A 118,356-nucleotide genomic window follows, 5' to 3' on the forward strand; every position below is an offset into this window, starting at 1 on the left:
CAAAGCCATCCCTTATTATAGGAGCCTCCATCTTACCCCAAAACATGCTTGGATTTTTTCTGCAGCGCTTGTTCCAAAGAATAGCAAGGCTGGGTATTTGTCAGGATTCCACAACCAGCAGAGGGCCCACCACCCCAACTCATTTTATATAAAGAATCCAAGAAAGGTGATGGTTATTTAATTGAAAGAGTGCCATCAGGACAGGATTCTCTCCTCTTCCAGATTGGGAGGCCGCCTGAGGGTGTAGTGCCGGAGTCCCCACTCCCCACCAAAAAATGCTGGAGCCAGAACCGTTTGGGTTTTCTTCTTTCTCACACCAGCATCTGCAGAGTGTGTAAGCCAGGCATCTTCTTTCTATGAGTTTGGCAGCAATGAGGGCGGAAGTAGGCTAGAAAAGGAACTAGTGCTAATGCCCAATTAGTGCCTCATACAGCTTTTGTTTGCTGGAGGCCTGAGAATGAACAGGGCATGGAAGCAGCTATTGCAGGAGAGCAGCGGGGGTAGGAATGGACAAGGGTCATAGCAGAAAAACATAGGTTCAAAGCAGGACATAGCCTGCAATTATCACACCACTGCAGCTGCCCTTATTACGTCACACATCAAAGGGTGGAGAGATTTAGTACTGGGTAAAATAGGACAAAATGCAACCAGGAGATGTCAAAGGCGAAGTCAAAAGGCCACTTAAAATTGTGTCACATGTTGCACCCACTTCTCTTGTTTCCTGTAAAAAGGAAGAGGTCTTATTCAGTTCAATAACCACCTATCTCCATACCAGATGACTTAAAAATTCCAGAAAGCAAGCAAGGTCTCTCACTTCTGTCCCCTGAATGATGAAAACAAGTAGCATTAATATTAATCTAATCCATATCTTAAGGGACATGGGTGGCACTGTGGGTTAAACCACAGAGCCTAGGACTTGCCGATCAGAAGGTCGGCGGTTCGAATCCCCGCAACGGGGTGAGTTCCCGTTGCTCAGTCCCTGCTCCTGCCAACCTAGCAGTTCAAAAGCACGTCAAAGTGCAAGTAGATAAATAGGTACCGCTCTGGCGGGAAGGTAAACAGCGTTTCCGTGTGCTGCTCTGGTTCGCCAGAAGCGGGTTAGTCATGCTGGCCACATGACCCGGAAGCTGTACGCCGGCTCCCTCGGCCAATAAAGTGAGATGAGCGCCGCAACCCCAGAGTCAGTCACGACTGAACCTAATGGTCAGGGGTCCCTTTACCTTTACTTTAATCCATATCTTATTTGTAATATGTGATTTATACTGTATACTGTGTGGTTTATACTGTATAGTTTATACTCATTTAAATTAATGGAGATGACTAATTAGGTCCATCAATTTTAAGGGACCTACTCTAAGTAGAACTTAGTTGAAGCCAGCCCACTGTTATTTTCTTCCTCTTTCCAATTATAATTATAAATGCCCTTAAAAATGAGCCGAATTTTAGGACAACAATGATTGGACCAGCACAGCTACAAACCAACCAACCAACCAGGATGTCCTGCTCCTTGTAATGTAAATTTTACATCGTGTAAAATTGTTAAGAGGTGGTGGTTAGTTTTTTAGACGTAACTGCATGCAAGTTAAATAAGCTGAAAGCTTCTACCTGCAATTGAGTGCTGGGTTGGGGCTGCCTGGGAGGTCTAAGTCGTCCATTTAAGTATCCTGGCTTTGCTGCAACCTGGGGAGTGTTTTGTACGTAGTATAGTTGGCTGGAAAATAATCCAAACCACTCGACTACATTACAAGGTTGTTGTAAATGTGTCTTAGCCTTAACCCGACTAAGAACTTGCAATACTGACATTGGGCTAGATTGCCATCAGGCACGAGCTCCTCTCTCCTAACTTCAGTTTTCCCAACATGGGGAGGCTTGAAATTTGCATCTGGTGGGTTAATTTCTAAAATTGTTAGAAAACGCCTCCAAATGCATGCATTCCACACATTTAAGTATCCAGGGTTAAAAAGAGCAGAAGCGTTTCTCTTGACTGCTACCTTGCTAGTGCCCAATCGGAGCTAATGAATGTAAAAATCTTGCTTGGAAGGGATACGCTAACGCTGCTCCGGAAGACATAGTCTTCGAGGAGAACCCGGAAATCGTCTAAAAGACAATGATGCCCCTCTATATTTCTCCCCCTTATTTGCTACGGATTTGACCGGCGAACACATAGACTTTTAAAAAGGAGAAGAGTGATACTTCCCCTGCTTGACAACAGGACTTCCGGAATACTTTTTGACTCCCTTTTTACTCTTTGCTAGCGGGGTGGAAACGGCATCAATCTGCCCGCAAGTAAAATAAGTCAGAATCCGAGACCCCACACTGTTTCCAGCTCACTGCGTGGGGAGGGAATGTGGCAGACAGTGACTTTACAACAACCCTGCAGTGTAGTCTCGTTATCACGAGATTGTGTGTATGCTATGTGCGCCTATAGCAACATCACCCTGCACTGCAGAATTTGGCAGGTTGCGCGGGAGGAAGGGGGAAATTGGGGGGCGTTTTACGACGGCCCTGTAACTAATCCAGCGCTAATAGCGGAGATGGGGCTTCAGCCGAGAGGAAATGCCGCCTTATTTGGGGATAAAGTAAGGCGGTGCAGGCCAGATGATGCACCACCAGGACTAAGCCCCATCAGCCCCAAGTAAGGCGGCCAGGGCTTGCCAGCTGCTGGGACCCACGGGAGGGGAGAGAGAGTGCCCCTGGGCGCGGATCCTACTCACTAGTTCCCCCCCCCCCAGGTCGGCCACGGTGAGAAGGGGCCGCCGGCCTGACCCAGCCGGGCTCTCCTTCTGTTCTTAATGGTCAGCAGTGGCCTGAGCTGCCGGCCCTCCAGCCTGGCCAGGGATCCCCGCGCCGCTTTCGCTGGACCGCAGGCCCACTGCGCGCTATCCCGAGTTTCAGGGGATTGGCAATGGGCAGAGAGATCGCCACGCCGCTTTCCGTTCTCTTCCTTTCTGCGTCTACGTTGGGCTCCCGCCAGGCGGAGCACCGCCGCTCCCCGTGCACACCCCCCGAATGAGCGCAGCCAAGCCGAGGTACTCCAAACCGCAGGATTGCAGAAGGTAACACTAATGTCTCGCAACAAATGAAACTTGCATCTGTAGAAAACGCAACCTGAAAAATGAGACGTTGCACATGCTTTTGTAAACCAATAAATCTTTAATGAAAATATATTTAAAATCAAATCGTAGGATTGCAGAGTTGGAAGGGACCCCCGACGGCCATCTAGCCCAACCCCCTGCAATGCAAGAACATGCAGGTGAATTGAACCCCGCCGTTATCAGCCATTGAGTTCAATCGGCTTTCTTGCAGAAGCGCTGTGCTTTTCCCCGCAGCCACAGGGCGCGTGTGCCTCTAACTTTTCTCTCTCTATGGGCGGCGCGGAAGCGGTGGGAGGAAAGGGACGTGCGCGGAAGGAGGCCGCGCGGAGGGAAGCCAGGAAGCAGCGGAGGCGGCACGGCCAGTCCTGGCGGGAGACCGAGACGGCAGGTGAGAGGGGCCCCGCCTCCAACCCTGGCGCAAGCCACGCCCACCCGGCCTTTGCCCCGCCCCTCCCTCCCTCCGCTCCCAAGTATCCTGTTCATCGTTCGGCTCCCAGGTAGCGGACGGGAGCCCGGACTCCTGGGTCTGATCCGAATAGGAGAGCCCGGATTTGGGGGCAGGTGGAGAGGCAGGACTCAGGGCGCACGAGGAAGGCGAGGGCGCCTCTGAGCATGGACAGAGCGCATTTCGCCACCTATTAACCTTTGCACACCTGGAGGGAGGCGGGGCTTCTGCATGTGCTGCGTTCTGGCCGGATTTGAAGCCCAGCAGCTCCCGATTTCTTTCCTCGGGTGGGTGGGGAGAATTCATTGCTGCTGGTGGAGCTATCCGGGTGTCAAAGCTCCTGGGCTCAGAGGTGTTTTGTTGCCCTGGGAAATGATTCCCGGTGAAAGGAGGGTGGAGGCGCCCAGCTGCAGCTTCCAGAGAAAAACATTTTCTTCCTGTCGAGTCAGGACCTTTTAACTGGGTCCCAGACCCCCTGGATCCATTCCCCTGCCTATCATTGGGAGCTGCTGGTGGTCGGATGCACAACACTTAGTTGTATCTCTCTTTCTGTGTAGGATCAAGTGGTTTATCTCCCTGTTTCTCAAAAGAGAAAAAAATAGTAGAGGTGCAGTCATTTTAATTTTAATTTTTTTCCATGGACTCTCCTCCATTAGAGAAATTTGGAAGGCAATCTGGCTGTCTTGTTATGTCAGCCACTCTCCCACTCTGCAGCACCTGAAACCAGCTGTACCTTCTATTACGATTTCTGCTCTGCCTTTTTGGTGAAACACTGCTTTAAAACCCCGGCACATCTCACTTTTGTAAAATAGCTCTGTGCATGAATCTGTAACATTCTTGTTACCTGCTATTTCAAAACAAACTGCATTGCATATTGACACTGACTTACTTGATCAAACTATCAAATCCACCACTTGTTTGGATGGCTTGCTCCACTAGTCCCAGGTGTGTTGCTGGTTGGGGTGCATTTCCCTGAGCTCCTTAGAGGGCAGCCTGGGTTATACGCACTCTGTGTCCTAGTGTGTGCTGTTGCTATTTTGCCCCAGGCTTTCCCCATTCTCTGTGGCAGCCCTCAAGTTGTGGAATTCCCTTCCCACAGAGGTGCGCCTGGCTTCTTCTATGTACAGCTGTCACCAAATACCAAAGGCCTTCGACGCCTCAGATGGGTGTTTTCAGGGCCCACCCTTCTGAATTAAATACGTTTACACTGTTTGTTTTTTAATAATTTTTTAATTTGGTTTTACAAGTTCATTCACACAAATAATGTTATTACAAATATTAGAATTTTGCACAAGATTCTTCTGAATCCCAAAACTTCCCTCCTCCCCTCCACGGGTTCTTAAATAACTTTTTAACTGCATATAACAATTCCATCTAATTTGCCATCCTCCATTATATCCAAAGTCTATGTATCATTGCAGGAGTTATTTAAAGCCTGCTAAAGTTCAAGTGTTTACTGTGGTCTTTCTGATTTTCCCGGTTAATCTTGCCATCTCAGTGTCATCCAATAATTTCTTCTGTCAGTCCGCCCTAGTAGGTATCTTGTCGTCTTTCCATCTCTGGGCAAGCACCATCCTTGCAGCTGTCGTAGCGTACATAAACGGTCTTTTCAGTTTTTTCGGTATCTCTGCACCTACAATTCCTAATAGAAAGGCTTCTGGTTTTTTAACAAAGGTTATTTTAAACATTTTTTTCAATTCATTGTATATCATTTCCCAGAATTCCTTTATCACTTTGCAGTTCCACCATATAGGATAAAAGGTGCCTTCCTTTTCCTTACACTTCCAACAAACATTTGAACTATACATTTTTGCTAATTTATTTTGGGTTAAATACCAGCAAGCGTGTACACTGGGGTTTTTTTTAATTCTGGGGGATGGCAGGTAATAACAACAATTCATCATAATGTTGTGTTTCAGGCTTTGTACGAGAAGAGTCTGCTGTTTGACTGTCCCGCGTGGGATGCACGCTGCTCCTCGGAAGGATCTCGATCTCCGGCTGCCCTGGTGAGGGATGCGGGACAGCATGGCTGAAGCCGTCCATTACATCCACCTCCAGAACTTCAGCAAGTCCCTCCTGGAGACGCTGAACGGGCAGCGCCTGGGAGGGCATTTCTGTGACGTGACAGTACACATCCAGGAGGCCACGCTGCGTGCTCACCGCTGTGTCTTGGCCGCCGGCAGCCCCTTCTTCCACGACAAGCTGCTGTTGGGCTACTCGGAGATCGAGGTCCCGCCCGTGGTCCCCAGCCAGGTGGTCCGCCAGCTGGTGGAGTTCATGTACAGTGGCTCCTTGGTGGTGGCCCAGTCAGAAGCGCTGCAGATCCTCACGGCCGCCTCCATCCTGCAGATCAAGACGGTCATTGACGAATGCACCCAGATCATCTCTCAAAGCCGCAGCCCCAAGCCTCCCACTGCCCCGCCTCCGGTGCCCCTCTCCCTTCCCAGGGTCCTCCCGGCAAAGCCCCAAGAACAGCCGCCCAAAGAGGCCCTTGGCAGCGTCTCGCGGCCCGGGGACCTCGACGCTTCCCACCTGGAGCCCCCCAAACTGCTCTGCGCTTCGGAGGTGCGCTACAAGCTGCGCGACCTCCTCTCCTCCTCCCAGCACAGGGAGGCGAGGGCGGCCACCTGCGAGGGGGGCATAAGCGATGGGGAGGTGGGGGGCCCATACCTCCACCCCGCCGAGGCCACGCCCAGCTGCCACAGCCGCAAGCAGCGCCAGCCGGTGAGGCTTCAGCTGTCCGAGACAATGCCTGTCATCATCAAGGACGAGGAGGAGGGGGTTGGTGGGGAAGGCCAGGAGGGGGGGGTGGTGGAAGAAAGGGAGGCCAAGCTTAGCTGCTTCCCTGAGTGTGGCGGGAGTGGAAGTTTCCCTGCCGGCTTCAGCGACGAGGCGGAAGCAAAGGATTCTGGGAGTGCTGGCGGGGCCGGCAGGAAGGAGAGCCTCCACTTGGATTATGCCACTGCCGAGGGCCAGGATTTCTTTGGGAACCAGGATGTCTTTTCGGAGTCCTTCATCCCATCCTGGCAGGGGGAGGAAAGCGGCGAAGAGGCGGCAGCTTCCGCCATGCGGGACAGGGAGAAGTTCCACTCGGACTGCAGCTTGGAGGCTTCCAACCTGAGGAGCTTGGCGGGAGAGTTCAAACAGGACTTGGGCGGGCCCTCGGGTGCCGTCGCAGCCTTTCCGCCCCGCAGCAATAGCGGCAGTGGGGGCTTGACTTTCGTCTCCTCTCTGGGCATCCAACGGGAGCTCAAGGCGGAGGTCAGCAGCGCCAGCACGGCCACCAGCACCACCAGCATCTTCCAGTTCCACATGCCCCAGCCGGCTGCGGTGGCCCAGGGCTTTTATAGCATTCAGGCGCAGCCGCCGCCGCAGCAGCAAGACGCCGGTGCCAGCAACATGGTGCAGCTCAGCCCTGGTGCCATGGTCACAGGCCCCCTGCATGGCGCTGGAGAGCAGCAGAGCCAACAGCCCGGCCCCTCGCGCTGCTCAGAGCCCTCCTACCAGTGTAGCCACTGCCAGAAAACCTTCAGTTCCCGCAAAAACTACACCAAGCACATGTTCATCCATTCTGGTAATGGGCACCATGAGGCCGAGCTTCCTGGGAGGGTGTTGCTGGGGGTACAGTGGGGGTGAGGAACCGTTTTTCATCTAGAGGGGAGTATTCCCTTCCAGGAGAAACCTTCCAGGGGTTGGTTGGGCCAGAGGCCACTGTGGGCGGAGCCATGAATGCAATTTGCACTTTGTACAGTAGGCTAGCTTGTACACACACCTCAACCTCCACCCAGGGCAAGCCAGAGGCAATAGGGTTCAAGGACACATGCCAACCCTGAGGTTGCAGAAATACAATATTCAGGGAAACAGCCTTAAAGAAGGAGACAGCCCCTTCCTGCCCAAAAGCTCAGAGAGTAGGTTCAGTGACTACAGAACGCTAACTTTTGGGAGTCTGGGATAAGTAGAAAATGGGAGGGTGTGTCACTGGAATCCTGAACAGCAGCCACCCATGCTGCAACATTTTGTTGCAGTCGTGGCTTACAAGAACTATGTACCCAAGAGAGATAAATACAGACCTACACTTAGATGCCAGATATAAATTCACATCGAGGCTAGCTTACAATGTTTGGGCCATTTGATTCATAGATGATGATGATGATGATGATGATAAATTTCTTGTATCCTGCCCATCTGACTGGATTGTCCCAGCCACTCTGGGAGGATTCCAGCATAATACGTAAGATACACATAATGTCTGCAGAAGATCCCCTGGCCCAGGCACTTAATAAAATAAATGCATCTTTGGAAAATTTGACCAGGCAGGGGATTGAGATACACAACACAACATCACATATTAAAAACTTCCAGATACAGGCAGGGCCGGATTTAGGTTTGATGAGGCCCTAAACTACTGAAGGTAATGGGGCCCTTCATATGTCCAGCTGTCCTTTGTCAACAACAAATTGTTGCTGTTTTTTGTGTTGAATATATGCTATATGGTAATTTATGGACCTAATAGTTATCTAAAGCCATTTGCCACTGTTGCTGTATGTAGGTATTACTATTATTTTTATCTTATATTTTGGAAATGTACACCCAGGGGATTTTTCCTTTAAATTTTTTGGGGCCCCCCAAGAGAGTGGGGCCCTAAGCTATAGCTTATATGTAAATCCGGCACTGGGCTGCCTTCAGATATCTTCTAAGTCAGATAGTTGTTCATTTCCTTGACATTTGACAGGAGGGCATTCCACAGGGCGGGTGCCACTGCCGAGAAGGCCACCTGCCTGGTTCACTGTAACTTCTTGCAATGAGGGAACGGCCAAAGGCCCTCGAAGCTGGACCTCAGGGTCCTGGCTGAACGATGGGGGTGGAGATGCTCCTTCAGGTATACCAGGACCAAAGCCGTTTAGGGCATCATCCCCTAAGGAGGGATGTCCCCCTCGGTCCAGCGCCACGGGGCAGTTTCTGGGTTCTAGCGTTGGGGGTTCTGTGTCCTCTCGGCTGACCTGCTATGCTTTTCCCTCCCCGCGACAGGTGAGAAGCCCCACCAGTGCAGCATCTGCTGGCGCTCCTTCTCCCTGCGGGACTACCTGCTGAAGCACATGGTGACGCACACGGGGGTGCGGGCCTTCCAGTGCTCCATCTGCTGCAAGCGCTTCACCCAGAAGAGCTCGCTCAACGTCCACATGCGCACACACCGCCCAGAGCGCTTCCAGTGCTGCATCTGCAACAAGTACTTCTCCCACCGCACGCTGCTGGAGCGCCACATGACCACCCACACTGCCTGGAAGGGCAGGCAGACCGATGCCCCCGGAGCCATTGGGGTGGCCGCGGCCGCCGCCGACTGGAAAGAGAAGCCGAGCATCGCCACCGCCACCTCCTCTGCCGCTGAGGGGACTATTGCCGTCACCGCCGCGGCGTGGAAAGCGGGGGAACCGTCTGCTGAGACGGCCATTGCCGTGTGGAAAGCGGGGGATCCGGTCCCTGGGGAAGGCAGTATGGGGGCCTGGAAAGGGGATGCGGCTGGCGAAGGACCGGCTGCAGCCTGGAAAGGGGACCCGACTTCAGAGGCAGCCATGCAGCCTCACACAGCCTAAGACTTTTTCTCCCCAACCTCCGTTTATGAATTTTTCTTTTGTCCAGCAGTTGTCGTTGACTGTGGCTCCAGCATCTTGAGAACTAAAAAGGCTGACCCACATAGGGTGCAGCTTTCTCCTACTGACAGGGGCAGCCATGTGCACGAGCCAGGCTGCAAATTCTCAAGAGGAGAGTCTCAGCGTCATTGTTGCATCATTGTTGTCGACCGCCTGTAAAGGTTGCTGGTGGCAGGAACATGGCTGAATTTGCACTGATGCTGTCCATGCCATTCCTGGCCCGTAGCTCAGTGGCAGACCCCATCCTTAGCATGAAAGGAAGGGCAGAGCTCCAATTGCTGGCAATTCCAGTCCCTTTGGTCCTCCAGGTGTTGGAACTGACAGTCCCAGCCAGGATGTCCTTTGGTCAGGGATAATGGGAGGTAGGAGAATAGATTTTGCTATTATGGGCAGATTAGTTGCAATTAGGGATGGTGGAAGTTGGGAGTCCCACAACATTTGGAGTGCCACAGGTTCCCTGTCCCTGGAGTATATTGTACTGGGCTCGTTGGGCCGGAGATGTGATTTAGTGCAAGGCCGCTTAAGAAGAAAAAGAAGAAGAGTTTGGATTTGATATCACGCTTTATCACTACCCGAAGGAGTCTCAAAGCGTCTAACATTCTCCTTTCCCTTCCTCCCCCACAACAAACACTCTGTGAGGTGGGTGAGGCTGAGAGACTTCAGAGAAGTGTGACTGGCCCAAGGTCACCCAACAGCTGCATGTGGAGTAGCGGGGAATCGAACCTGGTTCACCAGATTACGAGTCCACCGCTCTTAACCACTACACCACGCTGGCTTAACAGCTCCATATTTAGCCCCAATAGCTAAATGCCTGTGGTCAAAGGCAGGATGCCAGGGAATACCAGCAAAAGGAGCCTTGCTTGTGAGCATCCCAGAGGCATTTGGCTGGTGACAGCAGAAAGGTAGGTGCTAGATGGATCACTGGCCTGATCCAAGTTGGCTGTTGTTATAAAAAGATCTGCCACAATAAATGGGAAACACATTTTTTTTTTGTTTTTTGGTTGTTCCATGCTTACAGCTTATACTGTTACTATATTCCATTTCCAAAGCAGTTGGGTTCTGGGGCTGTTTTATTTGTAATGGATCAACTTATCCAAGCTGTTTCTCTCCTGTATAGGAAATAAAGCAGTGTGTGTGTGTCTATTTCTCAAGGCGGTGGAACTTCTGATGAGATGGTTGAAGAGGGAGCCTAGCTCAGTGGCTGCAGATGATTCCTGGTTCAGCCCCTGGCATCTCTGTGGAGGCGGGAGGCGGGGAAACAGATAATAAGTGATGGATGGGAAAGTCCTATCTCTGTCTGAGACCCTGGATAGCCAGAGTAGACCACATTGGGCAGGGTGGACAAAGAGTCTGAGCTGGGATCAGGCAGTTTCCTATGTCCATAGAATCACAGCCTCATTCTCAGTGGAGGCTGGTCCATTGGGGCAAACAGGGCACTGCCCCACCAGCCTCAGCCAACTCCCATGTGCCTGCCTTCTTACTTACAGGTGAAACTCAAAAAATTAGAATATTGTGGAAAAGTTCATTTATTTCAGTAATTCAACTTAAAAGGTAAAACTAATATATGAGATAGACTCATGACATGCAAAGCGAGATATATCAAGCCTTTATTTGTTATAATTGTGATGTTTATGGCGTACAGCTGATGAAAACCCCAAATTAACAATCAGCCTGTGGCACCCCAAATCAACACAGACTGTGGAAACTTCACATTGGACTTAAGCATCTGGCATTGTGTGCCTCCCCATTCTTCCTCCAGACTCTGGGTCCTTGGTTTCCAAATGAGATGCAAAAGCTGCTCTCATCAGAAAAGAGATTTGGGAAGCCATGTCATCAGCTGGTGTTGGTCCACTGTGCTTCATTAATTCCAGGGTCAACGTAGCTGTCTACCAGGAGATTTTGGAGCACTTCATGCTTCCTTCCACAGACGAGCTTTATGGGGATGCTGATTTCATTTTCCAGTAGGACTTTGGCACCTGCCACACTGCCAAAAGTACCAAAACCTGGTTCAATGGACATGGGATTACTGTGCTTGATTAGCCAGCAAACCTGCCTGACCTGAACCCCATAGAGAATCTATGGGGCATTGCCAAGAGAAAGATGAGAGACATGAGACCAAGCAATGCAGGAGAGCTGAAGGCTGCTATTGAAGCTTCCTGGTCTTCCATAACACCTCAGCAGTGCCACAGGCTGATAGCATCCATGCCACACCCTATTGAGGCAGTAATTGATGCAAAAGGGGCCCAAACCTACTACTGAGTACATGTGCATGCTTCTACTTCTCAGAGGTCCAATATTGCTCTATTTGCAGTCCTCGTTTTGCTGATTTCATTTAATATTCTAATTTTCTGAGATTGTTAATTTGGGGTTTTCATCAGCTGTACACCATAAACATCACAATTATAACAAATAAAGGCTTGACATATCTTGCTTTGCATGTCATGAGCCTATCTCATATATTAGTTTCACCTTTTAAGTTGAATTACTGAAATAAATGAACTTTTCCACAATATTCTAATTTTTTGAGTTTCACCTGTACAGCTAGTGGTACAGGCTATTGCCCTCATCCTCCTGAGGCCACATTCACACTATAGGTTTAAAACACTATGATAACTTCATGGCTCCCCCCTCCAAGAATCCAGGAAACTGCAGTTTGTTACAGGTTGCTGAGAGCTGTCGTTGGCCTCTCAGCTTGCGTCAACTGCAGCCTTCGTAGTCCATGATCAAGGGTGATAGGAGATACAGTCCAAGAAAAACAATATATTTGGAAGGCCACAGGTTTCCCACCTCCGGATTCAAGTGTTTTCCTGGTAGCCACAGGTGACAAGGGATTGCATTGCAGGCGAGTGGGTGGGCTGGAAGATAGAGAAGACCTCCCTCCTCTGCACTTAGTATAGAAATCAAGCAGGATTCCAGAAAAAGGACTGCCACCGCCCTGCCCTGCATCGAAATGTAGTGGGATGCTAGAAGAGCTCTCTGGACAACTCCCTGCAATGTAGTTATTTCTCTTTTCCAGACTGGTAACTTTTGTGGGCTTATTTACAAGGTTGGAGTAGTTCTTGCCCAATCCTTAGTCTGGTCCTCCAGTTCTTATTTGCTTAGCCTATGCAAATTAAACCCCAGTTATCTAAAAGCTGTTCCAGAGTGAATGTATACTACTACTTTTATTTCCCTGGAGGACATACGGTATCTACTGGAGGGAAGCTGCTGTCTGCTATTCCTTTGGACACCAGGATGGGTCTGTTTGTATGAGGTGGGTTTCTCCTTCCTTGCCACCACTGAGAATAGTGGCTTGCTTAACATTGCCTAGTGAGCTGAGCTCAGGGCAGAACCATGATTGATACCAGTGCTTGCTATACATTGCAGCACCTTATATCTAAAAGATCAGGCTATTCAACAGCTGAAGCTAACAGAGCTAGCACCTGTTCCTTGAAAACGTCCATAGAAATTTAGTAGATGCTCTTGGTATAAGCCAGATGGGCAGGGTATTATTATTATTATTATTATTTGATTCATAGCTGCTTTATAAAAGCACAAAAAATGGGCAATATCTCCCTTGGTGGGAATGAGATCTGCCTATCTCGGCACCATGTTTCCTTTGTTGTTGTAAGTATGGTTGCCCAGTGTTAAATGTCCAGAAGAAGTCAGAAGCTCAAGGCAGTATAAGTTCCTCAACTACGTTTATTTAACTTCAGTGACAACAGCTCACTCATAGGAAAACAAGAACCGAACTGACTGGACAACACAATAATATACCGAGCAAGAACTGACCATTGACAGTTGAAAGTGCATGTGCTTACTTGCCATTAGAACTTTCGTCTACCAATGCTTATATGATTGGTTAGAACGCACCTTGTAACATAAAATGTGTTAAACCCAATACATAACACTCCTCCCCCCAACTTCCTAACAAAAGGAACAAACAGTCATCAAGGTGTGCCGGCCTTTCCCGCTCCTGCTGGGACCGTTGCGGTTCCTGTGCCCAGGTGGGTGACCCAGGAGGTACCCACGGTCTGAATGGAGCGGTCAGGGAGGCCGGCTCCAAAGGGGTCACTGCCGATGGAGCCATTGGGATTCCGGCCTGAAGTCACCCTGCTGAAGTCCCAAGAAGGCTTGTAACTCTGCCTTGCTCTTTGGGTCTGAGGCGTCACAAATGGCGTGCACTTTGGCCTCTGCTGGATGGAGGCCGTCTGCGTCAACCCGGAACCCCAGGAAATCCACACTGCTCACTCACAACAGGCACTTTTTCTGTTTTACCTTCAGTCCTGCCGCCTGGAAGCATTGGAGCACTATCCGTAATCTAGCGGCGATCAGCACATCGTCGAAAAACAGTGTGACTCCGGGGATGCCTTTAAGGAGACGGTCCATTAGGCTCTGAAATAACCCTGGGGCACGCTAACTCCAAACTGTAGGCATTCGACCCTGAAAGCACCCCTATGAGTCACGATTGTCTGGGCATCTGCGGTGGCCTCGTCAACAGCTGCTAATGAGCTTGCGCTAAATCCAGCTGTCCAAAGTTCTTGGTTCCAGCCAGGGTTGCTAACACGTGGTTCACCACCGGAACCTGGTACGTGTGGTTCTGTAAGGCCCGGTTCAGGGTGCATTTGTAATTGCCACAGATATGGACTGAGCCGTCCAGCTTAACCGGTGTGACAATCTGGGTTTCCCAGGTTCCCGAAGCTACTGGCTCTAAGACCCCTTGGGCGACTAAGCGATCAAGCTCCTCATCGATCTTGGGTTTAAGCGCAAACGGGACTCTACGGGCCTTGACCCGAATGGGTTGCACTGTGCGGTTGAGCCGTAGGGAAATTGGGGGTCCATTGTACAGGCCCAGGGTTGCATCAAAGACTGATGGAAACTCCTGGCAGATTGATTCGAAATCTGCCCCTGGGGAAATCTGAGTAAGCCCTGAAATACCTAAGCCTAATGGTCCGAACCATACTAGGCCTAGAAGGCTAGTGAATGGGCCTTCAGTTATGATGAGGTTCAAATTTTTGGTGTACTTCTTAAACTGGACCTTGAAGGTGCCCATCCCCTTTAGCTGGATTCTTTTTCTCTGGAAGTCCCGCAGCACTACGGGGGCTGGGCGGAGAGGAGGACCACCGTCAGGGCAAAGCTCTTTCAGAGTCCTAGCAGATATTATGGAGTAGGCTGAGCCGGTACCCAACTCCATAGTGCATGGGGTTCCCTCTATCTTGAGTTGTACCCTAAGCTTATTGGGCCCTGGGAACAGAAGTTGAAGTACCCTGGCTGGAGAGATGGACTGTAACTCCTCCTCTATGTAGGCCTCATGGACACGTTGCTTGGGTCGTGCTCCACAGGTCTTGGAGCGGCAGACTCAACCAATGTGCCCAGTCTTCCCACAGCGGTGACATGTGGTGTCCTGAAACCTGCATGTCCAACACTCATGGTTTTCTCCGCAGCTGGCCCAGGTCCCTTGAGGTGCGTCAGATGATCGCTGGTTTGATGATGCGCTCGTAGCTTAGGAGCAGTGGTGTCGGTCAGATCGGTCCGAAGCTTGGTGGACATACTCATTGTGGGAATCTACAGAAGGCAACCGGTCTCACTGGATGCAGTGAGTTCTCCTTTCGGTATGTGGGCTGTGGGCCGCCTTGAGGGCATTATCCTTCTCAAAGGCCGTGACCATATTCATTGCTTCCCTCATCGTGATGTTGTCTTTTGCCAGCAGCTTGTGGCAGAGACAGCTGTCTCACATGCCACTGATGAACCTTTCGAGAAGTCGTTCCTCGATGTCAGCGAATTGGCAATACATCGCAATCGCCCAGAGCGCTGTGATGTATTCACTCGCTGACTCTTGCGCCTGTTGCTCTCTGTGCGCAAAGTTGTAGCGGTGGTGGTTCTTAGTTGGCTGAGGTGCGAGGTGACTTGTCATAGCCTGTCTCAGCTCATTGAAAGTGCATGCCTCTATGTCCCTGGGTGCCATCAGACTTTCCAGTAGAGTGATGGCAGAACTTCCCAGCAGCGTCAGTAATAATAATAATAATAGTAATAATAATAATAATAATAATAATAATAATAATAATAATAAATTTTTATTTATATCCCGCCCTCCCCAGCCGAAGCCGGGCTCAGGGCGGCTAACAACAATAAAATAAGACAACATTTTGCACAACAGTAGCACATCCACCTTGTCTGCGTCCCTAGTGAAGCCTTGTAGTTGGACGTAGTTCCTTATTCGGCAGAACCACTGCAGCCATTCTGCAGGATGGCTCATATTGAAGTCCGGTGGTGGCTGACTATGACTGGTGGCCATCCTCGGACCTGGAGCAGTCGCTTGTGCGATTGTGGGTAGTTGCGAAGATGCGGCAGGTGCGGTCTCGTTTCCGGGACTATTTGCTAAGTCCAGCGTGGCGGTGAGGTTGTGCTTACTGCGAGGCGGCAGGTGGTGGTGCTGTGGTGTGGTCTTGTGCCTCTGGCAGCCGGCAGGAGCTCATGTATCCCATCCTTGTTGCCAATGTTAAATGTTCGGAAGAAGTCAGAAGCCCAAGGCAGTGTAAGTTCCTCAACTATGTTTATTTAACATTTGTCAGTGACAACAGCTCACTCATAGGAAAACAAGAACTGAACTGACTGGACAATACAATAATATACCGAGCAAGAAGTGACTGTTGACAGTTGACAGTTGAAAGTGCATGCGCTTACTTGCCATTAGAACGTTTGTCTACCAATGCTTATATGATTGGTTAGAACGCGCCTTGTAACATAAAATGTGTTAAACCCAGTAATAATGGTTGCAACATGTTTTGTCTTGGGGAGTCTTAATGTTCACCCACCCAGTAATTTGAAATCTGAAATAGAAAGTTGTACATATTAAGCCAGTCATAAATTGCTTAAATTGCTTGCTTTGTCCCAAGAGCATCGACTGCCCACTTTGCTGTTCTGGCTTTGCTGTTTCCAATCTTCATTTCTTGCATCAAGGAAATCGGTTACACAAGCCCTGTGTCCACGGGAACAAACTACCAGGCCTCCAGCATCTGCTTAGTCCTCAACAATGCACAATGCCTTTTGATTCGAAAGCAGAACAGAGCGCAAGTCGGAGGAGATATTTTGGCAGTGAGCCCAAAGCCTTGATGTGCCAGCTGCCTCCACACTCTGGGGATGCACCTGTCGGAGTATAACTTCTCAAAAAAGTACAAACTTTTAATAGCTCCCAACTTGGGCTAATTAACCAGCTGCCCTCCCAGGTAGGAGGGGGTGATGTAGAAAGCTCTCCCTCGGGGTTTATTTACATGCTTAGGCTGAGAAATGGTTGGAGACTCCTCTTTAATCGATCCCTAAGCAAGCTGCTACAATTAAAGCTCATTAACTACAGTTCTCCCCCAGGCCTGGTCCCCTTTGGAAAGATGTGGTTATTACTGAGATAGCAAAGAAGAAAAGGCCTCTGGGGTCTGTTAGCCAGCGAAATTATGTCATCCAGCCTGCCCCAGGGATGGTTGAAGGCAAGACACAGAATATGCCTGGACACGGATACACTATGAAAAGCAAAGAGATCTGCAAAAGTATTGTGGAAGAAGGAATGGACATCAAATTGGAGGATAAACAAAAGGCTTCCATTTGTGCTCCAGGAAGTTTTCCACTGGTATTTGATCTTCTTATACTATAGATAGCATATTTTATATTGCTCTATGAACTGGTGAGAAAGGCACTCGCATGCATTCTTGAAATCCTTAAAATGCTTTGGATAAGCCAGTCTTTTTATTACCCAAGCATCAGAGGTGGGGCAGATAGTGCTTTGTCATAAAGCCACTGAGTGAATTTGTGGCTAGCTTGAGAGGACCCAGGAACATCCCAATTCATAACTCAGAAACTATGAGACACCTGCTCACAACTGTCATCATGGCACTGATGCTCTGTTCCCAATTGGTGGCCTATGGACCCCAGGGGATCTGCAGCGCCAATCATAAATCCTACAAAACCTGCCTTAAAGGCTTGTTTTGTGTAGGAATAGAGTAGGCCTGTGGCATGGATTTGAGAACTTAGGAATTTACCATCTCCAAAGACTGGCCCAGACTGACCAGGTAATGCAATCAGTGACCATTATCAGCTGTCTTGTCAGGCAGGACACTCTTGTTTGTTGTAATTTCTGCTGTAGACTGCCTCTTTGTACTATGCTTTGGGGTGGTTTTTGGCTAAGGGGCGGGGCAATTTCTAAAGTCTTTAAAAGCTCTGGCACACCTCCTTGCAAGGGTAGAGGGGGACTCTGTTGCAACAGAAAAATAAAGACCTTCTATGCTTTCACTAGGGATGCGGGTGGCACTATGTGTTAAACCACAGAGCCTAGGACTTGCCGATCAGAAGATCGGCGGTTCAAATCCCCGCAATGGGGTGAGCTCCTGTTGCTCGGTCCCTTCTCCTGCCAACCTAGCAGTTCGAAAGCACATCAAAGTGCAAGTAGATAAATAGGTACTGCTCCAGCGGAAGGTAAACAGCGTTTCCGTGCGCTGCTCTGGTTCGCCAGAAGCGGGTTAGTCATGCTGACCACATGACCCAGAAGCTGTACGCCAGCTCCCTCGGCCAATAAAGCAAGATGAACACCGCAACCCCAGAGTCGGCCACGACTGGACCTAATGGTCAGGGGTCCTTTACCTTTATGCTTTCACTAGATCCTGCCTCCACTCAATTTTCTCTGACCGAAAACAGACTTGTGGGGGACAGGGACAGGACACTGAATTCCTTGATGGAGAGTTGGGCTGTAAAAGCCAACCCCAATTTTTTACTATAACAGTGTGCAACCTCTGGATAGCGAGTGGATTAACTAACTTGCCATTCTTCCAGAAGAAGAATGCTGTGCAATATTAAAATGTAGCACACTCCTACACCTACAAAAATATGTGGGGTTTTTTTGTGGCTTTGCATTTCCTGGGGTCACCACCATGACAGGAAGTTCATTCAGCCCTAACAAAAAAATTTTTTTTCATCCAGTAGCACCTTAAAGACCAACTAAGTTAGTGCTTGGTATGAGCTTTCGTGTGCATGCACACTTCTTCAGATACACTGAAACAGAAGTTGCCAGATCCCTCTATATAGTGAGAAGGTGGGGAGGGGTATTACTCAGAAGGGTGGTGGGAATGGGTGATTGGCAGATAGCTGTGATGAGCCTGTTGACGACTCTTGACTCTTAACGACTGCAATAGGTCTTACAGGAAAAAGCAAGGGGTGAGAAGGTGAAAAATGGCTTTGTCATGTATAATGAGATAAGAATCCAATGTCTTTGTTCAGACCAGGTCTCTCCATGGTTTTAAGTTTGGTAATGAGTTGCAATTCAGCAGCTTCTCTTTCCAGTCTATTTCTGAAATTCCTTTGTAGTAAAACAGCTACTTTGAGATCTTGTATAGAATGTCCTGGGAGATTGAAGTGTTCTCCTACTGGTTTCTCTGTCTTGTGATTCTTGATGTCCGATTTATGTCCGTTTATTCTTTGGCGTAAGGTTTGGCCTGTTTGTCCAATATTCATTCAGCCCTGGTTGCAATAGGTCTGGAAGGACGGGCTGTGGTGAGACGGTGACCAACAAGCTATGGCTCCCCCTGGTGGGGGATGAAAGGAACTTTTACAAAGCCGTCTTGATAGTGATTCTAGACTGGAGCAGAGCTGGCAAAACCCTTCTAGGCTCGTGACGCCTTTTGCAAACCAGATAAACTATTACGGGCACCACACAAACCCAGCTACCAAGCCTAATCTCAGCAGGGGTAGGGGACCCTGGGGAAAACCTCTGCAGGCACATATGCATGCTGGTGACCCCTACATTGAAGGCAGGTATTTCCCTTAAATTACCTCTGTCTGTCCCTGATTAGAGAATAAAGGTAAAGGGACCCTTGACCATTAGGTCAAGTCGTGGACGACTCTGGGGTTGTGGCGCTCATCTCACTTTACTGGCCAAGGGAGCCAGCATACAGCTTCTGGGTCATGTAGCCAGCATGACTAAGCCCCTACTGGTGAACCAGAGCAGCGCACGGAAATGCTGTTTACCTTCCCGCCGGAGCAGTACCTATTTATCTACTTGCGCTGTGATGTGCTTTCGAACAGCTAGGTTGGCAGGAGCAGGGACTGAGCAACGGGAGCTCACCCCATTGCAGGGATTTGAACCGCCAACCTTCTGATCAGCAAGCCCTAAGCTCTGTGGTTTAGACCACAGACCACCTGCATCCAGATTAAAAGAATAGGTTGTACCTAAACTGGTAATGAACTGAGCATAGCCCATAGTCTTAAGAGGAAAAGAAATACAACACAAGCACTGGAGAGCACCATCACACATTGGACGAGCTATAGGTTAATAGGGCTATCCCTTGCCAAGTGAGGATTGGCTTTACTGGGACCCAGTATCAGGAATTACTGGCTACTGGGACAAAATACCTCCTGAGATATGTGCAAACCTGGTACCCACCTACAAGCAACATCTGGCCTCTGTAATTGCCACCAAGGGTTTTGCCACCAAGTACTAAGTCATCTTTTGCAAAGGGATCAAATACTTATTTCACTCATTATAATGCACATCAATCTCTGACTTTTGTCTTCTGGGTTTCTGGGGGTTTTCCTGCTGTTATTCTGTCTCTCACAGCTACAGTAAACCTACCATTATAATTATGGACTGGTCATTTCTTTCTCAGAGGGTAAACGGGCAAATTTAGCAGGGGGTCAAATACTTCCCCCCCACCTCAGTGTATGGTCCTGACATGTGTCTCCCAGAAGGTTGCCTAACCCTGTCCTAAACGGTGCCACAAAACTTACCTTACATCATAGAAGAACCGCCTCCTAACTTCTGGTACTTTGGGGGGGGGGCAATGACTGGCAGTGACAGAATACAAAGTTGCCCCTTAACACATCAGGACCACATGGGCAGCAATGGAAAATGTAGAAGTGAGGCATCTGATCATAGCCTGCATTTTTAATCAAGGCTTATATTTTGATCAGATTCCTGTATTCTAAAAATGACCTTAAAGAAATATATATTTGTAAATGTTTGTATCTCTCATGCCAGGCAGAAACCATACTCTGGCAGCTGTTTATCTTCTTGATCAAGGGCCCCCTGATTTATAGCAGTGTCTCAGGGTTGTAAAAGGAAATTAAAGCCTGGGAACAAAAGGTCACACTGACCATACAAATTATAGAATACAATCAAGGTTGCAAAAATAGTAATTAATTATGATGCCTCCCATTAAACTTGAGCCACATCTTCCTAAGGTTAAAAGGGCAAGAGCTAATACAAACAGCAGCTGGCCAAGGGAAGAGGTCTCTCTCTCTCTCTGAAACTGCTTTGAATCTTTAGAATTTAGCTTAGCTTTTACTAAGTTCCCTTTCTTCTAAAAAAACTATATATGTATGAAATATATTGGCTTAAATGTAATTATGCAAAGGATTTAGAAAGTAAGAAATTATAGAATCATAGAAGAAGTTGGAATAGACCATGAGGGCCATTGAGTCCGGACCCCTGCCAGACAGAGAGACGCCATCGGAGCACTCCTGATATATGGTTGTCAAGCCTCTGCTTAATGACCTCCAAAGATAAAATTAGCCACCATCTGTTTTGGAGTGAATAGGGCAATAGGGCAAAAGATGAAATGTTAGTTAAGGCGCCTAGTCTAGGGCAAAAGGTTATTTGGTAATTAAGGTGCCTTGTAGAGGTTAATGGCTATTTATTTGCCAATTATAAATAGAAGGAAATATAGCTCTTTGTCTCCCATAAAAGGTAATAGGAAATGGGTGTATCTTTTATGATTGGTTCTAGCAAACAGCCAATAGGAATTTTAACCAGGCTGATTGGACAGAGGCAGCCAAAGGAGGAGCAAGGGGGCTGAGCTGAGGGAATATAAGTGCTGGCCATAAGGGCAGGAAGGCAGGCCAGAGCTTGGTAACCATATACCACTGTGCCTCTCATTTATTTGTCTGACAAATAAATTATTATTTTAATTTCTCTATTGCTGCGTTGAATATTTCATTCCAGCTAAGCGTTAACCACAAGCAGGGTGCTACATTTTATGGTGCCTCTGTGACTCGGATAAGTGGTCTGCTGGAACGCAGCCCCTTCGCCTTACTGGGCAGGGTACAAGAGGGAGGACCACTAACTGCTTACCCAGCGCGCACTGGAACATTTTTTCCAGGGGAACGCAGAAGTCTCGTCTGTCTGATACCCTGCTCACCGACGGCGACGGACCGGGGGGAACCAGAGAAATAAAGAGGGATCCGCTAAGGGTAAGTGCACAAAGGGGTTTTGGCCCTCCAATTAATTGGGAGGAAGAGAAGTCTTGATCAAACTTCTGCGTCTCAGTAAGGGGAAACTGAGTACGCTACATGGCTGGGTACATCAGATGGTGATCTGGTGTAGGGAAAAGGGAAAGGTTGGGAGGTAGAGTGTGGTGAAGTATCCAGCGCATTGTATGTGTGAGAAAGTACAACCTGAGTGTGGAGTGGGTAGTACTTCGGTTCCCAGTAAGGCGACTTCACTGGGCAAGGAACCCCACGAAGCGAGTGTGTAAGTGACTGAGTGGATACTTCACAGGGCCATACAATGGGAGTTGGAGGTTCAAAGGGGGAAAATACACCTCTTGAATGTATGTTAAATAATTTTAAGAAAGCCTTCTCAGGGGCATATGGAGTCAAAATGACGCCAGAGCGCTTGAGAACGTTATGTGAATTAGAGTGGCCGAAACAAAATGCTGAATGGCCATCTCAGGGAACCTTTGATATAAATTTAGTAAGCAAACTTTGGACTAACATCGCCAAAGAAACGGGAGGATGCCCAGAACAATTTTCATATATAGATTCTTGGCTGAGCACATTAAATAAAAATCCTCCATGGATAAGGGAATGCAAAGTCCAACGATGCAAATTATTGGCTGTAAAAGCCGAAGCTAGGAAAGGAATCTTGCCAAATAAACTCAAACCCATTTTTGAGGGACCAGAGGAAGAGGTGCTTCCACCTCCACCCTATGCTCCACATCGAAGGGAGCCTAATCCAAATACTCCACCAGTTGTAACCCCAAGGCAAGAAAGTGGAACGAATAATGGGGGTGGAGTCACAGAACTTGATTCCTTGATAGATTATGATAAATATCTTCAGGAGGCCTTGGAGTCCTATAATAAAGCCCAAGCAGAAGTGGTTATTCCACCTGTGAGTCCCAGTAGAACTCCATCTACAGTCTCCTTTAGTGGACCAACTAATTGCCCACCCCAAACCCCTGTACATCCAAATCCTAGAGAACTATTACAGAAGTTACAGGAAGACCTTGATCGGTCAGCAAGCAATACAGCAAGGCGTATAAAGCTGCTAAAAGAACGCCTTGGGACAGATACCATCCCCTATGATTTGAGGCCCCTAGAGCAAAGCGAAGAGAAAGGTCACGTAGTAGCCCCTCTTAGAAGAGTATTTGATGCACTTGAGGAGCCTGTGCTGGTTAACGGGCAACCCGGACCACGGCCACCTCGAACTTCGACCCTCCAGTACATTCCATTCACAACTACGGATCTGATGAATTGGAAAACACACACCCCATCTTTCGCAGAAAAACCTCAGGCTATGATGGACTTGGTGACTTCAATAGTAAATACTCATAGTCCTACTTGGACAGATTGCCGCCAACTCCTGAATACTCTGTTCACCACTGAGGAAAGAAGAGACATAATTGAAAAGGCACAGATATATTTGCGTGAGCAGGCTAGAGTGGGAAATATTTTTAATATTGACCGTCATCTCCAGGATAACTTTCCTTTGGAAGATCCTAATTGGGATCCAAACAATGCAATTCACCTGGCCAGGCTTACCACCTACCGCCAGACGCTTGTGCAAGGTATCCGCAGGGCATGCCAGAAGCCCACTAATATGTCTAAAGTCTCAGAAGTAGAACAGAAACCAAATGAGAGTCCGGGAGACTTTTTAGAGAGGCTGCAGGAAGCCTATCGTATATGGACTCCTTTTGACCCTGAAGCCCCTGAAAACAGCAGAATGATTACTGCTACATTTGTGGCCCAGTGTGCTTCTGATATTCGTAAGAAAATTCAGAAATCAGAAGGATGGGAAGGGATGCTGATGAGCCAAATCATGGCCATTGCACGTCGAGTTTATCGGAATAGGGATGAGGCTGAGAAACAAGAGAAGAAGAAGTGGCAGAAGGAAAAGATGGTGATGCTAGCCACAGCAGTGAAGCAAGACTACCGCCCTTTAAATGGAGGGAGAGGGCGGGGAAGGAATCCACCACTGGGAAGGAATCAATGTGCGAATTGCAAGAAGGAGGGTCATGGAAGCGGGAGTGTCCTGAACCCCTGAGGTTGGAAGAAGTACGCCCAGGCCCAGGCCCAGGCTCCGGCCCAAGAAACCAGGGACGGGGACGGGGAATGATCCGAAATGGAAGATATCAGAGACCTGGACAAGGACAGAGTAGAGACAATTTCATTGGACTGGCAGAGGAGGATTTTACCCAAGACTAGGAACGACCGGACTCCATAAAGTTAGGCTTCCAGGAGCCCACGGTCACGATTCAATTAGGGAGCCATTTAATAGACTTTATGATTGATACTGGGGCTGAATACTCAGTACTCCCAGAACTATTGCAGAAAAAGGCATCCAAAAGTGTAGTCATTAAAAGTGCCACTGGTCAGTCAGCTAAGAGGTCTTTCCTCCAACCTTTGGAATGCCAGATTGGGGGACATCGTTTAACCCATCAGTTTTTGTATATACCTGAGTGTCCAATACCTCTCTTAGGTAGAGATATGCTGTCCAAATTGCAGGCCCAAATCACCTTCACTCCTCAAGGTCCAGAAATGAAACTGCCATCAAAGGCAGCAGGAATAATTACCCTCTCAGTACCTAAGGAACAATCATGGCGCCTAATGTCAGCCCTGCAAGTCCAACCCACATTGGATACAGAATTAAACAAGCTCCTCCAAACCCTACAGGTGCCACCAGGAGTATGGGCCGAAAATAGCCCACCAGGAATGGCTAAGAATATAGCTCCAATTGTAGTAACCCTAAAACCTATGGCTACCCCTGTATCTGTAAAGCAATATCCTTTACCCCGGCGAGCAGCAGAGGGCATCCAGAAACATTTGGACCGCCTATTAAAATATGGTCTGCTTAAGCCCTGCCAATCAGAATGGAACACACCCCTTTTGCCTGTTCGGAAACCTGGGACAGATGAATACAGGCCAGTACAGGACTTGAGGCTCGTAAACCAGGCTATCGAGACCTTGCACCCAAATGTACCAAACCCATATACCCTGCTGAGTTTGATCCCACCAGAAGCAACATTTTTTACTGTATTGGACTTGAAAGATGCATTCTTCTGTTGCCGGCTGGCACCACAGAGCCAACCTATATTTGCCTTCCAGTGGGAAGACCCTTTGACAGGAACAAAAGGCCAGCTAACCTGGACAAGATTGCCCCAGGGATTCAAAAATTCCCCAACTTTATTTGGTACTGCCTTGGCGAAAGATTTAACAAGTTACCCCTCAATACCTGGAGAAAAGGTGGTTCTGCAATATGTAGATGACCTTATACTAGCGGCAAAGGATTTTGATACCTGTAAAGAAGGGACAGAGGAACTGCTCCACTTGCTCTGGGAAGCTGGCTACCGAGTTTCCCAGAAAAAGGCACAGTTATGTTTAGAAAAGGTCAAATATTTGGGCTTTGACATCTCACACCAACAACGAGCATTGAGACCAGAGAGGAAAGAAGCTATTTGCCTTATTAAGGAACCTACCACAAGGAAACAACTCAGAGGATTCCTGGGAACAGCAGGGTTTTGTAGACTATGGATACCTGATTTCAGCAGTCTGGCCAAGCCCTTACATGAAAGCACTCGAGGTGCAGAAAAGGACCCATTCGTATGGGGACCTGAGCAGCAACAAGCCTTTTTAGCTATCAAACAACGACTTATGGAGGCCCCAGCCCTTGGACTGCCTAATTCGGAAAAACCCTTTCAGCTGTATGTACATGAACAGAATGGGATTGCAGCGGCAGTCCTGACCCAGAGATTAGGAAGTTGGAACCGTCCAGTAGCTTATTTGTCAAAACAATTGGACTCAGTAGCAAAAGGATGGCCTCCATGCCTAAGGGCAGTAGCGGCCACTGCAAGCCTTGTCAAAGAAGCTGATAAATTTACCTTTGGCCAGACGATGTATGTGAATGTACCTCATGCTGTTCTGACACTTATGGAATATAAGGGTAGTTATTGGCTAACAAACCCAAGGATGGCTAGATACCAAGGCCTATTGTGTGAAAATCCCAGGATTCATCTACGAGTAGTGAATATGCTCAATCCAGCAACTTTGCTGCCCCTACCAGAGGTAGATGATGAAGAATCACATGATTGTCTCCAAATAATGGATGAAGTTTATTCCAGTAGACCCGATCTGAAAGATGAACCATTGAAAAATCCAGATGTTGTATATTATACTGATGGTAGCAGTTACCTGCATGAGGGTGCCAGACGAGCAGGATATGCTGTGGTCACCAATGAGGAAGTTGTGGAAGCTGAAGCTTTGCCTGCTGGCACCTCAGCACAAAAGGCTGAACTTATAGGTTTAACTAGAGCTCTGCAATTGGCAGCCGGATGTAAGGCAAACATCTATACTGATTCTAAATATGCCTTCTTAACCCTGCATGCACATGGAGCTCTATGGAAAGAAAGAGGTCTAATAGGAGCCCACGGGAAGGCCTTGAAATATGGACCTGAAGTAGAAATCCTGTTGGAAGCAGTATGGGCTCCAGAACAGATTGCTGTAATGCACTGCAAAGGTCATGGACGTGGAAGGGATCCAATAACCAGAGGAAATCATGCTGCTGACAAAGCAGCCCGAGAGGCAGCCCAAAAGCCTGTGGGAGGATTTATAGCAGCCCTCATACCAGAGGTAGTTCCAGAAGAAGTTAAACCTCACTATACCCCAGAAGAGAGGAAGTGGGCTGAACAGGAAGGGGCGATTGTGAAGGACGGTTGGATGATCCTGCCAGACAATAGGATTTATGTACCTCATCACCTAGCAGGTACAATTGTAAGAAATTATCATGAATCTACTCACCTTGGCGGTACTGCAACCAGAGAGAGTCTCAGTCGGAAGTTGTATATTATTAACCTATCACAATTAGCAACTTGCATTTCCCAGAAATGTGTTCTTTGTGCTAAAAACAATCCCAGGCAGGGACCGGTACAACCTCCTGGAATCCAACATGTGGGATACGTCCCCATGGAAAGCCTAATTGTGGACTTCACAGAGCTGGTCCCTTCTAAGGGATTCAAGTATCTCCTTGTGTTTGTAGATACTCTTACCGGATGGGTTGAAGCTTTTCCCACCAGAACTGAAAAGGCACGAGAGGTAACTAAGAGACTCCTCACTGAATTGATCCCAAGGTTTGGATTACCTAGATGCATTGGAAGTGATAATGGGCCAGCGTTCATTGATCAAGTAGTACAAGAAGTATGTCGAGTCCTACAAGTGAAGTGGAGACTGCATGCAGCATATAGGCCTCAGAGTTCAGGGAAAACTGAAAGAATGAATCGGACTCTGAAAACCCAATTGGCAAAATTAACCCAGGAAACAGGATTGGGATGGGTAGATGTGTTACCCATAACACTGTTTCGTGTTCGGTGCGCACCCACAAAAAGACTTAAGTTGTCACCTTTTGAGCTCCTGTATGGGAGGCCGCCCTCCTTTGTTCAGGATATTCCAGCTGACCTCAAACAAATAGGAGACTATGTGACACAGGGACAAGTGCAATCTCTCTCCCGTGTTTTTGTTTCTCTTAACAGGTGGGCCCTCGAGCGCACGCCGTGCAGCATTGCCGAGCCGATTCATCAGTTCCAGGCTGGCGATAGCGTATGGGTGAAAGAGTGGAAACGCGATCCACTTGCACCTAAGTGGCGTGGACCTTACACCATCTTGCTCTCTACTCCAACAGCGGTGAAGGTAGCTGAGGTGACCCCCTGGATTCATCACTCCCGTTTGAAGAAGTCCGAAGGCAGTTGGACGTGCAAAGGTGACCCCTCTAATCCTTTAAAACTGACTCTCTCCAAAAACCCCTGTATCTAGCCCTACGGGGAACGGGCTAGGTCACGGGCAACATTAGACGACCGGCCTGCTGCAGCCACAACCTGGAAGCTGGCTGACCTGCGCACGCCTGAAGCTTGAGGAGCGTCTGAACCAGCGATTGTAAACGGGAAGATTCTCTTATACAATTGATTGACTGCCCCCCCTGTGGAACAATTATCAGAGATATTACTCATTGGGGATCCTTGGGACATATGTTTTGGTCTTGGTGGTTCCCCATTTCTGTCACTGGGGGAATTATATTGGGACTAATATTTTTTTGTTATCACAATAAGGTAATCTTTTGTGGAAGGAATGCATATACTAGACATCAACATGATTTTATTATTAATCCTGATCCCTTGGGAAGGGGAAGGGTCCTTGAATTTGAGCAAATTTGCTAAATATGGATTCCGCCATGACCACAATATGTGGGTAGGCTTAGCTGAGATGGTAGCCAATGTTACAAATAGGACCAATTGCCTTGTTTGCTCTCTTGGGCCAGATGATTCAGAGGGAGGTATGCCCTTATTACCAATACCATTAAATGCCATTGGTATGGTAAGCGAAATGCCACACCAAACAGAAGTACAGAATTTCCCCGGATGGAACTCAACTAAACCAATACGAGTTATACCTGTACAAGGGGAATTCTGTGTACATAAATCATCAGAGGCAGCTGATTCTACCATGATAGGCTCTTCTCATTGCCACTATACTTGGGATTATATTAAGAATAGTCAAACCTGGGCAAACGGTACTACCTATCGAACTCGGAATACCTTGCCCTGTGCACCTCCTTTTATTCATGCATGGAAAATGGTGTGGAACATAACTATGACAGAAAAAGGCAATCTAACATACTGCACTGTGAGCTCTATGCCCCTTTTGATATTTCGCCTTATGCACTCCACGTACCAAAAACCTCAGACCCGATGGTTGTGGTGGATATGTGGAGAATGGGCATACAAGAAACTCCCTTCCAAATGGAGTGGGACTTGTTTCCTGGGATGGGTATTACCACCAATGTGGATTATGCCCACTAGTTCAGCCAAGCGTACACGAAGAAACGCTGATATTTCTCATATAGCAGGAGGAAGTACCCAAAGTTGGAGCGATACTGATGATTGGCCACCAGAGCGCATTATAGCCTATTATGAACCTGCCTCCTGGAATCCTGATGAGCTCATACAAGGGGCTCGAGATCCTATTTATAATCTAAACAGAATAATTCGATTGCAAGCAGTAGTGGAACTTGTAACCAATGCAACGGCCCAGAGTTTGAGACTTATTGCACAACAGTTGGATGAAAGTAGAGCCGCCATTTTGCAGCTGAAAATGGGAATGGATTATGTACTTGCCAGGCAGGGAGGCCTATGTGGAGTCTTGAACTTGACAGGGAATGCCTGTTGCTTTAACATTTCTGATAATGGTGAGGCAATCCGTGTGTTGGCCACAAAGATGGAGAATATAGCACATGTCCCAGTACAAACATGGGAAGGATGGGATATGGGATGGCTCACCAACTGGTTACCAAATGTCGCAGGACTCAAAGGGATACTATTGTCTTGCTTGTTTTTCTTGACGGTAGTAGTAATGGTTTTGTGTATGGTGCCATGTATCATTTCATGTTTTAGAAGTACAATTAGCAAGATGATTTCAAATGAAACTTTACCTCATATCATGGCCCTATACAGAGCTTTACCTCAGGAATATGATGAAGATCAAGCTATCAAGGACACTTGGGAAGGTCCTTGAGCTTGAAAGGGGGGAATGAGGCATCTGATCATAGCCTGCATTTTTAATCAAGGCTTATATTTTGATCAGATTCCTGTATTCTAAAAATGACCTTAAAGAAATATATATTTGTAAATGTTTGTATCTCTCATGCCAGGCAGAAACCATACTCTGGCAGCTGTTTATCTTCTTGATCAAGGGCCCCCTGATTTATAGCAGTGTCTCAGGGTTGTAAAAGGAAATTAAAGCCTGGGAACAAAAGGTCACACTGACCATACAAATTATAGAATACAATCAAGGTTGCAAAAATAGTAATTAATTATGATGCCTCCCATTAAACTTGAGCCACATCTTCCTAAGGTTAAAAGGGCAAGAGCTAATACAAACAGCAGCTGGCCAAGGGAAGAGGTCTCTCTCTCTCTCTGAAACTGCTTTGAATCTTTAGAATTTAGCTTAGCTTTTACTAAGTTCCCTTTCTTCTAAAAAAACTATATATGTATGAAATATATTGGCTTAAATGTAATTATGCAAAGGATTTAGAAAGTAAGAAATTATAGAATCATAGAAGAAGTTGGAATAGACCATGAGGGCCATTGAGTCCGGACCCCTGCCAGACAGAGAGACGCCATCGGAGCACTCCTGATATATGGTTGTCAAGCCTCTGCTTAATGACCTCCAAAGATAAAATTAGCCACCATCTGTTTTGGAGTGAATAGGGCAATAGGGCAAAAGATGAAATGTTAGTTAAGGCGCCTAGTCTAGGGCAAAAGGTTATTTGGTAATTAAGGTGCCTTGTAGAGGTTAATGGCTATTTATTTGCCAATTATAAATAGAAGGAAATATAGCTCTTTGTCTCCCATAAAAGGTAATAGGAAATGGGTGTATCTTTTATGATTGGTTCTAGCAAACAGCCAATAGGAATTTTAACCAGGCTGATTGGACAGAGGCAGCCAAAGGAGGAGCAAGGGGGCTGAGCTGAGGGAATATAAGTGCTGGCCATAAGGGCAGGAAGGCAGGCCAGAGCTTGGTAACCATATACCACTGTGCCTCTCATTTATTTGTCTGACAAATAAATTATTATTTTAATTTCTCTATTGCTGCGTTGAATATTTCATTCCAGCTAAGCGTTAACCACAAGCAGGGTGCTACAGAAGGATGCCAGAAAGAGGGAAAGATAAAGGCCATGCCAAATGGCTGTGGTTTGATAAAGGTGGCATGTAGATCAGCTCAAAGGCTGGCCTTTATGTGCCACACCGTTCACCTGTTCAGTGGCCCCGTGGCCTCCGTTGAGTTACCTGAGCCACATCTCCACTGTAGGGCCTTTGCAGAGCCACTGCTTCCTTCAGCCTTTGGCCGGAATCCTCTCCCACTAAAGCCAAGAGTTGCAAGTGACACCACTCCCCTCTTTGACATCACACAATGAGGCTATTGTGATGTGGTGGCTTTGCCTGAGACACAGGCAAAAGGAGGAGAGCTGTGATTGTGAGGCAACCCTTAGCTTCCCCACTCAAAGCTCACCTTTGAAAATTCCTCCCTCTGCCTACATCCCAGGCCAAGCCTCCTCTTCCAATTATCTTTCTTCCCAAATATTATTTCAGCGCATACCCCAGATTTCACGATGTGACTCCAAAAGCTATTTTCCATCTTGCCTATTGCCTGTAACTCATGGGTAGGCAAACCAAGGCCTTGGGGCCAGATCCGGCCCAATCGCCTTCAATAATAATAATAATAATAATAATAATAATAATAATAATAATTTTTTATACCCTGCCCATCTGGCTGAGTTTCCCCAGCCACTCTGGGCGGCTTCCAATCAAGTGTTAAAAACAATACAGTATTAAATATTAAAAACTTCCCTAAACAGGGCTGCCTTCAGATAAGATAAGATAGCTGCTTATTTCCTTCACATCTGAAGGGAGGGCGTTCCACAGGGCGGGCGCCACTACTGAGAAGGCCCTCTGTCTGGTTCCCTGTAGCCTCACTTCTCGCAATGAGGGAACTGCCAGAAGGCCCTCGGCGCTGGATCTCAGGCTGAATGATGAGGGACCCGTGGACGGTCCAGGAATCAGCGTGTTTTTACATGAGTAGAATGTATGCTTTTATTTAAAATGCATCTCTGGGTTATCTGTGGGGCAAAGGAATTCATTCACCCCACCTCCAATTTAGTCTGGCCCCCCACAAGGTCTGAAGGACAGTGGACAGGTTTGCTGACCCCTGCTGTAACTTGTGTCTCTTCTATCACAGAGTGGAACTCCCCAGTTGCGTGTGTATGTGTGGAGCAAGGCTACCACACGATGAAGTATTGGCCCACAGACTTGGATGGCTTTCGAAGTGGGTTAGAAAAATTCATGTTGGGAATTACCAATGGGAAGCTGGCTTATGTGAGAACAGGATGCTGCACTAGATGGGCCATTGGCCTGATCCAACAGGTCTCTTCTTAGGTTGGTGGAAATGAGGACTCCTGAGATTGAATTGGACTGGGAATGCCTGATTTCATGTTCCTCCTTGGGGGCTTCCCAAAGGCATCTTCTTGATCATTGTGAGTACTCAAAATGTGCTTATAAATCTCTGAAAGTCACAAACTGTTTCATAGAATTCTTCTTAAAGTTATGACCACTGCTCCATAGATATTGTTGTACAATTCCATTCACCATATAGATGGGTTTATGAAGCATTTCTGTATCCTTCTGCTGTGCTGAAGAAGAATTCTACGAAACAGTGGGTATATGCGGAATCACTGTTCACTACGTCTGTTTGTGGACCACTTTGGCAGCGTTGGATGTCATAAAACAAAGCTTTGCGGCTTGTTTTCATCAGGTAAGAATCTGACCCATTGCTTCTTTCAGAGACTTGCATAGTCTACAAAGACTTTCAGAGACTTATAAGACTTATGTTTATTTCATTCTGTTTTCAAGAGAATCCATCAAGAGTGCACATTTTGTGACTTTCAGAGATTTATAAGATTTTTGTTTATTTGGTTTTTCATGTTGTTCAATGTTCTGTATAGATTATATAAAGAGTTTATATTGATATTGCATTGTTGTTCTTGGTCATCGTGTTGCTTTGGATATTACTGATAATTGTTTGCAACACAGGGGTTTAATTGTTTGATCATTGTGAGAACAGGATGGTGGAATAGATGGGACTTTGGTTTGGCCTGATCGTGCTGGGGTCTTTTTATGTTCCTAAAACCCTGATGGTGAGAGTAATATAGACTTTAACACTTCATTTCAAATTCCCTCCCTGCTCCCCATCGTTTTCTCCCCAGCTTCTTTTCACAAGCAAGGTAAAGAGGCCTTCATTATATACAACCACATGGGATGTGCAGTAAGGCCGGCAGCAGAGCTTTCCAAACTTTTCATGTTGGTGACACACTTTTTAGACATGCATCATTTCGTGATACACTAATTCAGTTTTGCATTGTTTCATGACACAGTAATTTAGTTTTACTAGCAAACCGGAGGTTAAACTAACCCCTTTCCAGCCCTGGGAGGAACATGGGGAGCATTCGTGCGACACACCTACACATTGCAGCCGACACACTGATGTGTTTCAACACACAGTTTGGAAATCTCTGGCCTACAGGGAGCAGCTATCAGTGAAGGAAGGTGAGGACAGGTGACCCCACCTAGGCCCGAAGTCACCCCCCCACTCAATAATCACACCAGGCCTCAAAACTGTCCAAAATTCCTTTTGTCTTCTAAAAATCCACAGCTACAGCTTTTCTGTGGATTCTCACAAGAAAAACCGTTACTTTTATCAGCACAAGAAGGCTTCAAAAAGCTAATGAATAGACTCTGTCAGAGCAGGCCTGAGAACTGAATCTTATCTCATTCGGTTGCAATATCTTGGACATGCTGAACCACCAGGGCTCCTCGACCCCTTGGCTCTCACTCCCCTTTCCTGGGAAGGGTGCCAAGAGTCCAAGAGTCCCAAGACAGCTTTCTGTTCATGCTCAGGGGAACTCAAGGCAGGACTCCTGAGGGAGGAGAAAGGGGAGGGAACTAGAAGGGGAATATATACTCTGTGCACATGACTGTGAACTTGTGCATGCTTTTTGTGAGTTATCACACTTGCTCCTTCTACCAGTTCATGGATGGTAGAAATAAAGCTTTTTCTCCGAAACTATTCCTTGAGTGTCTGTTGACTCCCATCTCCCTTTCCCGGGCGCAATATTTTTCCCACCCGAGGGCAAGGCCTCATAAGGCTACATCAGGATGTCAAAAACAATTTTCCATCCCAAAGTAGCAGCCTTGCACAATCCAAGCAGTGTTCCCTTGCACCTTCTATGACATCACAGAGGGTGACACCACACCTCTCCGCTTTGCTGTGGTGTCCCTTCTAAAACATTCCTATCTCACCATTCCTGAAAGTTAACTACAAATGTATCAGCATAATGTACCGTACTTTTCCATGTATAAGACTAGGGGTTTTTTTATTAAAAAATTATGTTCAAAATTGTGGGTCATCTTATGCATGGATACAATCTCTCCCCCCCCCCTTTTTTTTTTTTGCTGCCCTGGGGAAAATTTGTAAACAAGTTTTTGTTCCCCTCCCAGGTCTTAATACAGGCTGACTGTAGCGCAACTGAATTATCAAGAGTCAACTGGGATGCTTTTATTCTTATTTTTAATATCCATCACTTCTTTACGTTCCCCTTTTTACAGCTGTGTCCTGGGTGGTTAGATGAGCTCAGATGGCTCCCAGTTTTGTCCCTTAGGACAGTGGTGTCCAAATTTTTTTCAAAGGGGGCCAGATTTGATGAAGTGAAAGGCCGTGAGGGCCAACCCAAGGGCCGGCCAAAGTCATTGACCTTTTTAGGATTGAAGTTGTTAACCTTTTTTCAGGATTTTACCCCAAAGTTATTAAGTTATTGAGCTTTTTTTTGGATTGAAGATGAGATGTTGAACTTTTTTAAGGGTTGAAGTTGTTGAGGAAATAAACTGTCACGGGGGCCGAATTAAACTGACAGGCAGGCTGGATTAGGCCCCCGAAATGGACTTTGGACATGCCTATCTTAGGAGAAGGATCAACCCAGGTGATGATCTGCTAATCGTTCTCCAAACGTACAGATGGCAGCTCCACCCACCCACCCAAGGCAGGTAATCATATTTCTGGATATCTAAGCACCATGTTCAGTTGTTGTTATGTACTGAGTGAATAGGATCCAAAATGCAGCAGTCTGATTGGTCCTAGAACAATAGGATTCAGAATGCAGCAGTCTGATTGGTCCTAGAACAATGCTGCAGTATGATTGGTCTGCAGGAGCCACCCTATCTGGCTCCAGATGGAAGTGAATCCACAACCTGATTGGCCTACAGAATTCTGGAATTAGCCAATCACATGCAGCCCATTGTGTAAATAATGTATATAAGCAGATACTTTGAGGGGACATTCATTCCTCCTCACCACTATGAGCTGAATAAAGAGCATGAAATCACATTGCGACTCTGAGTATATTTCAGTTGTCTAGCTTGCCTGTAGATGTGGAACAACCCTGCTCACAGCAACTGCTGCAGCATTTGCTACAAGGGGTCTGTTTCTTTTTTTCTGCTGTAGATTTCCTGGAGTGCAACAACTGTCTGCAGCGCCTCCTCCCAGCATAGTGTCACAGTGTGCAACGTCGCAGCACCGAGAATTATTTTTTGGTTATAGGTTGTTGTGTTATGTCCTGCACAACCCCAGATGCTCTCCTGATGAAGCTCAGAGGTGGGGAACTTGCGGCCCTTCAGATGTTCATAGACTGCAACTCCCATCAGCCACTGCTGCATGGCCAATGGTAGGGGCCGGATTTAGGTTTGATGAGGCCCTAAGCTACTGAAGGTAATGGGGCCCTTTATATGACCAGCTGTCCTTTGTCAACAGCAAATTGTCACTGTTTTTTGTGTTGAATATATGCTATATGGTAATTTATGGACCTAATAGGTATCTAAAGCCATTTGTGCATGCAGAATGTAGGCACCCTATATAAAGAAATGAGCAAACTGGTTATAATTTAGGGAGCAGGCTAGCAGGCAGGGCCCATTACTTACATCATAGGAGCCTACACAACACAAAACACTGTTGCTGTATGTAGGTTTTATTTTATTTTATTTGTTTTTTATCTTATATTTTGGAAATGTACATCCAGTTTTTTTCCCTTTAGATTTTTTTGGGCCCCCCAAGAGCGTGGGGCCCTAGGCTATAGCTTGTTTAGCTTATACGTAAATCTGGCACTGCCGATGGTTGTCAAGGAGTTGGGAGTCCAGCATGGGCTTAGCCAGGGGGGCAGCTGCTTAACTACAAGTAGAAACAATCAGAACATTTGAAGTTGAAATGCTCGCTGAGGTCACTTGGATGATGTTGTGGCGTATTCTAGTAATGCAACTGTAATGCAACTGGCAACCCAACCAAGTGATAAGCGTGGCTCCTGTGAACTCGGCAAAGAGCAGTTAAAAGATTCCAGGTTAAAAGAGCTAAACGTAGCAGACCCAGTAAAAGAGGTGCAAATCTTTCCCCCTGCCACAAAAAAGGCTCTGCTCACCTCCCTTGCTCAGCTATGCACCACTTGTGCCATACAGCAGTCATTCAGTATCTTGCAGAGAGTAAAGATAATGGCCAGCAATGACAGGGGAGCGACTCAATGGGCTATGCTTACAGAGTGTGCACAGAAAAACTGATTTGGAAAAAAGGAGAAATTTGAGAAGTGCTGAAAAGTGCTTTTAATGCGGCAACCCAGTCAGATGCGCAGCATATTATTATTATTATTATTATTATTATTATTATGGCTTTCAGCAATTCCAAGGAAACTTGTTTTAGTTTGGATAAGATGAAAAAAGGCATGTTCTTTGTAATTTTGCAAAATATACCGGTACTTGAAAGGTACCGGTCTTTAACGTCGTCTTTTTCAAATGACCAAAGATTCTGACGGATTTTTCTGAGCACTTGGGGTCAAAAGAAAGTAATTTAAAACCATGGCTGTTAAGACACTTCATTCCGAATCTGCTAGACAGAGCAAGACAGAAGACGATGACAGGTGGGTGTCCTGCCCCCCCCCGCCCCCCATAACATAAACCCTGGCTATACCCATGGAGTCCAGCAACCGTTGCAAGGCCACAAGTTTCCCATTCCTGTTTTAGATTCTCCGAAGCCTAGAAAGATCTGAGCTCCCATTGCAGCCCATGCAGCTAAGCAGGAAACTGTGCTTGAGGTCATCTCCAGGCCACTGCTGGGATCCAGAGCTAAAGGTGAACGAGGAATATCCTTTAATGCTGCCACAGTGTTCCAGCACCATATGTTCTAGTTGTGGTGGGCACGATGGTGGCGTCGGAGGAGCGCAGCGCCCTGGCTGCAAGGGAAAGGCTCCTCCTCTGTGCATGAGACAGATGCATGGAGACGCTGGTGGCGGGCAAGGTGGGAGCTGCGGCTGAAGCGTTTGTGGCACTGTGGGCAGGCGTAGGGGCGCTCGCCCGTGTGGGTGCGCTGGTGCTCCAGGAGCCGGGCGCTCTCACAGAAACGCTTGCCACACTGGGCGCAAGCGTAAGGCTTCTGGCCGGTGTGGAGGCGCCGGTGCTGCGCCAGATTGGAGCTCCAGGAGAAGCACTTCCCGCAGCAGTCGCAGGCGTAGGGGCGCTCCCCGGTGTGCATGCGCCGGTGCTGCCGCAGGTTCGACAGCTGCGTGAAGGCCTTGGGGCAGTCCGCGCACCGGTATGGCTTCTCCCCCGAGTGCGTGCCCAGGTGGCGCATAAGGTGCGAGCTTTGGCCGAAGCCTTTCCCGCACTCAGTACACATGTAGGGTTTCTGGCCCTCGCTGGAGGAGATGGGGGCAGGTTTGGTGGGAAGTGCTAGGACAAAGTCTCCCACAGCCAGTCTCCCGCGACTTAGTTCCAGGCCAGGCCTCTGGGGCTCCATCCCTCCAGGGATGTCTTCTCTCGACAATGTGCTTTTGGCGACACAGGTTTCCTGCTCACGTCCCCTCCTGGCATCTGCTGGGACAACATCAGTGGATCTCAACTGAAAAAGTAACAAGACGTAAAATTAGATGCAGAGAAACATGGGAAGACTGGTTCACTTAAGTACATGAGAGCCCTGCTGGATCAGGCCCAAGGCCCATCTAGTCCACCATCCTGTTCTCATAGGGGCCAACCAGATGTGTGTAGGGAGCCCACATGCAGAAAATGAGAGCAACAGCACTCTCCACTCTTGCAGTGCCCAGCAAGTAGAATTCAGTGCCACACTGCCTCTTATCTCCCATTTTATTTTACTTTCCCCCCCCCCCTGAAATTGCTCCTTGGTGCACAATGACAGCAATACAGTCATACCTCGGGTTACAGACACTTTGAGTTGTGTGATTTCGGGTTGTGCACCACGCCGAACCCGGAAGTACCGGAACGGGTTACTTCTGGGTTTCAGCACTTGCGCATGCGCAGAAGCACCAAATTGCGACCTGCACGTGTGCAGATTCGCCACTGCAGGTTGCAAGTGGTGCAGGTTGTGAACGTGTTTCCTGCACGGATCACATTCGCAACCTGAGCATCCACTGTAATCTAATGCATTAATAAAAGCAAAATAAAAGCCATAAGAGCGTGCGCACCCCCCCTACCTTCAATAAAAACTAAAAGACAACTGCTAAACACCAAACACAGCTCCTTCAAAATGGCAGGGCAAGCAAGGAAGTCTTAACCTGATGTCCAAAAGACTGTAATATGCAAGTCGAGCCTCTAGGATGTTCCAAAACCAGGGAACTGTTTCAAAAAATGCCCCCTCCTTTGCACAAGCATAAAACACTTCAAGTGATGATTTATGTTGTGGGGTGGGGGTGGCCAGGACAGCCACTGGTCATCATCTTCTGGCTCTGTCTAGCAGATTCCGAACGAGATGTTTCAACAACCGTTGTTTCAAATCACGTTCTTTTGACCCCAAGTGCTTAGAAAGATCTCAAAATCTTTCTACAATTTCTGCTTTTAGTTCAGTATTTTTATTTATTGAATTGATGGGGGGCTGCTCCCCCCTGGCTATGCCCATGCCCCCTACCCCTGCCACATCCTCCCTGAGAGTGCCCAAGCAGCCCCTCGCCCCCAGCCATCTGCAGAAGGGGACGTCTTCCCTTTCCCCGTGTGCCATCAATCCCTCCCTTGGCACTCGCAGCGGGCACCGCTCGCCCCCAGCTTCGCACAGTCCCTTCTGACCTCGCTGCTCAAAGCTGGGCTTGAGCTGGCGCCTCCTTGTTGCAGCAGCAGGGGGAGGCTGCCCAACCTGCATCTTGCTTGGGGGGGGCGGGGGGAAGGGGGGCATTGGGGATGGCGGCGGCCAGGGAAGCGGAGAAAGGAATTGGACCATCTGCAGCCCAGGGCTCAACAGAGGCAGCCGCTCTGGTCACAGGCAGGGATGGCGCCTGCATTGCTCCATGGTTTTAACCCCTGGTTTTCTCCCTAAGTAAGTCTAGGCATGCTATTGGAATTTTTTTTTTGGGGGGGGAGGATTTTGAAAGAGGTGCTGCGCTTTAAGCAGCTCAACGACAGCCAGACATTCAACAGGTGTTGTGTGCCTTTCCTGCCCTCCCCCCTTTCCCTCCTGCCCCCAATCAGAGAATTGTAGACTTGGAAGGAACCCCAAGGATCATCTAGTCCAACCCCCGGCAATGCAGGAATTTCAGCTAAAGCATCCATGACAGATGGCCATCCAACCTCTGCTTAAAAGCCTACAAGGAAGGAAAGTCTACTACCACCTCCAGAGGGAGACTGTTCCTCTGTTGAACAGCTTCCTGTCAGAAAGTTTTTCCGTATGTTTAGTCAAAATCTCCTTCCTTGTAACTTGAAGTCGTTGGTTCGAGTCCTACCCTTCAGAGGAGGAGAAAATGAGCGTATTCACTCTTCCATGTGACAGCCCTTGAGATATTTAAAGATGGATGTCCTATCTCCTCTTTTCCAGGCTAAACATACCCATTCATCATGAGGCTTGGTTTGCATATTGGTTTCCCATATTAATGAAGTATGAGAGCTGTGTTGAATATATGTCAGGCAGGCAGGAACCCTACTAGGGCATAAAAACAAAGGCACTATTTATTTAGTAAATAAATAGCCACTATTTATTTAGTAAATAAACACAGCATCCGTGTATGCACCATATCTTTAAAGTACACCACCCTCAAAGAATGGTAAGGTTGGAAGGGACAGCAAACGTCATTTAGTTCAACCTCCTGCAATGCAGGAATCTTTTTGCCCAACATGGTACTCAAACCCACAACCCTGAGATCAAGTCTCGTGCTCTACAGACTGAGCTATTCTGGAAGCTGTACCGTAGTTTTTTTTATTATTATTTAAGGGCGATGGGAATTGTAGCTTCTGTAGAGGGGGTAAACCATGGTTTTCATTACTTTTTTCCTCTGGGCAGGATGTGTTTTTAATGGGCTTGAAATGTATGACTTGTATGCAGCCACACACACACAACAGATGTTGGAGGGTATGAGAACAGAATTATATCACAAACCATTCATCTGTCAGAGGAATGCAAATATATTTGCAAGGATTCCATTTTTAAAAGACAAGCTTTTTTTAAAAAAAGAACATCTCTTTCCTTTCTTCTAATTTAGATTGGTTAGTTCATGGGTAGGCAAATTAAGTCCCGGGGGCCAGATCCAGCCCAATCACCACCTAAATCTGGCCCGTGGAGGGACCAGGAATCAGTGTTTTTACATGAGTAGTATGTGTCCTTTTATTTAAAATGCATCTCTGAGTTATTTGTGGGGCATAGGAATTTGTTATTTCCCCCCCAAAAAAATCTAGTCCGGTCCCCCACAAGGTCTGAGGGACAGTGGACCGACCGGCCCCCTCCTGAAAATGTTTGTTGGCCCCTGAAAATAGTCTCTTCCCCACCCCAAGTGGTGGAGCTTCAGATTCTACCTGTGTGACTCATCCTGGGTTACCCACCCAAAACTCTCCCCGCCTGGGGATAGGTTTCTCCAGGATCAACATTACCCTTGCTGCTTAAGCAAACCTGGACCTCCAGCTGCTTTTCCTACACGGAGTCTTTAATGGAGAGAGAAGGGGCAACTAACTTGCAGTCCAATGCTATATATGCCCACTGAGCAGTAGGCCCAAGTTCAATAAGACTTCTTCTTAGCAGAGTATAGAATTGCAGCCTTAGGAAAGTAGTTTATTTAAGGAAGTTACTAATTATAAGTGGGTAAAATATCTGAGCTTAAAATAACTGTTCTTATTCAGTTTGTGCATTTCTAAATGCTAACAAGTCATAGACCCTAAACAACACACATGGCTATAGAGTGAAAGAAATTGCTGGTCGTTATGAGGAAATCACAGGTTTTCCATTAATCTCCTGGGATCCTTCTTCCTGGTAAGTGAGGAAGATTGGCTTCTCCCACGTCCACAGTCCTGAATTCAAATTGTCAGCCCACATTATTCTCCAACCTGCCGCTGCTTATAAACTGCAACTATTTTCCCTGCAACTTGTATCATGCAAACTGCAGTTCTGAAACCACCTCTGGTATTGCGTTCTGCTAACAACCTAGAGCCAAGATAGCACCTAGCCTTAGCTTTGCTGCTGGCTTTCTTAATGGTCATCACCCTTCCCTTTGCCCTCTTATAATGGCCCATCCCTTCAATTTCTTGAACACCGAAAAACTGGTTTGGCCTGTATTTTGATGCTGCTAAATTCTACTGTCTGGCACCCAGGAATTACAATGAAAGGAAATCTCACTGTCACACATAAACCTGCCCGTCTCCATTAGCAGAAGCAGGAAGTGGCTGTTAACTTTTGAAACAAAGGAGCTAATGAGAAGTACCAATCTTTTGAGTGGCGTGAATTACAAGATATTCCCTGTGGAAAGATGGGAGTATGAAGAATAACTGTACAAAGCCCTAGCCCCTTTTCTTTTTTTTAAAAAAAAGAGAGCCTCCACGAATAAGTTTGCCTTCCTTTTATCTTTTCTTTTTTTAAAAAAAGAGAGCCTCCACGAAGAAGTCTGCCTTCCGTTTATCTTGAACATGTTTATTACAGTCAGTGGGCTCATCCACATTTCCTATAAAGCCTGGGCCTGAGTGGTTTTCTGCTTGCCCCATGCTTTCTAGGAATGAGTCCAAGTGCTTTTGTCCTTGCCCCACCACGTTCCCCTGGAAAACCCGTGGTTTAGCGCTAAATTGGAACCAATGGCAATATGCAGAAAACCCAACTGCTGCTTGTTCCGATTCAGAGCTAAACTACGGGTTTTCCCTGGGGGCGGAGGAAGTGTGGCTGGACCCTGTGTTAAGTAAAGCAAGACCTTCACCAGCTGATGGGTTAAAAATAACCACACAAAACACTCCTGCAAAATTCTCCGAACTTTTAATATGCCTTGAATGAAGCCATGGAGATTACAGGGTGAGATGTTAGTGAGAGATTTGTGGGTGAAGAAATATAAACGACTGTTGATAATAAGGGGAAGCTACAGATGGAAAGGAAGAGCACCTAAAACGGCTAAAATTCCTGTTAATTGAAGTGTTTTGACTATCTAACAACATCCAGACAATTAGAAATGAAACAAAAACGGGTGTTCTCCTTAGTGCTGTCGCTCTGCTTGCCCCAATCCAGGGACAGAGGCACCAACATGCTGACCCCCACAGAATGAAGGGAGATGATCTGGGCTTTCCAGATCTAGGCCAGAGATTGTGTACGAACTGAAGAGGAGCTCTGCTAGATCCACCCAAAGTCCCATCATAGTCCAGCATCCTGATCTCAGTGCCCAGCCAGATACCTATGAGAAACCGAGGGCAACAGCCTTGCGATTTTCTGCAAGTGGTGTTCAGAGGCCTAATACCTCCAACAGCGTCCCTTTAAAAGCTAAGGAGAGTTGGATCAAACCAAAGACCGATCTAGTCAGGAGTCTTCTTTCAAGCAGCGCTGGCCAGATGCTTCAGGAAAGACCACAAGCACAAAGGCAAGAGCATCTCCCCGCTGTCATCTCCCAGAGACTGGTACTCATGAGGCATGCATGCTGCTTTGGAACATGGATGTTCAAGGCATCCACTGATAGGCTGTTCCTCCATGTATTTGTCCAATCCCCCTTGACAGCCCGTGGCAACTGGCATCATGCAACAATGAATTCTGTATGTTAAATGGGAAAGTTATTATTTAAGTCCTGTGTTTCTTCTGCTTTGCATCTCCTACCAATCAGTTTCACCAGATGACCTCAGGTCCTAATGCTGCCAAAAGAGAAATAAAAACCTATCTGCCCACTTTATTTACACCATGCATAATCTTGTAAATATCTACCAGGCCCTCTCTCTTAGTCTGCTGTAGCATCTTTCCTGTTCTGAAATCTCCCCCATATGAGAGCAGCAACTTGCAAATGATCTCAGAGCCCTCAAACTTCCTATTTCCTTCAGGACGTTCTTGGTGAATCACTGAGATCTCCTGGGGTTACTGGGCAAATTTCCTTCTCTCTTCCCTCCTCCTTCAATACTTCATCCTGTAAATAGTCTACTTTCCTGGCTCACCACCAAATTGTGATCCAGAGTTTCTTCGCTGTTCCTGCTGAATCTCCCACATGGACGTGATACAGTGGTACCTCGGGTTAAGTACTTAATTTGTTCCGGAGGTCCGTTCTTAACTTGAAACTGTTCTTAACCTGAAGCACCACTTTAGCTAATGGGGCCTCCCACTGCTGCTTCGCCGCCACTGCACGATTTCTGTTCTCATCCTGAAGCAAAGTTCTTAAGCTGAAGTACTATTTCTGGGTTAGCGGAGTCTGTAACCTGAAGCGTATGTAACCCAAGGTACCACTGTACTTCCTTTTCTATCTATCTGTGTTCCTTCCAAATTGATGCTGCTCCTGTGGCTGCTCCCCCAACCTTTGACCCTAGATGTTGCTGAACTCCATCTCCCATCAGTCCTAGCAACAATGACCAATAGCCAGGGATGATGGGAATTGTAGTATGGAGGGCTGAACGTTCCCTGCACCTACTTTATATAGAATGCCAAGGAGGAACAGGACATCCCACACAGCTGTGAGGCTCCGTGGAGACAAGGTTCAGTTGCAGCCAGCCTTCACCAGCCATCTTTCTTTCCTGACAGAGCTACATGTGCGATTCCATTCTGTGTAACTGCTAAGGACCCCCTCTGTCTACCCCACTGTTCTCTCCCACTTTCTGCTGGAGTAAAAATAGCATTGCAGTTGCTGAATTGGCTGCAGAAGTTGAAAGAGACTCTGGCAAAGGGACCAAAGGAGTGATGGGATGGGAGGTGATGGTTCTGGCAGTGGTGCAGTCTGGTCATTTTAGCCTTTGGGCTTAATGGTCTCTTGGGAACTCCTCTCTTTAGATATTATAAGGGTAACCAAATGTTCTTCAGATGTTCCTGGACTCTAACTCCCATCAGCCTCAGCCAGCACAGTCAATGGCCAGGGATGATGGGAGTTGCTGTCCAACATCTGGAGGCCACCACATGGGCTGTCCCATGTGTATTACTTCACTGACTCAAAACTGTGGGAGGAACATCAGAAGTGCCATGCTAGGTCAGACCAAAGGACTTAATCCCCCACTGTGTTTTCACATAGGAAGCCCATAAGCAAGAAATGAGCATAGCAGCACTCTCCTCATTTGAGATTCCCAAAAGCTGGTATGCAGAGGCAGACTGCAATCCTGGAGGTAGCACACAGCCATCATGGTCAAGAAACCACTGTCTGCCCTCTCCTCCATTAATTTGTTTAATCCCCTTTTAAACCACCAAGTGGGCAGCCATCTATACTTCTTCTAGCAAGCCAGCTCTTCTGCTCTATCTGCTGAGTAAAGCTAAGGACTCCTGCCCCGCTAACACCACTGGCTTTAGGACTTTTAAAAGGACAGAGCAGGGCTCTGTACACACTGTATATTTAAAGCACCTGACCTATCCCCCAAAAATCGTGGGAACTGTAGTTTAAGGGTCCTGGAAATTGTAGTTCTGTGAGGGCTAAAGTACAGTTTCCAGGATTCTTCGGCGGAAGCCCTGTGCTTCAAACATATTATGTGTACACAGCCTGGATCTCTACGTTGCAACCAGGCAGCTTTGCTGTGCTGGGATATTCTGTTCTTATTCTCATTACTGTCTTTTTAAAACACACAAACACACACAGGAAATGTGTGCTCTGGTTCTAGCTCTGGACCGCAGGGAAGACACACCTTTCATCAACATCCCATTTGTGACTGATTATGCTCTATGCCGCTCCCCAGCCAAAGCCCCCTAAGAAAGCTCACAATTGTACAACATATAAAACCACCACCAATCACTGTATATAAACCATTGAAAACAACAAGCTAGAAAGGAGCAACTAAGCAAAAGAAAATGTTTACAAAAATGGCAGAGCATTGCTGTGGAGAAGAGAAGTCTACCCAACTCCCTTAACCTCCTCCTTTCCTTTTAAATTGTTACTGGAACATTTTCACACTTGAGGACCGCTCAGGGGGAGAAAACCAATCTAAGTTGGCATTGGCGATGTCACAGGAAATAACCGGTTAGTGTCTGTGACAGTTGACACAAATTGCATTTCAGACAGCCCTCCAAACTGCTAGCTTGGGAAAGAAAGCCACGTTCCCTGTACGTAACACTGTGTTGTGGTTTGAAAGAAATAGCACTGAAAGCGGAAGTGCTTTTTGGAAGGAACATGTTGGGATCTCATGAATGGCCCTAACTCAACTGTGGCGGGAGGGTGGCACCCCTGAAGTACCTTTCGCATTAACAGTGCCCCCCAGCCCCCCACAAGTCTCCAACGAAGCTCATAAAATGCGGGCTGCGAGCCAACTCTCCCCTCCTTCTATCTGTCTGCAGCCACAGTCGCTTCACTGAGCAAAGCGTCGGGCAAGAAAGGCTGGTGGTTTGCGACCCAAAGCTTGGTTCCCTCTTCAAGGCGGGCACTTGTAAGGTCTCACGAGGACCATGTGGGTTTTCTGGTGTGTGCTGAGGCCGGACCTTTGCCGGAAACTCTTCCCACATTCCGTGCAGTGATAGGGTTTCTCCCCTGTGTGGATTCTCTGGTGGATGGTGAGGTGGGAGCTGACGCTGAAGGTCTTCCCGCACTCGTCGCATTTGTAAGGCCGCTCCCCGGTGTGGATCCGCTGGTGAAGGATAAGGGTGGAGCTCTGGCTGAACCTTTTCCCGCACGCTTGGCATTCGTACGGCTTCTCCCCTGTGTGGACCCTCTGGTGCTTGGTCAGGTGAGAGCTCACAGAGAAGCACTTCCCGCAATCCACGCATTTGTAAGGCTTCTCTCCGGTGTGGATGCGGCGGTGGAGAACAAGGGTGGAGCTCTGGCTGAACCTCTTCCCGCATTCGTTGCACTCGTAAGGCTTCTCGCCCGTGTGGATCCTCCGGTGGATGGTGAGGTGGGAGCTCACGCCAAAACTTTTCCCGCAATCAGAGCACGGGTAGAACTTATCGGCAGGATGGGGGGCTCTCTGGGGCTGGGCGACACTGTGCCGAGTTTGGGCAAGGCTCTCCCCACACTGGACACACAGGCTTGGGCCGGGCCCCATATAGACCCGGGGTGGGAGACTGGGGTTGCCTTTCGGCAATGGAGGAGGAAGAGGCGGCTTGGCCCATCCTTTCCCTGGATCCTCGCTTTGCTGCCCAGCCTGGTTCTGGCCTGGGTAAAGGGAGCCTTCAGGGCGTCCTGGAACCTGCTTCTGTGTCGGCGCAGCCTCTGCACCTCCAGGCTGGGGATTTGGGTTCATGGTTCCTCCATCTATCAAAGGAAAGAGAGTGAAGCAAGCATGGGAATATTTCCACCCCCTTTTTGCTTTGTTTCAACGTTTTATATCTGAATGGTTACCTTACCTTGCTGGTTTGATCATTTGCTGTTTTAAGTGGTGTTACCAACCTGAGATATTTGGACAGATGGATGGGGGGCAGGGGGCGGGTCAGGAGTCAAAATAACTAAATAAAACCCATTTGCTGGTGCCGCGGCTTAAAAACATCATTCCATACAATAGGTGAATTAGACCAACCTAGACCCAAGAGGTAGTGCTGGCTGACACTAATATTAGCTTCTAATTCCTGACATTCCATAGCTAACCAGCAGAATTCTATGGGAATTCCACCAGAGTTATTGGGTTTGGCCTCCACAACTATCAAACGCTCCAAATATTTCTGTGATATAAGACTGCTGACTATACAGGGACAGGAAAATTTCTCATAACTTTCTATCTTCTCTCCATCTACCACAAGATGGAGTAATCCTAATCTTCTTTTCTGTGAGCTTACTAAAGAAGTGTCCTGACATATTTTCATTGGAGAGAGTTTTGATGGCTTAGCAATATGCAGCCTTCTAGATTTCAAAGAAACTCTCCTGGCCTGATCAAGAGTTCCCTGTAATTCAAAAGGCTGCATATTCTTAAACCAGCAGAAGTCAATGTCAATGTCACCATACGTTTTTGGACCTCTGGGATCTCAGGTTTGCAATAGCCATCTTTACTACTTAAAGCTGATTTTATTTGATTTTTTTAAATATAAAAAAGAAGTAAAAAAGAAATAAATAAAAAGAAAAGTCCTTACCTAGTGAGAGTAGAGTCCCATAATTGTCCTGCACAATGTCCCTGTAGACAGGTCTCTGGCATGGGTCCAGAAGGGCCCACTGAATCTCAGCAAAATACATCAGTCACTTCTGCAGAAGGCTGTGGCCTCTGAAAAAATAAGTTTCCCCTGCTCAGAATCCATCACCAACCCTGCGGCTTGGGGCCTGTAACGTGGCATTTGCTGGACAGCATTAGCCCCCCTGATCTCAAAGCTACAGGATTCCTGCGGCCCTCCTCTCTCTCTCTCCCCTGCAATATCAATCCTGCGGCGCCTCCCGTCTCCCTGGCAAGGCTGGTGCACTTTCAACAGGTGAAGAAGGCTTTCCTGGGCCGATTTCTGCACGGCGTACACAGTTCTTAAGAGGCACACGACTCCTGCCAGGAAGGCGACGGCGGCGGGTGGAGGAGGACGAGGAGGAGGAGGCAAGCTTTCCTACTTCCTCTACCAACCCAGCCCAAGGTCTACGTCATTCTCACGTCTTGAAAGCTCTCTTCTTGTTTATATACGCGTAGGGAAGATCCGGGTGTGCGCCCCCCCCACACCTTGTTTGGGGGGGGAGCAGTTCGTTCGGAGAGCAGAGGCGCTGATGGAACGGCGGTGCGTTGGCTCCCCGCTGTTTGTGATAGGCTCCCCCTCCCCGCCCCCCCTTTTTAATGAGGAAGTTGCCTGGCTACGTTGCTGGACTTTTGGCTGGCTGCCCAAACCCCAGTCGGCGGGAGTTACCTGGAAGTCTCTGGCTTCAGGATCGGGACCCTGAGAAGCTGCAGAGTTCGCGATCTCTCCTTTAAATGATAATATTAAAAAGGGTAGGGGGGGGAGAGAGAAAAGAAAGAAGTGGGGGCGGGGGAGAGAAAAGCAACCGAGGCTGATAAAGGTCCCTCTCTCCCTTGAGGATGCGGCTGGAGAACGAGGAGATTTCTTAAAACTGGAGGCTCCCGCAGCCCCGTCGGGGTGGCGCCGGGTCTGGGGCTGCTGCTGCCGCTGCTACGCAAGCAGGAGGAGGAGGAGAAGCAGCAACAACAAGGCTCTCCGGCGCTGACCTGGGAAGTTCAGCCCCCAAAATCGTCAGCGGGAGCAGCAGCAGCAGCGAGAGAGAAAATGAGAACAGTCGCCTCTTTCTCTGCCTCTCCTTTTTTTGACAATGGCCAGAGCCCTCTAGCGGCATCGCTTCTGTTTTGCAACGCGGAGCAGCCGCCCCAAACAAGAGGCCGGCGCGGAGCCCCCCTTGCCAAGCGCCGCGGCGGGGGCCTAGGACCGAAGCGGAGCCCGGCCGACGCGCAGCGCGGACGGGGGCGCTGGGCGAAGCCGAGGCGGTTTTCCAAGGGCTGAGCGGGATGCAGTGGGAGGGAGGGCCGATTCCAGCGGGACCTTCCAGGTTCACAGAGGGGACACGTCACTGAGTACAAAATACCTGTGCGTGGACAACGACGAGCGAGCTTCCTGGCCCTCCGGGTGCACGTGCCTCTGGGGAGCAGGATGCTGCACTAGTTAGACGGGCCTCTAGTCTAACTGGCAGTGCATACATTTAATAAATAAAATAATAAATAATCCAGGCTAAAACATCATTAGGCCAGAGGGGCATTGTGCACCCAAGACTGGCATGGCATCAGAAGAAGAGAATCCCACTAGCATCTTCTTCAGGGCAGTACCCCCCAAATAATAATAAAAATAAGGTATTCCATATTTAACTTCAGTCCTATACAGTGGTACCTCTGGTTAAGAACTTAATTTGTTCAGGAGGTCCGTTCTTAACCTGAAACTGTTCTTAACCTGAGGCACCACTTTAGCTAATGGGGCCTCACGCTGCTGCCACACAATTTCTGTTCTCATCCTGAGGTAAAGTTCTTAACCCAAGGTACTATTTCTGGGTTAGCGGAGTGTGTAACCTGAAGCGTCTGTAACTTGAGGTACCACTGTATATCCCTGCCCTGCAGCTGCGCTATCCAGGCAGGCACCCCGCAGGTGCATTTAATGCTTTTAAAAAATTTTATTTATTAAATTTATGTACCACCCTTTATCCAAAGATCGCAGAGTGATTCGCAGCATTTTTTTAAAAAAATGAGAACACAAAATATATAGCATAGCAACAAACCAGAACCTCCGACTAGTTTAAAAGGCAAGGTATTTTTAATTAGCCAAAGGTCTGTGAAAAGAGGAATGTTTTTGCCTAGTGCCTAAAGATACGTAATGAAGGCACCAGGCGAGCCTCATGTTGCTGCCCTCCACGGAGGATGATCATCAGAGGATGATCTCAGGGTCTGGGTAGGTTCATACGAAGAGAGGCAGTCCTCGGGGTATTGCGATCCTGGGCTGTTTAAGACTTTATAGGTCAAAACCAACACTTTGAATCTGCCTGGAAATTGACTGGCAGTCAGTACAGTTGTGCCAGGATTGGCATCATATGTTCAAAGCATCTTGTTCCAGAGAGCAACCTGGCCTCTAAATTCTGCACCGGCTAAAGTTTCTGAACTGTCTTCAGAGGCAGCCCTGTGTATAAGGCATTGCAGTAATCTTAACACTGAGGTCCAGGACATCCACTGCCACACCTGCAGATGTAAAGGAGCAGAACATATTGAAGGCTCCATGGAGCCCAAGAGCACATGCCAAGCATCACCATCTGGAAATGATCATCCAAGTAGGACCTGAACCACTGAAAAGTAGTGCCTCCCACCCCTAACTTGGACATCTGCTCCAGAAGGATACGATGCTTGATATCAGAAGCTAATGAGAGGCTGAGGAGAATTAAAAGGGACACATTTCCCCTGTCTCTCTCCCAACAGAGGTCATCAATACAGGGTGACCAAGGCAGTTTCTGTGTCCAAATCAAGCCTAAATTCTGATTGAAATGGACCTAGAAAATCAGTTTCTTCAAAGAGTGGGTAGATCTGGTATAGCACTTAATTTCAAAGTGTTGGTTTTGTCCTAGAAATGTGGCTCAGGACCCGTGTCTGCAGAACGCTCTCACCAAGGAACTTTGCCTGGTGCCATCATTATATATTTTCACGTGCCAGGCCAAAACCTTCCTTTTTAACCAGGCCTCTGGCTTTTAACTAGGTGGGATGTTTTAATGGATACCCCCCTCACTTTAATGTATGCATGTATGTATTGTTTTTTGTAAGTCATTTTGAGCTTTGAATTGCCATGGCAACTAATAAATGTATTTTGTTACATTATACGTTTTCATTTTGTATTTTTATGCTGTAAACTGCCCTGTGGCCTTTGAATGAAAGATGGTATATAAATTTAATAATAATAATAATAATAATAATAATAATAATAATAATAATAAACTAGGCTTTCAGTGATGCAGCTCCAGCCTTTGGGATGTTACCAGCTGAAATTAGACAAGTGTCTACTACCCTAGTACCTTGATGTTTAGGCAGATTTTTGTTAAGTGAAATTAACTATGCAATTAAAATTATAAAATTAACTATACACTTGTAGGCCTGGTTTGATTGCATTTAGTTTCTAGATTCTGTATTTTGTCTCATTCTACATCCTTTCTGTAGCTTTGGTTGCAAAATAGTTTACACTGACAGCAGGCAGACACCAACGTTGTGTTCTTTCTGGCATCCGCTTAAAACATTTTTGTTTAGGCAAGTCTATCCAGACATGTAGATGTTGATGTGTTTTAATGGGTTTTTCTTTCTTTCTTTTTGCTGACCACTAGTTTTAATGCTTTCTAATCACTTGTTTTAAACTGTTCTTATTGATAATTTTAATATTTCTTGTAAGCCGCCTAGAGATTTTGTTACAATCAAGCCATATATAAAATTTGTTGAATCAATCAGTCCACAAGTAAACACAACAAATTGTTGCCCTTTCCTGACACCCCTGAGGGTCAAATGACACACTGTGTTTAATGTGGCTCTAGAGTAGAGTCTGAAGACACGGGGGGGGGGGCACCACCTTGATGAAACTAAGCAGGTCTGTGCCTGATCAGTTGGGAGGAGTAGACTACCCGAGAACCACATATACACAGCCTTGGGTTCCATGGTAGAAGGCAAACAGGATTTCTTTATTTCTCTTTACTATTACATTTATAGTCCACCCTTCCTCCAAGGAGCTCCAACCGGTGTACACCATTCTCCCTCTTCCTATTTTATCCTGACAACAACACTGCGAGGTAGGTAAGGCTAAGGTTAGGCCCAAGGTTGCCCAGTGAGCTTCATGGCCAAGTGGGGATTAAACTCTGGTCTCCCAAGTTTCTAGACCAGACCTGTGGCCACTATGGAACCCTGACTCTTGTGTGGGAAGAATGCCAAGCACAAGTTGTTCTGTATGCTCCAAAGCTAAGCACTTAGGAACACTGAAGGCAAAACAGCTGGGACTCATCTTCTGCAAACCACACAAAGATCTACCGGCACATCCCAACCTACCTTCTGCCTACCCCCTGCTCTAGCATAGGAGTGTATTTTTGCACGTTGACACAGCAATAGGCAGCTCGCTGCATTTTGCACCCACTCAAATGTCCAGGTAAGTCTCCTAGCCGTGTCAGGTTATTACACCCGAAAATAGTGTCCTAGCTACTCAGGACGTCAACGAGGCATCTTGGAATCAGGAAAAGTGTTTATTTCATACAGTGAAGAGACAGACACTGTTAGTACGATAGGGAAATAGATTAAGATACCATGGGCAATACCAGGGAAAGTGGGAAGTTGGTGGTGGGCATTTCATAGGGGTGGGAAACCCAGGCTTAAGTTTGGCTACGATACTGCTGCGATGGCATTTACAATTGTTTTGTTAAGGCATACCCATTGGCAGTAATAAAAATCATAGAAAGTACAGACCAAATAATCCAAAACATCCCTGCCCACAAACAATTCTAAAGCAAAGGAAACCTAAACCCCCCACCCCCAGTCCTCAAAAAGCCTAAAACGCAGAGCTCACAAACACTGAACTGAGCCAGAGTAAAACAAATACAGTACCCCAAAACTGGCTCCATAGGTGGCACCAGAGTGGGAAGATGGGGAGAAAGCTATGCCCCCTCCTGCAAACTGATAGCTTGCTCTTCGCTGGAGCCTCCTGTGAAATGGAAAAGGCTTTGTTATTCACTAGTAAGGAGAAAAAAAACACACCACATACACTTTTGCCAGACAACACCTAAACAATATAACTAAATCATAAACTAGGAATTAAAAGAAGGCCACAATTCTAATGCATGCTTACTTGAAAGTTAACTCTATCAAAACTAATAGGATTGCAATCGCGTGAGGGGGGCATGGGACATTTACTCCAGGGAAAAAACAGGACGGAAGCATGAAAGTGAAATACACCATTGTTTCTCTTTCACAAATCTTAGCATGTGGAACCATGTTCCCACCACCCAAAATGCACTTTGCCCCTTCTGCCACCCCACAGAAGTGGTGCTGATGCTCATAAACGAGTTCAGAAGACTCAGCTGCTCTCAGGAACACCCTTAAGAACTCAAGAACCTAAGAAGAGCCTGCTGGATCAGGCCAATGGCCCATCTAGTCCTGTACTGTTGTCACAGCAGCCAACAAGATGCCTGTGGGAAACCTGTAAGCAGGATTTGAGCACAAGAGCACCCCCCCCCAGCTTCTGGCAACTGGTTTTCAGAATTATTGCTGCCTCCAACTGTGGAGACAAAGCACAGCCATCATGGCTAGTAGCCATTGATTGCCCCCTCCTCCATGAATTTGTCTAGTCCTCTTTTGAAGCAATCTGGTGCCCATCACTGCCTTGTGGGGGTGAGTTCCATAGTTTAACGATGCACTGCGTGGAAAAGTACTTTCTTTTATCTGTCCCGAATCTTCCAACATTCAGCTTCGCTAGATGTCCACAAGCGGGTGGACATCTGCTCTCTTGTGGGTAAGAGTTTTAACAAATGTGAACTAAAGGTTGACCGCACACCAACCCAAGCCCAACGACTGAACCAGCCTTCGACAACCTGGCGCCTTTTAGATGTGTTGGACTATATAGCTCTCGTCAGCTCCAGCCAGCAGAGCTGTAGTTTGAAACATCTGGAGGACACCAGGTTGGCAGAGGCTGTGAGACAAGGAGTTCAAATGCACACTTTTAGGAGGCCCCAGATCCTGGCATCTAGACACCGTTCTTGAAGTACCCATTTTCAAAACGTCTGGTTGGAAAAGCCTGACGCAAAGAATGAGACTGGGGGGCAGGCTCGGGAAGGTTCCTGGACCACTGCTATTTTGCACATGGAATTCAATCACATGCTAGCAAGTTCAGGTTGAGCAATTAATAGTGGATTTAGAGCTCTTGTTCATGACACTTAAAAAAGGAGAGCCACTTTTTAGCAGTAAGGAAAGTGATGGGAAAATGCACTGGAAGGTGTGCAATTATAACTGCTTGATGTTACATCCAAAAAGAAAAATAATTAAAATAAATAAAGAAGAAACACTTTCCAGGTTGGGGATGGGAGAGAGAATGGTAATCCATAACATCACATCTATGGCAGCAGGGCTGGTCTGGCCACTACGAGCCAATTTCTGCTTTTCTCCAAGTACTGCTACTACAGAAATGACTGATTTCACCAAAGTCCACAATTGTACGGGGGGGGGGGGTAATTAAAAGTGTACCACCAGCAATGATAGTTCTACAATACTGCTGCACAACTTGAAAAATTATCTATATACAAGCTGTTGGGAGGTTTTTGTTTTTTTAAAGAAACTGCCATTAGCAAAGTCATAGACCAGGCATAACACAACAACATTATGGGTGCAGCGCCGTGAACTTCAGGCTCTGAAGTCGCACTGAAATCAATAGGCCTTTGGCATCCTTCTATCTGGAGTGCACCCCTCACATGGGAAATGAGACCCTTTCCTGCTCCCCCAGAATCTACCAGTCATAGTTGTACATGAGTCCACAGCAGACACAGGGTATATGCATGCAAAATGTCTAATGAAAGTGACCAATCAAGTGCAAGATCAAAAATACTTTTTTCTCCAGCATAAACCCAGCAGAATCAGCATATTCCTTCCTTCCAAGATCAGGCAGCTGAGGTCTGCAACAAGAAACACAAACCAGTTCCCTACTACCTGACTCATGAGGAGTCCTCTTTCTTGGATGGCAGGATTAGAATCAGGCCCTGAGAGGATGGCTCTTCTTTAGAGACCTCTTTATGCCCTACAGATCTTCCACTCTCCAAATAATGGCTGAATTCTGCCTTCAGAATTTTCCATGCATTTGCACTTACGATCGCAAACAGTACCACAATCATTTCCCCTCTGTACTCTCTTGTAGAATGGATTGGCAACGAAATGACTTGTTCACTTTAGTGTTTGTGCGCTGACTTTACCGCTTAAGCAAACTCCTGCTGTTTACGAGGATAGGTGCGAACACCCATAGGTTTGTGGAGTTTTATTGGCAGTGGAGAGTTGACCTCTCTGGTTGACAGGGGTTTAGCAGAATGAATCAATGGGCTGCATCCAGCTTAAATAACTTAACACTTTTAGTTTTGCTGGAACCGGTGGGACTTAATACAGTCACAACCAACTTGTCTTATTGATTTCAATGAGCCTACAGCATGACCAAGAGCACCATCCTATCAAATGCTATTCCTCTGTGTTCAATGGGACTTTCTGCAAGATAATACGGCAGATTGCAGCCCAAGAGTCTGGAGTCAACCAATATTATTCTTTTCTTTAACAGTTTGTTGTGTGGCAGAACCTCCACACTTGGGAATGGAGGCTGGCCCATTACAGTGAGCAGGGCACTGCCCTACCCATCTCAAGTCTGCCCTCAGCCAGTCCTCCCTGCCTTCTTTCTTACCATGGTGCAGGGGGAGGGGGGGTTACACCGTCTATCAGCAATCCTTAGTCTCTGTGTTGTCCTTGCCCAAGTCAGCAGGGAGAAAGATGGGAACTGGAATTACTTGGCTCTGCCTGTCATTGGCCGTGGCTCCACATTTTGTTGATCTCACAGCCCCATGGGCAACAGCTGTAACTACACACATCTAGAATGGATGTGTAGGTCCAGATTTTTAAGCCATGGGTCAGAGTTGACATATTCTTAGAAAACTGTCTTCCCCCACTCCACACATCTGAAAGCTTATTGATAGTCAGGAGGAGGATGTGTTTAAGCCTAGGTGTGAGAAGGAAGCAGTTTCCCTTCCAGGAAAAGCTGCCTTCTGGTTGTGATGTATGACGGAGCAGACCTGAAAACTCTACCTCTGGCCCAAAGCGAACTGACTTAGCTTGTGCTCCTCCCTTGAAGCATCAAGGCTCAAATCAGACTCAGGAGCCTCGGCCCTGGTGGAAGGAACGCCACACAAACTGACCACCCAAGAGGAAGGGAAAGTTATACCAGTCTCAAGTGTGTTGTTGCCAATTACCAGAGATCTCTCCATTCAGAAGGGCAAAAGCCTGACTTTGGGGAGATAAACCCCTAAGGCAATTAAAAGGTTGCAACCATCATTTAGGGCACGGCAGAACATTCCAAGTATTTTTCTAGCAATTGCAGGGTCTTGGGAATCCCAAACAAAAAAGCCAACCACCACGAGTCTGTACTGTGCAGACTACTGAACAAATAAAGGTTCACCATTTCACCACTGTTTGAGCACTCAAAGAGAAACCAATGTCAGGCTTAGTGCGGTTTCAAATTCATAGGAAGCAGAATAAAATAAGAGTTGACATAGAAGTATGAAACAGCTGCAGTTTTGACCCATCAACCTTAGTAGTCTTTCCAATGACTCTTGTGGTTTTTGTTGTGCTACATCAAGTTGGCCATTGAGATTCTGATGTACAGATGCTGTTTCTCCCATTTTGTATTTAGAAAGAGTTCAGAAAAAGCAGAGGGAAAACAAAAGAGTCTCTGCCTGCATCTTGCTGGCAGTTCCCTTTGTTATGACCAACACAGGCTTCAAAGATTTAGACCTGTCATTAGGCAAACTAGTAAAGGTGTTATAAAGTATTTCTGCTCTTAGCCGAACAAATGGAGAGTTGGCAGGTTGCTGTCGCTCCTTGGCTCCTATTTCTTCTCTCCATTGAGTTTCAATTTATTTCTTTTGTGTGTGTTCATAAACTCAAACCTTTCTAATGAGACGTTTTGCTCCATGCTTGCTGTACTTCTGCACTGCTTCATCACCCTGGATTCCAAAGAGGCCACATAAAAAATGACACATACAGAGGCCAAAGGCCACATAACTCAAGGCAGTCGCATGGGGGAATCCATGTCTTAGGGAGGCCCTGATACAAGACCATGGCTGTGCCCTTGTGCTATGCCTCTGAAGAGCCCGAGTGCCCAGGACCTTCAAAAAACCACACATCAGATTAGTTAAGAGCCACACACAGCAAACTGGGAGACAAGCAAGACAGTATTTCCTAGGAGCACAGGCTTAAGAAGAGAAAGTTTCGGGGACTCCAGCTAAGAAATTTGCTGCCTCCGCATCTCTTTCCATATGATTCAGAGCAGCAAGATACCCAACTTCCTAAAGAATCACCAAATGTCCCCTTAAATGTCTTCTATAGAGGAAAATCAGCTAACTATTTTGTGTGGAGACAGCTGACAGTATCATTTATAACTTCCTCCTCCATTTAAAAAAGCACAAGTAGCTACATTAAAAAACCCAACTAATTTAAGGTTAGTTTTTTACCCTATCTCTCAACTACAACAGAGTTACGCTGTGAAATGTATCAGCAGAACTATAGTCTTGTCCAAGGAGAAGAAAACTGTTCCAGATAGGAGATTCAGCCTTACCAGGAGATGCCAGATTGCACCTGGGACACTATGCATACAAGGCAGATGCTCTACCACTGAGCTACAGCCCTTCTGAAGGGCGGAGGAGAAACCAACCCAAACAAACCCCAATGAGAACAGAGCATGCTCGGTGGCCACAGAACACCGAGTATCTGTCAGGTGGGGCAATGGGACAGAAAACTGGGAGATGGGGAACAGGATGGAGTACTCTGAAAAGAGGCATAGCTGGCAGGCAAAAGCACTGTAACATTTTGTTGCAGATCCCACTCGCAAGATAAAAATACTGGAAAACTAGATGCACACACTGCCAAGTGCCATGGAAGAGAAATAGACAAGTTCTGAGAATTGGTTCAGAAGCAAACCAATAGCCTTTCCCCCCAGCTGAAGGATACTGAAATGCTCAAAACTCAGGCCCAGTGTTCCTGGTGTTGTTTCCTGGGTACTGTGGGCAGATGAAAGTATGATATAAACTGCTTTTTCTTGGCCACGATGGCTGAAATGAAAGCTGAGGGAAAGTAGGGTGGAAGAGTTACTCTAACTTCATTCCAAGTGAATCACCAGAATGATGCTTTTTTTTACTCCACAGATTGGCATAATGTTTACATGCTCACACATCCGTTGAGATGCTGGAGGTGTGCAAGGGGGAGGCGTGCAAACACCTCAAGTGTTCGTTCAGAGTTTCTTACTTTTGACGCACAGCATATTTCTTGATAGCCAAGTGGAAATTTAAAAAGGGTGGCCTTCATTTGCCATACTGAAGAGAAGGAAAAACACCCACCCCCACATACAGATGGCGTCGGGAAGATCTGACACTGTCCTTCCCGCTCTGAAAGAAGTAGCAGAACAACCTGCAGTTCCAGCATTTAAAATTATCGTCATTAGGTCTGCAAATGAACTGAGTGTGAAGTCCACATTGCTTCGGTCTTTGTGCAGACCAGGGACCAACCACTGCTGAATTTGTTATGCTCAATTCTCTCTCAAATCACAGCAGCTAAACACTCAGGTTATTTTATAGCATGGAGAAAAAACATGGGGAAGGGGGGGGAAGAGCCATCCTGACATAAAGACAAACATATGTCCAATACTGGCCATTTCTCACCCCCCGTTTGGATGGATATAGGACCAACCCAGCTGACTAAACTTTATGGGTTCTCTGGTGCCTTACAAGGTGGGAGGCTGCCCCAAACCCTTTCCCGCAGCTGGCACACTTGAAAGGTTTCTCCCCCGAATGTGTGGCACGGTGGCGCTCCAGGTGGGCGTTGCGGGTGAAGCCCTTCCCGCAGTCGCCGCAGGAGAAGGGCTTGTCCCCGCTGTGGATGCCTTGGTGGCGCTGGAGGTGTGCGCTGCGGGTGAAGCGCTTGCCGCAACGCGTGCAGCGGAAAGGCCTCTCCCCGGTGTGCGTGCCCTGGTGTCGGGTGACGTGGGCACTGCGCGTGAAAGCTTTGCCGCAAACACCGCACTCGTACGGGCGCTCCCCGGTGTGCGTGCTGTGGTGCCGGGTGAGGTGGGAGTTGCGCCCAAAGGCCTTCCCGCAGTAGGTGCACTTGTAGGGCCTCTCCCCCGAATGGGTCTCCTGGTGCCGCGCTAGGTGGGCGCTCTTGGCAAAGCTTTTCCCGCAGTAGCTGCAGCTGAATGGCCGGTCCTCTTCCTGCACCTGCTGCCCGAGGCGCTTCCCGCCCAAGGGGCGCTGAAGCCCAGAATGGGTGGCCATGTGTCGGGTCAGGTGTGAATTGCGCCGGAAGCCTTTCCCGCAGTAGGGGCACGTGTGAGATTTCTCCCCCATGCCAGCGGCTGCTGGTGGTGGTGGTGGTAGTGGCGGCGGTCCGGGGAAGGTTCCTCCGTAGGCAAAGGAAGTTCCTGCCTCAGCACACCTCACCTCGGCCTGGCCTGGCCAGCAGTGGTTGAACAGACCTCCTGCCAGCCCAGAGCAATAGGCCTGGCCTATCTCGGGGCTTCTCCCGCAGTAAGCCGTTTTGATAGTTAGGCTTTTTTCTTTCTTTATAAGCCTTCTTTCAACCACTTCTCACCTTCTCAGCCTTCTCTTGACTAACAGTTTTTGGACCTTTGCCCACACCACCTGCTCGAGAAACAGAGAAAAAGAAGAGAGAGAGAGAGAGAGAAGGAACATATATGAGTTGTGGCCAAAGCTGAGCAATAGGATGAGAAAGAGAGACAACGTAATGTAGGTCAACAAAGTTTATGAATACTTTTCACCTGCTGCACTCGCCACCTTCACCGCCACATGCATTTTTAAAAAAATAGTGGCTCGTGTACTTTTGGGGAAATGTACTTTTGGGGAAATGTAGTAGATAAAAAGTAGCATTTTACATGTTTTATTACTGCACTATTGATGTGCATTGTGCACACTGTACCTTTAGATCCAGGGCATTTTAGGCTTGTTTGTTAATAACACACTTCCAAAGAAATTGGTTTGTTTTTTTTAAAATGTCAAATTATACTTTTCAGGTAAGATCGGCTCCCAAACCAGCTTACATGTAGAATCAGAATTCCATCTTAAAACCATGGCCAGCTCAGACACAGTGGCTTTGACATTAGTCCACAGCCACCTTTTCCTTCCCCACTCATTGTTTCGCTTACCATTCAGGCCTGGTGAAGAGTCCCGGAAAACTTGCACACTATGTTGTGATGTTTAATAGTGAATGTGTATTTAGCTTCCTGCCCCACGTAGCTTATGCTCTACGTTAAATCTTAAATGCTAATCAGAAAAACAAAACAATGGTTCTTGAACCTGTGTGGGTGTGTAGGTGCAGGGCTTTTTTTCAAACTGAGCTCACAGGACCTCAGCTCTGGCACCTTTCAGGTGGGCGCCATTGTCATTCTAAGAGAACAAGGGAGAAGCTCACGGTGAGCTTGTACCTTTTTTCCTAGAAAATTAGCACTGTGTGTGTGTGTGTATTTATTTGTGTGTGTGTGTGTGTATGTATATGTATATACAAAGAGAGAACAAGCCAAACATTTCTATAACACCTCAGATACATCATTAGAAAGCCGCACCCACACAGCCTTTTTCTTTTTTTTCATTACAAGATAAATCGCACACATCCGATGGGGCTTCCCCCCTCCCCCCGGTAAGCAGTTACAGGATGACCGCCTTCAATCTGCAGAAAAATGAAAGAATGAAAGAATAACCCACAACGAAAATCGCACCCGAGGTTGGGCCGCGCTTAGTCGCGGAAACGGAGCGAGTGGGAGGAAGACAATTAAAGGCAGAAAGCGAGGAGGGAGCAGAGAAGCTCCCTGCTGCAAAAAAGGGGGGGATAAGGAAAGAGAGAAAAACGGGGGGGATGTGGGGCACGGAACTGGGAGGCGGGAAGCGCCCTCCGGCGCAGGGAGCGCGCGCCGCCCTCCCCGGCTCCGCATCGTGGGCTCCGCCCTCCTCTCCGTCCAAGGCGCTCTCACCAATGCAGCCCCCGCGCAGGGATCCCGGGGGGGGAGGGGAGTTCGCGCGCCCTTCGGCAGGCGCGTCCGGACCTCGGGCCCTGGGAGGGAACCAGCCACCCTCGCAGCGTGTGTGGGTGGGTGGGCAGCGGCGGGTCCGGGCACAGGAAAGGACCCCTCGCTGCATCCTGTCCCCCACCCTTCGCTTCGCGCGGCGGCAGCTCCGGCTCGATGGTTTTAACCCTCCTCCAGCCGACGAGGGAGAGAGTTCGCCCGGCTGGGTTGGGAAACAGCGGCGAGCGCAAAGGGAGCGGAGGCACTAAGGATGCGTCAGCATCATTATGAAGAAAAGGCACGACGGCAAGCTCTCGCCGCTCGTTTCCACAGACCCGAGAGGCAGATTTATTTCTTTCCGTTAAAAAAGAAAACCCGTTCCGAATGCAGAGGTCGCATTCAGCACCGATTTGCAAGATTTGCTGCCGTGCGGGTTTCACAGCAACGGCCTCCCTTGAAGGGCTGTGGTGTTGGTGGTGCGCGCACACACCGTATATTTAACGCGCATTGCCCCCTCCCCCGCAAATAATCCTGGGAAACGTAGGTCGTTCAGGGTGCTGGAAGTTATAGCTCTGTGCGGGATAAACTGCAGTTCCCGGGATTCGTGCGTGTGCTTTAAATGCACGGCGTGGTCGCAGCATCCTTATGTGAAGCACTTTGAGCGTAGTAACGTGCATAGTCTTATTAAATAGTTTGATGCGCACAGTTCGGCTTTAGCAACAGTTTTAAATATTGGCTCGGCTCCGATTTGGAAAAGGGGAGGTTCTTGAAAGCTTCCAATTTTACATTATAATACATTTACGAAGGCCTAAGCTTATCCTTTTTGGTAGCCTCCTTTGTGCCCCTTCTGCCTCCAGGCAAAACACTGCTCCTTTCCTTGATCCACCCTGCAGACTGCTCCCCCACCAAGAGATTTATGTTTGTCCTTCTCCAATACTCCCTTTGTTCTGGTTTATGGCAGGGTTGATAAGACTGTGAGAAGGGAGGACGAGTCTCTGTTCCTCCACTGACCAATGCACTTCAGGAGTGTTCTAAAATTGCTTTGAAGCTTCACTCCTAGAGCTCAGGGAGTGAGCAGGAGGGCCCCAGAGATATTATCTGTAACATTGATTTAGTTCCCTTTCAGCTTCAGCAACAAACCAGACTGGAGTAAGGGCATGGTTGGCTGCGTTTCTGGAATTTCTGAGTTATAAGTATTTATGGCCTATAAATTAAAATTTCTCCTCTGTCATAAACCCACACAGATGGAATTTGTCCTGTCCCTGAAATTGTCCTATATATCCAGTTTTCCATTTCTCATATGACCTAAGCAGCTCCCCCCCCCTTCAGCTAGGAGCCAGGCCATTGTCTGCTTATGTTTGTGTTTTTTATCTGTTATTTCTAGTCATTTTGTGTATGATTACTTTTCAGATAACTCTGTATCTTATGGTCTGAAGGTACATGATGCAGTTTGAAACTTAAATATGGGAGAAGGGCAGACAACAGTGAGGTGCTTTTGAAGACTCCCGGTGAGGCTCCTAACTAGCTCTCACATTCCCTCCTAGTTCTCCCCACAAATAAACAAACTTATATTACTAATAGGAAGTGTACACAGAACCTTTAGTGGTTGCAATATACTGTATTTTCATAGCACTCAAATGAGAAAACTACTGCACCAGCATTTTATGAAGCTTTAGCCCCCCTCCCCACCTTTGGAGACTATATATTCCCTTGTCTCCTATGCTGGAGCATATACCAGTGCATATTTAAAAGAAAATAGCCAAACAACACACATTCCCAATCTAGCAATAAAATTCTCTCACTTGCTCTCTTATTGAATACTAGCTAGAAGAGCCCAGCATTGCTTGGGAATTCTAACAAGCTAATAAATACTGGGATTTATAAATGAATACTATATTTTCTTAGTTTCTAGGGTTATGCATGCCCACCCTCCCCCAACTAGGGAACACCTGACCAGCCCCAAATCAATTTGAGGGCAGGCCTCACGTTTAATTAGGATTTTAAAAATATTATATGATGAGGAGGGGGGCAAAGGAAGGAGATGCTGCATCTCCTCCCCCCCCCCCCACCTCCCCACCACACTGCAGAGAGCAGAAGGGTTCAATCTGCTGGGTGTTGTTCTGTTAACATGTTCCCTGTAGTGAGCACTATGGCAAAGCAGACCCCTGCAGCCAAAAGGACTGCAGCATTGTTTCCTGCTTGGCAGGGGGTTGGACTCGATGGCCCTTGTGGTCTCTTCCAACTCTAGGATTCTATGATTCTATGATTGGTGGGAGGCTCCTGCACTGCTGATGCACATGCTCATACCTGCTTGCTTTCCCCTGTCTGCCCTCCCAGCCTCCACATTGTTGCCCATGTGTCCTGACTTGTGGTTCAGGCCTCAGGCACACCCACTCTGATCACTACCACTGCCAGCATCGCCTTCTCCAACTCCCTGGCCACTGCTTATCTGGCTGCCATCATCGCTGCTGCTACCACCACATTGTGGGAAGCATCCGCCTGACCTGGGCCCAGCTCACTTTCCCTCCCCATCTTCTGAAACTGACTTGTGCATTAGTCATTGCCATGGGGACCATAACTGATGGTGAGAGACCAACTAACTGACCTGCAGTGGTGGTCCAGTGCAGTAGTCACACTGTATTAGTGACTAAGTGGTTCAGTCCTGTTCAGTTTGACTGTGTGTGTGTTCCTTTGCTGGGAATAGACACACACAGCCAAACTGCTGTGTGGGGCTGTTTGAAAGCCCTCTTGAAAACAGCCCCATGCTGGTAGAAGCTGCCTGTCTCACCTTTTCCACCTATGACAGACCTGGATTACTCCAGGCAACCTGACTTAGCGTGATTTGTAGCTGTCTCAACCCAACTTGGTTGAAGCTCAGATCCAAATTTGGTGCACAGCCATTTTAGTTTACTGCCAAATTTGATTAAAGTCACTGCAATTTTGAAAGGTTCAGCCCACTATCTTTATTCAAAATAGCATCCCATGATATCCAAATATAGGCCAAAATGTTACCCTCTATCTCAGGAACCATCATGCCAACTTGGGTGGTGATATTTTCAGAGGTGCAGTTTGGAATGGTTTTGTCTGCCATCTTGATTCAAACGGGGCATGGCAATTTCCAAACACAGACCAAAACCCATCTCCATTTCCATCCTGGGAACCATCATAACAGATTGAGCAATGATATCTTCAAAAGTGTCCAAATCAGTAGTGTTTGTAACTGTTTGGTCTTTCATAAACCACATCCCACTCCTCAATCTTGGGAACTGTCACAGCAAATTGGGTGACAATATCTTCAGAAGTGCCCAAATTGATGCAGTTTGGAATGGTTTGGTTCATTATTCTGATTCAGAATGGCACCTAGTTTCTAAAAGTAGGCAGAAACTAACTCCTCCATCCTGAGAACCATTGTGCCAAGTTGGGTGGGGATATATCAATAGGTGTATGAATGCATAGAGAACAGACAGACAGACAGACAGACGAACTAACTTGGCAAAATACTTGGTAGAGGGGAAAGAAGGAAGAAAAAGCCCTGCTGGATCAGACCAAAGCTCTATCAAGTCCAGCATCCTGTTCTCACAGCTGGTATTCAGAGACATACTGCCTTCAACAGTGAACATGGTACACAGCCATCCTGACTAATAGCAATTGATAGCATTATATTATATGAATTTTAAAGCCATTCAAGTTCTCTACCATTGCTACCTCTTGCAGGAGCAAATTCCACAGCTTAACTATGTACTGTGCAAAGAATTATTTCCTTTTACCTGTCCTGAATCATCAAATATTCATTGCATGACCCAGGTTCTAATCTAGTATTAGAAGACAGAAAAACCTTTCTCCAATTTTCCCACACCATGCAACTTACCAGGAAGTATTTTAAAAGAGTTTAACAATGGAGTGAAAAGGCAGGGTGACAGTGTTTCTATGGAAAAGAGAAAAGCGCAAGCTAATAATCAGTTTTTCCTGATTGCTCTGTTTCAGTGTATTAGCATCTAAACGACCTATTATGTCCTGCCTGGAAAGTCAATGCAGGCTTATTTTAAAGGCTATCCAAAAAAATGTAAAGGTTAAGTAGGATAGTTCAGGGAATAAATGTAATAAATAAAACTTGGGAAATCCTTCATTTGTTATTCACTGATGAGAGATCAATGGAGCCACTAAAGCACTGGGCTGTGAATGTCTAAGAAAGTATGTACTTGAGAGTCATTGTTCTTTGGGGGGGGGTGGCCACTTCAGACTCCATTGTATGTTTTCAAAATTTTGGCAGCAGAATCCAAGGCATGTGTACTCAGGAGTAAGTCACCTTTAGTTCAGTAAGGCTAATTCCTATGTAAATGGGCATGGGGTTGCAGCCTTACTGAGTAATTACTTGGGAAGAGTAATGACTGGGAAATGAAATGCAGCGGTAGTTGTATTTTATGATGTCTGAATCAGTTTAACACAAATGCTGTGATCCTCCTCAGGTTTATTCATGCCCCTCAAAACAGGTAGCTCCTAAATTATTCCAGAGAGAGGCTCTAGCTTGGATTTTGACAAATCTGTGTGGGGAAAAGATGAGTAACTGTAGGGAAATTGCTGGGACTCTCATGGTGTGTGTCTTTGATAATGGAACCTGGAACAGGGTCATCATGTGAGGATGGTATTATGTTTGAAGGAATATTGGAGTCACCAGACTAGTTACAAAGTAGGACCGAGAGACTCAGATTCAAAGCCCCCCATTCAGCCAATGGCGCTACTTGGGGGTCAGTCATTATCTGTTAGTTTTGCATACTTTACAATAATAATAATAGTTTCATTATTTGTACTCCACCCATCTGACTGGTTTGCCCTAGCCACAACAGAGTGGCTGTGATCATAAAACGGACGCATGGAAAACCATGTACTGTACTCTTCTTGGAGGAAAATCAGGATATACTGTAAATGTATTAAACAGGTTAGGTACTCTTAAAAAAAACAAATAAAAGATAAAACAATATATTGGAATGTGTCCTTTATTTGAAAGGCTATCTGGTCCAAACCCAGTTTAAAGATTAAAAACCCATTAAGGACAGTAAAGAGCTTGAAGTTGTCCATCAGAATTTAGCACCTGGGCAGCCAACAAAGGCACACAGGTCACTTGATCTGAGTCTGCCACTATGGTCTCTCCCCTCCCCCCCCAGGTTTTTTCCATCCATGCATATAAATCAGCATAAGCAAATTCTATGCAAATCTTTTTTTCTGGCAGTGCATTTGCATATTTTTGGTGTTAGATAAGTAGCCACCTTAACGTGGAACCTAGGTGGCTCAAATTAATGATGGCAAACTACCAAAATAATAATAATATTGTGACCAAGCTTCCAGTCACCAGAGTCCCCATCATGAGACACACAAAGTGTTATCTTCATTTCATATATCTAATAAAGTGAGTTCTAGTCTTGAAGGCTTATGCCATTACCTATCACAATATATTTACTAGGCTTCATGGGAAGGGGGGAAGGGAGAGGCAGCTGCCCCCCATAATCAATAAAAATCAATAGCTAACTGAGGTTCTGCCCCCCATCCTGGCCACGCCCATGCTAGTTTTTAAGGTGCTGCAAGATTTTTTAAAGAAGAAGATGTTACTTGCTTCAAATGTACAGTATTAGGGCGAGATGTGTGTAGCAATACTTCCCAGCTTTTAGTGGTGGCAAGGGCTGGCTAGTGCTTTATGAGACATTTGTGAATCCGGAGTTACTCCCCATTATCCTAGAAAAATAAATTAACCAGTTCATTGGGCTGCGAAGGGGTTGGGGTGTGTGATATCCGTGTCACTTCGGAGTCACTCCGAAGCAGCTACTCCAGAATTACCCTGACCTGCTTGCTTCGCTTCAGCCATTTAATGCTTTAAAGGGGAGCCTCTGTTCGGGCTTCAACATGGAGGATGAAAGGGATTCGGTTAAGCAAAGGGGCGGGGAGGCGGAACAAAAAGGACTGGCTGCTCCCAGACTTTGCTTCTTCGCAACTGGCTCTTCCCATGTCAATCCAAAGCCCATCCCCGCCTCTCCCAACCAGCTCCAGAGACTTCACGGTTGCCATGGTTTCAGCCTCTTAAATCTCCCTTCGCCCGCCCCGCTCAGGGAGAGGGCGGGGCCTGAGCCGACAGCATTCCAAGCTTTGATTTATTCGCTCCAATAAAACAGCCCGGTGAAGCTGAGGTGCGCGGGGTGGAGGGGGGTGTACAGTTGTGAAGCGTACCGGATTTTGATTGGACGGCTATTTATTCCCTCCTTGTTTCTTGGAGGAGGAAGAGGGCGGGCAGTTTACCAGTTGGCCGGTTTTGAGCATCGATGAAAGATTCCGATTGGCCTTGGAAGATGCCTAGCCCCGCCTCCTAAAAAAAAAGAAGCCTGGAAGGCGCGCGTAACGGGGCTTCTATCCCTGCCTTCCCTCCCCCCCCCAACTCCTGAAAACTACCCGTCGTTCACTCGGCCGAGTGGGTGGAGCTTCAGGAGGAGGAGGAAGGAGGGAGAGAGAGAGAGCGAAGGCAAGAGCGAGCTGTAACGGAGCCAGGCCTCTTGTCTGTCTCTCTGTGCTCGCTGCGCGCGCCGCTCCCCTTGTCTTTCTCTCTCTCTCGCAGCGCGTGCGGGAAACAGGCAGGGCCCCAGCGGGTGGCGGAGCGTCTCCCTCTCGAGGCCGCCAGCGCCGCGCCCCCCCCCGCCAGCCTCCCACGAGGCCCAGCTTCTTCGCGCGCGGGCGCGTGTGTGCGGCTGTTGCTGCTTCTCCTGCCTGCTCCTCCTCCTCTCGGTGCAATGTCTGCTCCTGCGACGGCCCCTGCCCCTGCGGAAGCTGCTGGCGGAGGCGGCGCCGCTGGGGACAAGCAGCGCTCTTCCACCGCCGCCGCCCCGCTCAACGTGGAAGGCATCGACCTGCTGGAGAAATGCGGCGTGTGCCGGGAGAGGCTGCGCTCCGAGCGGGACCCGCGCCTCCTGCCTTGCCTCCACACCGTCTGCAAGGAGTGCATGAAGGTCGAGCCCGCCGCCGCCGCCGCGGCAGCAGCTGGCGGCAACAACAAGGATGGCCAAGGTGAGGCTGGCGGGGAAGAAGCGGGCGGCGGGTGAGAAAGAGCCCCTCCTGGCAGGGCTCGAGGCGGAGGAAGCTTGCGACGGAAGGGGAGGCGGGTGCAAAAGACGTTGGCTTCCTATCCCATCCCCTTTCTCCCTTTATCGGGGGGGGGGGGCTTTGGTGTGGGAGGGAACGTCCTTGTTTTATCCTCGTGCTCGCTAGGTCGATATATATATATTGCAAGAAGTGGCCTTGGGAGAGCGCGCGCGGGGGGGGGGGCGTCAGGCGTGCTGGTATAAATGGGAGTCAAAAATGGAGGAGGAGACGTGGGGGGAAAAGGTGCATGAGAGGAATGCCTTGTTTTGTACACGTTCCCCGCTCAATTTAAAAAAGAGCATATTTTGGGGTGGGGGTCGTGAGCAGGAGGAGGCGAGGGGGAGTGGAGGAAGGGACGTTGTGGAGAAGGAGGAGGATGCGTGTATGGCGGCGGCGGAGGTGCAGCGAGGGAGGCGTGGCCACGTGCATTCCGACGAGGGGGGCAGCGACGCGTATCGCGAGAAGTGCAGCTGCTGGTCTGCTTTTTTTTTGAGGTGGGGGGAAGCGACGGGTCCTTATCTCTCCCCTCCTCGCCATTCCCGCCTTTTCCAGGCCCGCCCAGGTTGCGTTGAGCATTCCCATAAGGAATTTCTGCCTCCTTATCCTCAAGGATTTGTGGGAGGGAGAGGAATGGAATTGTAACAGATGTTGGAACCGTAACTTTTTGTTTTATGCATACAGTACTTAAGGTGCCTCGTTACAAGGGAGAACGTGCTGTGGAGCGGAATTTAATTGCCTGAGTTGAATAGGGTACGCCCACCAAAAAAAGAAAGCATATGAGACTTCAGTCAAAGTTGGTGAGAGAACATATAGGAAGGCATGCATAGGAGGAATACGCTGCAATGGGTTCAGAAACATCTCTAAATGGCTTAATTAAAAAGGCAGCATGTTTGCTGTTGATGTCCCTAAGAAGAGTGTTTGCACCCCAAAAGCTTGCTACTCAACGCTGTTGAGCCAGTATATGGTCATTGTTGTAGAACGTAATTCATGTGATAATTGTTACTTCCACATTAGTGAAAGTAAACCAAAGTTGCATGCCAGTGAAGTAAGCTAAGATATGTGCTTTTTCTTGACCCATACTTATATTCCTAGTTCTTGATAGTATCTGCATACCCCAAGTATATTTAGGTCATTTCACTCTAGCACTGAATGAAGGTGTGCAGGTATTGGTCATGGCTTCTCAGTTCCAAGCAGCCTTAAATGAAGTTGATTATTTTGATCCTTTCAGTTTAGTTTCAGGCCTGGATACTGGATTGGAAACAGCCTCAGTCACCTGGGAGGAGAAGGTGTGCCAGCTGTTAGTTTTCCTGGACCTATTCATACCACTGACCAGGGTATCCTTCCTGGTCAGTTGTCTGAATTAGGCTGGGAGGGGCACTGTTTTACAATAGTGCTATGGTTGTTGGTTTTTTTTTAATGTTATAAGCTGCTTTAGGCCTCCTAGTTCCAGAAAAGTGGCATATATTTTTTAAAAAAATAAAAATAATTTTTTTCTCTGGCATTGGACTAAGAGAACCTTTAAATCTGCTTTGGCCAATCTAGTCCCCTCCAGATGTTTTGGACTACATCTTGGGCTAGTGGAGGACATCAGATAAGCAAAGGCTTCTTTAAAGGCTTTGTCTCTGGCCTTGAACTTCTTGGGATGGGGAATGTGTTTTGTTTCGCTCCATCTAACCTCATTCTGTAACATCAACATAGCCAAGTGTTTATGGTTAGCTGCTTGGTTTATTATTATTATTTTTTGTTTCCTGTAAATTCTTTTAAAAATACTTTTATTAGTTTCCAAGTACAATTCAACAATAGCCTCATTATAACAATACCAACTTATAATACAATTATTAATACCAATTGTTCAAATATGTTTTTCTTTCCCCCAGTTGTTGCTGTTATCCATCATGCCTTGGGAGAAGCTGATATTCCATTGTTCCAGAAATTTCTCCCTTGCTCCGTCATTTTGCAACTTTAACAGCTGCAAAAATCACTGTGTCCCAATAAACTGTTTTCACCATTTCCCCTCTCAGCCTGGGAAGGAGAGTGGTCTGTCGAACTGCAGATGACTCAGTAATGAATCTTATCGGTTCCTTGGCAAGTTCGCAGATTTCTTTCATCCTTCCTTTCAACTGAAGAAAAATGAGCATTTATACTTCCAATTAAATTCCAAGTCCTCTTAGCATTATTTAGTTCACTCACTAAATAATAAAGGGGAAGGGCCAGCTCTAATTTTCTATCATAAACCTTTTGCAAAATAGAGCTTTCCCCCTTTTATTAACTCACAAAGTTGTTTAATGTTATATTCCATATCTTCAGTCCTTACTTGTACAAATATAATTTGAACTAAACATTCAGAGGAAGGTTGCCAAATCATAAATATAGAGAAGAAAACTTTAAAGAAACCATAGGCTCCCCTCCCCCCACATCGTCTTTTGCACCAAATGAAGTTTTATATCAAATGCAAATCTTAAAAGTCCTTGCAGTTGTTTCCATTCCAGCGTTTGTGATCTCACTTCTAATAGCACATGCCTGTACTTTAGTCCAATTAAACACTAATTAACAGGAGAACCTCTGCTTCATAATGGCGGTTTTGGAGGGTTTTTTTGCAGGCGAAGTGCTTTTGCACTCAGCTGCTTGGTTTATCAGGCAGCCTATGCATTCTACTCCTACCTACTCCCACTTCTGGCATGAAGAGGGGGACTTCTGGAAGAGATCAGGGTTTCTTTGAATTGCCTTGTGATGTGGACAAGATGATGTAGAAATTTGTGGTGAAATAAGCCTAAAATGTGCCCGATACCTTTCTTCAGGGATCCTACTGCTTGTGAAGATGTGTGTTTCTTGATTCCACAGGAGTTCCACCTGCCAGCTGAAGAAGCAAATTAAGATAATGTTAAAGTTTATTAAGTTATGATTACTACATACAAAAGAATAAGCAATATATGCAAAGTTACTGGATTTTATATGTAATGAACTTTTAGGACAGGTGATTTCCGATAGTGTCTTGGCCCAAATCCAGGTTCACATATGGGTTCAGTTCTTTGTCTTTTCTTCATCTGTCGAAAGCTCTGCCCAATAAATCTGTTCAGATATGAGAGTGCCTTTTCTGAAAGTTTTCTTAAATGAAGTCTTCCTGTGGTGGTACCTTCTGCCCTATTCATTTCTTTGAAAAGAAAACAATGTCTCCCTCTTCTTGGTTCTTCTTTTTTCTTAGACATTTGTCAGACTGCGATGCTAAAAACCTCTTATTTTTTTGCGTCAGCTCTTTATTTAATAGTCTGGCCTAAGCATACTTTTAAGTATGTGCCAAGTGGTGTTTAAGCTATTTATTTGATTTCAGATTGCTTTTAGCTATGATTTTGCCTAGCCCATAGAGTAACCCTTTGTTTCCCAAAGTTTGATCGGCCTTACTATGAGAGTATGTACATCTTATTCTGGTGCTGGAATAAGACAAATAATGGAACCTATCAGCTTTGTTTTTTCGTCTTCTGCAAAATAGAGCAGGATTCCTTTGCCCAGATGTCCTCTGGTGAGAACACGGAGTGGGCTGGAGCCTTGTCTGCTTACACAAGGGAAGCACCCCCCCCTAAGCAAACAAACCTCCTTCTGAGAAATCTCAGCCTTTCTTCCAAGTTCTCTGATAGTTTTGGAGGAAAAATGCAAAGACTTCTCTTACTCGCAGAACACTTTGGATAACTTGCTTTGCCTCTTTCTTAGATCCCTCTGGCAAACAAGAGAAACCAGAGTGAGAGGTGAGATCTTTCAGGACGCTTTGGTCAAGGAAAAGAAACATCTAGAGGTTTCTGTCCTCCAAAACTCTCAGCAAACAAAGATTTATTATTCTGGCACATTTTTATTCTGCCATCCTATCACTGGTGCACAGTGGCAGCCAGACAAGCTTTCTTAGTGGTGGCCCTCCCTGTTGTGCATGCAAATACACGTAAGCAACTTTAGGATTTCATTCCTTCAAGGCACATCTTGGAGTATGAAAGGTAGAATTCAAATCCCCCAAAACCATAAACAATGGTGCAGTAATTTTGATGCTGGGCTTAATGATCTTAAGGAGTCCTTCACTCATTAGTCAAGTGTATTACTTCATTCACTCTAAAATGTGGTAAGCTAGCTCAGATGCATTTGGGAGTGGGACCCACCATCCGCCCCAGAGTCCTTTCCTGACAGCAATGCTGATCCGCAACACATTTTAATACCTCATATACTTTTTTGGGAGGGGGCAGACTTTCAAAGCAGCGGCTGGATACTCCTAGGAAACTAGGCAATTCAAAATTATTTTACCTTGAGTGCTCTTCTCTTTCTTGACTTGAAATGCAGCTTATCTAAATGAAGAGTGGGGGGAGTTAATTGATTTCTGTCTTTTACTGATTAACAAAAGGAAGGGTTTGATCTGCCTTTGATATGATCCTTCTGCCACCAGTGAAGATGGAACTGAATTTAATTCTTGATTAGAATGTTTGCCAAGTTGGCATTGAATTGTGAAAGCAGAAACCACCAGTTACTCCCTCTGATAAGATTCTGCAGCAGTCTGGGAGCTAGACCTCTTTTCTTCTCTCCCACGTAGTTACACCCTCCTCCCGCCAAAAGAAATCAGCTATTCAATTGCAATTGGTGAAAAATGGTGGGGAAACCTTAGCAAAAGTTAGCATTTTAACTGGTTTACCTTTGGTCTTTATACATTTGTGATCTCTATGCTAATGTTTTCTCTCTCCACATGTTTACAAACCTGGCAAACTGGGATAGCATTGCATACATCTAGTCCCTGAAAGCTTTTGGCATAATAAATTTGATAGTCTTTCAAGTACTACAAGTCCTTAGTTTTCTTTTTGCTACAAGAGACTAAAACAGCTACTCCAAAAGCTAGAATGGTATCAGTTTCCTGCTGCTTAGTCAAAAGAAGACAAACAGCAATTTTCAGCTTTGTTTATGAGAGTAAATAACAGTGCTTTCTCTAAATATTGGCCTGTTTATGTTGTGTTTTGTTAAAATTTGTATGTGGCACTGTTTTCTGATTAAGGAAGGAGAGTATATTAGTACTGCTCTGTTTACTATAGAATTGGTAGTCCTTTTAAAGATGGAGAATTCTTAATTTTGTATCTATCCAGGATTCAAATAGTTCAGATGTCTTGTATGGGAGCATAACTTTACTGTTTGCTCCTAAATACCATGCTCATGTTAACAGCTGTGTGCTTCATTACCTAAATGCTTTTTCGCTTGTATTTGAATCAGCTGTGACTGAAACCCTTTCAGCTTGCTTTGGGAGCTATTGAAAAATTGGTTATTTGGGGAAATGGAGCCAGAGAACTTCCAAATCCAATGCTCCCCATTGGGAAACGATGCTTCTGAGTGTAGTTGGGAGCATCATTCCCACACTAGCAAGATTTTTACCCTTCTGGTTAACACTCTTCCTGTAGGTTTCTCATTCCTCTGGAACAGATTTGTGGGGAAATTGGCTGGGAAGGCCAGGCAGCTATTGGAGAAACAGCTACATTTTGAATTGACCTGAATTCAGAGGTGTCTAGTTCAAAATAGGCTTTTCAAACTGGGGGGACTCAACTTGTGCGCCCCCTGTCCCCAGTTTGAAGCTAAAGCTGCAACAAACAAGTCTGTATAAGAAAGCCAAGGTTAGAGTGGTCTGTAAAATATTGTCACAGAATCCCGTTTTTGCCATCCTTTGGCCCAGATGCATGCTGGGTGCTTGCCTCTTCATCCTCCAGGCCAGGAATGGGGAACCTGTAACCCTTCATATGTTGTTTGATTCATCTCTCATTGGTCCTACTGTTTGGGGCTGAAGGGAATTGAGATCCTACAAAATTTGGAGGGGCATAAGTTTCCCATCGTAGCTCTAGGAGGTAAGAGCTTTTTAAGAAAAGTCTGGACTAGGAGGTACCTTCCACTCTCCCGGTCTCTCTTTTGCCTCCACAATTTATTGTTATAGGCTCCAGGCTTAGTTGAAGGAGAAAACCAAATTTTCCTTGCCTTGAATCCATTTTGTAGCTTAGTGTATGTGCATGAATGTTAGCTAAATACTTTCAGGAGAAGTATGCTTGTAGACAGTAACTATATAGTAATCAGAATTCTGATGAACTAGCAGATTTTCTGAACTAGTCCCTAGATGTTGTTGGACTACAGCTCCCACCATTCCTAGCCAGCAGGACCAGTGGTCAAGGATGATGAGGAGTTATAGTTAAGAACACCTGGGGACCCAAGGTCAAGAAAGGTGAGCTGGAGGAATGCAAGTAATCAGCAGGGTCGAATGACTGCTAATCTCAGAAGAATGGAATCTGTTGCAGAGGAGTTAAGTTAATGAATGAGATATTAATTAAAAGTTAATTAATAAGAATGCTGTCTTCTCATACAATGAGCAGTCGTGGAGACTCATCATGTGCGCTCATCGCAATAAAGGTCTAGCTTCATTTAAAGCCTGCATCTGGCTTTCCTTTGGTGACCCCAGGCAAACGGATTCCTAATCCCCCCCCCAAGTATCATACTGTGATTTTAGTTCTAAATGGTTTTGTCTTCACAGAAATGTGTGTTTCCCCACCCTTAGAGAACAGCTAATAATTACAGAAAGGTTATTTCTGCATTGCTGCCAATGTAGTAGGATGGTTACAGCACTGGAGTGGGAAGACTTGGGCTCAAATCTCTCTACCTACCCATGAAGATGATTGAGGGACCTTGAGATGGATATTCTCTCCTACTAACCTGCCTCTCAGGGTGGTTGTGAGGATAAAATGAGGGGTTGGCACACACGTACAATAGCATGAGCTTCTTGGAGTAAGATGGGATAAAAATGTAATTTAAGTGAAGCATTTAAAAGGTACTTTAAAAGGTCTAGGACAGATAGGTTACAAACTTGGCTTTCATCTCTCAGAAATGGGGAGCAGCCATTGCCTCTTCATCCCAGAATCCTTGGTGGATAACCTGATACGGTGAACACCTGGGAGGGATTTGCTTATCCTGCAATCTTCATCTTGGAAATTAGTTTACAAGCTGACCTCATGGCTACAATAGGCCATTTAATTTTTGTACCTTACAGCCTTGTGCGAATTAATTGAAACAAAGTATGTTTTCTATCCTACTCGTAATCCTGTACTCAAAACAAACACGAAAAGTCAGTTTGATCATTTTTTATGTTTTAATGATGCAGTCATTACCTCAGCAACTACTGTATTGCATCAGGCTGTAGAACTCTGTCCGACCACTGTAGTGTATGATGCAATCATTACGTCAGCAGCTACAGTTTTTAGAAACCTGACCAGATGTGATTTGACCGCTGTTCGAGATGGACGTGACACCTCGGAAACGTACAAAGATCATAACTCTGCACGAACACACAGCTAAGACATATTGAGAGATTGCTTCAGTAGTTGGTGTGAGTTTAGCAACTGTCAGCCGTGTCATCAAGTTGAAGCAGGAAACCGGATCGGTTTCTCCTAAACGTAAAGGAAAGTGTGGTCGTAAGAAGAAAACAACTCCTAGAGATGATGCTTACTTGCTTCGACAAAGCAAAAAGGATCCCCGCAAGACGAGTGATGCATTGAATACGGATTTGAAGGAGAAAGGAATTCAAATCAGTTCCTCTACAGTTCGCAGGCGCCTTATTGCGGTCAAAGAAAAAGCCGGAAGACCAGTCAATAAACAGCTTTTTACCAAAAAAATGAAAGAAAAACGGTATAAACAGGCAAAAAAGAACAATGAATGGATGAAAGACCAGTGGAGAAAAGTCCTCTTCACCGGCGAAAGCCATTTCTTTGTACAGGGTTGGCGAAGTCCGCATGTTCGAAGGTCACAGGGAGAGAAGCTTCATGATTGCCACATTGGACCGAGCCCCCTGTCACACATTGAAAGTGGTGAAGAAATTCACAACAGAGTAGCAAATACAGGTGCTTGATTGGCCAGGGAATTCCCCGGATGTAAATCCTACTAAATTCATTGTTTGTTTCAATTAATTTGCACAAGGGTATATATCACTTGTTTCTTCCCAGCTCCTGCTTTGTGTAATATCTTGCCAAATGAAGAGTTCCAGACAACTCTAGCATTCTGTAGTTTTGTGACATTTTGTAAAGTACTGGTCAGCTGCAGTTTGTAAACATTTCTGAATGTTCCCTAGTGTGATAGTTCCATGAAAACAGGAAACAAGTGCATGGGGGGGGGCATGGCTAGGCTAGAAATTAGAGAACTAATTTTTATATTTGCAGGCTTTTGGTGTTTTGTTTTTGCACGAGGCAACATTCAAAAGCAGTATCCCTCGCCTACAACCTGAAGTGATAGTTTCTCTTCTGCCTCATTCTGCATATTTCAGGCGCAGTAGAACATGCTTTTGGGGTTTGTAGTAAAAGTACCCTAAGTGTTCAGGACCGCACAAGATCACCAAGTCAACATTAACTTTCTATTTACGCTTCATACTGGAGAAATGGAAATATTTGTAAAATATTTTAATATCTTAAGTGCTTTAAGATCAACAAAGTTCTTGTGGCACCTTAATGCCTTAAGAATAGTTTATTATGACATTAAGTTTTCATGGATTTCAGTTGACTTCATCAGACACATGGAGCGTTATCCATAGTTTCTGGTATATACATATGGTTTGGAGTGGAATTGTAACTGGTGAGTTTAGAGGGGCATTAAATGCAGAAATTCACAAAACACTCTTTCAAATTGTATGTATAAAGCAGGATGTTTCGGACACATGGTGAAATGGACTGTAATCCATGAATGCTTGTGCCACTATTAGTTCATTAATCTTTAAGCTACCAAAAGGTGGTTCTTTCATTTTGCTGCAACAGTATGGCACAGCTATCCCCCAAGGAAAATGCTTTTAGGAAAGGAGTGCGCAACTTGGAGCCTTCCAAATGTTATATGGCTACAACTCCATCCCTGACTATTTGCTGAGGTTTACTGTGAGTTGCAGTTGTCCATTGGCTCCATTTAGCATCAGGAGAATGTTTAGTGGTGCTGGTCCAGAGATGTAGTTCTGCAACATCTTGTTGGGTAACAAGTCATGTAGAACTCTCTTCAAAAATGAAACAAGACTCTTGTGTATGTGCCTTTGTTCCCTGAGCTTTCTCTGTTTCTAAAGGAAATGCCAAGGTTTTCATGTGGGGGAGTTTCCTTAAGGGCAAGTTTGTGTTCCTTTAAGTGTGTGAAGATTGATGACTCCCACCTCAACCCCATGAGTTTCCTGAGAAGTGGAGAGAAAGGAGATAAGGGCTTTCCATTAAGGATTGCTGACACCTTGCTTTGTAAAGCAAATGAAGACAAGATGGGGGATTTAGCTGAAGATGAGGATATCTTTAGCCAGGGCTCCCATTTAGCTGGAGTAAATGATGTGCACAAAAGACTTGGAAATGGTCTTCACTAGCAAAACACAGAACCAGTTAAGTTGAAAAGCAGCCTAGAAGAGGTGTTTCCTTCTAGCAAAAATAACAACCAAACCAAACCCCTTCTACTCAGTTAGAGAGGGCAATTTGACAAAACCCTGTGTCTTTATAAATGTGTGAACAACTTGTGCTTTAGAGAATTTATTTGGTTCTTTTACAATTTGTGGTATATGGATGGTTATAACCAGCCATAGCAAAACAGAAGTACCAACCTTCATATTTGGCAGGGTTTTGTGTACAAGACAGGGAAAAGGGGGTAATCTACCAGTGGTGGGCTAAAATTGTATTTTAGCACACGCCTTCTTAAATAGCTTATTTTTTGTGGGGTGGTTGTGGTGTTGAACATACCATTTGAACAAAATATTTTTTTTGTCCTGCACTAGCTATTTGACTTACGTGCTATTTGAACACATGGTAGCACCACACAGAATTATAGTCCTACTGTTGTCCCTTTGTGCATTTTCTGCTCTTTTCTCTCTTTTTTGGGGGCTTGCCCTCACACTAAAATAGAGGGCTGCTTTGTCTACATTTCATTAAATTAGTCCTTACTGCTTAAGAGCCTGAACTAACTTTCCTATTGCCGACTTCTAAGAATATAAAATAAAAGTGTAAGATTTGCTCAGCTCAGGAATACTTCCTGTGTTCCACATATTCAGAAAGCAGAATTGAAGCTCAATGTAAATACAGCCTTCTTGTTATCTCAGTGGAAGAATGATGTCATGCTTGGCCCAGGGCCATTGTTTCAAAGCGCTGTTTTTTGGTCTTGTAGTCTAGCCTTTAGAAATAACGGTGAAACAAAATTCATTGAGAGTACAGACTTGCATTTTTAAAAAAATAATTGAAATGGAAAGATCCATCTCTGCTTACTATATCCATCAGCTGCCATGTACAGTGGTGCCTCGCAAGACGAAAATAATCCGTTCCGCGAGTCTCTTCGTCTAGCGGTTTTTTTCGTCTTGCGAAGCAACCCTCTTAGCGGATTAGCGCTATTAGCGGCTTAGCGGCTATTAAAGGCTTAGCGGCTTAGCGGCTAAAAGGCTATTAGCGGCTTAGCGGCTTAGAAAAAGGGGGGGGGAGCGAAAAAAATCGCAAGACTCGCAAGACGTTTTCGTCTTGCGAAGCAAGCCCATAGGGAAATTCGTCTTGCGAAGCGCATTGAAAAACGGAAAACCCTTTCGTCTAGCGGGTTTTTCGTCTTGCGGGGCATTCGTCTTGCGGGACACCACTGTACCATCATTTGTCCCCTTGAGGCTTTTGAACCAGGCTACCCTTTTAGGAAGACCAGGAGGACAGTCTACCCTGGTGGGCAATGGCATCTTCTGGGCCTTTGTGACCCTGGCTGCCCTGATGGGAAGTGACCAGCCAGCAGATTGCAGCTAGGCCCCAGATGGCCCACTGTATGCAGTATAAGTCATACTCTGAGGAAGCTTATTGAAATGAATAGAAATAGCAAGCTTAGGTCTGGGCTGAGTGGGTTTTAGATACAATCCTGTAAGTTCAGTCTCAAGGCTATGTTACAGCTACTTTTAGAAAGGTTAGATCTAAAGCCTGTTTTTAAAGCTTTGAACAGCATGTTTCCATCAAAGCTGGTTGTTATAAGAACCTTGTAAACATTTAAGAATTTGTAGCCTGGCCTTGCTTGTCCTCTTCCCTTTCCAATACAGCTGTACCTTGGTTTTTGAACAACTTAGTTCTCAAACGTTTTGGCTCCCGAATGTTGCAAACCTGGAAGTGAGTGTTCAATCACTCTGGAAACCCACTCTGGCTGAAGAGTGGGTTATAAAATGCTATAAATTATGTATTCAATCCTGAAGATTCAGGATGGGTTGGAGCACTAAATTAAAACAGATGTTTAACAGTGGTAGTTGGTAGGCCTTGTGATGGTAGCGAAGGAACCTGAACTTTTCCACTTTAGGCTGTAGTCCTGGGAGCATCTCGGTGTGGATCACAAAACAGACCAGTGCAGAGAGGCCTACTTTTGAGTAGGCATAGGCAGGATTGTGCTGTGAGATTTTGTGTTGCCATGGTGGCTAGGATCATTTCCAACAAAGCACATTTAGGGCTGCTTTTGGTCCATCTCCACTAGGGATTGGTGCTCTTCTCCATCTCAGAAGCTTTGCCTTTAGTTTTTCTCCCCCTTTCCCCTCCATGTTTCCTCACCTCAGCTCTGTAGCCTCATGAATGCTTCCTCCCCTGTTCATATGGTGATTGCACAAATGCGCCTGCTGCTGATCTTTTGGTTTGCAGCAATAAAATTGATAAATGAGGCTTCCTTTTGTTTCCTCTTGGTGGGCGGCACTCAAGTGTTAGAAACTCAGGTATGTAAGCTAATCACAAAATGACACTTTTAAGCTTGGGTACAGTTGCCACCACAGAATGCCTAGGCACACTTTTTTTTTTGGTGAAATCTATTATGTATTAATGGGATGTGGGTGGCACTGTGGTCTAAGCCACAGAGCCTAGGGCTTGCTGATCAGAAAGTCGGCGGTTCAAATCCCTGCGACGGGGTGAGCTCCCGTTGCTCGTTCCCAGCTCCTGCCAATCTAGCAGTTTGAAAGCACGTCAAAGTACAAGTAGATAAATAGGTACCGCTCTGGCGGGAAGGTAAACAGTGTTTCTGTGCACTTATTCTGGTTCGCCAGAAGCAGCTTAGTCATGCTGGCTACATGACCCGGAAGCTGTCTGCAGACAAATGCCAGCTCCCTCTGCCAGTAAAGCAAGATGAGCGCCGCAACCCCAGAGCCGTCCGTGACTGGACTTAATGGTCAGGGGTCCCTTTACCTTTTATTACATATTATTCATTTCATTTCAATACCACTTTATATTTTAAAGGAAATAAAACCTCAAAGCTGTTTATAACACATTAAAACATCAAATGAAACAATCTAGGATGAAATGAATTCAAGCTTCAAAGAAAATATTTTGGATCCTTCTCCAAGTTGTATATTGCTTTCCCCATATTTATTTACCATCTTAATGTATGTAGCTGCCCCATAGCAGAATTACTCCAGGAAGCCATCTCAGTGTAGTGGTTAAGAGTGTCGGACTCAGACCTGGGAGATCAGGGTTCAAATCTCCACTGAGTCATATAGCTCACTGGGTAACCCTGGACAGGTCACAATCTCTTAACTTACCTCAGAGTTGTTGTAGGGATTAACTGAGAAGGGTGGGTGGGTGAACCATATACTCAATGAAAAAAAAGGTGGGATAGAAATGCAGTGAATAAGCTCTTCTGCATACCTGCTTAAGAAAGCTGGAGAGGCCAGCCAGATGGAGATGTCAGTCGCCAACCTGGCATTGAGAGATCGCCACATGTTCACAATTGGACCTGTGCCATGGGTGTGGCCAAGGGGGGTGGGGTGGGGAGCTGCCCCCCTAAATCAATAAAACACATAGCTAACTGAGGTTCTCCCCCCTTCTAACAAAAAATGCTGGCTAACCCATGACCCGTGCCAATTGGAGAATGTACTTGGCACCTGGCTACTTTCTAAGACCGTGGCGACTTCTGTTCTCGGGCCTGTCTCCTGAACCGAGGAGGGCAGCCTTCAGCGGGGTGGCAAGAGAACGTGGGTTGAGTGGCAAACAATAGTCTGCAGGCATCATTTCTCTGCAGAACTGAATTCATTCTTGGAATCGGATGCTTCAAAGATGCCCTGAGAAATTACAGCTGATGACTTGCAGGAGAAAGCTATATATTTATCCTCAAAAGTATATAGGGCTCCTTGAGGGAGTGCTCCCCTTCATTATTGCCATACTTTTGCTTGGCGCCTCTGCCCCCTCCAAACAACATGAGTTGCCCACTGTTTGCATCGGCCAGATAACTCTGGGAAGTTGGCCTATTGTATGTTTCTAGAATCTTTTTCGAGGTTTCATTTAAACTGGTGGCTATCGCCCATAGTTGCATCTCATGTTAATGCTAAGCTTTGCAGAACAAAGGTTTGTACAGTAGCTTTCCCTTAAAAGAGAATTGTGTTCAAGTAATATCTGCTAGTATAAAACAAAGGCCGTGCTTATTGACGATCTTGTCTGTAATTGTGCTTGGAGAGTACTGAGGTGTATGGTCAGAACTAGCCAAAATATTTTTCTTTAATATACTAGCTTGCATATTAGTTGCTAGACTTTCTTGTTCCAACAGGATTTCAGGAATTGACAGCTTTTAATCAAAGGGCTGGTGCTGTGCTGTTTTTATTGTAATTATTTGTATGCTTTAAGCAGATTTTATAGAGTGTTTGTATTTTAAATTCTATCAATATTTTATTGTTTTTTAAATTACTGTTTTCCTATGTTTTTAGTGGTTCTTTTTATCTGTAAGCGGCTTTCAGTCTTGTCAGGGAGGAAAAACGCGGGGAATAATAATAATAGTGTATCTCGGTATGAAATAGTGTGGCTTAGCTGCCAATTGTTGTCATTCTGGCTGTTACTTGGTTTTGTAAAGATAACAACATTGTGAATACTTCGATGGTGAAATAAGATGTGGTAAATATACAAGTATTTATTGATTCTAAAATTTTTGCTTTAATGTTGGAATTGTGGTGTGAACTGCTCTGGAAATAACAAAAATCTACACAAATATGTTTCACATTTTTAAAAAATAAGTGCAAACTGGTGTACAGTGGTACCTTGGGTTACGAACTTAATTCGTTCTGGAGGTCTGTTCTTAATCCGAAACTGTTCTTAACCTGAGGCACACTTTTGCTAATGGGGCATCCTGCTGCCGCCGGTGTGCGATTTCCGTTCTCATCCTGGGGCAAAGTTTGTAACCCGAGGTACTACTTCCAGGTTAGCAGAGTTTGTAACCCGAGGTGTTTGTAACCCGAGGTACCACTGTAGTTGGTTATAGGTTGTGGGGGAAACGTGGATTGTGAAATGGGCAGCTTTGGAATCTTGGGCTAGACAGATCCTTGCACACATAGTATGTGTGAAATACACGCACAGGGGAAATGAATGAAGGACTTGACTTGCTTATTGTACTAATAACTGGTTGCTTATAATTTGTATAATGTGGTCAGTGCTGTACACAAATGTCCCTGCCTACAATATTAGTCTAAAAGCATGAGATGAAAAGGAAAGTAGGATAGAGGGCACCAGTTTTTAAGGTTTCTGAGTCGTTAATATGACCAGCCAGAATGGAAGCAGTTGACCTAATCTTTACATGTGAGCTGCTGGTGTGGCTCTTCCATTTCATCCTCTGTAACCATTTGTAAAACAGGTGTATTTGGTTATATCTTTCTGATATAGAGGGAAATCAAGGCAGCAGGGAATTTGGGGTGTGTGTGTGTGTGTGTGTGTGAGTGAGTGAGTGAGTGAGCGAGCGCAAGCGAGTACCCCTCCCCCACTTTTCATGTTGCAGTGATTGCTGCTGACCTGGCAAGGCAGATGAGTAATGGGAGAACAGTTCAGAAGCATTTACGTGCGTCTTATCATTGCTTCTCTCTTATCTGCAAACCCACCTCATCCTGAAATGGCTGCACAAATATGGCTAACAGGCTAGACAACGTAGAGGAGACTGGTTCTGCTAGGTGCTTCTGTGGGACTTCCATTTTTATTTCTACAAGGCAGTTTACAAGCATATATCCTTTTGTTTAAAAAATGTAAAAATCATGATAAACTGCCTCCCCCCCGCAGATAGGCTTATAAGCAATACAAAACGTAGAATCTCCAAGGCAGAGACTTTTTCATCCAGCTGGAAAAGGCTGTTGAAACGAAACAAAAAAATATCTTAAATTGTTTCCAGAAAATACAGATAAGTGTGTTCCTGTGGGTTGTGCCTGATGTTTCCGTTGTGCTTCTCTTTGCAGTGGTTGACTGCCCAGTGTGCAAGCACCAGTGTTACCTAAAAGATATAGTGGAGAACTACTTCCTGCGGGATGGTGCAACAGAGTCTTTTGGGGATGCCAGAGAAGCTAACCAGGTAATGGGGTCACCCCCCACTCCCCACAACAAGCACCGTATTCCAGTGTTTCTTTGCTCAGTCTTTGGATGTTCCTTGGCTGTTTCTGCCTCTCCGATTGGGGTGGTTGGAGGAAAAAGACTCTGTTGTTCTTAATGGCTAATTAACTATGTTCCTTTTCCTATCAGTGCTGCACCAGCTGTGAAGACAATGCCCCGGCCACCAGCTACTGTGTGGAGTGCCAAGAGCCCCTGTGCGAGACCTGCGTGGAGGCTCACCAGAGAGTGAAGTACACTAAGGAACACACTGTCCGGTCCACAGGTAAGTTGGCGGCATAGGGAGAAGGTCTTGTGGGCTGCAAAGGTTCACTGTCATGGGTGTTTGGTGGAAACGCCTGTCAGGCTTCAGGGAATCTGCTTCCTCCCTTCCTTGGCAGCAGATAAGCAGGAAAAAGGAAAAGGAGTCTTCTTACCAGTTAGAAACTTTTAATGATCACAGTGAGAGAACAAAGAACCCATTTCCTATGAATGGGGTGCTCCCAATTAAGAGTTCCACCCCATGACTCCCTAGTCACCCATGTCACTACTGCATCTTGTAACCTGAGCTCACACCCTCTGTGCTTTCTGTTCTGCCACCTTCTGAGCTCTTATTGTTCTTGGCCTGAGCGGAGGAATGCTTTCCAGAGACAGTATATCTGTTAACCCTCTCTCTCCCAGTTTTTCTTCTAGCTGTTCCCCATCCAGTATTTCCCAGCTTCTCCCTTTTGAACTATGTCCCTCTGCCAATCACTGTTCCAAATCTATACTGTCTTACTGCTCCTGGGAAGATTCAGGATCCTGATCAGGAGCAGGGGGAGGCTCCCACCATTCCTCCTCCGTGCGGCCCTCCTCAGCACGGTCCCCGACAACTTCCAAGGGAGTCGAGAGAAACATTACTTGTCTGAAACTAGTGCTGCTGGCCCTGGCATGGTCGGCGCAAATGCCATGGTTTTCTCTCTCCCACCCACATAATGCTGAATCTGTTGAGGTGTGTGCCTTGCAAGGGTAAACAGGCTGTCCTCTGCTTCTTGCTAGGCTCTTCCAAATCCCAGGAGAGAGAGAAGACAGTGTACTGCTCCGTCCACAAGCATGAGCCACTGGTGCTGTTCTGCGACACTTGCGACACCCTCACCTGCCGGGACTGCCAGCTGAATGTGCACAAGGATCACCAGTAAGCATTCCTGCTGGCTATGTAGAAACATACCTGTCAATCTAGAATGATGCCTTCTGCTGCTGCTGCCTGAGACAAACTGTGGAGTTCATCAGCCGATGCCACCCTTCTCCAACCCAGTGTCCTGCAGGTGTTTTGGACTGCCACTCAAATAAGCCATGTCTATTTGGTGCACTGCCTGTGGCTGATGGGGAGTTGGTAGCCCACAAACATCTGAGGGGCACAAGGTTAGGGAAGGCTGTCTTGGCTGTAAGAATGCCATTCCATGCCCACATGTGGAAGTTCCATCAAGAAAAATTGGCTGTTCCTATCTTGAGTTAGGCTCATTTCTTCACCCCTTTCCTCCACCTGCTTCTGCTAAATTGGTCTTGACAATAAGTGGGGAAAGCCAGTGCCATATAGGTGTTGACCCCCTTCCAGCCTGAGATTTTAAGATGCAATAGGTTTTGATGGTTAATCAGAATATAGAAACGTATAATTGTAGAGGGTCATCCAGTCCAACCCTGTGCTATGCAAGAATCTCAGTATGTTGTTTCACCACTACTATACCCTGCCTTTCCTCCCGTAGGGAGCACAGAAGGATTACTGTAAAAAACAAACAACAATTCTAAAGCAGTAATAAACAGCTGAATGTTTTTCTTTTCTATAAATCTTTTTAAGTAAATAAAAATAAAAATTGCAAGAGAAAATGTGAGCACACCTTCTATAATAGCTTTTAGAATCCCAGTACTGTCACCAAATGAAGGCTGTACCCTTCTCCGCAGGTACCAGTTCTTGGACGATGCAGTCAAGAACCAACGCAAGATGCTGGCCTCGTTGGTGAAGCGCCTGGGAGATAAGCATGCCAACCTCCAGAAGTCCACCAAGGAAGTGCGGACCTCGTAAGTGCCTAGTTTGCAGAAGACCCAATTCTTGGATGACCACAGTTAGCATCCATTAAGCTTTCAGGGTCGTCATGTGGTTTTGGGTCACAGGCTTTTCAAAGGATTATGGGAGAAAAAGCACTGGTAGCAGAATTGTACAGAACTTATTGTCTCTCTGGGGACCACAGCCTTATGCTACCACCTGCTTTCAATCCACAGGATCCGGCAGGTGGCAGATGTGCAGAAGCGAGTGCAGGTGGATGTGAAGATGGCCATCCTGCAAATCATGAAGGAGCTCAATAAGCGGGGCAAGGTGCTGGTTAATGATGCGCAGGTGAGAGACTGAAATGACCGCTTCTGGTTGCGAATGGGCATGGCATGGCGTGGTGGTTTGGGGAAAAGACGGGAGAGTTTGGGGTGGGGAAGAAAATTGCATAAAGAAAACTTGAATGCCACCAATCAAAGTAATCTTCACTTACTAGCTTGCAATCATTCTTCATCTAATAAAGGCGGACCAACCATGCTTCTAAAAAAGCAGAACAAAATCTGACTCTGGGAAGAACTGCTCTTGAGGGGGTGGCCTTATTGCACAGGTCACCATCACTGCAAATATTCACAATAAAGGCCTTAGCCATAGTTTCCTCACATGTGGCGGCCAAAGCTTAACTTTGACTATGTCACTGCCAGTATTGAGTACAGTAAGACTAGATAAAGCTAGTAGTGGCTATGATGATAATGAATCAAGTGTTCCCTTTTTTCCTTCCCCTTTACAGAAAGTCACCGAAGGGCAGCAGGAGAAACTGGAGAGACAACATTGGGCCATGACAAAGCTCCAACGCCACCAGGAGCATATCCTACGCTTTGCAAATTGGGCCCTGGAGAGCGACAACAACACTGCTTTGCTGCTTTCGAAGAAGCTGGTGAGAGCTCTGGTGCTCCTTTCCCACATGCCCATGCAGGACTTGTTGAGAGCTTTCAAGCTGCTACTTGGCACTTTTCAAATGTTTGATATTTGCTTAATGTTTGAGGTTAACCCACCTATTGGTATTTGCATTTTGGTTAAAGGAAAAAATGTATTAAAAAAACAATTATCTGGGTGCCTAGATCCAGGTTTGGGACAAGTACTCTTTGGTGAGAGAACCCCAGCAGAGATTTAAAATCTTAAAAGATGCAGCAAAGCAAAGCATGGAATACAGCCTGTTAGAGCTTTAAAATAGCCCCTTCTAAGTTACTTCCAAAGTTCCCCACTTCCCTTAGCATAGTAAAAGATGATACATTTTGTAGTTAAAAACGGTATACAGTGGAACCTTGGAAGCAGAACGCCTTTGAATTCAAATATTTCGGCTCCCGAACGATCGAAAACCAGAAGTGATTGTTCCGGCTTTTGAAAGGTTTTCAAAAGCTGAACATCCGCTCCTGCAGCCAATTGGAAGCCGCGCCTGGAACGGATTAAATTCAAAAACCAAGGTACGACTGTAATTACAAACTCTTCAAAGGTCAGAGTCATGTGCTTTTCCATCCAGCAGTTAAACAGGCAGTGAAGCTTAGGTTCTATAGTGGTAAGTGTTTCTAAATTATTTGTACAGAAACACAAAGGTGGCTTTGTAAGAAATCCACATGGTTTGGGCCTGGAGCAACCAGCGCAGACCTTCCTGGTAGGGCTCACATGGTGGAATGGTAGAACAAAGGCACAAAACCCTTCCTTCCAAGGTGAGGGGAAGTGACTTAGCTAAGCCAGGCAGGACAGCCCACTCTTATGATCTTAACGCCTTTAATGCATTAATTAAATTGGTTGGTTATATGAAGGTGGCTATCCCACTCAATCAGCTGGGATTAAGTTTTCTGTTTTACAATTTAAAATACTCTTACTGCATCCTTAAGATATCAATGACTTACCTTCTTCTCTTTCCATGGTTCATTTCACATATAAATCCCTGCATATTTTTTTTAAAAACCATACCATTCAGCATTCCATTACTGCATCCATCAAAACTTCTTTACCCTGTTGAATTTATCTTAATGCTGCCAGCGTTTTCAGCTGTACAGTTATTTCCCAAATAGTCAATAAATGTTTTCCAATCTTCTTTAAACATATGTTCTCCTTATTCTATATGTTAAGTCTGTGAGCTGTGCACAACACAACCCATGCTGTAATTTGAGCCCTTTTATACATAAAGTTAGGTACCTAAGCGGCTCAGTAGCACTGATAATGAAGTCTTATCACAAGGAGCTCTTTCCTCACTAATGGAATTGACCCATTAACTGCATTCTTTAACAAACCTGCGGTTTGCATTAAAATCTCTGCCCTTCTTGCCACACCATATGGGTATCCATTCTGGGTACCCAAAGGCAGTGCAGAAGGGTATTGACTGACCAGCTAGACTGTACTATATTGATGGTAGTGAATGAGCTTTTAATGGTTTCCCTTTGGTACAATTAAGCTTGCTTCTCTTTCTCTCACACACTCCCCACACCCTTCTGCTTCAGATTTACTTCCAGCTGCACAGGGCTCTCAAAATGATTGTCGATCCTGTGGAGCCCCATGGAGACATGAAATTCCAGTGGGACTTAAATGCTTGGACCAAGAGCGCAGAGACATTTGGTGAGAAACTGACTACTGGAATTATTTCATTTATTAGTAAGATTGTAGTTCACGTTTTTGGACATACACTCCACCCATGAAATCAATAAAATACAGCAGAGCAGGGCAACGTGGTGACCCCCCCCAAGTGTTGCACCCAGCAGTTGTAGCTCAGAACATCTGGAGTGAGCCATGTTTATTACCCTGCAGTATAACATTCCAAAACTTCTGTAAAAGCAATTAAGAACATGAAAAACTGGATTTATTTGTTACCATTTTAAAAGAACAGTGCTTCCCATTCAAGTAATTCATGCTTTTAAGAGAAGGGATGGAGGCATTAGCATGGGATCCTGCTGTCCTATGCATTCAGTGAAATCTAGGATAACAACTTCTGTTTGAAATAATTTTAGATCTCTATTTTACATTTCAAACAGAGTCTTGGATTTTATTTATGGTAAGCAGTATACAATCAAGTAACTAAAATAAATACTAAACTTCTTTCCCATTTCAAGGGGGTGACTTGACTGGAAAAGAAAGTAACGCACCGGTTAATTCTCTCTCCCCCCCCCCCCCCGCTTCCAGGGAACCAGATTTCTGAGACCCCAAACTCTTGGGTGTAGTCAGTCAGCACCCTTTTTGTGCATGGCTTCTCTGAACTGGGACTTCCTGGACTTAGAAGAACTTGCTTCTGTTGTCTGTCCTTCTCTTTAGCTACTCCATAGACTGCCTTCTCACTGATGGTACAATGGTAATGCTGGGTGATGTGCAAGAAGGCCACAAAGGAAGGTGGGAAAACCATACAAAGCACAGTGCTGTCCCAAACATCTTGCAGATATCTGTGTTTTCAAGATAAAAATCTACTAATGAAATGTGTCTCTGTCAGAGAGACAAGAGAACAGAAAATTCTTAAGTACCTCTTTGGCATTCAATAGGTGGTAAGGTTTATGTGGCCTAATGTACAGTGCTGCCTACCAACCTGCCCAGGGATAACAACATCTGGATGTGGCTCTCTTGAGCTGTTCTGTGCCAGCTGTCCGGCCTCTGTGCCTAGATGCTTTGCTTGCCTGCATCACTGTTCCGGCCCTACCTCATTGTGACAATTTTTACATTCTTGCATTGAGACAAGTGTAACAAATGCCAGCCCTTGAGAGATATAACCTACCTTTTCTACCCCACCGTCCCTCCCCTAGGTCAGATAGTCTCGGAGCGGAGTGGCTTGCTGGCGACCCCTAATGCCCAGACTCCCCAACAGCGGGCCAATGCTACCTCTGCTGCATCTGGAGGAGTGGCAGTCAGGCAGGGCTCTGTTCCTCCTTCTCAGGTACCGGCTCTCCTTTGTACCAGTTCTGTCTCCCCGTGATTGCCTGTCTCTGTAGATCCAGCAACCCTTGGCTGGTTGGTCCACCTGCATCCTGGGAGTGCCTGTCTCAGTGGCGGGGAGGTGCATTTTATGCATGAAGCTGTCACAGTAACAACACACCATGCGTCATCAGTCGTGTGCCTTCTACAAGTAGATAGTACGTTGCTGCATGCCTTGGGCTAGCCTGCCGGGGCCCCCATAGTGGTCGATGGTCCATGAAATGCTCCATATCCATTGGCTTAACGTGCAGTAACAGGCTTCCTGGTCCACCTTTCCATGTAGGGTGTCCAGCAGATGTCTCTGCAGACAAGCATATTGAATAAGGGAGCTCTGCTTCAGCCTGTGCTGCCTTCCAACAGCCAGCGGCAGGCAATCCCCGACTGCTATATCAATGATGCTAGTGCCTCTTCTGCTGGACAGGTGAGCAGGGAAGGATGAGGAAGAAAGGGTCTCTAGAATGGAGGAGGGCGCCTTTCCTGGCACTGCTTACAGGAGATGGAATGTGTCTTTGTGGGTGCTGATTTCCCCCAAGGTGTGCCTTTCAGTTGTAAGCCTGCAGTCGAGGGCCACTGTCTTGCACAGGACCTGTAACAAGTAATGTATCTTGATGGAAAGTGGTGAGGAAGCAGCTTAAGGCTTGTGTTGGGTCTCTCCCTTGACTTTTTGCTCTGTTCTTTTGCAGCCAATGGACATGGGTGACGGCTTTGGCGTAGGTAAGCAGCGTGAAGGGAGCTGAAGGGGTGTTCAGTGGGAGGGCAGGTAAAAGCTTTAAGGGCAGGCTGAGGAGCCTGTGGCCGTCCAGATTTTGCAACCTCCATGAGCTTTGTTCCGTTGTCTGGGATAATGGAGGTTGTGGTTTTAACAGCTTCTGGAGAGCCACAGGTTTCTCATCTCTGTGTAAAGGGGTCCTTTCACTTCTAAGATTTAGAAGGAACATCAGGGTGGGGGTGAGGGGTTAAATTAGGCATCGGGCAGTCCCATGGATTGTGACAGATTTGTTCTGCATTTGGGCCAAGGAGGGCTGATGGGATCCAATTTGGGATGACTGTCTTTTGACCCTTGTTTTCCCTTACTACAACAGAAGGATCATACTCTGGTGAAGCCAATGTTTCTGGAATGAAGAGGTAAGTGCATTCTTTTTTTATGTGCTGCCATGTCTTCCTGGGGCGCTTGGGCCCCATTCTGCAGTAGTTGACTTCCAAACCACACTCCCATCTTCTCTATTCTCATACACGTGTGCCATTTCAGAATCTGGTGCATTGTTGAGTGCTAAGAATCTGCCTGCTCCAAAGGAAAAAGATCTTGGCCATGGATTTGTAGATTTGTAGGCTACTTTGAAAAAATGGAGTGGTAACTTACCTAAAATATAGAGATATTCTATTTACTACCTCTTGACAGTAAATGTATGAGATAGTTATTGAAGGGCAGCAGCATGCAGTTGCTGGGTAACTCTTTCCACCCCCCCACCCCCAATCGCAAAATGCCTGGAACAAGAATTATTTCTGCATGAAAGTATAACCTTAGGAGTTCTTCATAATAAGACCTGAATAACCTTTTGTTGTTGAACTAAAACTGAACCAGCAAGCATCCTTGTCTGCAAGAGGTAATAGGTATTAAAACTGGTTGTGTTGCTGGACTGGAATTCTTGGTGCAAACGAGAATTTTATTTTGCCCATCCATGTGACACATTCCAATCAAATTTCCAAGCAGATGGAAAGCTTGAGAGTTGCCATGTTCTGGGAGCTCAGGTCTGATCATTAGGAAGTGCATTTTGCCTTGAGCTGGACTATATAGAAGGCTGCTGTCTACTCATTAAGCATATAAAACCAGTTCCATCCTAGATAACACTACAACAGCTGAATGGGGTTGTACTCTTGCAGGAGTGTCATTGAATAGGTGTGTTGAAAGGGTGGTATCAGTGGGAGACTTTCTTTTCCTACCAGGTATTGCAGACTTCAGCTAGACCTTTGTAATTTCTGAGGTTTAACATACATGATTTTCAACTTTAAATCTAAGGCAAGAGGGCCTAGGACCTTAAATTTCCTAGACTTTACTGTGTATACATGAAGGCCAGGCCTGCAGTTCCTAACATGAGTTTCCTACTATGCTTCAGGTCCCGCGGCCAAGATGGAGAGGGTGGCACCGTGCGCAAGGTGCCCCGTGTCAGTCTGGAGCGGCTGGATGTGGACCTGACATCGGACAACCAGCCACCTGTCTTCAAGGTGTTTCCTGGTTCTTCCACTGAAGACTTCAATCTCATTGTGATCGAACGTGGGGTTCAGCAAGCTGCAGCTGCGGCAGCTGCCGCCGCCCATTTAGCAGGGCTGCCAGCAGCAGTGAAGGTCAGCGTTGCCCCTTTGGAGTTAGCATAGATCTGGGTGGGGTGGTGAGTATTGCTAGCTGCATGTAGCGATCCTGCTCACCTGTGAATATCACCCACTTTAAAAACCACCACCATCGCCTCCTGTTCAGTCCATAAGGAGTTCCAAGTTTTGTACACAGTCAAGCAAAGTAAGTGTGCCGCCCACCAGTGCTGAAAGTGTGGGCCAGATCATGCTGCTGCAGTGCCCAAGGGGTTGAAGTGTGCCTGGATGAATTTGACCAGTGAAGCAGTGATGCCTGCTGCAGATTGACCGATCTGTATTCATCCTCTCCCTCCAGCCAATATGACAAGGAAATCTACTTGGGCATCTTCAGTCTGCGTTAAAGCTGAACGACATAGGGAGCTCTTAGAGTATCATCAGCGTCCAGAAAATAGTGCAGTCTTCTGACCCAACTAGGCAGTGGGGAGGCTGGATAATAGGGGGACAGGTTGAACTGGGCTGTCCCTGGCAGCTGCAAGGTGGATACCCGTCCATTGTTCTAGGAGCTGTTCAAGGAAAAACCAGTATGCTTTTTGAGTTGAAGAATACTTGTGTGCTCCCCCCAGTTTTAATGAATTCCTGTGCGGTGTTGGTCTAGCCCGGGCATAGGCATACTCTGCCCTCCAGATGTTTTGAGACTACAATTCCCATCATCCCTGACCACTGGTCCTGTTAGCTAGGGATGATGGGAGTTGTAGTCCCAGAAGATCTGGAGGGCCGAGTTTGCCTATGCCTGGTCTAGCCCAATATTGACCATGTGGACATGATCTCTGGGATGTTTCCTGCATCTAATAAAATCAGTTTTAAAAAAAATACATAATCAGTTTCATTTTTTCCATTGTGCCAGTTATACATTTTTAGCTGTTCAGAAATATTTCTAAAACATGAGACTATTGCATAATCTGCATCACTATAATTCACTAAATTCATCCCAGCTGGTTTGTAGGAGCAGATTTATTTCACCCTGTTCCCTAATAATGAGGGGCGCTCTTTATTCTTTGCACTGCTTTCCCTGTGCATTTTCTCGTTGTGCTTCTATCCTGACTCCCTCTTTGTCCTCCTTCCTCCAGGAGGAGCAGATGGAGGCAGCTATTGACCACCCAGCTTCTCTTGACGCTAAAGACACTAAGCCAGTGGTGCTGCCCCAGGATGCTTTGCTTCCAGAAGGCTCCTTAGCGCCCCGGCTCATCTCCCCCAGTGGCAGCACCAGCTCTGCTATGGAAATGCAGTCTGTTCACAGCCATGATGGCACTGCCAACGGGGACGAAGCTGCTTCCTGCAGAGTCTGCATGAAAGCTGGTGCTGTGGTCATGTGTGATGGCTGCAAGAAGTGCTACCACCTGGATTGTCACCTGCCTGCTCTCCTGGAAATCCCCAGGTATGGGCTTCCCTATTCCTGAATGTCATCTCTTGCATCTTGGTGTTCCTCCCGCTGGCTCTGGAGGAGAAGACAGGGCTTGTAAGTCAGGAATGGTGGTAGTGGCACAAGCAGCAAGCCTTATGAAGATAACTGTGCCCAATATTTCTATTCTTGTAGCGCTGCAGAAGGGAAGTCCTTCAGCAAAACACTTGAGTGCTCAGAAGACATGGAAATAGATGCTTCCCCCTTTGGAAATCATCAAGATGAATTTTCCTTTCTCTGTGTTACATGATCTGCAGTTAATGCAGACTTAGTGTATCTGGGAACATTCCTTTGCTGGAGGGCCACAGGTTCCCCACCACAATTCTAGGAGGTGTTTGAAAGTAGACTTCTTCCTAAGCCATCCACAGCTAGTCTTTGCAAACGTGTGGTGGGGAGTGCATGAGGATGATCTAGATGATGGAATGGAACCTTAAATCTCTGCACAGAGATGCTTGTAGAAACTAAAGGGTGAAGCCTGTAGGCATCTCTGGTCTCTTAACTTCTCCATTTCAAACGTAATGGGTCTGCAGTGACCAGCCAAATGGAAATAAATACCTAGCACCCTTTCAGGATTAAATAATAATAATAATGGGATGGGGAATGGAACCTTCTAAGCCATCTTAAAAGTAGCAAGAATGGAAACGAAATCAGAAAATAAAAATTCCAAATGCAAGTTGTCAGGATTTCTCCCTAGCTGTACTGTAGTGGTGGCCAACCTTGGAACAATACCTCTCTCTCACTTTGCCCCTGCAGCCAGGAATGGAAGTGTCTGTTGTGTGAGCAGCCAGTGAGATCCATTGAAGAGGATGGGACCGACTTGACTCCAGTCTCCATAGATGGGGAGGTGAAGATACTGTCAGCTGCTGACCAGCAGGTACTAGTCTGCCCTGTCTTGAGAAGAGAAACAGCTTGCTCTGGCTGATGGTATGGGCAGAGCTGACATGGGGCTTTGGAGAGCTGAATGCTTCGTTCGGGGTTGACCTGACCTTTAAAGCAGACAAGGTCTGGAGCACATATAAATTATAACAGCATCCAATCCCAGGAATGGGGTAGGATGTTCAAGTCCCATCGTCCCTGACCATTGGTTTTGCTGGCTCAGACTGGAGTTCAACATCATCTGGAGGGTGTTGCCTTGGCTAACCCTGAGTTAAACCCCTCCTTACCTGGGAGTAAGGCCCACTGAACTCAGTGCAGCTTTCTTTTGAGTAGACAGTTATTTACTAGATGCAAGTCAGCAGCACCAGGCGGCCCTGCTCGGCTAGGCGCTGGGGTGGATTGCACCCTGCAGTGTCAGGCCCAGGCTGCCACCGGGTCCAGAACTGGCAGCAGCAACAAGCAGCTGTGGCTCGCTCCCAGTCCTACCCACTGCCATCCCACCACTGCACTTGACTGACCTGGGGGTTCTGGATCGCAGGCTCTACTGGTCAAAGGGACCCGCCCTCTTACCCAGTTGTGTTTGGCCAAGCGGATAGCCAGCCAATCAGGATTTTTTTAAAAAAAATCCCCCTTCACTTCTCATTTTCCTCTGTGGCCCCCTAAGCTCATGGTGTGCCCCCCCCCATTTACACGTTTTTTACCCGGGAGCCCCAAGGGGGCCATATGGACCATCCTTCCCCAGTATGGCACCTTTTGGCAGCAGCTCCTGTCAGCCTGCATGACTCAATGTTCAGGGGTGATTGTAGAAATACGATCTGAAACATCAGGTTGAGGTCAGCTAGTCCTGGACCCTGCCAGGGCTAGGACTACAGTGAGCTGCATGGAGGTATGATTCCACCAGCTGTGTAAGCTTAAAAACCCTAGGAGAAAGGGCAGGCAAAGCAGTACTAGTCTTCCAATATGAACCTGATTTAGCCAGCTGATTCCTGGATGTCACAAAGCACTGCAATGATAATGGAGAGGACTTGACAATAAACCTACACATCCGTGTATCTTGCAGGCTTCTGATTTGCAGCTTAGTCACCTTAACTGCTTTTGCCACTAACCACCTTCTCCGTTTTGTCTCCCACAGAGATGTGAGCAGGTTCTCCTTGAGTTACTGTGTTATGAGCCATGCCGGCCTCTCCACCGACTCTCCAATACCATAGTGAGTCTCATATGTGATGTAAGGGGAATGTTCAATATCTAATCACCTCAATGGTGCTTCATTTAGTTGTAAAATGTTAACACGTTTATGGCAAGTATTATCCCTTCTCCTTTTGTCCCCCCACTTCCAAAGTATTGGACTGGTTTTATGGATTTAAATGCAATTGGTTTCCTGTTCTTTTTCAGCTCTGATCCTCCCCACACCCACCTCTTTCCTTCCATGGAGAAGGGTATTTTGTAATACAGGAGGAGGTCCCCTGGAAGCTGTGGACTGCAATTCCCATCACCCCCAGCCAGCATGGCTAATGATAAGGGAAGATGGGGGTTATAGTTCAGAACAACTGGAGGCCACCATGTTGGCAACCCCTGCTCTTAATGGACTTGCTCCTCCCATTTGCTCTAATAGGCACACCTGCAAATCACCCTGGTAACTCCCCCCCCCCCGTTTCACCCCTGCTTAGCTCCAAGGACACATTGGTGGAGTTCTGCCAACTTTTCAGTTTGCCTATTTCCATCCTCTTCACAGGCTGGAAGAGAGAACCAGTTAAAAAAACCAAACCCAAAAGGGGTTACTTGCATGGTTTAAAGGCCTACAAATGCTGTGGCTGTATTGCTTCCTAATTCAGGCAGGGAAAACACAGTATTGCATTATCTTGGGAGTGTTTGGAGGATCCCTTTGAAAGAGGATGGGACAGAGGAATTCCCACCTGCTCTTAGGTAGCCATTCACACAACAGCAGGAGCACTCTTCCCAAAATGCCACTATTTGCATCGCAAGCTTGCGGGATGTCTTGTGGACTTCTAAAACCATGTACCTGTGATAGCTTGAGAGGCGCTGGAAACACCTCGTCAAGACAGCTTGGTTTTTATTCATGTCTCCTTCTGTACTGCAGGAGGGGCAGAACACCATTGATTTGACCTTGATCAGAGCCAAGCTGCAGCGGAAGCTCTCGCCACCCTATGGCTCTCCTGATGAGTTTGCAGATGATGTCTGGAAGATGTTCAGGCAGTTTAATAAGCTGACAGAGGTAAGGCTTCCTCTTGCTCAAAAGGGCAGAAGGACGACAGCTTTAAGGGGGCTAGAAGGGGGGCCGGGGGGTGGAAACAGCTGCAACATTTCCAGCCAACCAACCTGCTACAGGACTACCCCTAGATATGTAGAATGTCTAGATGTGCCGTGTTTGAATCTGGGGTGGTTGTTTTTTTTGCTTGCCAGTGATATTAATTACTGTTTGAATGTTTCTAAATAACTTTTTAATGGCAGTTTCATTGTTTTACTATTTTGGTAAACTGCTGTAAAGTTTTTTTAACAGTCAAGCAGTATATAAATATTGTGAAATATATAAACTTTGTAAATACTTGACTCTTCTCCCCCTCCCCCCTTTCCCTTTTAACAGTTTATATATTTCCTTTGGAAATATATCCCTGGGTCTCCAAACTTAGGGTTCCCCAAGCCAAATACAGATGGCCTGTGGTTTATCTGGATTTGTGGTTGAAGATGGGAGTTGGTACATCCACCATATCCGAATATTTGTACCGCTACTCAGTTATATTTTTATTGCTTTTATTATTTGTTCTATTGCTGTAACAGCTCCATAGAATTCCAATTGTAATAACAGGGAGGGGAAAAAAACACAATTAAGGGGTCTGCCAAGACCATCAGCAATTTTCAGGTGGTTGGGGTAGGGTGTTGAATGTTTGGGAATCATTGATATTTACTGAGTATAACAAAGACAAGGGAACCTTTGTAGTTCTCTACTTAGTGTTAACACTTCCTGCAAATGTTTTGGTTAATATAAAAAACCTGTTTTACAGGTTCATTAGTGCCCCTTATTTAACATAAATAGAATATTTATTAGGTTTCTTACCTGCTCTTCACTATGAGGTATCGGGTTACAGGTGACACCAATTTAATAATACGTTATTAACATCAGTTAAAACTAAGTGCAGTCATTAGAATAGGATAAGTTCTAAATGGGCTAGCTCTTTTCTGTCCTTACCGTAAGTTGAACACTATTTCTTCTGCACACACACAGGGCCGTGCCTGGTTGTGTTCACAAGTTGAATAGAGCCTGTTGGCTGACAACATTGGGCATCTAAATCTGTCAGCAGCCTAACACCGAATAGTTCAGGCAACAGCACGGCTGTATGTAATCCTGGGTGGATTCCCTCATGTGGCTTGTACTTGGAGGATAATGAGCACTCTTGCCTGCTGCATTCCCCAGTTAGTGTGTCAAGTGGGCAATAAATATCCCAGATGTCTCACTTTTGAGTGCTCGCTTGCTTTTCTCACACTGGTGTTTTTTTGGTCTCATCAGGACAAGGAGGATGTCCAGTCCATCATTGGGCTGCAGCGCTTCTTTGAGGCCAAGCTGAGCGCTGCTTTTGGCGACCGGAAGTTCTCGGCACTCCGCGACCCCATCAGTGTGGATGAGCCGCAGGAAAGTGGCCTTCTCCCTGTCCGTGGCTCCCCAGCCACTGACCTTGGTGAGGCCACCTCCTCTAAGCCTGATGGGAGTGGTGAGGATGAGGGAATGGCCACCTAAAAAGAAGTGAAGAAGCTGCTCCTATCAGACGGACCAGCATTCCATGGAGGAGGGGAAATGTGGGGGGGGGCACCCTCTTGAAGCTGCCTTCATTTTGTCTCTGCCCTCCACTCTTCTAGTCTTTTTTGGGCAGCCCTTCTTTGTTCCCTTCTGCACCTCTCTGCCTTTTTTTTTGAGAGTTATTGTAGACCTCGACTGCTTAGATAATGGTTATAAATCGTCTGACCTGTTCTTTTTTTTTTCGCTTGGAAAATTTTATGCCCTTGTTCTGACAGATACACTTTGTGTTTTGTTTTGTTTTTGTATTGGAATGGAGATTGATTCGGGGCAATCCAGAACCCTATAACTTGCTCTCCTCTTGTATTCCTTTCTTGCTCCAAGTGGGAACAAAGTTGTAGTTCCCTTTTTATTATTTTTTAAAATTCTCCCACTCTCACCCCCCAGTCCTCACCTCCGCACACCAAGGAGGGAGGTTGTTGTGGCCCAGAAACAAGTTGGATCTCCTAACAGAAAATCTCTGCCCCTTATAAGATACTTGACTGCTCTTGTGGGGTGTCCAGTAGGCCCCCAACTGCAGTGAGAGTTGAGGGCACAGACTCTCCTCTTTCTTGTCTGTTTTTTAAGTCTTATGAATTTTTGAACATAGTGTTTTTTCTCAATTTATATGCGGTCCTAGTGAAAATCAACCTGGACATCTAATAGATGCAACTGTTGTTGGGCCTTCATGACAGCTGTTTTCTGAGGTGGTGGTGGTTTGATTATATATTTTTTTATTCCTGTGTCCAAATAGGACTCCTTGCTTTTTCTGTTGAGTTTGTTGAAGAGGAGAGATGTCTGTTTTCATAAGTCAAGGTAGTTGTAGGTTTTTAAATCCAGTTGTCCCCTCCGTGTAGCCGTACTTTTTGGCTGTACGTATCTTCAAAAGCTTTCTGTCCCAGTAGTTTATCCTCACTATCCCAAGAGCCATTCTCATGAAAATGTGCTTTTTTTTTTTTGCTTATGTATATTTTAGACTTTGCTTCTTTCCATGTTCGAGAAAAATAAAAGATGTTTGCAACTGGTGTGTCTTGTCAATTTGGTGGTGGTGGGAAAGAGTTTGATTTTCGATTTTCTGCATCACAGAGGGGTTATAATACAGTGAATTTGATAATCTCTGCCCAGTTGGCAGAATTCACAAAGGCATACTCTGGTGTTGTTTAATGCCTACTTTACTCTTGTCCCCATCCTTCCTTTTCAGTTCTACAGGGGTAACACTTAGGCTGAGTTGGGATCTGAAAGGTGGTTCAATCCCCTGGACTGGTGGTGGTGGTGGCGGCGGCAGCTTGAATTTGGTGAGGCAGTGCCTCACTAGCCCTAATGAGTTGGCCTCCACTGGGCATAATGCAGCTTGAAAGCTGTATTGCCTGGCTCAAAAATTGCTCCCTTCCTGCTGTCGCAAGATAAGTTTTCTAAAAGTGGGGAGTACACAAAACGAACAAAATAGGCAATTCACTTGCATGCACTAAAAGTAACTGTAGCAAAAAAATAAGCCAGTTTATTCCTGATGAAAAAAATGGATGGCTGCTTCTGTGATTAGTGAAAGCCCCCAGTTCCAATTGTAGAGTACCAAACAAATGAGCAGAAACCTGCGATACAACATTCTTTTGGAATGTTCTGAGATCCAGATTTGGTCCTACAGATGACATTGATCCTGTGGAGTCTTAACTTTATATCCAGTTTCTTGGGAAACTGTGGCTTAAGTGCCAAAATGAGATTTCCTGGCAGTTAATGGGTGGTCTGAATATGATCTGAACAAATTTGCATTAAATTTAATGAATGTGGGGAGGGGTTAAGATTAGGAGGCAGTTGAATTTAGTGGGTCTCTAAACAGACTGGTGTGTGCCAGGTTGAAGGCACTCGAGTTAATGGTCCTGGTAAAAAATAATAGGTCCCTAAATGCACCTTTGGAGCAAAAATGAGTTCTGGGTTTGAAAATAACCTGCTCTGGAACACATCACACTAGTGCATGATTGGTTCCCTAATTGCTTGGATTAATTTTTTGCTTGTTGAAAACGGCTGTTAATGCATACAATATCAAACTTGGCGATGGTAATACAAGAAGTTATGTTTCAGAGTTTTGCTTCTGCAAGTCAGGATGGGATCAAAATAGATTTTTTCATACTTTGTTTTTTTTAAACATATTTTAATTGTTAATATCCTCGCTCTTTTAAGAAGCAGCAGGAAGCTATTTAAAAAGGAGCGGGTCAGGTCAGGTCTCCACCCGCATTAGAAGTATTCCCTTCCCTTTAATTTGCATCAATTAAAACCAATACATGCGAACACGGAGTGGCTTTCCTCAACGATGCAACTGATGGAAAGAAGATTCCGGTTCGTAAAAGGGGGCAGAGAGGCAGCTGCGCGCTCTTAACAGAAAAAACCACCACACTAATGTACCGATAGTGCAAAGCTGATCCACGCTTGAGTACGCGAAAATAAAGCCTGTGGGTTTCTACGAGGTTTCTTCCCATACAAGCGTGCACAGAATTGTACCCGTGGGGACAGAATTCCGTTTATGCACAAAGGAGGCGGCGCGGCTTGCAGAGAACAGCCGCTTTCGCGCATGCGGCTCAAAGGGACAAGAACAAGGGAGTTCCACGCTATTCCCTTACTGCCGGTTCTCGTGCGGGTGCCTCCTTTTGCGGGGCAGGGTGCATAGCGCAGAACGGAGCGGGGGAGGGCTCGTTGCTTTGCCCTCGCATTCGCCTCCGGTAAGGTTTTAAAGTACAGAACGGCAGCTTGGACAGTGTCTCGAAGCGGCGGCGTTTCTTAGCGCGGCGTTCAAACTGGGAGCCGGACGTGCCCATCGAGCTGCCTTTCGGGCTCCAGAATCCTATTGCTCGGAGCCCGAACGCCGGCCGGAAAGCGCCGACGCCGTTTCGTCACACGCACCCCGGCTCGTTGGGATTGGGGAGGAGCCTTCTTCCCCCCCTCCCACTACCCTGAGCCGTGTGGTAAAGAGAAGAAGAGGCGGAGCCGGAAATCACCGAGGGCCGCTCCGGAGAGTTCCGAGAGCTTCGAGCGAGCGTCGGGAGGACCCGAGGGCTTCCGGAGAGACGGCGGGCGGAGCTGGAGGGCGTGAGGCGGAAGTTGCCGACAGTCTTCCGGGAAGGGCCGAAGGGGGCTGTCCGTTGCCGTCCGACACACTCACGCACGAACAGAGCCCGCAGTAGGGAAAAGCGGCGGCGCTCTGAGGCGGGGCGGCCCCGGTTTCTTGGCCCCTTCGCTCCTTCCTTCTCTTTCTCTCCTCTCTCTTTTCTCCCCCTCGCTCTTTCTCCTCTCCCTGCCCCGCTCCCTCCCTCTCTCCCCCCCTCCATCCCCGCCCCGGCCGCCCCGTCCCTCGGCCGACCCCGGCGGGCCAGACCAGGCCAGGCCTCGGGAGTCGCTTCCTCCGCCGCCGGCGCCGGCGCCCCCCTCTTCCCTCTTCCCCCCTCTCTCTCCTCCCCCCTCGTCCCTCCCTCCCCTCCCTCTCACCCCCCACAAGACGGGCCAGGCCGGGCCTCGGTAGCCGGGTGGGAGAGGCCCCGGCCGGAAGGGCGAGAGACCAGCCAGCCATCCCTACGCCGCCGCCAGCCAGCCAAGCCAGTCAGGATGATCAAGCTTTTCTCGTTAAAGCAGCAGAAGAAGGAGGAGGAATCGGCCGGCGGCACCAAGGGCTCCAGCAAGAAAGCCTCCGCCGCGCAGCTCCGCATCCAGAAAGGTTGGGGAGGGGGGAAAGGAAGGAAGGAAAAGGGGGGGAAAGTACCTTGTCCTCCCCATCACTCAAACACGCATAATAATAGGCACTCTGGGCTGTAGATCGGTCCTACTACGTGGCCTCTGTGCACACAGCAAGTGAGAATAATGTTTTAAGAGGACGGTGCCCCTCTCTCCTGGGGATATGAGGGGCTTGCAATTTGGGGGGAAAAGAAGAAGAAGCTAAAATAGTTTTATGTACTGCTGATAAAGAGGTGCTCACTTGCTTTATTGGTAGGACAGTATGACTAGCGTTGCAGAACTGGGTGGGCTTTCCAAATGCCTCTTTATCGTTGTTTTTAGAGCATCTGTACCCCCACTGTGCAAACTACGATAAATAGTGAAACTTGGAACTGGAGAGTGCCCACTATTTTAAGTGACTGTGGATGTTGGGGTACATACTCCGGGTTGGAATTCTGAAATTCAAGCCTGAGGAAGTGTTGGATGAGCAGTGCCTTTTTGGCTGATGACGCCAAAGCACTGTTTCATGCCCAAGGTGGTCTCGTGTTTGTTTGAGTCCTGGGGCCCTTGCTCAGACTATATATTTACTTATTTATTACTGCTTTTTCTTCTATCCTGTCTTTCTCCAGGGAACTCAGGGTGGCACCCATTGTGTCTTCACATTTTTACCCCTATGGCAAATCTATGACTTCAAATAGACTTTATAGAGGCCATCTTAAGGGAGCTTAATGGCTGAGCAAGAATTTGAAGCCCCATCTAACAGAGAACTAAGTATATAGTTCTTAAAATAAGCTCTTTCCCCTGTTTTGTCTTAGAGTGAGAAATGAAACAAATCTTCAGGTCCCCTTCCGTGTTTGATTACTCATAGGTAGTTGCCAGCTCTTGTACATGCACACCCGTCACTCTTTTTAATTTTTGCGTACGGTTCCATAGATCTCTATTTCCAACATGCTAGCATGGACTTTTATTCAGATGGAAGCATTTCCTTTTGTTCCTGACTTGTGACCAGGGAGCTGATGGTATGTCTGTGCCCCGTTTTTCTAATTTTTTAAAAAATGAAATGGCACCTCATTTCAGCAAATCACAAAGCTTGCAAGGCCACTGGGAAAAAAGGGATAGGAATATATTTTGTTTTAAAAAGTGGGAGGTTTATTTTGGTTTTGGCCTGATCACCAGTCTCGTGAAGTAGTCTGTCTCTGCAACTGACCACTTCTGCTTTTCCTCCCAGATATTAATGAATTGAATTTGCCGAAAACATGCGAAATAGACTTTTCAGACCAGGATGACCTCCTCAACTTCAAGCTAGTTATCTGCCCTGATGAGGTAAGTGGTAGAGAGAGGAGTCATGTAGCCAGACCACTCTGCTGGGGCTTGCCATTCTATTTGTCACCATAGAAAGGCCTGGTGGGTGTGCCAGGAAACTCCATTGCATAATAGCACAATTCTAAGGTACAGCTAAAGCAGGGAGGAGTCTTGCATCAGTTGACAGGAGATGATATCCACCACCATGAGGTTGACAGAATTCTAAGATCTGGCTGTTTTTCTTTTTATTCTGTCTGTGTAAGAAACCTGTGCAAGGAATCTATTGTTGAACTTTAGATTTCTGTGATTATTTTACTTTTTAAAAATGTTTCTAGTCGGGGCTGTGGTGGCATTTTGAATTGCTTAAGGACTGTGTCTTAAGTGACACCAGTGATCAGGGATGCTCCATCCTTCCCTCCCCCATAGAACTCTCTCATGTTTCCTATTTTTAAATCTATCTTGACCTCTTTCTTACCTATACCTTTTATCCTCATTCCGTACCATGGAGGCTGTAATCTACCTGCCCAGCCTCTGTGCCTGCCAGCTTGTTACTTCTAGGTAAAATAATTGAGATGCTCCTAAAACTTAAAATATCAGGTAAAAAATGCATGCCAAGTAAGTGGGTATTTTATTTTATTTTAATTTCACTTTGACATCTTACAAATTTCGGAGGCACAAGTTAGCTTCCTTGATCCAGAATACAAAAGTCCAACAATATCACATGAAGCTACCCACACTTTAAAAGATCTTTTTCAGAAGCACTGTCCAGGATCCCTAGGCTGTCTAGGATCCAGAAGAGTCTTGGCTGTGGGAATGCTCTCCAGCGGGGGTGATTAACTTATGGTTCTCCAGAGGGTGATGGATTAAAACTTCCATCATTGTGGCCAGGGATGATGGAAGTTGTAGTCTGACAAAAACTGAAAGGCCACAGGTTAACCACCTCTACCCTGTGGGAAGGTTCCTTCTCTGCCCCTTTGCTCCTCATTCTTCGATTTAAAGCCAAGATCTCTAGAATCCTGTTATATCTGCTAATGTTTGCAAGGAATTACTTAAGTTTCTACTGCTTATTTAATTTGCTGTTTGTTACCTTGTTTTTCGTGTCTTGTAGTTGATTGTGTGTTTTGATTGTTTAATTTTTCACATTGAGCAACCTTGGAGACCTGCTAGGTCAAAAAGAAAGGATAAAATGTTTTAATACATCCATATTAGTGCAATATATATTTTATCAGCAAGAGAGGTAAGATTAACCATACCTTAGCATTTTGTAGCGCTTATTCTTTTATCTGCCTTGGCATGCTGTCCCTAAAGAGGAGTTCAGCATGTTTTATACATTTCATATGTGTGTTATTGAAATGATCAAGGTGCATCTTTATTTTCCTGTCCTAGGTCTTTGCTGTACTCAAGTGTACTCAAGTCTCCTGGTTTAGCTAATTCCATGCAACCAGAACTAATTGGCCATATTCCCTTCTATTCCGTAGCATGTTCATATGAGCATTTTTTTCAGGCAGTACTGCTTGCAATTTCAACTACATACACATACTCTGGCTGCAGTTCTCTCTTATCTTGGGCAGTGGTTTATTTGAGCACAGGTGTACTAAACCTTCAGACAGTGGTGTTTTTCTCTACCTGTGTGTTTGGCATTGTAACCCTGCATGTGGCGGGTTAAAGGTTGAGCTGTGAGATGAAAGAAAGAGATTAATTATGTGTAACTGACTTTGGGCCACAGACCATCAAATCTGGCATTTGATTTGCGCAGATTTCAAGTATTGGCTGATATGATAAACTAGGTGCATGGAACATTTTTGGCTTGATTCTTATTTTGAGATGGATGTTGATAGCACTTCATTTCAGGAAACTTCTTTCTGAATGTACCTTTTCCTCATGGTGATACGGCAAACGAACAAGGTCTGGGGTTCCTCAAGAGTGAGTGTCACATAGGCGCACATTCGGTTTTCATGTTTTTGTGAAAATTACAGGAGGAAGCTGCCTTGTGTATATTTACTGTTTCAAAAACTGGGGCCGTGAGTCACCATTCATTGTTGCCTTCCACCATCTGAAGCAAGCACTGAAAGTTGGAGCCCTGCTGGGGTGGCACAATAAGTAGTAATCTGTGATGATTGGTGCTGGCCATTACTGAAAGCCTCAACTAAAAAACCTGAGAATCTTTGTTTGCATTTTCAGACAAAGGGGTTTTTGCAGTCAAGGATACTGATAAGTGTTGGTAGATGGTGGAAAATAGAAGAAAAGCACCTCTGCTAAACACAGTCCTTCTACTATGGTTCAAAGTCTCTCTTCTGATCATCTGTGCACATAAACACATTTTAGCGCATCAGAATTTCCACCCACGCCTGTTTTCCCAACTAGTTTACCATTTTGTTTTCTGGTTTGGGAAAATTAGCTGTACATCCAGAATACTGGGTTTGCAAAAGTGCAGAGATTTATGAAGCGTTAATCACATTGCTGTACACATTCAATTTTGACTGGATGAGGGATTCTAGAGTTGATTAAAATGTTTTATCATTAACCTGCCTTCCCCCACCCAAAAAGGTGAATCTTGTTCTCTTTTATATGGAGCCAAAATTGCTTAAAATGTTTAAATTTTTGCTTTGCAGGGCTTCTATAAAGGTGGGAAATTCGTTTTCAGTTTTAAAGTAAGTAACCTCCCTGTTTTCTCTTGTCCAAGCCCCAGGCTTTTAACGGGGTGGGGTGGTGGAGGTATTCGTTTGGTTGTAGGAGTTTGTCTTGGCACACTATCAAGCTGCCTGCTTTTCACTGCATTTTAGCCACCCTTTTTTACTCGGGCTAGTTATAAGAGGCTATATATTGTGTCAACAGCCATGTAGATGAGTAAAAGTACCAATAATTGGGGCAGGGGGGCCAGGAAAGGAGAGGAAGTAATAGATTGGTTCACTGTGAGGTACAATGTGATTGTGTGCTTCCTTGGGTGTATCCCCAACCCCCAAATCTGACTTTACTTCTGGGAGTACCTGAGCTTTCTTGGGCACACGCAGAACCCTGTGGTTGATTTTATGAACATAGATCCAAGCATGACTGGGAATGGGGTGGGGCAGCAGGACAGGGTTTGTCCTTGTTTTTCTGCCTCAAAGTTGCCTGGTTCAGGGAAAACCACTTGATGGGAAAGAGAGACCTTTTTTAAAATAAATAAACACCCCCAAAAAACAACAACCAACGGAGAATGATTGGAGAGGGATTGAAGGCATGTCCTAAATGGGCTGTTGCCTGATGTAAGACTTCCTACTTAGAGAACCTCAAACTGGGGATGGTCTGTGCTTGAAGACATGGTTGCTGAATGATTTATAAATTGAAGAAGTTGTGCTTCTTTGTGTAGAATAAATTCTGCAGCTACATGCATTGTTTGGAATTTGGGGGCTGCTTTTTTGTTTTTTACTGTTGTTGCTTTTACCAAACTTAAAAATATATTTTTTTAGAGTTTGAAGTGACTTTAGCCAAAGAATGGGCTGGAGTGAGGAGCCCTTGTGGGAATTCTCTTGTTCTGCCTGCTGCCCATCAAATGTTTTGGACTACAGCTTGCATCATCCCTGACCATTGGCCATGCTGTCTGGGGCTGATGGAAGTTGCGATCTGAAAACATAGAAGGGAAAGGCTGCCCTGGTTCTGATCATCTAGTAAACATTGTTTTGTGTTTTCAAACTTCCCTGCCCCTCGAAACATGAGTTTTATAAACCAGATTTTTTAAAAAAATGATCTAGGAAGTTCTTCTCACTTTAAAACATACCTGCTTCCAAATCGGGGTATCTCATAGCACCTAATGTTTAGCCCCATTGGTCTTGAGTTAATCTATCTGGGGTGCACATTCCATTGCTCAGAACCCGGCATCCCTGCAATCTTTGCTTTCATTTAAACTTTCCGTTTCACTTTTAAAAAGCACCTTGTTCTGAGAAGATCAGTGAGCACACAGGCTACTAATGAATCAAAACAAAAGGGTAGCTGAAATGTTTCCTGTACAGTTCTGACCCTCTCTATTTATTTATTTTTTTGTTAGAAGTTTAATTTTTTTTAACCCTGCCTTTGCAGTAAAAAGTGCTCAAGGTGGATCTTCTCTCCATGTCAGGGCCATTTCTGTGAAAGCCCAGCAGCAGCTGGGCTAAATGATGCAAATGAAGAAAAATGTTGGGTGTGTAGCTTGGCAAGGAACCTGGCTTGTTTTGAACTTGGAGGTGAAAGAGGAAAGAAACTCGGTGCTGTTTAGGCCTCTGCACTGTCTTGGCAATTCTTAAAATGTACTTGCCCAATGAGCCAGAGCTGTCAGTAGAAATTAGGAATTCTGATGAGGATGTAGAGGAGTTAGGAAAGGGGCTGCCAGCCATGGTGAAGGATTTTTCTGCTAATTATTCATCTTTCTTGACTAGAGGGGGAAAGTGACAAAAGTATGAAATGTAAACAATTAAAATTAGTTTTAATTATGGCTATTTAAAGACAGCATTAATGGGAAGAACCCTGGAACGTTTCTAAAAATGTAGTGAGGGTGTTCGTAATTGTGTGTGGGCCCCAAGATTTCCCTTGCTTTGTCAGTTGGGCTTGATGCATAAATGTTGGCCGTAATTATATTTTTATCCCACCCTTCAGGGTGTTATGCATGGTTCTTCTTCCTCCCTCACCTGCTGTTTGATTATTGTAACAGCCTTGTGGGATAGGCCTGGCTGGGTGCTGGTTACATGTCATAAGGCACCCATGGAGCTGCTTGGTTGATTGAGGGATTTTTCCTCGGTCTCCCCAATCCATGTCCCAACAACATATTCTCTATATAGCCCATTGGTTCTTAAAGCTTAATCCACAATAAAATCTGTCACCAAGGTGGTGCCTTCTTCTATCAAGCTATCAGATTTGATTTTAAAGCTGTTCCTTTCCTGAAGACATTGGAAGCATTTCTCTCAACCTAATTTAAAACAGACATAGATCCCTGTATCTTGAGAGCATGTTGGGCTTCTTCCCTGTACCTTTTCTGTTGGAGCCTCCCAGTGAGTGTTGGCACTCACAAAGATCTGGATCTCACCGTTTCAGCAACTCAGTCACAGCACTTTCCTTGTTTTTATTTATTTAAAAAGTGTTTATTTATATGATCCTTGAGTCATATTCCCCAGGCAATTGACAAAATAAATATACACAATTACTGTCTGAAAGGCATTCTATAGAAGCACCTGTTTGCTTCTGGAACCAGTTGCACTGCACACATGAATAAGAGATGCCAGAGATTTCTGATAGAAGATGGTGCATTAAGTGCTTCAAGGAATGACTTGATTACAGTCATACCTTGGTTTTCAAACAGCTTAGTTCTCAAACGTTTTGGCTCCTGAACGCCGCAAACCCGCAAGTGAGTGTTCCAGTTGGCGAACTATTTTTGGAAGCCGAACGTCTGACGGGGTTCCCACAGAGCTTCCTGCAGCCCATCAGAAGCTGCACTTTGGTTTCCGAATGTTTTGGAAGTCGAACCGACTTCTGGAACGGATTCTGTTCGACTTCCAAGGTACAATTGTATTTGCATGTCTTTTGGACAAACTGCCTAGAGCAGAGGTTGGGAACCTATCAGCAAATATTGCTGGACTACACTTCCCATTGTTCCTCACCATTGGGCATTTTGGCTAGGTCTGATGGGAGTTGTTGTCTTAACAAGATAAGGAGTCTTGCAGGTTCCACACCCTGTGACCTAGGACAAACAGGTTGCAAAACCTAGAGTGTATGAAGATAGGATACCATGTTAGGAAATTAGTTTGTTGGTATGTGAGAAGTTGATCTGCTAGGTATGGCTTATGTGTGTCCAGGATTTTGTGACTGGTAATCTTAAGGTTTTGCTGTGCATTATGGAATCTCTTATAATGAACCCAAGGAGGCCAACAGCTCTTATTTTTCTTGTATTTCATTTGCAGGTGGGACAAGGGTACCCACATGACCCACCCAAGGTGAAGTGTGAGACCATGGTGTATCATCCCAACATAGACCTAGAAGGCAATGTCTGCCTAAATATCCTCAGGTACAGAGGCTGCTCTGCTGTCCTAAGCCCTATATTCCATTCACTTCTATATATTGCTTTTCTGTAGCTGTCGGTGAACTTCTCTAAAATTATAATGTAACCATGTATGCCAAGCATCATGACGTCGCTTTGTCTCCCTGTTGATTACCCTAACTTATTTTTAAATTGGATGTGAAAACATTATTTTCATTCTGGGTCATCATTAACATTCCCTGCTTTTGCCTTCATAATAATAATAACCAGTTGATTTGCTGGACTTTGATAGAACTGCATTGATGTGAACAAATAAATGAGAACCAAGGAGAGTAAAAGTTCGGAACCAGCTTGACAGTACTGAGGCCTGTTCTTGGGCTATTTTTTATGGAGTTTAAGAATTTTATTCAAATGTGTTTCAGTAATAGAGTTCTACTATATGTCCCTTCAAGCATTAAGATTTTAAACATAATGTCCTGGTTCTTAGGGAAATTGCTTCTTTAACCCGTTTGGTGCAGTGTCACACAGTGATCTTATTATTTATGACATTTGTTGTTGCCTTATACAAAAAGCATCTCAATATGACTTGACTTAAGATTAAAAAATAAATAAATAAATAAATCAATCCTGAATCCTACCCTACATTTCAGTCTGCTGTTACTACTCCTTTTGGGAGGTTTTCCTTTCCGTACACTCACTTTTTTCTCTCTCTCACACAGAGAGGACTGGAAGCCTGTACTAACAATAAACTCTATAATTTATGGCCTGCAGTATCTCTTCTTGGTGAGTATATGTGAAGTTGAAAGTAGAAAACGCAGAAAGAAACATCTCTTTCCTCACTTGGGCCTGAGCAGAAAGTGTGGGTGTAAGGAATGGGAGACACACAGCACAGAAGGTAGAAGAAATGCAGCACTGGCTTGATGATTCTGTGGGTGTTAGTGTGAGACAGGGTGTGCATAAGGTAAAGGCAGTTTTGGCTTTATATAGTTGTGCTTGGGTAGGATGTGTGTATTGTGCTGTCTTGTCAGCCTTCAAGAATAGCTTGAGATGGGGATTTGCCTTTGCACAGCAGTGTACTTGACAGTTTTGGCAAAGAAGCGTTATGAGGCCTTGCTCTGACAGCCTCTGGTCCAGGGTAGCTTGACGTAAACCAGTGTTCTTCATCCTTGTGTCACCACATGCCAGTGGACTGCAGCTCCCATATTCCCCAACCATTTTCGCCAATGACGAAAAATAAGAGTTGTAGTCCAATAACATCTGGGAACCCATGGTTGAAGGGCACTGACTGAAATCTTGTTTTAGCTTCCTAATACATTTATTTCCTAAACAGTTATGCATATTAATATGTGGTTGTAACAGTGAAAACATACCTGTTTGTAATAAGATGAAGCCCCAGGAGCATAATCTGGAAACCTCTCGTCATCCACCCCCTGATGCATTTTCCACTACAAAATCTATTAGTGCAGTCTTGTGCATGTTTACTAAAATGCAAGTCTTGCTATGTTAATGGGGTTTTCTCCTAGGTAAGTATACACAGAATTTCAGTCTCTCCTTAAATCAGGGACAGTTCGTAAAATTAAGTAGTTTTGTTTAGCTTTCTGCACATGTGTAAGGACACACAAATTACTTCCCTGGTGACCAAGTACCACCAACTTTCCGTATGCAGTGGGTGGTAGTTACTGGGCAGAAAGTCTATAAATACTCACCATGCATACAATAAATACACTCCAGGAGCCATGAGCCCTGTAATGCTGGTCTGCAACGTACCCACATTTTTTGCTCTTGGATTATAATTTTACATAGAAAATTAAGCTTTAATTCATTGCTTTTAATCAGGGATCCAGCTTTAAAAGACCTGTTTGTATTACATCAATATTCTATTGTATTCTGAAAAACCAGGTTATTTTAAGGGGTGCTTAATATAACTCTTTAAAAACTCTGATTTAAAAGTTTTTTGCCGTTTTAAGGCATTTAAATCATTCTTTAATACAGCCTGATTTGCGTGGATTTGCAATACAGCTGGTGCTGCTGTTCCTCTGGGTTGTGTCTCTCAACCCTTCTGACAACTTTAGATCTTGTTGTCATGGCCCCTCCTAGCATAGTTGTCAGAAAGCGAAATGATATACCATAATGTCTCATAACTCCCAGCCCAGACTGGCCATGCTTTTTGGTCTATTCTGTGCTTTTGGAGCTGAATTGGAGAATGGTGATCATTTTTTTCTCAAATAGGCTTGGAGCTTCTTTGCTTCAGGGAATGGGGAAGCTGAAACTGACCCAGTTATTTGGTTACAACTCTCATTGGCAGGGTGAGAGGCAGAGGAACATTTGAGGTCATGTGCCCTGGTAGTTCTAAAAGCCTTGGTTGACCTTGTGTCCAAAGAGTGTAGAGGAAGAGGGTGTAGCACACTGTCTCCTAGGAGACAGATTCATGTTGAGAGGCTGGCATCTCTCAGGTGGTGTGGGCTGTTTCTAGGCAAATTCAAGCCTCTCCTGGAAACCATCCCTGCTAGTGCTTTCATGAGGTCAGGAGGCAAAGTGCCAACGTAATGGGGAACACAGCGTGTGGCTATACATCAGTTCCTACATTTGTGATCATTGCTGAGGTTGCTAGAGGTTATTATGCTATTTCTGTAGGCTTGCTGATGTATCCCCCCCCCAAAGTTCCTTGCATGAAGCCTTTCAGAGGCTTCTGTGGACTTACTTTGCCCCACTCCTTTTGTATTTCCCTCCCTGCTAAGTGCAAGAGGTGATGCTGGAAGGCGATGCTACATTAGGATAGCCTCAAATGGGGGAAGGAAAAGGAGGAGGCTTGCTATAATAACAAGAGAACCTCAGCCCCTGGAGCAATGCAAACCCAGAGGTTGGAAGCCTCTTCTCATCACTGAAACTGAAGGCCACTGCATGTGATTCACTAGAGACAGAACCCGGGGGACTGTTTGTGCAGTTGGTGGGATCAAGTTGTAAATGGTGGCATGGGAAGGGCTTTTGCCACTTGATTATGCTGAGTTCTCTCTCTCTTTTTTAAATATATTTATTGAAATTTTCAACTTTAATACATTAAAAATAATCAAAAAAGGAAAAACAAAAAGGTTTAAAAACACATAAAGTTCACAATCCTTATTTTTCTATAACATATTTCCCTGACTTCCCCACACCTCCCCTTCTTATGTTCCAATTCAAAATGTTAGTTCAGCAAGTTCTTATCCCCAATTTTAACCTTTTCCTATTTAGTTCATTTTAAAAAAGCAATTTTGCCTTATCCAAACTTAAACACAATACTTATGCATCAATACTCGTTCTTAAAACATTTTTCTTAACGTCGACCCAATTTCCCTTCCACGAATTCCCCAATTTTCATACAAATAACAAAATAAAATAAAAATAAAACAGATTGTAATTATACTCCCTTTGGATTCCCAAACTCCACCCCCCCTTTCCCGGTTTCAATCCCCAACAAATGTCCATCAGTCTTAGTCTACTATCAGCCTGGAGATCTCACGTCCGAGGCTCTTAATTCTCTCTCAATTCCTCTCTGCCGGTTTTTTTTATAGTCCTTAATAGTAAACACCAGATCTCGGAGAAGCTCTGGCCCAACGGGATCCATGTTTCTTCCAGCCAGACCTCCATACTTAAAAGTGGAGCCCGAATCATGTTTCTTATTCCTTTCAAGTCCAAATGTCCCCAAAGCTCCAACTTCCACCTTAAGCAAATTTGTAATCCTTGGGTCTTCAGATCTCCACATGAGGAGATCTCTCCATTCTTCAATCTCCAATTCAAGCCAGATTTTCGACATCAAGTTCTTATTTTCCTTTGTAGCCATCATGTCAGGCCTCTGGCTCTCCTTTATCATCTGCAAAGTTACAGCTCCTCCTTCCTTTTCCTCAGGAACAACATATATCTCCTTCTCCACACTCTCAAAGCTCTCAAGTTTCTCTTTTTGTCCAGCTGCATGGGCTTCCTGAGTCAAATCCTTATCAAATTCAGTGATGTTATTTACTGTTAAGTTCAGAGTTGCAACATTTGTAGCCAAAACATCAATTTGGCCTTGTAACTTTCCCAAGAGAACAAAAACTTTGTCCAACCCAGCCTGAATTTTCCCTCCTCCAGCCATTCTTGTAATGTCCCAAATCCCCCTCTAGAGGGATTTTGGTAACTTAATATTCCTTCCAATTCAAATCCAAAAATCAAGTTAGTTTGTAACAGTTCTTCCTTGTTTTCAACAAATTGTAACCAAATTGTAACAAATATAGCCAGCAGAAACAACAGAAACAAAGTTCTCTTTTCCCGTCTTGACAGCTAAATTTGACAGCTGTCAAACTCTTCAATACCTCATCAGCAGGCTCTCTTGCGGAGCACTCCCGGGTCCGGGGGGGGGTGGCACTTCAGCTCCCAAGATTAGCTCTTTATCCTCCAGTAAGATTACTTATATTGCCAAATCGTGAAATTAATGTCTTTTACCAAGTAAAAAAGAAAGGGTTCTCTCGACCTTAGTTAGCAGGTCCTTGCTTTAAATTATTTACAAGATGGGGAGACGGACTTCCTGTTTGCGCCTTCCCCGATCGTGCCTAATTCAAAATAATAATAATAAAAAAATTTCTTTCCAATTTCCGTACTACTCACGGGTTGTTGCTTTAAACTCCAATTGTTCACAAAAAGAAGTCAGCGCTCTCCGACCATGGCAATGCGGCTTCACTCCGCAGGAGAAGCAGTCGACTCTCAGCACCGCGCCGCTCACCCCGTCCCCCGCTCCGAAGCCTTTAAAAAGGCTCCTTCACAGGTCGGGGGGGTGCAAATGGTGCCCGCCGAGTCACCAGGTTCACAGGCTTCACCACCTGTGATTTTTGAGGGTCCCCGCGTCAAGACCCAATCCTGCGGAGCCGATTCCCTCCGGAGCTCGGAGGGAACCCGCCATTAGCCGATGGTGCTAACCCGGAAGTCTGTTGATTATGCTGAGTTCTCTATAGGCTGCTATAGCTGTTGCTGTATATTTTCTAGCTGCTTATCCAAGGCATGGTTTTAGGGAATGCCTTCATTTTCCTTTGTATTGGAGGGAAATTGCTTGAGGAAATGCAATCCTTCAGGAGAAGTTGGGCATCAGCCACACTGATGAAAATGGTGTGCAGATGATGTTAATAAGATATCAAATAGGGTTTGACTTGCTGTAGAGCATGTAGTGAAACCCTGCTATTAAACTTGTATGTTTTTTCTCTGTAGGTGGGCCTACTCTTGGGTCTGGGTTGATCTGCCAACCAGTTGATCTTCTTGCCCCTCAATGCAGGAGTTGAATGCTACCTTTTTAGCTAGTTCTAGTTCTGTGGGAATAATTATTCTAAAAGCGGCGATGCCCCCAGTTTTTGTTTTAGCCCACCAATCTTAAATGTGCCTTAGCTTCAATGTTTATCTTTCACTTCTCCAACTGTCTTCCCCAAAGCCCCTCTTGTTATTCCTAGAACAGGCAAGGGGAATCTCCAGCCTCTGTGCTGGACTAGGTGCTCCAGGGTCCCTAATTCCACTTCAGAGATTGCTTTTCCTCAGCCATATCCATCTGAAGTTGAGTGGCATTAACTGTTGGGTAGCTAAAGCTTGTCTGCAAAGGAACAACCAGAAGCCTTCGATTGCTCTCCTGCTTTTCTCCATTGCCAGCATGGCTTGTGCTTGGTGCCTTTTGAATTCAGCACTGAAAGTTAGCTCTGCTGAGATAAGCTCCATTTGAGAGCTCCCAGTAGGAGTTCCTGAGTGGAGCTGATCACTGCCAAGAGTGGGACTTTAATTCAGCTCTGAATTTAAACACTGCCAAATGCAAGTTCATCTGACAACAAACAATTGGGAGCGCATGGCTTAGAGCACACTCCCTGTTGTTTCTTTGCAGTGGGACTTGGGTGCGGTTCAGATTCAGTGTTCAAGTGCAAGCCCTGCTTCTTCCTGGCAAACACTGGTCCGCCTGATGTCATTTGACTGGTGATTGACAGCTGGATGGACTTGCCCACCCCTTAAAAGTGGCCCATGTAGAGATGGCTGCTTTTCCCACCCGTTAAAAGTGGCCCATGTAAGGATGGCTGCTTTTGGATTCACCCTGCCTGCTCAAAGAGATTCTCCACCCCTGCTCTAGAACATCAGCTATTCACCTTGGACCATGAATAAGGCATCTGCGCTCCAGTATGGAGATGGGGATTTGTGATGGGGGGGGGGGGAGTCGAGTGAGCCCCAGGCAGCTCTGTGAACAGGTAACAGAACAGGAATGCAGGTTGGCATTTAATCTTGCATCTGACGAAGTGGACTGCTCCATGAAAGCTTGTGCCATAACAAGTCCTTGTCTTTGAAGGTGCTGCAAATCTCTTTGGCATTTAATAATAGAGCTTTTCCTCCCTCCTCGCAGGAGCCAAACCCTGAAGACCCCCTGAACAAAGAGGCTGCTGAAGTCCTCCAGAACAACAGACGCCTGTTTGAGCAGAACGTCCAGCGCTCCATGCGGGGCGGCTACATTGGCTCCACCTACTTTGAACGCTGCCTCAAATAGAACTGACCGGCTCCGGGCACAAACCTGCCCTCCCCATGCCCCTTCATCTCCCTTCCAGCTCTCCTAAGGGACTCTGCCAACACCGCTGCCTTCAGCCACCAAGGGGGGCACAGGAGTCAGAAATTGGCAGGAGGCCCCCTCCATCCTCCTTTCCCCGCTTCCTCGCCCCACCTGCTCGCCTTCCTCCCCCCCCACTGCCATCCTGGGGCCCCAGCAGCTGCCGCCTCACTAAACCCTCGTACCTTCTCGCCACTCTCCCTGTGTGCTGCTGCGGGGCGAGGGGTGAGGTTACTGCTGCTTCTCTGCCATGCCCCACCGCATTGGGGTAGCCACCTGCCCCATGGGGCTGGGTGTGCGGGACCCCATGATGGTGCCTGTTTGCCTTTCTGGGGGCTGTGGTTTTGCTGCTAAGAACAGAAGGCTCCCTCTGTGCTCTGGTACCCCTGCCTGCAGTGTGGTATAACTGCACTGCATGATCCGCAGGCCATTTGCCTCTCCTTTCCTCCTCCCTTGCTGGGCACCACGGCTTCCGAGCGTAACTATTTATTACACAGGGGAGGCTCTCGAGGGCTGGGTGAGTCTGGGAGGCTGAGAGGGGGTGTTGAGCCATCTCCATCCTGCCCCAGGTGCCGTGGCTCTGGGGAGGCTGGGTCAGGCCTGGAATATTCCTTTTAGAATCAACTCACTTGTGTGTCTGGTTTTTAAGGAAAAATAAAAAAACCACAACCAAAACAACCAGTGCTAATAATAATAGTAGTAGTAGTAAAAATATAATGGGGGGCAGTGCTGTCTCCCAACTGTGTCCACCAGGGCCTGCCCAGCAACGAACACTCTCTGCCTCTCCAGTGACTCCTGCGAGCCCCTGGCCAAAATAAAGCCACTGTACTTCTAGTGTGTCGGGTTATTAAAGGGGAATGTTAGCGCACTCAATTGGCCCCTTGCCTCTCTCTTGTGTTCTGCTTCCTTCTGCCCTGGTGAGCGGGAGGGGAAAGTGAAGTCCAGTGTCCATAGGAACGCCTTGCATAGGATGCAGTTTTCTTCAGCCCCCCATGTGCCATCTGCTGAGACAAGCAGATCCTGTGTGCTTCTTCCATTGTTGGAAACCGGAGATGATCCATGGAATGAAGGGGGGGGGAAGAGTTGGATGTGTGTACTGAAGAGGGGCTAAAGAAACAATACCTTTTGCAAAAAACTTCACCTCCCCACCTTACTTTATTCCTTTGAAGACTTGGTTCAGTTCTGCTTTAGGACACCTTCAAAAATTATAAGCAAATCAATGAGTGAGATTCTGGGCGATGCCTAATTGTGTCAGTCTGCTCAGGCAACAGCCATTCTGTCAGCAAGAGCCTTGCTCTTGGCATAGCGCAACAGCCAAATCCAAATGTCCCATGAAAGATGTGTGATTCCTAGTGCAAACACTTCTACTCTGACAGTTAAGCTTTGTGTGGTACATATTGCACTGCTGCTTGCAGAACATCAGTGCTCAAAGCTCTTTGCATTGGATCTGGCCCTCAGTTGTTGCATGATACACAGCTAAGAAGTGTGTGTACGCTTTGCATTTGTCTACGTAGAGCGTTGTGACCACAATTCTTTGCATATTTACACAGAAGCAAGTTTTGTATTGAGTGGGGCTTATTACATACTTAAAACTACTTTGCTGTTAACCATTTTGCACAGTGACCATAATGTTCTCCCTACTTCCCATTTTACAGATACAAACACTTTCCCAAGTATAGTCTGGGGATGAGTGTCGTGAATTCTGATTTGATTTTGCTATGAGAATTTCAGCTCAGCTGCTTTGGTGCAGCTATGCAAAGTTCAGTTGCAATGTAACTACTCTTCTTGGTGCTGGTTTCAGTGAAAGATTATGAAGGAATCTGCATGTAAAAAGGAGTTCTGCTCATATTTTCTGTAGAGATTCCTGGAGTAGTTATTCTGAATTCTTGGGTGCTGTTTCCTGTACTGGGATACTTTTCGCTTGAACCACTCCTGTTGAAGTGTGGCTGGTATGCTTGGGACATTTTAGCAGGAACGTGCTATGGCGTATACAACCAAAGATAAAAACGTTTGGCAGTCTTAGGTTGATTCATTCAGAAATTGAGGACGTGAGAATTTTATTTGCAGATAAAGGAACTGCATGTTCCTAGTGTGTGCCATTCATTCCTGTCAATCAAAAGTCTGAACAGAAATTATAAAGCACCTCCCAAGTATTGAGACAATATGGCCTGAGTGTTTTGTGCAGGAATTGGAAATTTGGGGCCCAAATCTCCCCCCTCCAAAAGAAAGAATGACAAACGGACTCTAAGCAGTTATCTTTATACTCTTTGTATGCCTTATACTGTTAAAACATCTTGGGTGCATTGGCAAGAGTTCTAGAATGATAAGTAGCTGTGGTATACCAGAGATGGCAACTCTGATCCCTGACCATTGACCATGCTGCCTTGGACTGATGGGGCGTGTAGCTTAGGCACCCCTTGATAAGGCTAACATTTCTGACGTGGGCAGGCTTATGCCTCTTCCACCCCACTTGTCCTCCCCCTGAAATCCTAGTTATTTATCAAGCCTAGTTTGTCAACTCTGGTTTGTGATTGCTTGGATATGGGGAGAAAATAGCCCCATGCTGGCCTCTGTATTTTTGCCTAGCTGATCTCAGTTTCTTACGATCTTGCTGGAGACAGTTCTGGCTGACACTCTCCCCCCCCCCCAATGCACTAACACATGGACAACTGTGACAGCTGTTGTAGAAATCTCTGCATGTGTTTCTGGACATCTGCATTCACAGCATCATGACCCTCTGAGCAAGCCTGACTTGGTGACCACTGCTATGAGGACTGAATGAGGAGCTGAAATTTCATCCTAATTAATCCTTGTTTGGTGACACCATTCTCTTTCCACATGATCTTTCTATTTAGGAAGTTTAGTTTTTCACTTTGAGAGAGTTGCCATCTTTATGTTGGTTCCAAGTAATCCAGGGTTGCTATGCTGTGAAACGTGTGCCTTCTAGGAATACATTAACGGGGCGGATGTCATCTGCTCTGCTGCAATAATAAACACTGGCAGTGCAAGGTGGGTGATGCTGGTTTTTTGCATAAAAATTACAGCCTGCAACCTTGTTGGTTGATTCTGAAAAACACTTGTGAGTTTACAGTGCCGGTAAACTGTTTAGTAGGGAGTTGGTGTATGCTCAAGACGTGTGAAGGTAGAGAAGGAATAAAAGGTGGTAAATATTTGAAGAGCCTTTGCTAATAGGAAATCTTTTCTGCAGTAGCTCTCTGGCTGACTTTCTAATCCTTGTCTTTAAATGCTGCTCTTGGAAACAACAGCAAACCACCGACCAGGTCTGACAACATGCTATTTATGGAATAGAAACTGCAACCCTCTGGGGTCAGCCTAGGTTAGATAGCACAATGAAACATCACTCATCATAGTGGTTCCTGTGCATAGCATAAGCCTGTTAGAAACTTTGTGCTTTGTGGTGCTGATTTTTGTGATTACCTGAGGTCCTCTGAATTTCTCAACTTGCCTTAGAATGTTGATGATTTTGTTTCAGTTGATATAAGTCTCATTTTTGGTTGGCTGTTGACTGGGAGGTAGTGAGTCTACCAATGGAACCTGGGGTCAGCAGCTAGAATTCTTGGCTGCATCTTCTTTCCCCAGTGAGCAGTCTGTCTAAATACTTCCAAGCAGTAATCTAGCCCACAGGAACGAACTGAGACATAACCAATGCACAGCACCATGCAGACTGACAATGTTAAGTTCAAAGGAGCTGAGGGGTGGGGAGAAGAGGGCTTATGAAAATTGGTTTCCCTAGGCTATATCCCTGAAAAAGGATTGTTTGAGGGCTGAAATGTATGCTTAGCTCCATCTGGCACTGAAATTTCATTAGCTACTAGGCAACGTGATAATGGAACACATCTTTTATTATCAAGCTGGCCCAAATTGCTGACATTAAAAACAACAGTCTGTGGTTAAAATAATGCTCCATAAATTTTTAGGTGCTTTTTGCAGCTGCATCTCAAACGGGAGTCTTTCTAGCTTCTTATTACCCTCCCTTTCCTTCCACTGTCATTGGTCCGCTATCCTTTTGTGCTGTGTCTTTAGGACACATGGAGGGGGGTGTACCAGAAGGGAGTGCTGATGCATTTAGGTCCTGCTCTTCCAATAAACATCTGGCTCAACACTAGGGAATTGTGTTCTCGGCTGGATGGGACCCTTTGTCTGATTTGGCAGGGCAGCTCTTAAATCATCCCTTACACCTTCAGTGTGCTTAATTACTATACACACCAACAAAAGCATTTGTTGTGCCTGTATGTAACCTGCCACTGCTTGTGCATATCACAAATCCCTTGAATTAATTCAGTGGTGTTTGTATGATACCAAGCTTGTGCATAGGGAGCTGCCTTCAGGTTTTTTTGTCCC

The 118,356-nt window shown here is 46.1% G+C and overlaps 6 protein-coding genes and 1 long non-coding RNA gene across 14 annotated transcripts; 3 read left to right on the plus strand and 4 right to left on the minus strand.

The window, feature by feature from the left end:
* Positions 1 to 3,373: 3,373 nt before the first annotated feature.
* Positions 3,374 to 9,323, plus strand: ZBTB45 (zinc finger and BTB domain containing 45). The gene is made up of 3 exons (XM_053360900.1): positions 3,374 to 3,483; positions 5,460 to 7,114; positions 8,569 to 9,323. Exons 2-3 carry the CDS (start codon positions 5,554 to 5,556, stop codon positions 9,129 to 9,131), a joined length of 2,124 nt encoding a protein of 707 aa, XP_053216875.1. The 5' UTR covers positions 3,374 to 3,483; positions 5,460 to 5,553; the 3' UTR covers positions 9,132 to 9,323.
* Positions 9,324 to 35,838: 26,515 nt separating this feature from the next.
* On the minus strand, positions 35,839 to 38,291 carry LOC128399445 (zinc finger protein 3-like). Of its 3 annotated transcripts, XM_053360921.1 has the most exons (3): positions 38,126 to 38,183; positions 37,259 to 37,483; positions 35,839 to 36,950 (listed from the first exon to the last, which is right to left on the minus strand). In XM_053360921.1, exon 3 carries the CDS (start codon positions 36,846 to 36,848, stop codon positions 36,237 to 36,239), a length of 612 nt encoding a protein of 203 aa, XP_053216896.1. In that variant the 5' UTR covers positions 36,849 to 36,950; positions 37,259 to 37,483; positions 38,126 to 38,183; the 3' UTR covers positions 35,839 to 36,236. The 3 variants fall into 3 exon arrangements, with proteins under 3 accessions (XP_053216896.1, XP_053216894.1, XP_053216895.1); XM_053360919.1 differs by lacking the exon at positions 37,259 to 37,483 and having other exon boundaries at positions 38,126 to 38,291; XM_053360920.1 differs by lacking the exon at positions 38,126 to 38,183 and having other exon boundaries at positions 37,259 to 37,942.
* A 2,968-nt stretch (positions 38,292 to 41,259) lies between these two features.
* On the minus strand, positions 41,260 to 42,762 carry LOC128399452 (uncharacterized). Its single transcript, XR_008327228.1, has 2 exons — positions 42,336 to 42,762; positions 41,260 to 42,284 (listed from the first exon to the last, which is right to left on the minus strand). It is a non-coding gene; the product is annotated as an uncharacterized LOC128399452 (long non-coding RNA).
* A 1,413-nt stretch (positions 42,763 to 44,175) lies between these two features.
* Positions 44,176 to 48,149, minus strand: LOC128399438 (zinc finger protein 239-like). 4 transcript variants are annotated; one of them, XM_053360907.1, is made up of 3 exons: positions 47,199 to 48,149; positions 46,455 to 46,582; positions 44,176 to 45,645 (listed from the first exon to the last, which is right to left on the minus strand). In XM_053360907.1, exons 2-3 carry the CDS (start codon positions 46,552 to 46,554, stop codon positions 44,807 to 44,809), a joined length of 939 nt encoding a protein of 312 aa, XP_053216882.1. In that variant the 5' UTR covers positions 46,555 to 46,582; positions 47,199 to 48,149; the 3' UTR covers positions 44,176 to 44,806. The 4 variants fall into 4 exon arrangements, with proteins under 4 accessions (XP_053216882.1, XP_053216884.1, XP_053216883.1 ...); XM_053360909.1 differs by lacking the exon at positions 46,455 to 46,582 and having other exon boundaries at positions 47,199 to 48,148; XM_053360908.1 differs by lacking the exon at positions 47,199 to 48,149 and having other exon boundaries at positions 46,455 to 46,777.
* Positions 48,150 to 51,026: 2,877 nt separating this feature from the next.
* Positions 51,027 to 59,771, minus strand: LOC128399444 (zinc finger protein 436-like). Its single transcript, XM_053360917.1, has 2 exons — positions 59,752 to 59,771; positions 51,027 to 58,230 (listed from the first exon to the last, which is right to left on the minus strand). Exon 2 carries the CDS (start codon positions 57,934 to 57,936, stop codon positions 57,289 to 57,291), a length of 648 nt encoding a protein of 215 aa, XP_053216892.1. The 5' UTR covers positions 57,937 to 58,230; positions 59,752 to 59,771; the 3' UTR covers positions 51,027 to 57,288.
* A 6,297-nt stretch (positions 59,772 to 66,068) lies between these two features.
* On the plus strand, positions 66,069 to 97,460 carry TRIM28 (tripartite motif containing 28). Of its 3 annotated transcripts, none has more exons than XM_053360897.1 (18): positions 66,069 to 66,650; positions 81,907 to 82,019; positions 82,187 to 82,319; positions 83,072 to 83,207; positions 83,972 to 84,088; positions 84,290 to 84,404; positions 84,844 to 84,990; positions 86,558 to 86,672; positions 87,842 to 87,972; positions 88,294 to 88,431; positions 88,694 to 88,724; positions 89,093 to 89,135; positions 90,125 to 90,353; positions 91,445 to 91,752; positions 92,530 to 92,650; positions 93,785 to 93,859; positions 94,751 to 94,885; positions 96,176 to 97,460. In XM_053360897.1, the coding sequence occupies exons 1-18, from the start codon at positions 66,377 to 66,379 to the stop codon at positions 96,401 to 96,403; spliced, it is 2,589 nt and encodes an 862-aa protein (XP_053216872.1). In that variant the 5' UTR covers positions 66,069 to 66,376; the 3' UTR covers positions 96,404 to 97,460. The 3 variants fall into 3 exon arrangements, with proteins under 3 accessions (XP_053216872.1, XP_053216873.1, XP_053216874.1); XM_053360898.1 differs by having other exon boundaries at positions 90,125 to 90,233; XM_053360899.1 differs by lacking the exon at positions 88,294 to 88,431 and having other exon boundaries at positions 66,071 to 66,650.
* Positions 97,461 to 99,522: 2,062 nt separating this feature from the next.
* On the plus strand, positions 99,523 to 114,867 carry UBE2M (ubiquitin conjugating enzyme E2 M). The gene is made up of 6 exons (XM_053360922.1): positions 99,523 to 100,139; positions 101,364 to 101,458; positions 104,050 to 104,088; positions 107,344 to 107,447; positions 108,140 to 108,203; positions 113,797 to 114,867. Exons 1-6 carry the CDS (start codon positions 100,031 to 100,033, stop codon positions 113,935 to 113,937), a joined length of 552 nt encoding a protein of 183 aa, XP_053216897.1. The 5' UTR covers positions 99,523 to 100,030; the 3' UTR covers positions 113,938 to 114,867.
* The last annotated feature ends 3,489 nt before the right edge of the window (positions 114,868 to 118,356 follow it).

Source organism: Podarcis raffonei, chromosome 13 (genome assembly GCF_027172205.1).
Source record: "Podarcis raffonei isolate rPodRaf1 chromosome 13, rPodRaf1.pri, whole genome shotgun sequence".
Classification (NCBI taxonomy): domain Eukaryota; kingdom Metazoa; phylum Chordata; class Lepidosauria; order Squamata; family Lacertidae; genus Podarcis; species Podarcis raffonei.

What these genes read in the sequence shown, in the direction of transcription:
- ZBTB45 (XM_053360900.1), top strand. Translation starts at nt 5,554, where the DNA reads ATGCGGGACAGCATGGCTGAAGCCGTCCATTACATCCACCTCCAGAAC. An exon ending in GCACATGTTCATCCATTCTG is followed by an intron (nt 7,115 to 8,568) that starts GTAATGGGCACC and finishes TCCCCGCGACAG; the next exon opens with GTGAGAAGCCCCACCAGTGC.
- LOC128399445 (XM_053360919.1), bottom strand. Translation starts at nt 36,848, where the DNA reads ATGGAGCCCCAGAGGCCTGGCCTGGAACTAAGTCGCGGGAGACTGGCT.
- LOC128399438 (XM_053360907.1), bottom strand. Translation starts at nt 46,554, where the DNA reads ATGTATTTTGCTGAGATTCAGTGGGCCCTTCTGGACCCATGCCAGAGA. An exon ending in TGGGACTCTACTCTCACTAG is followed by an intron (nt 45,646 to 46,454) that starts GTAAGGACTTTT and finishes TTCCTTTGATAG; the next exon opens with ATGGAGGAACCATGAACCCA.
- LOC128399444 (XM_053360917.1), bottom strand. Translation starts at nt 57,936, where the DNA reads ATGGGGGAGAAATCTCACACGTGCCCCTACTGCGGGAAAGGCTTCCGG.
- TRIM28 (XM_053360897.1), top strand. Translation starts at nt 66,377, where the DNA reads ATGTCTGCTCCTGCGACGGCCCCTGCCCCTGCGGAAGCTGCTGGCGGA. An exon ending in GCTCTGTTCCTCCTTCTCAG is followed by an intron (nt 87,973 to 88,293) that starts GTACCGGCTCTC and finishes CTTTCCATGTAG; the next exon opens with GGTGTCCAGCAGATGTCTCT. An exon ending in GGGTGACGGCTTTGGCGTAG is followed by an intron (nt 88,725 to 89,092) that starts GTAAGCAGCGTG and finishes TTACTACAACAG; the next exon opens with AAGGATCATACTCTGGTGAA.
- UBE2M (XM_053360922.1), top strand. Translation starts at nt 100,031, where the DNA reads ATGATCAAGCTTTTCTCGTTAAAGCAGCAGAAGAAGGAGGAGGAATCG. An exon ending in GCAGCTCCGCATCCAGAAAG is followed by an intron (nt 100,140 to 101,363) that starts GTTGGGGAGGGG and finishes TTTTCCTCCCAG; the next exon opens with ATATTAATGAATTGAATTTG. An exon ending in GTCTGCCTAAATATCCTCAG is followed by an intron (nt 107,448 to 108,139) that starts GTACAGAGGCTG and finishes TCTCTCACACAG; the next exon opens with AGAGGACTGGAAGCCTGTAC.